Source organism: Pecten maximus, chromosome 3, assembly GCF_902652985.1.
Source record: "Pecten maximus chromosome 3, xPecMax1.1, whole genome shotgun sequence".
NCBI classification, from domain to species: Eukaryota; Metazoa; Mollusca; class Bivalvia; order Pectinida; family Pectinidae; genus Pecten; species Pecten maximus.
This window is the reverse complement of record NC_047017.1, coordinates 48142198-48286376: the sequence shown is the minus strand read 5'-3', so window position 1 is coordinate 48286376 and position 144179 is coordinate 48142198. Positions and strand designations below refer to the sequence as shown.

Here is a 144179-nt window from a genome sequence, read left to right as displayed (position 1 = left end):
CTAGTACCCATCAATAACTATAGTACTCATCAATAACTAGTACTCATCAATAACTATAGTACCCATCAATAACTATAGTACTCATCAATAACTAAAGTACCTATCAATAACTAGTACTCATCAATAACTATAGTACCCATCAATAACTAGTACTCATCAATAACTATAGTACTCATCAATAACTAGTACTCATCAATAACTAGTACTCACCAATTACTAGTACTCACCAATTACTAATACTCATTAATAACTAGTACTCTCAATCACTAGTACTCAAATAACCGGTACTCATCAATTACTTACTCATTCATAACAAGTTCTCATCAATTACAAGTTCTCATTAATAACTAGCCTCATCAATTACTAAATCCATGCCTGGAGGATTTTTACCTGTATACCTAGACCCATTATGACACCTGATTTCTAACCATTTAAGTCCCATGACGACGGGTCTTAAAAGAACCAAACGACTGTATAACAGTTTTATATTCATTATTCGACAGTTACTGTATCTACTACTAATTTAATATTTAGATGCGTTGATCACGTGGTTATTGTGTAATCAGTAACATTACAAACACTTATAAGTGCCATGTTTTGTAAGGAGTACACAACTATAACACTAGCAGTGACTTTACTCACGGGTATTTGTCTCAGAATGAATATAGGCCTGTTTTTTTTATACTCGAACATGTTTATGTTTTGAAATAACCTGAAACATGTTTAAGCTATTAAACATAAACATGTTTAAGGGTTTTAAAAAACGCATTGGTTGAACAAAATGGTGTTAAAACAACAAAAACTAGCTACAATATTTGCATAAATTTCTGTAGCTAATATCAAGAGATATTGCATGTTTGAGATTTTTAAAAATTGGCAATGAAATCATTAAGTAAGAATAAAGAGCAAAGTGCCTTCACATTTCGGGCAACAAAAGCAGCGGAAAAGGATGTAAAAATATCAGGTGAATGAGCTAACAATAGTGTCTACTAGATATCTAGTGTATGGAATTTCAAGAAATTACATTGAAAAACGAAAACATAAAAAATCATTGAACATTTTTCAAAATCATTCCTCTTTAGTCTTTGTCCGACATTCGGTCTCACTTTCGTTTAGAGAAATCAACATTTGAAAGTCTCCTCCCTCGCCTGTCAGCTCTACGGCTTGCAGCAGCACTTGCTCCACCATCTTGAATCGATCTCAATCATGCTTTTAATCGCGGTTGAAGAACTCTTTAACCATTTAACCGAGTGATTAAAACCAAGCCATAAAAGAACGCTTAACCATAAAAGTGTTTTAAACCTTAAACATGTTTGAGTATAAAAAACAGGTCTTAGATCGTTACAGATTTATAACGTGTATTAAACTACTAAAATAACGTGACGTACTGTTGATGTGTAGACAATGTCTATTACAACACGTGACGTTCTCGACAGGCTTGTCCTCTGGGTTACAAAGGGTATCAACTAACTCTGAGGTCTCGTCTGCCCCACCAACACACTTTATTGTACGCATCTGCTGTCCTATACCACATGACTGTGAACACTGTCAAAATAAATAAAACATATCTTCTTCTTAAACATTTCCAGGGAGTATTGTTGATCATCATCATCATCATCATCATCATCTCTTTCCTCATATGAAATCATCCTTATAGATGCAAGCAATCATGTAATCATTTAAACATATTTATGAATTGATCTCCCATGCGGACGGGATGGGCGCCTTTAAAACAACAACAACAAAAACCAAGAGGCCCATGGGGCCTGTATCGCTCACCTGGTTGGATTAGACCAAATGTCAAAATAATGTTCATATTCAATTTGCTTTATTTGTAAATCTCTAACAATGCTATATATGGTTATAGTGTGGGAATCCGAACTGCTTTAAAGATTAATGAAATCCAGACTCTCTAAGGTCTGAAAGACCTCAAGAATTGTTTACTTTATGACTAGTAGCGATTTAAAGGAATTACCTCTATTTCCCCTATTGGGCCCCACCCTTTTGGCCCCTCGGGGGGTCAGAGTCACAATCTGTTCGCCTTCCCCCAAGGATGTTTCTGACCAAATTGGGTTCAAATCCATTCATAACTTTATGACTAGTAGCGATTTTAAGGAATTACCTCTATTTCCCCTATTGGGCCCCGCCCCTTTGGGGTCAGAGTCACAATTTATGCAAAATCTGTTCCCCTTCCCCCAAGGATGTTTCTGACCAAATTGGGGTCAAATCCATTCATAACTTTATGACTATTAGCGATTTAAAGGAATGACCTCTATTTCCCATATTGGGCCCCGCTCATTTGGGCCCTCGGGGGTCAGAGTTACCATTTATGCAAAATCTGTTCCCCTTCCCCCAAGGATGTTCCTGACCAAATTAGGTTCAAATCCATGCATAACTTTATGACTAGTAGCGATTGAAAGGAATTACCTCTATTTCCCCTATTGGGCTCCGCCCCTTTGGCCCCTCCGGGGTCAGAGCCACCATTTATGCAAAATCTGTTCCCCTTCCCCCAAGGATGTATCTGACCAAATTGGGTTCAAATCTATTCATAACTTTATGACTAGTAGCGATTTCAAGGACTTACCTCTATTTCCCCTATTGGACCCCGCCCCTTTGGGGTCAGAGCCACCATTTATACAAAATCTGTTTCCCTTGTCCCAAGGATGTTTCTGACCAAATTGGGTTCAAATCCATTCATAACTTTATGACAAGTAGCGATTTAAAGGAATTACCTCTATTTCCCCTATTGGACCCCGCCCTTTTGGCCCCTTTTGGGTCAGAGCCACCATTTATCCAAAATCTGTTGCCCTTCTGCCAAGGATGTTTCTGACCAAATTGGGTTCAAATCCATTTATAACTTTATGACTAGTAGCGATTTAAAGGAATTACCTCTATTTCCCTATTGGGACCCGCCCATTTGGCCCCTCGGGGGTCAGAGTCACCATTTATGCAAAATCTGTTTCCCTTCTGCTAAGGATGTTTCTGGCCAAATTTGGTCAAAATCCAATAAAAACTTTTTGACTAGTAGTGACCTTCGGTCCAGGTGAGCTAAAAACCAGGAATGCATTTGAAATTTGTTTTAGAACATACTTTCTGTAATATTTCGGCTTGTGATCTGTGTTTTTATGAATTATAAGGTTTATTGTAAATCCATACGTAATGATAAATGATAATAATTACATACGTTGGACACATGTGTTACCCGCCAGACAGGATGGCAGGGTTGCTGTAGGCAGTGCCTGATGTCGTTCGGTCTGGGGTGGGGACACTCTTGTACAGGACGTGGAGTACAGACCTGAACATCACAATGTGTACCATTGACACACATAACCTGTCTTGTAGAGATACCACTCCCACAGGACTTGGAACACGGACTCCAATCGCCACTGTACCATCTGTAAACAGTATACAGTGAAAGCTAACGATAACCGTCCGAAATAAACTCCCCTTGTTTTAAATTGCTACCACATCTGTGATACATTTGTTTATTTTGTGTGGAGAATAAACCGTTTTATCATCAAATCACAAGTCACAGTTTAACGTTTGGCAATTGCCTTGACCAGCAAAGACTGGTGAAATTGACGCGAGAGCATGCCTACCATCTCCACGATCTGAAGGAAGCATAGTGAGCGTTGGGGTCGTGGGATCGAATCGTAGGGAATTGAGATGATCGTACATATTGTGACAATATTTTTGATACGATTAAACCGATTCGATGACATGTGAAAACGTGATAGAACGTGTTAATTGTAGAAGAACGTAATAGGGCTAAACCAACCTTGACCATGACGTTCCAGCCTAGCCTACATCTTGATAAACTTCGCTAAAAATGCCCATATTAAAACAAAACCACAATTCTAACTCGAAATCTATAAAACGAAGGAAAATATTATCAAAATATTTATATTTGCACGAAGACCCTCGAGAAATTACAAGGATGGTAAGACCAGGTTTTCCGGAATGGTAAGCGTCTTCTGCTTCATATACCACAACCATCATGTAAATCCCAGTTTGTTCTTCTCTAATCTAATATTTATGATAGTGTGTCACTGAAAGAAATCTTATATTATTTCATTCATGACAATTTTTTTTTTAAATGTTCAAATTTCCATATTTTGGTGGAAAATCCCCCCTTTAACCACTGGACGTCTTTACAGGGAATTATGGTATTTCTTTAATCCTCATTTTTTGAAATTATCGCTTCTTTTGCCGCGAAGAGTACTCATATCGGTTACCATGACAACTTGTTCATTATTGCGTGACGATGTCGTATCCCCTTAAATCGTGGACATCGTAGACATCAAAGCCAAGTGCAAACCCGACATTATTTTAAAAACATATAGGCGAATCTAAGTTGTACCTACCCTACAGAACACCGTTTCCGCTTACATGTTGTCCTATTGTCAGGAGGGGTACTGCTTTGCTTCACACTTTTTATCGTGTACAAATTTGTGTACCTGAATGTCCAAACACCGATGTACGAGAGAAATGAAACCTGTTTGATAAAGACGTACACTGTATCAATGTGATGTGTGGAACATCTTATTATACATATATATCAGAGGATGTAGACATCAACCAATTCACAATGGATCAACAAAAAAACAACATGTGATGAGTTATTTTACCAAGCTAATATATCATCAATCTGACGTAGTGTAATGAGAAATGTTAATTAGATTGATATTTATCTCAAGTTGACTGCTTTATTAGCGAACACATCCGTTCATTTCCATGCGATTCTTTGAGGCTTTCCTTTTTTTCTATTCGATATAAACCAAATTGACACTATCCTCATATTGTCATTACAACATGTTTAAAGTTCGATCACCGTTGCTGCATAGTTACGAAAAAATGTCCTAAATGGCGATATTAACTGCAAAACTATTCGATACAGAAAATCAAAAGAGGAACAAAGTTAACACTATTTAGCTCTAATGTATCATTTAAGGTTAGAGTGTAGTTTTAGCGTACTCTCTCGTTCCACAGGCTATTGTCAATGTTATGATAAAATCGCCACACATACATAGAGAACAATAAGGTTCGTTTTATAATGATCTCGTCGAACAATCTTATTAAAATACAGAATCAGAATGCCAAACATAATCCATCCTTGTTGCTTCAAACGATTTGTATTATATAACACCGATAATTTGAAGTCGTCACAGCAACTGACCAATAACAGTATTTAGACGTAGATAATAAGAGAAATAATTTTGCAGCATCAAACACTTACCTGTTCCACAGGTGACCGAACAAGGTGACCAGTTGGACAACCAGTGGTATCGCTGTATTTGAGGAGAAGCCAGTGGCATAAAGTATGTATAGTTTATCGTCAACTCGTACAGCTGATTGACATGATGGACAATCATTTCTACCTGGAAATCAGCAGATTTTGTAATTAAGGACAGTGCTTTATATAATAAACAACTTCTATAGTGGGTCGGTATTACTGTCTGTCATGTGGATGGGAGAAGGTAGTGGATTCGTGGGGATAGGGGTATATAATATCGAAAACAATACTTTCACATCAAGGGTAACCTATAAAGGAGAATAATGCCGAATTTCAAACACGAATAATATCTACATACAAAAATAGTAATGGAACATACCAAAAATGTTTGTTTGGACTTATAGTTTCGTAGATTCTCTAATGATTTGCTATAGATGCTAACAAGTTCTTCTATAGAGTTATTTTGTGGTAAGATGTAGCATGGAATAATTCTAAGTTGCACAAATAATAAAACCTGAATAAAAGCCAATGCCTTGATGCTCACAAGTGTCTTTAGCACAGGATAGGAGCATTTGTTTGACTGGATTTGATTTAATGCACGTATAAACACTTATTTTGTTTTAACCTTGGAATGCAAATGGTGGCTGTGAATAATATTACACATATATGGCATAAAGAGAGGTATTTCAATCAATAACAATTCTCCTATCTCATAAGATATCTGATCATAGTAAGAAGGACGTTTTTTAAGACAAATTGTTTGACTGGCGAGTTTGGGGCCTGTTTCAGAAATGTGCATCTTTTACCCCAAACTCGGTGATTGAACATTTTTTCATAAAAAAATCTTCTTTCCATGTCTAGAATTCTTTATAGTGTCTAATAAGAGCATTGTCAATGCTGGAAATACACAACCGCCATTTGCATTTCAAGGTTAAAACAGAATCAGTGATTCTACATGTTATACAGTCAAATCTGATAAACCGTTGCTCCAACTGTGTGGTTAAGACACTTGTGAGCAAAACGAAGTGGACATTTTGTACAATTAAATGAACTAATTGTGTCCCCCTGAAACATGTTTTGTTTTTGTATACTGACCCATCTATCGATATACGATACATTTTTTTTTTTTTTTTTTTGCAATCTGATAAAAAATGTATATCAAATTTTGTATTTAACTGTATACCTATATTGTAGTACCTGGAATTCGATATCCTTGCTTCAATGGTCCGACGATTTGGATTTCCTCACCGTTTGGATAACGTGTGAGAACAATGTCATAACGATCATAGTAATAGTCCCCCACTGGTACCCGGTCACATTCTACAAAACGGAACATCAACGGTTTTGTGCCAGTCTTAATTAAAAAACACAATTATAGATATATAGATGATTTTATCAACAGGTTCCCACTCCAGATGAATTTTGTAACATTTATGAAGTATTAACTTGATTATGAGGAAAGAGATCGAAAGCTACAATCCACAAATCACAGTTCTTCATTACTTAAATATCAAACATTTTGAATAGAATGTGGACATATTTGTTTAATGCCTATTGTTATATAAACTTACTAAATAATACCCTGAGTTTTAATACATCATGTCACTTATTACAGACGTTATCTGTTATATGATAACCATACTTACTCAGTTTGACAATATTCCTGTTATTATTTCGTATAACAATTCCCGTTGATTGTGCTGGTATTTTAAATGACACGTTTTTGCCTTTGAATTAAATAATTAAACAATAAAATTAATGAATTTATAACACAAATAAACAAATAGACGAATCTGAAATAGTTCCATTGCATAGATTTTGTTTGTTTAATTTTTACAGTCTGATATAGAAATTGAATAAAAACAAGAATCAATAATAATGACAACAAGATGTACAATGATGAAATGGCACGATGCCGATGATAATATGCTATAATGTATTGTGTCACATACACCTAATATAACCAGCTAACGATAACTAACACACCCTTTAGGTACGATATGATTTTTGTTAACAAGTAAAACAAAATAAGTTAATTTCAATTATGTATGCTACCAAAGACAATTAAGTGCCAATTCTGAGTACAACAAAGTTTTAACGTCTAGATTTGATCAAAGGGAGACAGCCATTTCAATTGTTAATCCCTGTACAATTCATAACGTTACGTCATTGCCTATATTTGGATATCACATTCGATTTCTGACTGGCGCAACCAATGAAAAACCTCTAGGGTATATTACACTGGTGACATGTACAAAACAGTATTACACAGGCGAATAAGTATACACCGATGTAACCGCGTCAGACAGGTATAACATATATGAAGGTTTCATCAAATCATCAACACTGCCTAACAATTGCGATTACCTATGTTGTCGTTCTGTGGACGGAATTCTAACATCCTGTCTACGCGACGACATTGTGTACCGTTTCCGTTGCACACTCCACATACATCAAACGCCGAGGACGACTCCAGAAAACCATCACATCCAAAAATCTGTTATGCAACATTTTAATAAATACTTTAAATGTACTAATTTTGGCGCACAAAACATTTGGCGCAATAGCAACTTTTATCACATAAGCGCAATGATGAATTGGCGCTCTCGCATTTTTTTTTACTGTAAAACTGTTAAGTTAGTCCAACATAGAGCAATTATGATTGAGAGCAGAGCTCTATAATAATCTTAATACGATGAACACTAAAATACATACAATTGCAGTAAGAACATCAAATTAACTAAGCCTCTATCGTTTATGTGTTCTATGTATATTGGTCTTTCAGTGAATGTACGAGAAGAGATCTGGTGTGTCCACCGAAAATACTTTAAACGACACCAAATCAGTTCACTGATATCACTAGTAACCGAATTCCAGTTGTAAAATACTGTTTAAGTTGTACTTTTTCATTTCTATTTGATAAATTGAAACACTTCACGCTTTGATCAACACCTTGATAATCTGAAAAATCAAATGAACAACCTTTATAGTACGCTCCTGGTGTCTTACGAGTGTACCGATATGTTTCTGCTATTATCGCCATTAAGTCTCATTAATTTGATTTCCGATTACGTTTCATTTTTAATTTAGCGTAACTTCAAGGAGACACTCACCTTACAGAGCCCCTGATAACACTTAGATATATGGTTTGGGTCGGTATTCCCACAGTTTGTTCCATCAATATAGTTCAGTGATGTCGCTATGTTGTTCACTGTCCGATTCATACTGCATACGTATCGACCTATAAGGAAACCATATGTTTATTCACCTTTGGGAAAAGATTTATTCATGTACACTAATCCACACTTTTAATTGAAGTTTAACAATTATATTTATTGCATGATAATGTATCTTTAAGTAAAAAGTTGTCGATATATTTCACAAACAATAATTAACAATGAATGTTTACTGTACAGTTATAGTGAAATACATATGATCTACGATTTCGCCTCACAGTAACATCGTCCGTTTTGTCTTGTAGGAATCGGTATAGTGAAATGTTTAATGAACAACTTTCTTTAACGCTAAATATTACGCGAAAAATGATTTCAATGGAAAAATGGTAAGAAATGATTATCGCTACGATATTGATAAAAAAATTATTTCTTGCAAAATAATGTAAAAATTATTTTTAATTAATTTATTTAACTAGAGAGTTGTTCCCTGAAAACTGGACAGATATGTTTTAAATGCATATCGTAGACCCTATGACATTGGTGATTAGTACCTATGACTGCTTGATTTTGAGTTCGTTGTTGCAATTTATACTCAGTATCGGACAACCCGTAAGGCTGAAATAAAAATAAAAATATATTAAGTTATATATATACATGTATATGTGGATGTGCAATATTATTCAAACGTATAATTTATGAATAAAAACAAGGTATTTTACATGAACACAATATCCTTTAATTATTTTTTGTTTGTTTTGCTTGTTTGTTTGTTTTTGTTTTTGTTTTGTTTTTTATGAAAGAACAAAGTTAAAAACTGACTGAACTACATGGTACTTTAAGAAGTTTTTACCTGAATGTTACAAAGCCGTACTTCACTATCCCGTCCAATGCAATTTTGTCCACTATAACGCGGTCTACAATATATTATGTTCATGCTAATCATAAACAATGAAACAAATTAACTGGTCAAACATGATGTTTTAATATAAGAAATTTCTAGTTCTATCCGTGAAAATCCGATAAAGTATATTTACAACGGTAATACTCAAATTGCGAAAAAAAGCTATCCTTGTTACGATATTGAACGATTTTATTACAATAGGTTACTCTCTGTATTCCGTAATACATTTGTTACGTAGAGGCTACCAGGTTACCATACTTGGGGTTGTTGCAGAGCCTTTTCCGGCCCACGGACTCCACCTCCAGCAGGTCTAGAACAAATGGACCATGTCCCCCAGGAAGACCATCCACCGTGAACAGGAAGGGGCGCGTCAGGTCCCATGTCTACACACCGACCCTTTATACACCACTGAACAATAACAGACATAACACTGTCTCACTATATATACATGTTTCCAATGTGATACATAGCAAAACACCAAAGACGAAGGAAGACACGATCTACGACACCCAACTGCTAGCCAGAAATACCCGCAGCGTATACCACTGCGTCATATCCACTGTGTTGAATACATGTTCCCCTTGTAAAATATACAAAAAGTCAACTGATTTACCCTGACCATCGTATATTTCTATAGAAACCAATCTATTCCAGTTGCTTTCACGAACGAAAATTCTTACTAATAAATGCACAATTACTTCATGTCTCATATCTCTTCATACTGGGAAAGGTTGTTCATTCCTTTTCTTTCTTTTTTGTTTTGTTTTGTTATTTAAGCAACATAAAGTTAACAACGAGAGGCGAGACGTCAAACTTACATTGATGAATAGAACGAGAGTAGCACGAAGTCAGAGGTTTGATCATGTATTATGTGTTATATTCCTTCTCGTGAGTTTTCAAACACATTATACTCGAGTAATAACATACTGGTAAGTAAATCATTATCATTAATCAAAATTTTGAACTAATCTACATAACATTTTGATTTACTTATCTACGCAATTGTCCTCAAATTGGATTTCCATTACTGGATAACGTTTATAATGATTAAAAACAAGAAATATCATTTATACACCTACGATAGAAACCGAAGACGACATTTGTAAAGGTTCCAAACCAACATGTTTTACACGAAGCCGATATTTCTGTCATAAATCTGGTTAAGATTTTGTATTATCGGTATTCTTTGTTGCATTTGAGGAAATTCCTAAAGAATATTTGGCTGGATTCCTTACCGTTCTTGTTCCATTGCCACATTCAGTACCATCCACCAGAGGATAACCGATATTGATACAATGTCTCTGGTTATTGCAGCACGAAAGTTTACCGCATTTATCTCCCTTCAAGAAAACACATCATATATGTTACACACAAATATCCTAGTATTAACACTCACAACTATCTTAAACGTACACACCAAAGCTACAACAATGCATACTTAACGAGATAAATATGATACAGTGTACATGATTATTTGTAAATTAAAAGCAGACGGTAATCCAAATAATTCAGAAAACGAAAATGTAATATAAAACCGCATATATATAAATGTCCCCTTATTTATGTTAACAGGCTTTATATCTGGATATTAGTAATATGTCCATTATGATTGTTTCAGTATATAGATAAACTACAATACATAATTATAATACATTATTCCAAAAACAAGCAGATACTACCGACAGATGGATGAAACCCACAATGAATTAAGCAAGGGCAAAATATCAATACAGTATAAGTAAAACTGAAAAAAATGAGAACAATACCAGGTATTTAGGCAGGGCAAGCGGGGTTTTTTCCATCTGCATCATCACCCACCATAAATCCAGGTAAAAAAGTTGAAAACTTGTACAAAATACTAACACAACTTATAAAGTCCATAGGATCGAACTACATTGTATAAAAACTCCAGCAAGCTCTGTTTTGGATTTAACTTTCTGTTGTAGTTTGTTCTGAAGTTTACCTTTCTGTTGTAGTTTGGTCTGAAGTTTACCTTTCTGTTGTAGTTTGGTCTGAAGTTTTACATTCTGTTGTAGTTTGTTCTGAAGTTTACCTTTCTGTTGTAGTTTAGTCTGAAGCTTACCTTTCTGTTGTAGTTTAGTCTGAAGTTTACCTTTCTGTTGTAGTTTGTTTAACTTTCTGTTGTAGTTTAGTCTGAAGTTTACCTTTCTATTGTAGTTTGGTCTGAAGTTTACCTTTCTGTTGTAGTTTGGTCTGAAGTTTACCTTTCTGATGTAGTTTGTTCTGAAGTTTACCTTTCTGTTGTAGTTTGGTCTGAAGTTTACCTTTCTGTTGTAGTTTGGTCTGAAGTTTACCTTTCTGTTGTAGTTTGGTCTGAAGTTTACCTTTCTGTTGTAGTTTGGTCTGAAGCTTACCTTTCTGTTGTAGTTTGGTCTGAAGTTTACCTTTCTGTTGTAGTTTGGTCTGAAGTTTACCTTTCTGTTGTAGTTTGGTCTGAAGTTTACCTTTCTGTTGTAGTTTGGTCTGAAGTTTACCTTTCTGTTGTAGTTTGGTCTGAAGTTTACCTTTCTGTTGTAGTTTGGTCTGAAGTTTACCTTTCTGTTGTAGTTTGGTCTGAACCTTACCTTTCTGTTGTAGTTTCTGAAGTTTACCTTTCTGTTGTAGTTTGGCCTGAAGCTGTTTCCGAAGGTAAGTTTACACTGAGCCTCCTCGTCATACAGACTCCCAGGTAACACCGTCGTGTTGCCGGATAACTTTGGTTTGTTCCTCCTCAGACATATAGAATCATTAGACCTGGATAATTGTATTTATGATTAATATAGATTGATGTAAGAGAGTAACAACCGTTTGACTACAATTCCAGTTGTAGGGTTCCGTTTCTGAAAATAGTGCACTTATTGTTTGTTCTTTGGATAAACAGAGCAACACTGTATGCGGTTTACTTTGTATCGAGAACATGCATTTCTAATTAATGTTTAATACCGGTTCTTTAATGTATATATTCTACAGAAAAAAAAATCATGCCCACAGTGGCGAATGAGACGAAAGTGTACGGACTGGTTCTAATCATATGTAAGTATAGGTGATTTTGTCATTCTTGGAATTAAGTTTTCAATACATCACAGTATAACTCAATTATACGAAGCAAAATACCAAACACAAGACAAGTCATTTCATCAAGTATCTCAATATTAAGTATACACTAGGTATAATTTGTACTATGACGATTTAGTTTTTGTTTTGTTCTTCAAAATCGCAAGTACGATTAACATCACTTGATATTACTCAAAATTATATTAGTACATGTAGACAGCAAATACTTAAAGGCTGCTGCCTTCTGTTGGGGACTTGGGAGCGGCACACCACGACTTCATATACCACATCATAATGTTATTTTCTATATTTGTTAAATGGTATCAACTGTGTCAATTTAAATACCATGCTATTACAACACCTGTTTCGTTCTGAATAACTGATTTCGTTTTGTAATGCTGTAATGTTACTTTATGACAATACAAATAATCGAAATCGGTTGAAACCGTAGTGAAAAAGAGAAGCCGCTTATCTTATCAATAACATAATAATCACTTAAATCTGCTTGAATTTCATTATATTTTGTATATGTTATGTAGTATATGTAATACTGTTTAGCGTTTTTTACATCATTGTACTAACCTATTCCATTTCAGTCATGTGTTAAAATTAAGCGCGCAAAAATATGTATGTTTATAGTAAATGTATCTATCTTTTCAAACCTACTCGAAAAACCTCTTCATTGCTTCATCGCTACAGCTGGACCAATGAAAACTCGATTCACCATAAGTTGCAAATTTCTGCATTATATTTCCGCTGTTCTGACATTCGCTGTATTCATTATCATGACTCATATTCAGTCTGAAATACAGGATAAAAAATTAATATAACTGGTATCATTTCTATCACTATTCCTTATATTAAGGAACTTCCTGAACTTAAAATATTCCACAGCAAAGCATCACAGATTTAAAGGAAAGATTTTTACTCAGATTTTTCACTTAAATCAAATGATAATTTCCTATGGAAAATCTAAAGTAAATGTACGTTGATGAAACCGGAATCTGATCGGAGTAAATCTACAGCATACTGATAGTACAATGAATTTGGCACTTTTTAACGCAAGCAAATATAGATTTTAAAATTCCCTTAAACATTACATATACCGAAAAGAAAATGACGCCACTTACGTATGTCCGATCTCGTGGGCGATGGTGAAAGCTGTACCTAGTCCTAAATCCTTGACCAGTATACATTTTCTGTGTTCACCATAACACATACCACCGAAGTAAGCTAACCCGTTTATATCATACTCGGTCGTTTTTATCTTACTGATCACGTTTTTCCTGGAGTAAAAATAAAAGTAAAAAAATGTGTACAAATCTTACGAATTCCTCCATTACACGTAAAAGTATTTTAATTAAACAACATCTGTGAAACACAGTTTGAGTAAAAATAAATATTTTTGCATATATTTATTAAATGAAGAACATAATGGTTTCGTGCTATGCAATACCTACCTATACTTACCTAGTTACAAGTATGACTTAGTCCGCTCGCTCTGTACAACGGACTCGTATGAGAGTAAAAATACCTACCTATACTTACCTAGTTACAATACCTACAAAATGTACCTATACTTACCTAGTTACAATACCTACCTATACTTACCTAGTTACAATACCTACCTATACTTACCTAGTTACAATACCTACCTATACTTACCTAGTTACAAGTATGGCCAAGTCCGCTCTGTACAACGGACTCGTATGAGAGTAAAATTCTGCAAAGTTCTGCAAAATTTGGGTATTGGTTGTCACGTTACTCAGCAGCTGTATAAAATAAAGTAAAATAAGTACGATGCTCTAAAGTTGTGTTTCTAAAAGGTAAATGCTGCAAAGTTGTATTATTGATGGTAGATATTGTAAAGCTGTAATTTTTCGATGGTAGATGCTGTAAGTTGTATTTTCGATGGTAGATGCTACAGATGTGTGTTTTTAGATGGCAAGTGATGTAAAAGTTGTGCTCTTCGATAGTAAATGATGTACAGTTATGCTCTTCGATAGTAAATGATGTACAGTTATGCTCTTCGATAGTAAATGATGTACAGTTATGCTCTTCGATAGTAAATGATGTACAGTTATGCTCGTCGATAGTAAATGATGTACAGTTATGCTTTCGATAGTAAATGATGTACAGTTATGCTCTTCGATAGTAAATGATGTACAGTTATGCTCGTCGATAGTAAATGATGTACAGTTATGCTCTTCGATAGTAAATGATGTACAGTTATGCTCTTCGATGGTAAATGATGTAAAGTTGATGTTTTTGTTAGTAGATGCTATGGTTTTTTTTCGATGGTTAATTCTGTGAAGTTGAGTTTTTTTATGGAGATGCTATAAAGTTTTGCTCTTCGATTAAATATGATGTAATACCGGGTATTTGTTGTATTTTTAATAGTAGATACTACAAAGTTGTATATTCGTAAGTGTAACCATCAAAGCTGTATATTATCGATGGTAGAAGTACAGTGGTATTTCTGCATGGTTGACTTTTTTGCGGTGTCACGAATAGGAGCGGAGTGTATTTTTTAGCGGAAATTATGGAACAGATAATAATTTCACTGTTGATTTGGTTTTCACAAGAATCCCGCTCATATCATATCTTTGTATGTATAGTATGCCAATATCTGCTCCTTATATAACACAATGTCAATGAACAGATAGAGAACGTACAATAGTAGAACACTTACAATTGTATCATGAGTGTGTCAATTTGCCATATTTGGGATATATACATGTTCAATACTTTAAATTTTGACATATTTTACTGTCACGAGAAATAGATATCAAATACAATGTAATACTGCTATGGTTGTCTTTTTGATTGGTTAATGGTTTTTGCGGTTAAAAGGCAAGATGTACGCATTTTTTCTCGTGGAAATTCGAAAGAATCTCCTTAATTATACACAATATATACTTTATATATCTTAAGGTACCTTGTTTTCCCATAACTTCTTGTATCCTCGAAAATAGCGAAGCGTAAAATCCTTAAAAAAATGATTACAAGGTATCTTGTGCCTAAATTCTTTAAGACGATCGTTTAAAACGTTTTCCGTGAATACAACTGAACTAGCGTGTTTTTAGATGAATGTGTGTCAAATAACTGATTTTATATTAATTAATGTTACATATATCATACTCAAATACTCCGTACTATACCGGTGATAGACCATACCTGTGTATTGTCGAGAAACGTTATCCGGGAAATGGTTGGCGAAAGATGATACCTGAGTGTTTCATCATGGAACAAGGAGAAAACCTGTATGAATACATAATATTTATTTTAGTACATATAGATAGTTAATTAGCTGTTTTATGTTTGTTTTTATTACTGTTGACTTTGTAACTTTGTCGAATGTAAGAGCAGGTCAGTGAAGTGAAATTAAAGACAATGAAAACAATATCAGTAGTAGAAATATATAGTATTGTTAATCAAATGAGTCTACTAAAGACACGCACATGTTTATAGCACCTTTCACTAGAAATCTATTAAGTCAGATATAGGCATTAACGACAGAAATCATGTCTTAAATAAAACAGATCAGAGTTGAAAGTCACTAAAATTAGGTTCAATTTGAGAATCCCTATAGTCCAGTCATTTTAAAATTTGACCTCAAAATAATGACAAAAGAATAAATTTTATTGGTTTTAAATAGAATACGACATCCTTTAAATTATACCAAAAGTCTAGAAAAATCTAAGTTGGGGAAAATAAAAAATAACGGCATTGAAGTAGTCAGATATACTGTCAATACGGTGTTTTGCGAGTATGGGCGGCCGTAGTGAGATTTGAGACGATTCCCCCCACCGGTAAAATGACAAAAGCATGCTGAATAACTGCCATGAATTGCAGTTACATATGTGTTATATATGTGTAGTAGGTTTGAAATTATATATGATAGAAAAAACATGCAAAACACATTTTTATACTCACATTTCTTTAAATGATGGCATTATTTACAAGTGGAGATACTTTTAATGCTGTGACGTCATTAGACATGCAAAATAATACCGGTATGCAAAGAACCTCAATTTGATCAGCATTATCACTTCTAACTTTAATATACAATTAATTGTTCTACCATAAGGGATTTTCTTTTGATAACCAAGAGTTTACCTCTATACTCTATTATCTTTACTTAACCTAAATCACGATTATTAAGAAATATGGTATAAATTTCCGAAATTTGTTTGAAAGATTTAACAAAGAGTTGTTACATTTATCGTCCGATGCTTAGCTTTTAATTTTTAAAGAATACAAATTTTATAGAGACAGAAAAAAAATCAATGAAATCATTTGCACTTTGAATTTTTTTTTATAAGGGGAGGTAATTATCGGGTCTTTATGACGTCATGATTTATCTTAATCAATATAGTGTGATATGTCCTGAAAGGTGTACTATCTGTGCTTATTCTTATCTGAAAGACTTTATTTTTTATTCCGAAAAGTATACACCTACCCCCCATATTTTCTTTAAATGATTTGTATTCAAGTAAAGTATAAAAAGGTGAAAAAATAACTCCTTCTTTTCGGTGATGGCTTTAGACTTTTGAAATATTAAGCAAGACATGTTACAGATAATAGAAACCCAAAAATAAATTCTTTTGCAATTAGTTTGAGGTTAGCCATATTTTTACTATAAAATGACTGGACTACTAGGCTATCATTAAATACAATGTTCATATTTATGGTGAGGAAGGAGGTGAGGTTCAATCTATTATTACATACAATGTTCATATTTATGGTGAGGAAGGAGGTGAGGTTCAATCTATTATTACATACAATGTTCATATTTATGGTGACGAAGGAGGTGAGGTTCAATCTATCATTACATACAATGTTCATATTTATGGTGAGGAAGGAGGTGAGGTTCAATCTATTATTACATACAATGTTCATATTTATGGTGAGGAAGGAGGTGAGGTTCAATCTATCATTACATACAATGTTCATATTTATGGTGAGGAAGGAGGTGAAGTTCAATCTATTATTACATACAATGTTCATATTTATGGTGAGGAAGGAGGTGAGGTTCAGTCCGTAAAGACTGTTGTCACTGGCGTGGTGTTCTATCACTTGTCTCCCGGTCACAATCTCTACTGTGACCTGTGTGTCCTGGCGAGTCCTCGTCTGATTCTTCTCAACACCTATTATAGAATACAAGAGGATGCCGAACGATTGTACACAACCAACAAAATGAAGTAAACAATTATATACGACTATTGTAAAGGGGGAAATGTTTGCCGAATAGTAAAAATAAAATTGAACCTCATATCTCTTTAAAAAGTGAAAACAGAACTGAGCAACAAATAACTGACGCAACATCAGCAAACAAAATGTAATCAGAAGAAACAATTAGATTGAAAACTTTAACATGAATGAGACAAGGTCTTTAAGAAGAACAAACTATCTTCTGATTAATTCACAATACAACGCCAGATGAAATGTAATATTAGTGAGATAAACATGATAAAAGACAAGAATGAGGTTATGGCTTTACAGAGCACAGAACCTTATGAATGATATATGTCTCATTGTTTTTAACGTACAGGCATAGGAGAAACTACACGTGACCAATCGTCATACCTATTGGTATATGATATTGATCCTTATCATTCCAAAGATATTTCTGATTATACTTTCATGTTATATTCAAATATAACATGAAACTGTAATCACAAAACATATATGTCATCTTCCCAAACAACAATGCATAACACATTCGTACGTACCTGGTGTTCTCCTTGTCATTTTGTTTACAATGTATGTATTGCTTAAAGGTACTGTCCAATTCAAGGAATGGAGCAGGTCAAATTGGCTCGCTTTTAAAGGTAGGATGGTAAAATCATGGCTTGACGTCGAAATCACCCCTACCTGATACAGGAATGAAAAGTATATCTTATTGTTTGTAGTGTGGAAATGGAGAATATAAGGGACTACCTAACGAAGGGAAAATGTCATTGATTTCAGTGTAACAGAGGAAAGTCTATCGCAGGGAAACTGTCATTGATTTCAGTGTAAAAATGTCATTGATTTCAGTGTAACACAGGAGAGTCTAACGCAGGGAAAATGTCATTGATTTCAGTGTAACAGAGGAGAATCTAACGCAGGGAAAATGTCATTGATTTCAGTGTATAAATGTCATTGATTTCAGTGTAACAGAAGAGAATCAACCCCAGGCAAAATATCATCGATTTCAGTGTAACAGAGGAGAGTCTAACCCACGGAAAATGTCATTCATGTCAGTGTAACAGAGGAAAATTTAACGCAGGGAAAATGTCATTGATTTCAGTGTAACAGAGGAAAGTCTAACGCAGGGAAAATGTCATTGATTTCAGTGTAACGGAGGAGAGTCTAACGCAGGGAAAATGTCATTGATTTCAGTGTAAAAATGACATTGATTTCAGTGTAAAAATGTTATTGATTTCAGTGTAAAAATGTCATTGATTTCAGTGTAACAGAGGAGAGTCTAACGCAGAGAAAATGTAATTGATTTCAGTGTAAAAATGTAATTGATGTCAGTGTAACAGAGGAGAGTCTAACGCAGGGAAAATGTCATTGATTTCAGTGTAACAGAGGAGAGTCTAACGCAGGGAAAATGTCATTGATTTCAGTGTAAAAATGTAATTGATGTCAGTGTAACAGAGGAGAGTCTAACGTAGGGAAAATGTCATTGATTTCAGTGTAAAAATGTAATTGATGTCAGTGTAACAGAGGAGAGTCTAACGCAGGGAAAATGTCATTGATTTCAGTGTAAAAATGTAATTGATGTCAGTGTAACAGAGGAGAGTCTAACGTAGGGAAAATGTCATTGATTTCAGTGTAAAAATGTAATTGATGTCAGTGTAACAGAGGAGAGTCTAACGCAGGGAAAATGTCATTGATTTCAGTGTAAAAATGTAATTGATGTCAGTGTAACAGAGGAAAGTCTAACGCAGGGAAAATGTCATTGATTTCAGTGTAACATAGGAGTCTAACGCAGGGAAAATGTCATTGATTTCAGTGTAAAAATGACATTGATTTCAGTGTTACAGAGGAAAGTCTAACGCAGGGAAAATGTCATTGATTTCAGTGTAACAGAGGAGAGTCTAACGCAGGGAAAATGTCATTGATTTCAGTGTAACATAGGAGTCTAACGCAGGGAAAATGTCATTGATTTCAGTGTAAAAATGACATTGATTTCAGTGTAACAGAGGAGAGTCTAACGCAGGGAAAATGTCATTGATTTCAGTGTAACAGAGGAAAGTCTAACGCAGGGAAAATGTCATTGATTTCAGTGTAAAAATGTCATTGATGTCAGTGTAACAGAGGAGAGTCTAACGCAGGGAAAATGTCATTGATTTCAGTGTAAAAATGTAATTGATGTCAGTGTAACAGAGGAGAGTCTAACGTAGGGAAAATGTCATTGATTTCAGTGTAAAAATGTAATTGATGTCAGTGTAACAGAGGAGAGTCTAACGCAGGGAAAATGTCATTGATTTCAGTGTAAAAATGTAATTGATGTCAGTGTAACAGAGGAGAGTCTAACGCAGGGAAAATGTCATTGATTTCAGTGTAAAAATGACATTGATTTCAGTGTAACAGAGGAGAGTCTAACGCAGGGAAAATGTCATTGATTTCAGTGTAAAAATGTAATTGATGTCAGTGTAACAAAGGAAAGTCTAACGCAGGGAAAATGTCATTGATTTCAGTGTAAAAATGTAATTGATGTCAGTGTAACAGAGGAGAGTCTAACGTAGGGAAAATGTCATTGATTTCAGTGTAAAAATGTCATTGATTTCAGTGTAAAAATGTCATTGATTTCAGTGTAAAAATGTCATTGATTTCAGTGTAAAAATGTCATTGATTTCAGTGTAAAAATGTCATTGATTTCAGTGTAAAAATGTCATTGATTTCAGTGTAAAAATGTCATTGATTTCAGTGTAAAAATGTCATTGATTTCAGAGTAACGGAGGAAAGTCTAACGCAGGGAAAATGTCATTGATTTCAGTGTAACAGAGGAGAGTCTAACGCAGGGAAAATGTCATTGATTTCAGTGTAAAAATGTCATTGATTTCAGTGTTACAGAGGAAAGTCTAACGCAGGGAAAATGTCATTGATTTCAGTGTAACAGAGGAAAGTCTAACGCAGGGAAAATGTCATTGATTTCAGTGTAAAAATGTCATTGATTTCAGTGTAACATAGTAGTCTAACGCAGGGAAAATGTCATTGATTTCAGTGTAAAAATGTAATTGATGTCAGTGTAACAGAGGAGAGTCTAACGCAGGGAAAATGTCATTGATTTCAGTGTAAAAATGTAATTGATGTCAGTGTAACAGAGGAAAGTCTAACGCAGGGAAAATGTCATTGATTTCAGTGTAACATAGGAGTCTAACGCAGGGAAAATGTCATTGATTTCAGTGTAACAGAGGAAAGTCTAACGCAGGGAAAATGTCATTGATTTCAGTGTAACAGAGGAGTCTAACCCACGGAAAATGTCATTGATTTCAGTGTAACATAGGAAAGTCTAACGCAGGGAAAATGTCATTGATTTCAGTGTAACAGAGGAAAGTCTAACGCAGGGAAAATGTCATTGATTTCAGTGTAACAGAGGAAAGTCTAACGCAGGGAAAATGTCATTGATTTCAGTGTAAAAATGTCATTGATTTCAGTGTAAAAATGTCATTGATTTCAGTGTTACAGAGGAAAGTCTAACGCAGGGAAAATGTCATTGATTTCAGTGTAAAAATGTCATTGATTTCAGTGTAACATAGGAGTCTAACGCAGGGAAAATGTCATTGATTTCAGTGTAAAAATGTCATTGATTTCAGTGTAACAGAGGAAAGTCTAACGCAGGGAAAATGACATTGATTTCAGTGTAACAGAGGAAAGTCTAACGCAGGGAAAATGTCATTGATTTCAGTGTAACATAGTAGTCTAACGCAGGGAAAATGTCATTGATTTCAGTGTAACAGAGGAAAGTCTAACGCAGGGAAAATGTCATTGATTTCAGTGTAACAGAGGAGAGTCTAACACCATAATATCAGTTTATTGATCCAGCTAAGGAGATTTTCACGTGCTAGTACTATGACGTTTACTTAGCATGCGATTGGTCACTAGTTCGAGCCCCGTCGCGGCCAGGCTATTTCCAATTCTTTCCTAATACTGACACCTTGACGTGACCAGGATTACAATGTTGGTTAAATGGACAGGGATGTACAAACTCATATGCACAGGATTTATATCATGGAAAATGATACATAAAATCAGCATGTAAATGCAATTAGCTTTATTACCTAACACAATGACATTGTTTGAGTCTTACGAGTATGTCGCAGTAGCTGATGGCTGCCCAGCGGTCCTTGTGTGTCGGTGAGTGACCACAGTAGTTACACGGACGGTAGTGGTCACTGCAGGGCGATGATGTTACTACTCTGTTATTGCTGAATTGTTGTAGGACACAGTCTGAGATGGAAGACAGATTGACATAGATTACAATACCTACATATGTATATCAATAACTGATATATTATATTTCACCTGATTCATAAATTGAGTTGAAAGTTAATTTCAACAAATAATTTACAAGAAAATGTTCATACATTTTTGAAACCTTAACCACCATCGACTTAGGAGATTAATCGCGGATTTAGTAAAGAAATCAGTCACTGCCAATATATGGATAGTCTTTTTATCACATTTTTACCAGTGATATATCGAAAATTATTGTTCTATAAAAGTGATATTTTTCTGAAGTTACGGTTAGATATTCTTTTTAAAGCAAAATATACTTGATCAGCTTTTAATGTTTTACAATGTCGCTTATAAGACGACAATGTGGAAAAATGCTGACTCGGTACATTTTGCTTTAAAATGTAATAAACAGGATATCTAACAGCAGCACTCGTGAAAAGTATCAAAATACTAGCCCCACCCGTGATATATATATTTGGTACATTGTTAGATATCCTCTATTAATTTGAAAGGATAATTTGGTTCAGTGGCCATTGTTTATTTACAAACTATTACCTGTATATTTTGTATTCTCAAGCCGACAACAAATCCATATGCCTATAAAGTCTTACAATACTATCATCTTACCTTGCGTCATAATCTCGTTGTTAACCTTAAGATGGAATATAAAACTCTCTCCAAATGCAGTCAGATTGAAAAGCATATCCCCTCCCCTTCTTTTCGACGATATAAGTGTAGGCTTATCAACGAACATGTAAGATGGCACTGGAAAATAGTGAAATGTGAAACTAGTTATTAATCGTACATAAAAATTATCCTTTAAGACAAATAGATAATCAAATAAAAATGTAGACGTCACCACGGGCTTTCATTGCGCCAAGACGGACTTTATTGGGTATATGGGGAGGGCACGAGACACGTCACGATGTATGGAAGGTTGTTATTTGGTGTATGGGGAGGGCATCAGACACGTTACGATAGATGGAATGATGTTATTTGGTATATGGGGAGGGCATCAGACACGTTACGATGTATTGAAGGATCTTATTGGGTATATTGGGGAGGGAACAAAACACTTCACGATGTACGGAAGGTTGTTATTTGGTATATGGGGAGGGCATCAGACACGTTACGATGTATTGAAGGATCTTATTGGGTATAATGGGGAGGGAACAAAACACTTCACGATGTATGGAAGGATGTTATTTGGTATATGGGGAGGGCATCAGACACGTTACGATGTATTGAAGGATCTTATTGGGTATAATGGGGAGGGAACAAAACACTTCACGATGTATGGAAGGATGTTATTTGGTATATGGGGAGGGCATCAGACACGTTACGATAGATGGAATGATGTTATTTGGTATATGGGGAGGGCATCAGACACGTTACGATGTATTGAAGGATCTTATTGGGTATAATAGGGAGGGCACTAGACACGTCACGATGTATGGAAGGATCTTATTGGATATATGGGGAGGGCACCAGACACGTCACGATGTATAGAAGGATCTTATTGGGTATAATGGGGAGGGCACGAGACACGCCACGATGTATGGAAGGATCTTATTGGGTATAATGGGGAGGGCACGAGACACGCCACGATGTATGGAAGGATCTTATTGGGTATAATGGGGAGGGCACGAGACACGTCACGATGTATGGAAGGATCTTATTGGGTATATGGGGAGGGCACGAGACACGTCACGATGTATGGGACGACCTTATTGGGTATATGGGGAGGGCACTAGACACGTTACAGTTCATTGAAGGACCTTACTTGGTGTAAAAACATATGTATGTGTTAATATAAATATATACCAGTTATTCAACAATCCGTACATCTTACCGTGTGCCTGTGTTCTAGACAATTCTTGAAAAGGAAATAATTACGTTATTTTATGTGAAAATATCTCCTTAAAAGACAACATCATAATGACATATTAATACAGGGGGGAGGGGGGATCCCTTTTTGACTAACATTAATAATTCCATGGCATGTACGTGGCGTAAAGATATCCTGGAGCAATTATGCTAGAACAGAGAAACGATATCTGGTTTCTGATAAAACTTGTGTAGCTTCTCTACCTGTAGTCACTTACCATGCTGTTCTTCTTGCACGCCAAAGTAGTACATCAGGTCTTCCTTGTCAAGTTGTTCATGGAACTGAAATGAAGACATTATATTCATTATAAATCAGGGAACACATTAACAAAACAATATTAAAAAAACTGTTGTAGATCTTCTGAGATATTCTGTTCTAAATTCTGTAACAGGTGAGACATAGAGAGATGTAACCAATGCCTGATGTAGACAGTTGCTATAAATAAGCCTACAAAATGTACTTACATGTACATCTTCTTCTTTAGTCTGCCATGTATACTTACATCTCCTACTTTAGCCTGCCATGTACTTACATCTGCAACTTTAGCCTGCCATGTATACTTACATCTCCTACTTTTGCCTGCCTGTACTTACATCTCCTACTTTGGCCTGCCATGTACCTACATATCCTACTTTAGCCTGCCATGTACCTACATCTCCTACTTTAGCCTGCCATGTACCTACATCTCCTACTTTAGCCTGCAATGTACTTACATCTCCTATTTTGGCCTGCCATGCACTTACATCTCCTACTTTGGCCTGCCATGTACTTACATCTCCTACATTAGCCTGCCATGTACTTACATATCCTACTTTAGCCTGCCCTGTACTTACATCTCCTACTTTAGCCTGCCCTGTACTTACATCTGCAACTTTAGCCTACCATGTACTTACATCTCCTACTTTAGCCTGCCATGTACTTACATCTCCTACTTTGGCCTGCCATGTACTTACATCTGCTACTTTGGCCTGCCATGTACTTACATCTCCTACATTAGTCTGCCATGTACCTACATCTCCTACTTTGGCCTGCCATGTACCTACATCTGCTACTTTGGCCTACCATGTACTTACATCTGCTACTTTAGCCTGCCATGTACTTACATTCCTACTTTAGCCTGCCATGTACTTACATATCCTACTTTAGCCTGCCATGTACTTACATCTCCTACTTTAGCCTGCCCTGTACTTATATCTGCAACTTTAGCCTGCCATGTACTTACATTCCTACTTTAGCCTGCCATGTACTTACATCTCCTACTTTAGCCTGCCCTGTACTTACATCTGTAACTTTAGCCTGCCCTGTACTTACATATCCTACTTTAGCCTGCCATGTACTTACATTCCTACTTTTGCCTGCCATGTACCTACATCTCCTACTTTAGCCTGCCATGTACTTACATCTCCTACTTTAGCCTGCCCTGTACTTACATCTGCTACTTTAGCCTGCCATGTACTTACATCTCCTACTTTAGCCTGCCATGTACTTACATCTCCTACTTTAGCCTGCCATGTACTTACATTCCTACTTTAGCCTGCCATGTACTTACATCTCCTACTTTAGCCTGCCATGTACTTACATCTGCAACTTTAGCCTGCCATGTACTTACATCTGCTACTTTAGCCTGCCATGTACTTACATATCCTACTTTAGCCTGCAATGTACTTACAATTCCTACTTTAGCCTGCCATGTACTTACATCTCCTACTTTGGCCTACCATGTACTTACATCTCCTACTTTAGCCTGCCATGTACTTACATCTGCTACTTTGGCCTACCATGTACTTACTTTCCTACTTTGGCCTGCCATGCACTTACACATCCTACTTTAGCCTGCCATGTACTTACATCTCCTACTTTGGCCTGCCATGTACTTACATCTGCAACTTTAGCCTGCCATGTACTTACTTTCCTACTTTGGCCTGCCATGTACTTACATCTCCTACTCTAGCCTGCCATGTACTTACTTTCCTTCTTTGGCCTGCCATGTACTTACATCTCCTACTTTAGCCTGCCATGTAGTTACATCTCCTACTTTAGCCTGCCCTGTACTTACATCTCCTACTTTGGCCTGCCATGTACTTACATCTGCTACTTTGGCCTGCCATGTACTTACATCTCCTACATTAGTCTGCCATGTACTTACATCTGCTACTTTGGCCTGCCATGTACCTACATCTGCTACTTTGGCCTACCATGTACTTACATCTGCTACTTTGGCCTACCATGTACTTACATCTCCTACTTTAGCCTGCCATGTACTTACATCTGCTACTTTGGCCTACCATGTACTTACCTTCCTACTTTGGCCTGCCATGCACTTACATCTCCTACTTTAGCCTGCCATGTACTTACATCTCCTACTTTGGCCTGCAATGTACTTACTTTCCTACTTTAGCCTGCCATGTACTTACTTTCCTACTTTGGCCTGCCATGTACTTACATCTCCTACTCTAGCCTGCCATGTACTTACTTTCCTACTTTGGCCTGCCATGTACTTACATCTCCTACTTTGGCCTGCCATGTACTTACATCTCCTACTTTAGCCTGCCATGTAGTTACATCTCCTACTTTAGCCTGCCCTGTACTTACATATCCTACTTTAGCCTGCCATGTACCTACAGTTCCTACTTTAGCCTGCCATGTACTTACATCTCCTACTTTAGCCTGCCCTGTACTAACATATCCTACTTTGGCCTGCCCTGTACTTACATATCCTACTTTAGCCTGCCATGTACCTACAGTTCCTACTTTTGCCTGCCTGTACTTACATCTCCTACTTTGGCCTGCCATGTACCTACATATCCTACTTTAGCCTGCCATGTACCTACATCTCCTACTTTAGCCTGCCATGTACCTACATCTCATACTTTAGCCTGCAATGTACTTACATCTCCTATTTTGGCCTGCCATGCACTTACATCTCCTACTTTGGCCTGCCATGTACTTACATCTCCTACATTAGCCTGCCATGTACTTACATATCCTACTTTAGCCTGCCCTGTACTTACATCTCCTACTTTAGCCTGCCCTGTACTTACATCTGCAACTTTAGCCTACCATGTACTTACATCTCCTACTTTAGCCTGCCATGTACTTACATCTCCTACTTTGGCCTGCCATGTACTTACATCTGCTACTTTGGCCTGCCATGTACTTACATCTCCTACATTAGTCTGCCATGTACCTACATCTCCTACTTTGGCCTGCCATGTACCTACATCTGCTACTTTGGCCTACCATGTACTTACATCTGCTACTTTAGCCTGCCATGTACTTACATTCCTACTTTAGCCTGCCATGTACTTACATCTCCTACTTTAGCCTGCCCTGTACTTACATCTGCAACTTTAGCCTGCCCTGTACTTACATATCCTACTTTAGCCTGCCATGTACTTACATTCCTACTTTTGCCTGCCATGTACCTACATCTCCTACTTTAGCCTGCCATGTACTTACATCTCCTACTTTAGCCTGCCCTGTACTTACATCTGCAACTTTAGCCTGCCATGTACTTACATATCCTACTTTAGCCTGCCATGTACTTACATCTCCTACTTTAGCCTGCCATGTACTTACATTCCTACTTTAGCCTGCCATGTACTTACATCTCCTACTTTAGCCTGCCATGTACTTACATCTGCTACTTTAGCCTGCCATGTACTTACATCTGCTACTTTAGCCTGCCCTGTACTTACATCTCCTACTTTAGCCTGCCATGTACTTACATATCCTACTTTAGCCTGCAATGTACTTACAATTCCTACTTTAGCCTGCCATGTACTTACATCTCCTACTTTGGCCTACCATGTACTTACATCTCCTACTTTAGCCTGCCATGTACTTACATCTGCTACTTTGGCCTACCATGTACTTACTTTCCTACTTCGGCCTGCCATGCACTTACACATCCTACTTTAGCCTGCCATGTACTTACATCTCCTACTTTGGCCTGCCATGTACTTACATCTGCAACTTTAGCCTGCCATGTACTTACTTTCCTACTTTGGCCTGCCATGTACTTACATCTCCTACTCTAGCCTGCCATGTACTTACTTTCCTTCTTTGGCCTGCCATGTACTTACATCTCCTACTTTAGCCTGCCATGTAGTTACATCTCCTACTTTAGCCTGCCCTGTACTTACATCTCCTACTTTGGCCTGCCATGTACTTACATCTGCTACTTTGGCCTGCCATGTACTTACATCTCCTACATTAGTCTGCCATGTACTTACATCTGCTACTTTGGCCTGCCATGTACCTACATCTGCTACTTTGGCCTACCATGTACTTACATCTGCTACTTTGGCCTACCATGTACTTACATCTCCTACTTTAGCCTGCCATGTACTTACATCTGCTACTTTGGCCTACCATGTACTTACTTTCCTACTTTGGCCTGCCATGCACTTACATCTCCTACTTTAGCCTGCCATGTACTTACATCTCCTACTTTGGCCTGCAATGTACTTACTTTCCTACTTTAGCCTGCCATGTACTTACTTTCCTACTTTGGCCTGCCATGTACTTACATCTCCTACTCTAGCCTGCCATGTACTTACCTTCCTACTTTGGCCTGCCATGTACTTACATCTCCTACTTTGGCCTGCCATGTACTTACATCTCCTACTTTAGCCTGCCATGTAGTTACATCTCCTACTTTAGCCTGCCCTGTACTAACATATCCTACTTTGGCCTGCCCTGTACTTACATATCCTACTTTAGCCTGCCATGTACCTACAGTTCCTACTTTAGCCTGCCATGTACTTACATCTCCTACTTTAGCCTGCCCTGTACTAACATATCCTACTTTGGCCTGCCCTGTACTTACATATCCTACTTTAGCCTGCCATGTACCTACAGTTCCTACTTTAGCCTGCCATGTACTTACATCTCCTACTTTAGCCTGCCCTTTGCCCTAATTTTCAGTTGTGTGTCATTTTTACCAATCCTTTGATATTGCTGAGTAGGATATTCTATTTATGGACTACACATCCCAGAAGAACGCACTTACCTTGAATGTCACGTTTTACTTCAAATTACATACTCATTTTATTCCTTGAAAATCAACACGTGACACCACATTATTAAACAGATCAAATTGTGGGATTAATGACACCTCCACTCGATATTATTTCTCTAATTTTGTGTAGAGTCATTTTAATTTCCCTCATTTCTCTTATGGATCAATACTGTTAACTCCAAGCAGTACTGACGAGCACAAGAAGGACCAAACAGCATTTTCATCATCACTGGAATTACTGGTTGACATCAAATTAAGTCGTAATGACTTCTGTAATGTATTTTGGGTTCCATATCCATTATTCGGAATAAAAATATACTTATCTTTTGCTGAAATCATGTTTAGAATTCTTCTTTAAACCCATCTTGGTCCTATTTTCTATTCATCAACGTTGAACTGTGTCCTTAATTTGCTATTTTTCAAACTTACACATAAGAGCCTTATATCCCACCATTACTTCCGAGCCACACAACCACAGCTTACATTCAACGTCTAGTTAATATGATACAAAATTTCGGCTCTTATATGCTTTTATTATCTTGTATGTCTTTCAGTACATGTCGGGAAGGTGGAGTGGGCATCAACAAATGGTTGTACGTTAATGGTACGGATATCCAGGTAACTGCGACAATAAAACCTCGGTTTCTACCACTTTTCAGTTACACTTACAAAACTTTACCTTATTTGCATTCTTGACATCCCCTTCCTTCTCTGTAACTAAGACATGATGTCAACCTATCATAGCGACTGAGTACTCATATCTACGTTTGTCACCCAATACCCCTGAGTATCTTCGTTTGTCACCCAATATCCCTGAGTATCTTCGTTTTTCTCATGCCCTCACTTAACGTCCCTGAGTAATCTGAGTTTGTCTCTTGTCCTCACCTGACGTCCCTGAGTAATGTAATGAGTTTGTCTCTTGTCCTCACCTGACGTCCCTGAGTTATGAGTTTGTCTCTTGTCCTTACCTGACATCTCTGAGTTATCTGACTTTGTCTCTTGTCCTTACCTGACGTCCCTGAGTTATCTGACTTTGTCTCTTGTCCTTACCTGACGTCCCTGCGTTATCTGACTTTGTCTCTTGTCCTCACCTGGCGTCCCTGAATTATCTGAGTTTGTCTCTTGTCCTTACATGACGTCCCTGAATTATCTGACTTTGTCTCTTGTCCTTTGTCCTTACCTGACGTCCCTGAGTTATCTGACTTTGTCTCTTGTCCTTACCTGACGTCCCTGCGTTATCTGACTTTGTCTCTTGTCCTCACCTGGCGTCCCTGAATTATCTGAGTTTGTCTCTTGTCCTTACCCGACGCCCCTGCGTTATCTGACTTTGTCTCTTGTCCTTTGTCCTTACCTGACGTCCCTGAATTATCTGACTTTGTCTTTTGTCCTTACCTGACGTCCCTGCGTTATCTGACTTTGTCTCTTGTCCTTTGTCCTTACCTGACGTCCCTGAGTTATCTGACTTTGTCTTTTGTCCTTACCTGACATCCCTGAGTATCTGACTTTGTCTCTTGTCCTTACCTGACCTCCCTTAGATATCTGACTTTGTCTTTATTTCTCACCTGTTGTCCCTGAGCAGCCATCACCAACACACATATGCATAGTAGAGGCAGCATCCTATAGGCTTCACCATGTACCCCGATAGAAGTCTGGGGGCAGTACCGATGTGTGCTCTATTTTATACGGGCATCAGACATTCAACTCTATGAATACCATCTGGATGATTTACATTCTATCTGAATATTAATATGCCTTTCATCGTCAATCCATGTAATTTTTAATCTAAATGTTCAACAACCACTGATAAATTTCGTTTAAAATATTAAGAGCTTTCAATAGCCCCTCTCATGTCCGTCCGTACACAACAACATTGTCAAACATCAATGGCGTCACATTCATCGTCATTTAGCTTTTTCTAACATAGATAAGAAATTTCATTAAAAATTAGATTTTTGACATCTCTTTTTATAAGATCATGAGGGGTAAGTTTCGCTTACATATAAATCATGTCGAGATGCATTAACTCTGATAAAGTATGCTGTATAAATGTCCGGGTTAGATGCACGCTAATCTTGACGAGTGATCTTCTGAACTTTGTTTGATACTGAAAAAAATGTCACATTGTTAAAAAGAAAGTGTTAAATTAACTGCGCTGCTTCCGCTTACATATCTATAGCCTGTTGACGTGGTAGGTTACTTCAACTAGGACAAAGTCACTGATAAGTATATAGGTTTTATTTTTCCTGCAAAATGTCTGAAAAAAAGACGAATGGGATAAGTATCAAACTGAACCCACATTGCATGCATCGTGTAATCACATTTTACCTAGATTCATATCAACTGACGTTGTGTTCCACAATCTTTATCTCACTGTTGTGCATCCGTTAAGGAATGGTCAAAATGGCGGGAGAAGAAGATCACAGAAATTGAAATAGAAGTGCACATTAAGCTACAAAATTAGTTATTTTTAGGGTTATTTTATAAGTTTATAATATTTCACTGAGACAAGTGCGAAGTCTAGCTCAGAAATAGTTGAAATTCATAACATTTACCGGACGCTGTTTAGTTCATAAACAGCTATGAAGTCTTCGCAAAGTAGGGCGATCTATGAAAATCGGCATCGCCATTCGCCGCGAGTGTTTGCTCATACAGAATAATCTAAACAGATTAATATTTGTCTTCATTGTCAGAGAGACTCTCCAATGACATCCGTTTTTAAGCAATAGAATGTTTATACGCACAATATAAAAATAAAATATAAACAATTATGTTTATGCTACGTATCGGTCTTCCAAAATCTGTAGCATATTCAGACGACTCACTGCCTCCCGTTATAGAGATCAAGTTCTAGCGCCACGTTCCTGTAGTAAAGCAACGGCGACTGACGTTCCCGCAGAATTATGTGACAGCAAACAATATCCACACCCTGTACTGGCCTCTACGAACCTTTATGGGAGGAGTTGGACCGAAGGTGATAAATATAATAGAACGCTATTCATTTTGAGAGGGGTACTCTTGGATCAACCCGACATTTTGAGAGGAGCACTCTTGGATCAACCTGACATTTTGAGAAGGGTACTCTTGGATCAACCTGACATTTTGAGAAGGGTACTCTTGGATCAACCCGACATTTTAAGAGGGGTACTCTTGGATCAACCGGATAGTTTGAGAGGGGTACTCTTGGATCAACCTGACATTTTGAGAGGAGCACTCTTGGATCAACCTGACATTTTGAAAAGAGCACTCTTGGATCAACCTGACAGTTTGAAAAGAGCACTCTTGGATCAACCTGACAGTTTGAAAAGAGTACTCCTGGATCAACCTGACAGTTTGAAAAGAGTACTCCTGGATCAACATAACAGTTTGAGAAGGGTACTCTTGGATCAACCTGACAGTTTAAGAGGGGTACTCTTGGATCAACCGGATAGTTTGAGAGGAGCACTCTTGGATCAACCCGACATTTTGAGAGGAGCACTCTTGGATCAACACGACATTTTGAGAGGGGTACTCTTGGATCAACCCGACATTTTGAGAGGGGTACTCTTGGATCAACACGACATTTTGAGAGGGGTACTCTTGGATCAACCCGACATTTTGAGAGGGGTACTCTTGGATCAACACGACATTTTGAGAGGAGCACTCTTGGATCAACACGACATTTTGAGAGGGGTACTCTTGGATCAACATAACAGTTTCAGAGGAGCACTCTTGGATCAACACGACATTTTGAGAGGGGTACTCTTGTATCAACCTGACATTTTAAGAAGGGTACTCTTGTATCAACCTGACATTTTGAGAAGGGTACTCTTGGATCAACCTGACAGTTTGAGAGGAGCACTCTTGGATCAACCCGACATTTTGAGAGGGGTACTCTTGGATCAACCTGACATTTTGAGAGGAGTACTCTTGGATCAACCGGATAGTTTGAGAGAGCACTCTTGGATCAACACCACAGTTTGAGAGGGGTACTCTTGTATCAACCTGACATTTTGAGAGGGGTACTCTTAGGTCAACCCGACATTTTGAGAGGAGCACTCTTGGATCAACACCACAGTTTGAGAGGGGTACTCTTGTATCAACCTGACATTTTGAGAGGGGTACTCTTGGATCAACCCGACATTTTGAGAGGGGTACTCTTGGATCAACCCGACATTTTGAGAGGAGTACTATTGGATCAACATAACAGTTTGAGAGGAGCACTCTTGGATCAACCTGACAGTTTGAGAGGGGTACTCTTGGATCAACCCGACATTTTAAGAGGGGTACTCTTGGATCAACCCGATATTTTGAGAGGGGTACTCTTGGATCAACCGGATAGTTTGAGAGGAGCACTCTTGGATCAACCTGACATTTTGAGAGGGGTACTCTTGGATCAACCCGACATTTTGAGAGGAGCACTCGTAGATCAACCTGACATTTTGAGAGGGGCACTCTTGGATTAACACGACATTTTGAGAAGGGTACTCTTGGATTAACACGACATTTTGAGAGGGGTACTATTGGATCAACATAACAGTTTGAGAGGAGCACTCTTGGATCAACCTGATAGTTTGAGAAGGGTACTCTTGGATCAACCTAACAGTTTGAAAAGAGCACTCTTGGATCAACCTGACAGTTTGGAAAGAGTACTCCTGGATCAACATAACAGTTTGAGAGGGGTACTATTGGATCAACCTGACAGTTTGAAAGGCATACCCTTGGATCAACCTGACTTTTTGAGAGGGGTACTCTTGGATCAACCTAACAGTTTGAGAGGGGTATTATTGGATCAATCTGACAGTTTGAGAAGCGTACTCTTGGATCAACCGGATAGTTTGAGAGAGCACTCGTGGATCAACCCGACATTTTGAGAGGAGCACTCGTAGATCAACCGGAGGTATGAGAGGTGTACTCTTGGATCAACCTGACAGTTTGAGAGGGGTACTCTTGGATCAACCTGACATTTTGAGAGGGGTACTATTGGATCAACCCGACATTTTGAGAGGGGTACTATTGGATCAACCCGACATTTTGAGAGGAGCACTCTTAGATAAACCCGACATTTTGAGAGGGGTACTATTGGATCAACCTGACAGTTTGAAAGGCATACCCTTGGATCAACCTGACAGTTTGAGAGGGGTACTCTTGGATCAATCTGACAGTTTGAGAAGCGTACTCTTGGATCAACACGACATTTTGAGAGGGGTACTCTTGGATCAACACGACATTTTAAGAAGGGTACTCTTGGATCAACACGACATTTTAAGAAGGGTACTCTTGGATCAACCTGACATTTTGAGAGGAGCACTCTTGGATCAACCCGACATTTTGAGAGGAGCACTCGTAGATCAACCGGAGGTATGAGAGGGGTACTCTTGGATCAACCTGACATTTTGAGAGGAGTACTATTGGATCAACCTGACATTTTGAGAGGAGTACTATTGGATCAACCCGACATTTTGAGAGGGGTACTCTTGGATCAACGTAACAGTTTGAGAGGAGCACTCTTGGATCAACCCGACATTTTGAGAGGGGTACTATTGGATCAACCTGACAGTTTGAAAGGCATACCCTTGGATCAACCTGACTTTTGAGAGGGGTACTCTTGGATCAACCCGACAGTTTGAGAGGGGCACTCTTGGACCAAACCTAACAGTTTGAGAGGAGCACTTTTGGATCAACCTGACAGTTTGAGAGGGGCACTCTTGGATCAACCTAACAGCTTGAGAAGGCTACTCTTGGATCAACCTGACATTTTGAGAGGAGCACTCTTGGATCAACCTGACATTTTGAGAGGAGCACTCTTGGATCAACACGACAGTTTGAGAGGGGTACTCTTGGATCAACCCGACATTTTGAGAGGGGTACTATTGGATCAACCCGACAGTTTGAAAGGCATACCCTTGGATCAACCTGACAGTTTGAAAGGCATACCCTTGGATCAACCTGACTTTTTGAGAGAAGCACTTGTAGATCAACCGGAGGTTTGAGAGGGGTACTCTTGGATCAACCTGACAGTTTGAGAGGGATACTCTTGGATCAACCCGACATTTTGAGAGGGGTACTATTGGATCAACCCGACATTTTGAGAGGAGCACTCTTGGATCAACACGACATTTTGAGAGGGGTACTCTTGGATCAACCTGACAGTTTGAGAGGGGTACTCTTGGATCAACCCGACATTTTGAGAGGAGCACTCTTGGATCAACACGACATTTTGAGAGGGGTATTCTTGGATCAACCTGACATTTTGAGAGGGGTATTCTTGGATCAACCTGACAGTTTGAGAGGGGTACTCTTGGATCAACACGACATTTTGAGAGGAGCACTCTTGGATCAACACGACATTTTGAGAGGGGTACTCTTGGATCAACTTAACAGTTTGAAAGGCATACCCTTGGATCAACCTGACTTTTTGAGAGGGGTACTCTTGGATAAACCTAACAGTTTGAGAGGGGTACTCTTGGATCAACCTAACAGTTTGAGTGGAGCACTCTTGGATCAACCTGACAGTTTGAGAACGGTACTCTTGGATCAACCAGACATTTTGAGAGGGGTACTCTTGGATCAACCTAACATTTTGAGAGGAGCACTCTTGGATCAACACGACATTTTGAGAGGAGCACTCTTGGATCAACCTGACATTTTGATTGGGGTACTCTTGGATCAACTTAACAGTTTGAAAGGCATACCCTTGGATCAACCTGACTTTTTGAGAGGGGTACTCTTGGATAAACCTAACAGTTTGAGAGGGGTACTCTTGGATCAACCTAACAGTTTGAGTGGAGCACTCTTGGATCAACCTGACAGTTTGAGAACGGTACTCTTGGATCAACCAGACATTTTGAGAGGGGTACTCTTGGATCAACCTAACAGTTTGAGAGGGGTACTCTTGGATCAACCTGACAGTTTGAGAAGGGTACTCTTGGATCAACCTGACAGTTTGAGAGGGGTACTATTGGATCAACCTAGCATTTTGAGAGGCTTACCCTTGGATCAACCTGGCATTTTGACGAGAGTAATAAACATGGATGATTTTTTTACAGACAACAGTGTGATTCCCTCTCTATAAGTCACGCCATTGTTACATTCTTTAATATCTTTTTTATTTTACTATTTCATTTGAGAAAGATCCCTCCAGTATTTATTGAGAAATAGCGATAACAAACTTCAATTGTCAAAATCCAAGATGGCTGCCTGTTGACCATGTTGTTTTCCGATTGTTCCCAAAATGCAATATACATAACTACAGACAAAGGGCAACATACATATGAAATTTGAGAAAGATCCATCCTGTACTTTTTGAGGAATAGCGATAATAAACTTTAATGGTCAAAATCCAAGATGGCTGCCTGTCGGCCATGTTGTTTTCCGATTGGTCCAAAAATGAAATATGCATAACAAGGAACTAAGGGGAACCTACGTATGAAATTTGAGAAAGATCCCTTCAGTACTTTCTGAGAAATAGCGATAACAAACTTCAATTGTCAAAATCCAAGATGGCCGCCTGTCGGCCATGTTGTTTTCCGATTGGTCCCAAAATGCAATTTGCATAACAAGGGACCAAGGGGAACCTACATATGAAATTTCAGAAAGATCCCTTCAGTACTTTCTGAGAAATAGCGATAACAAGAATTGTTTACGGACGGACAGAGGGACGGAGAGACGGACAAACAGACGGACCACGGACGCAGGGCGATTTGAATAGCCCACCATCTGATGAAGGTGGGCTAATAAATCTGACCTTGTATGACCAGTTCAGGGGCAACTTATTAGGCTGTCATTCATGTTTTTATATTGTGAACTTTCCATTTCTTGATAACAATATTCTTGCTTCCTTCACCTACAATATTTATGTCACTGTCTTTTTTCCTTGAATATAACAATTTCTTTCATAAATGCAATTCAGACAGACACTAGTCTCCAGGGATGCAGTCCAATGAAGGCATTTAATGGTATTCATCATTGTCTTCTTTTTCTTCTTCTTCAATCCTTTTTATTCTTCTCTTGTGAAAAATGTCAGAATTCTCAGGACAGAGTGCAATTGGCAATGTCTATCTCATTGACAACTATATTATATTACCACAAGCAATGTGAAGATTTGACCTTGATTTACAAGGTTTACATATGTATGTCATTGGCGTCCTATTAAGGAGCATATGAGGTTCTTGAGACATCAGTCAAAGCTACGTACATGTATATATGAAGTTGTTGTTGTTGTGGTCTTGTTTAATAGTTTTCTTTGATTGCAACTTCAACACTGTGCATGATATACAGCAAGTATTCCTGAATCATAATCTACATCATAAGAATTTCTCTTAAAAAAAGAACAACACCTTGATAATATTTCATTATTCATTTTACTGAAAAAACAATTGGAAAAGTTCTCTTTGTTTAAATTCACAAAAAATATATATTACAAGCCTTTGTAGAAAGTAAAAATTACATACAAAGACTGATACAGCTGTCGTTAGTTGGAAATGAGGTGTCTTTTGTTGTCATTCAACAGAGGCAACTCTATATGTCTGCCTTGAACAACACACAGGACATATATACAACATATTTACAAACCTGGAATGATTAAGAGTATCAACAGATGTCACATGGGGCTTTAATGTGTGGACAATGAGAAATTGTATAATTTCCACAAACAGTGTGTTGTAATAAATATAGATATATAGTCTCTTAATATGATAAAAAAAAAAAAAAAAAAAGTTGTCCTTCAAATAATTCTGTACATCTCAATGATGAAGTGTTCTGATGTACTTTTAATGTATCAACAATGAGTGATGTACAATTGTATGTGTGTATGTTGTTTTGTTATAATACAGCAAGCGAAATAAAATTGTACAGTATTTCACCTAGTAAGCAGCCAGGGGTGATATGAAATTATAGAAAATTGGAGGGACTGCAAAAAGATCTTTCTAAACTCAACAGGATTAGACAACAAGCTACCTAAACTCAACAGTATTGGACAAAGATCTACCTAAACTCAACAGTATTAGACAAAGATCTACCTAAACTCAATAGTATTAGACAAAGATCTTTCTAAACTCAACAGGATTAGACAAAGATCTACCTGAACTCAACAGTATTAGACAGAGATCTACCTAAACTCAACAGCATTAGACAAAGATCTACCTAAAGTCAACAGGATTAGACAAAGATCTACCTAAAGTCAACAGGATTAGACAACAAGCTACCTAAACTCAACAGCATTAGACAAAGATCTACCTAAAGTCAACAGGATTAGACAAAGGTCTACCTGAACTCAACAGTATTAGACAAAGATCTACCTAAACTCAACAGCATTAGACAAAGATCTACCTAAACTCAACAGTATTAGACAAAGATCTACCTGAACTCAACAGTATTAGACAAAGATCTACCTAAACTCAACAGCATTAGACAAAGATCTACCTGAACTCAACAGTATTAGGCAAAGATCTACCTGAACTCAACAGTATTAGACAAAGATCTACCTGAACTCAACAGTATTAGACAAAGGTCTACCTAAACTCAACAGTATTAGGCAAAAATCTACCTAAACTCAACAGTATTAGGCAAAAATCTACCTGAACTCAAAAGTATTAGGCAAAGATCTACCTGAACTCAATGGTATTAGACAAAGATTTTCCTAAACTTAACAGTATTAGGCAAAGGTAAAGAGGATACTGATGACATCACTGACAAATTATATGTCTACTCAATACAATGGACTTATTTCTCCAGTATAACAAACCTTTTCTGGGTGATAAATTACATGTAATATAAATTTCCTCTCCCCTATATAAACAATATCATATATTTCCTCACCCTTACTTAAACAATATTACAAATTTCCTCACCCTTACTTAAACAATATTATTATACCTCACTTTTGTTAGAATTCTTTTCATTGGACGAAAACATATCACCTGACATTTTATAAATCGAATATCCCCCGACAAATGCTGTCGCCGGGGTATAACCCGTCGAATAACCATGTAACCAGCATGGCAGCAGAGTATTATACCCCGGTGTATAACCCCTCCTCACGATGAATAACCCTTCGTCATCGAACGCGCCTGCATCGGAAGTGGGGCAGTGGAACTCTTTTGCGTTTGTTGTCGTCTGGTTCCAAAAACACAAACAACAACACAGGCTTTTGAAATGGCAGTGTCATCACGATTTGGCCGATCAACAGAAGTAGAAATAACAGCGATATTGGACAGCAAGGATGCTTTAAACACCAAAAAGGCCACAAAATATGCTCTTTTTCGGTATAATAAAACTATTATGACCCTCTGTGTCGGGATATATCCAGAATTATGTCCCTGGCAAGAGTTATTTTCCCTCGGGAAAATAACTCTTGCCAGGGACATAATTCTGGATATATCCCTCCACAGAGGGCCATAATTGTATATTATAAATTTCCTCTGCCCTATTTAAACAATATTATAAATATCCTCTGCCCTATTTAAACAATATTATAAATGTCCACTCCCATATTTAAACAATACAGTATTATCAATATAAGTCACAGCTGGGAATATGGAATTTACCTGTGTCAACCTAAACCTGACATAATGGTATTAGTACAACACTGAAGGGATCTGTTCTGTTTTTATATATGCATGGATGGAATTTCATTTTTTTTTTTAATTGGGGCACTGAGAAAAAACTATTCTTAAATCAAATGATTTCATTAGATTAATACAAAACAAAAATGTAATCAACAATACATAAATAATTAACAACTTATAAGCATGAACTAGTTTCAGTGATGATACAGTATGGAGTGAAGTTTGACCAACAACCTATACAAATGTAAGTGTAGAGGAAAAATATAATGTCCAGACACGGACTCCAACCCAGGACCTCTAAACTCTCAACAGACACGGACTTGTACCCAGGACCTCTAAACTCTCAACAGACACTCTCCAGGACCTCTAAACTCTCAACAGACACTCTAACTATTTCAGTTACCTGGCCACTAGTGTTCAGCCCTGCCCAGTTTGGCTACATGAAATTGTGTATATTGGTAACAATTGAACAACTGTCTATTGTTTAAAACTGTTGGAATGTAAATGTAGTTAGTATTTGAAACTTCCTCAACGCTTATATAGATAAACAGAATAAGGAACTTGAAACATTTCAAATATATATCTTGCAAGAAAATGTCAAAAATATGGTAAGATAGTTACCGGTATAACAATGATATATAGATCAGTAGTATCAATAGATTCTTAAAGGAGAAAGTTGAAATACCAACAATTAATATCAAGGAAAATGTCTACAACACCATTATCAAGATCCAACAATCGAAAAAAAAAAAGAAAAAAAGAAAAAAAAAGATGGAAATTGAAGAATTAAAAGTTAAATAGTAGAAAAAAAAATCCAGCAGTAATTCACAAATACATATGTGACTGTGGGGATATGTAATGTACAAAAGTTGTAGGGAAAATACCAAATATCTTGATGATAGAGAAAAGTATAAAAAAAAAAAATGTATCAAATATTTTGAAAAATAGAAAACATGAGATTCAGTTATATTGTGGACATGAAGTGTTTTAATGTACCATATAATTTCCTGTGTACTGCCTAGCGCAATTCTAGATTGCCTGTAATTTTCAAAATATTGGTTTGTGAAATAAAATCTGCAGATTGCAGATCTTCCAGCATATGGCATTTCTTTAAGTTGACATATATTCCAGACACTTTATGTAGCATGATATTAATATATCTAAAGAAAGAGGTATTCCGTGGACTTTTTCACCGTAGCACGATATTAATATATCTAGAGAAAGAGGTATTCTGTGGACTTTTTCACCTGAGTACTTACCTGGTACTCAAATGACCAGATATAAATGATAGATGTGTCAAATGTGTGAACCTCAAGATTCCATCACCTCAAAAAAGTCAAAAAATTTTCAGGTAAATAACTTTTTCATAAACAATCCTCCAACTTTTTTGAAAGATGATACATCATATATGTAAATGTTCCACACGATTACTCAAGGGTGGTAACTCTTTTACATTATTTAGAATTACTTGTCTTCACCTAATACCAATACTATTCAATGCAATTTTCTAATTTTTTGCAGTCCAAAGGGTTACACAAGTTGGACAATGCTGATTTATTTCATGAAATAAGTACAGATCTGCATGTGCACATATTCATGAAACCATTGTCATTAAATAGCAGTTCAAAAGAATCTATTCAAAATTCCTTCAAATCTTTGAAAAAATATTAATTCCGATATCAGATTGTTTACCAAAAATATTTAAGCCTTAGCAAAAAAAACCATGTATTTGAGCTTGAGCATGATTTCATGAACACGAGCCCAGGTGATTGTATGTTGTTTTCAGATCAGCCTTGCAAAAGACTTTCAAGGCCTGCATGAACATCTGCAGGCCCTTGAAGATACATGCCTGAAATATTTCATTTAAAAACAGATAAACTAGTTTGAACTCATAAATAAACAGGCTCCTTGTGTTACGTACTATAAAGGGACAATACCTTTGACTGACTGTGTGATGTGTATACTGTTACTATGGTTTATAAGACGTTACCGTCGACTGACTGTGTGATGTGTATACTGTTACTATGGTTTATAAGGGACAATACCTTTGACTGACTGTGTGATGTGTATACTGTTACTATGGTTTATAAGACGTTACCGTCGACTGACTGTGTGATGTGTATACTGTTACTATGGTTTATAAGGGACAATACCTTTGACTGACTGTGTGATGTGTATACTGTTACTATGGTTTATAAGACGTTACCGTCGACTGACTGTGTGATGTGTATACTGTTACTATGGTTTATAAGGGACAATACCGTCGACTGACTGTGTGATGTGTATACTGTTACTATGGTTTATAAGACGTTACCGTCGACTGACTGTGTGATGTGTATACTGTTACTATGGTTTATAAGGGACAATACCGTCGACTGACTGTGTGATGTGTATACTGTTACTATGGTTTATAAGACGTTACCGTCGACTGACTGTGTGATGTGTATACTGTTACTATGGTTTATAAGACGTTACCGTCGACTGACTGTGTGATGTGTATACTGTTACTATGGTTTATAAGACGTTACCGTCGACTGACTGTGTGATGTGTATACTGTTACTATGGTTTATAAGACGTTACCGTCGACTGACTGTGTGATGTGTATACTGTTACTATGGTTTATAAGGGACAATACCGTTGACTGACTGTGTGATGTGTATACTGTTACTATGGTTTATAAGACGTTACCGTCGACTGACTGTGTGATTTGTATACTGTTACTATGGTTTATAAGGGACAATACCGTCGACTGACTGTGTGATGTGTATACTGTTACTATGGTTTATGAGACGTTACCGTCGACTGACTGTGTGATGTGTATACTGTTACTATGGTTTATAAGACGTTACCGTCGACTGACTGTGTGATGTGTATACTGTTACTATGGTTTATAAGGGACAATACCGTTGACTGACTGTGTGATGTGTATACTGTTACTATGGTGTATAAGGGACAATACCGTTGACTGACTGTGTGATGTGTATACTGTTACTATGGTTTATAAGGGACAATACCGTTGACTGACTGTGTGATGTGTATACTGTTACTATAGTTTATAAGACGTTACCGTCGACTGACTGTGTGATGTGTATACTGTTACTATGGTTTATAAGGGACAATACCGTTGACTGACTGTGTGATGTGTATACTGTTACTATGGTTTATAAGACGTTACCGTCGACTGACTGTGTGATGTGTATACTGTTACTATGGTTTATAAGGGACAATACCGTCGACTGACTGTGTGATGTGTATACTGTTACTATGGTTTATAAGGGACAATACCGTCGACTGACTGTGTGATGTGTATACTGTTACTATGGTTTATAAGGGACAATACCGTTGACTGACTGTGTGATGTGTATACTGTTACTATGGTTTATAAGGGACAATACCGTTGACTGACTGTGTGATGTGTATACTGTTACTATGGTTTATAAGGGACAATACCGTTGACTGACTGTGTGATGTGTATACTGTTACTATGGTTTATAAGACGTTACCGTCGACTGACTGTGTGATGTGTATACTGTTACTATGGTTTATAAGACGTTACCGTCGACTGACTGTGTGATGTGTATACTGTTACTATGGTTTATAAGGGACAATACCGTTGACTGACTGTGTGATGTGTATACTGTTACTATGGTTTATAAGACGTTACCGTCGACTGACTGTGTGATGTGTATACTGTTACTATGGTTTATAAGGGACAATACCGTCGACTGACTGTGTGATGTGTATACTGTTACTATGGTTTATAAGACGTTACCGTCGACTGACTGTGTGATGTGTATACTGTTACTATGGTTTATAAGACGTTACCGTCGACTGACTGTGTGATGTGTATACTGTTACTATGGTTTATAAGGGACAATACCGTTGACTGACTGTGTGATGTGTATACTGTTACTATGGTTTATAAGGGACAATACCGTCGACTGACTGTGTGATGTGTATACTGTTACTATGGTTTATAAGGGACAATACCATCGACTGACTGTGTGATGTGTATACTGTTACTATGGTTTATAAGACGTTACCGTCGACTGACTGTGTGATGTGTATACTGTTACTATGGTTTATAAGACGTTACCGTCGACTGACTGTGTGATGTGTATACTGTTACTATGGTTTATAAGACGTTACCGTCGACTGACTGTGTGATGTGTATACTGTTATTATGGTTTATAAGACGTTACCGTCGACTGACTGTGTGATGTGTATACTGTTACTATAGTTTATAAGACGTTACCATCGACTGACTGTGTGATGTGTATACTGTTACTATGGTTTATAAGACGTTACCGTCGACTGACTGTGTGATGTGTATACTGTTACTATGGTTTATAAGGGACAATACCGTTGACTGACTGTGTGATGTGTATACTGTTACTATAGTTTATAAGACGTTACCGTCGACTGACTGTGTGATGTGTATACTGTTACTATGGTTTATAAGGGACAATACCGTTGACTGACTGTGTGATGTGTATACTGTTACTATGGTTTATAAGACGTTACCGTCGACTGACTGTGTGATGTGTATACTGTTACTATGGTTTATAAGACGTTACCGTCGACTGACTGTGTGATGTGTATACTGTTACTATGGTTTATAAGACGTTACCGTCGACTGACTGTGTGATGTGTATACTGTTACTATGGTTTATAAGACGTTACCATCGACTGACTGTGTGATGTGTATACTGTTACTATGGTTTATAAGACGTTACCGTCGACTGACTGTGTGATGTGTATACTGTTACTATGGTGTATAAGGGACAATACCGTTGACTGACTGTGTGATGTGTATACTGTTACTATGGTTTATAAGACGTTACCGTCGACTGACTGTGTGATGTGTATACTGTTACTATGGTTTATAAGACGTTACCGTCGACTGACTGTGTGATGTGTATACTGTTACTATGGTTTATAAGGGACAATACCGTTGACTGACTGTGTGATGTGTATACTGTTACTATAGTTTATAAGACGTTACCGTCGACTGACTGTGTGATGTGTATACTGTTACTATGGTTTATAAGGGACAATACCGTTGACTGACTGTGTGATGTGTATACTGTTACTATGGTTTATAAGACGTTACCGTCGACTGACTGTGTGATGTGTATACTGTTACTATGGTTTATAAGACGACCATATATGGTAGGTTGTGTGCGTTTTACATGAAAAAGGTAACTGACATAACGGTCTCTTAAATGAACACAGCAAATGATTTTAGTTATATACATTAAATACAAATCAGCAGATAATTCCCCTGTGGAAATCACCACTAAACATACATGAAAGCACGAGTAACCATGGCAACAGAGAAAACTTTCAGGCAAGAATTGAAGTACCAATACTATGGGAATGTTTAGAGAGAATGCTTTCTGCTTCTGAGTAAACAAAAACAATAACTGGCACTTTTCTATCTATTAAATCTATAGTGATAATGACTGGGTTTTAGAATCAGAAGATGTGATGTACCTCTTCCTGTCGTAGTTATTTATATTACACCTGATACCTGTAGACTCCACCTGGAATGTCATTACACCTGACACCTGTAGACACCACCTGGGATGTCATTACATCACATGACACCTGTAGACACCACCTGGAATGTCATTACACCTGACACCTGTAGACACCACCTGGTGATGTCATTACACCTGACACCTGTAGACACCACCTGGAATGTCATTACACCTGACACCTGTAGACACCACCTGGGATGTCATTACACCTGACACCTGTAGACACCACCTGGGATGTCATTACACCTGACACCTGTAGACACCACCTGGGATGTCATTACACCTGACACCTGTAGACACCACCTGGAATGTCATTACACCTGACACCTGTAGACACCACCTGGGATGTCATTACATCACATGACATTTTGGTCCACAGTGACACTCCTCAGTTATCTATACAGGAAGGATCAACACCTACAGCTCCACTTTAAACCGTTTCCTACTTATTTCTTGCTTAACTTTCCCATGCTGCCATACTTTCTGTTAGGTCCTGTTAAATTACCACTGTAATTATTCTGTCACCACAGCTCTGGATTAGAAATGTATCAAAAATCTCAACGTAAAATCACCACTGATCGATGTATCAGTGATATACCTTATCATTGGAGTATCGGTAATCTAAATCTTAGCACCACAAGTACTCTTGATCACAGGAATCTTACTGTGATATTGTAGCATCATCATGGTCAGACGAATCCACATTATTTCATTTTAGATGTTGTAAGTGGGTTTCAAACCCCAAATTAGAAGTCTGTAGGGATTGTATAGATCAACACTCTTTAGATTCAGTCAGTGATCACTCGGAATCCTTTTTTTCTGCATTGTCTGTATTTTTGGTGAGTTCCATCAGTATTGAGAGTAAGTTGTCGAGACCTGTCATATAGCCATCCTCGTGATTACCCTCGACCCATGGCGATCTGTGATCTATACTCACACCAGATGGAAGTGGCATAGTTTTCCCAAAGTCTATCATCCAGGCGCTTGCCTTTTCTGACTTATCATGCACAAATAATAAAGAGCTGCCAATTATCTGTAACAAGAAAGTTCATCAAGTATAAATAAATTGTGATTATTTCTATCAAGTTTTAGATAAAATGAAACAAAGAGAAGAAACTTCTGATGGCAGGTTACCTGCAATATATTCTACTTTCACTTAATATACTACAGAGTATTTATCTATTTACACTAAAACAGCTCGTACATGACACTGGATCCTCCTAAGAAATACTACATGTTCTAAACAAGTCACTTAACTTATAAGGAGAGGGATTTATCTCCTACTACAAGCTTTGTTAGAAATGTTAGAAATTTAATTATTTGCAAAACAATTCATTTTCAGAAATTATTAATTTCTTCAATAAAAAGCATGATATTTTAATCATATTTTGTCTTTTAATTCTACTTGCTGAAGTTTTTCTTCATTTTTGAGTTACTTCCCTTGATTCTACCAACTGTTAAATAGAAACTTGTTTGTTCTTGCTTGATATACTAACCTCATGCATACGGAAGAACTCGGAAGTTTCTTGAGTAGCCCGGATAGCTTTTAACCGACGTATATATTTAGACTGGAAAAAATAAAAAGTTCAAATTGAACATAAACATTCTAACAGTTTATTTGAATTTAATGTAGAACAACAAGAATGTTTTCATCACCTGAAAGGCCGACAGGAATAACTAACAAAGTATTACTTATGTCATGTTGTCTAAGTCAGCTAGAGGAGTAATACTACAGGATAAAACAAACAACTCACATTTAAATCTATTTTCAACATTTCCAGAAATTAAGACATTTACCCTGTCACACTTACCAATATCTCTCGGTTATATTTACCCTGTCACACTTACCAATATCTCCCAGTAATCTTTACCCTGTCACACTTACCAATATCTCCCGGTTATATTTACCCTGTCTCACTTACCAAAATCTCCCCGTTATATTTACCCTGTCTCACTTACCAAAATCTCCCCGTTATATTTACCCTGTCACACTTACCAAAATCTCCCGGTTATATTTACCCTGTCTCACTTACCAAAATCTCCCCGTTATATTTACCCTGTCTCACTTACCAAAATCTCTCGGTTATATTTACCCTGTCTCACTTACCAAAATCTCCTGGTTATCTTTACCCTGTCACACTTACCAAAATCTCCCGGTTATATTTACCCTGTCTCACTTACCAAAATCTCCCGGTTATATTTACCCTGTCTCACTTACCAATATCTCCTGGTTATCTTTACCCTGTCACACTTACCAAAATCTCCCAGTAATCTTTACCCTGTCTCACTTACCAAAATCTCCCAGTAATCTTTACCCTGTCTCACTTACCAAAATCTCCCCGTTATATTTACCCTGTCTCACTTACCAAAATCTCTCGGTTATATTTACCCTGTCTCATTTACCAAAATCTCCTGGTAATCTTTACCCTGTCACACTTACCAATTTCTCCCAGTAATCTTTACCCTGTCTCACTTACCAAAATCTCCCGGTTATATTTACCCTGTCTCACTTACCAAAATCTCCCGGTTATATTTACCCTGTCTCACTTACCAAAATCTCCCGGTTATATTTACCCGGTCACACTTACCAATATCTCCCAGTAATCTTTACCCTGTCTCACTTACCAAAATCTCCCGGTTATATTTACCCTGTCTCACTTACCAAAATCTCCCGGTTATATTTACCCTGTCACACTTACCAATATCTCCCAGTAATCTTTACCCTGTCACACTTACCAAAATCTCCCGGTTATATTTACCCTGTCTCACTTACCAAAATCTCCCGGTTATATTTACCCTGTCTCACTTACCAAAATCTCCCGGTTATATTTACCCTGTCTCACTTACCAATATCTCCTGGTTATCTTTACCCTGTCACACTTACCAATATCTCCCGGTTATATTTACCCTGTCTCACTTACCAAAATCTCCCGGTTATATTTACCCTGTCTCACTTACCAAAATCTCCCGGTTATATTTACCCTGTCTCACTTACCAAAATCTCCCGGTTATATTTACCCTGTCACACTTACCAATATCTCCCAGTAATCTTTACCCTGTCACACTTACCAAAATCTCTCGGTTATATTTACCCTGTCTCACTTACCAAAATCTCCCGGTTATATTTACCCTGTCTCACTTACCAAAATCTCCCGGTTATATTTACCCTGTCACACTTACCGAAATCTCCTGGTTATATTTACCCTGTCTCACTTACCAAAATCTCCCGGTTATATTTACCCTGTCACACTTACCAAAATCTCCCGGTTATATTTACCCTGTCTCACTTACCAAAATCTCCCGGTTATCTTTACCCTGTCACACTTACCAATATCTCCCAGTAATCTTTACCCTGTCACACTTACCAATATCTCCCAGTAATCTTTACCCTGTCTCACTTACCAAAATCTCTCGGTTATATTTACCCTGTCACACTTACCAATATCTCCTGGTTATATTTACCCTGTCACACTTACCAAAATCTCCCAGTAATCTTTACCCTGTCTCATTTACCAAAATCTCCTGGTAATCTTTACCCTGTCACACTTACCAATATCTCCCAGTAATCTTTACCCTGTCACACTTACCAAAATCTCCCAGTAATCTTTACCCTGTCTCATTTACCAAAATCTCCCGGTTATATTTACCCTGTCTCACTTACCAAAATCTTCCGGTTATATTTACCCTGTCTCACTTACCAAAATCTTCCGGTTATATTTACCCTGTCACACTTACCAATATCTCCCAGTAATCTTTACCCTGTCACACTTACCAATATCTCCCAGTAATCTTTACCCTGTCTCATTTACCGAAATCTCCCGGTTATATTTACCCTGTCACACTTACCAAAATCTCCCGGTTATATTTACCCTGTCACACTTACCAAAATCTCCCCGTTATATTTACCCTGTCTCACTTACCAAAATCTCCCAGTAATCTTTACCCTGTCACACTTACCGAAATCTCCTGGTTATATTTACCCTGTCACACTTACCAAAATCTCCTGGTTATATTTACCCTGTCTCACTTACCAAAATCTCCCGGTTATCTTTACCCTGTCTCACTTACCAAAATCTCCTGGTTATATTTACCCTGTCACTCTTACCAAAATTTCCTGGTTATATTTACCCTGTCTCACTTACCAAAATCTCCTGGTTATATTTACCCTGTCACACTTACCAAAATTTCCTGGTTATATTTACCCTGTCTCACTTACCAAAATCTCCCGGTTATCTTTACCCTGTCACACTTACCAAAATCTCCTGGTTATCTTTACCCTGTCTCACTTACCAAAATCTCCTGGTTATATTTACCCTGTCACACTTACCAAAATCTCCCGGTTATATTTACCCTGTCACACTTACCAAAATCTCCTGGTTATCTTTACCCTGTCTCACTTACCAAAATCTCCCGGTTATATTTACCCTGTCACACATACCGAAATCTCCTGGTTATCTTTACCCTGTCTCACTTACCAAAATCTCCCGGTTATATTTACCCTGTCACACATACCGAAATCTCCTGGTTATATTTACCCTGTCACACTTACCAAAATCTCCCGGTTATATTTACCCTGTCTCATTTACCGAAATCTCCTGGTTATATTTACCCTGCCACACTTACCAAAATCTCCCAGTAATCTTTACCCTGTCTCATTTACCAAAATCTCCTGGTAATCTTTACCCTGCCACACTTACCAATATCTCCCAGTAATCTTTACCCTGTCTCACTTACCAATATCTCCCAGTAATCTTTACCCTGTCTCACTTACCAATATCTCCCAGTAATCTTTACCCTGTCTCACTTACCAAAATCTCCCGGTTATATTTACCCTGTCTCACTTACCAAAATCTCCCGGTTATATTTACCCTGTCTCACTTACCAATATCTCCCGGTAATCTTTACCCTGTCACACTTACCAAAATCTCCCCGTTATATTTACCCTGTCTCACTTACCAATATCTCCCAGTAATCTTTACCCTGTCACACTTACCAAAATCTCCCAGCAATCTTTACCCTGTCACACTTACCAAAATCTCCCGGTAATCTTTACCCTGTCACACTTACCAAAATCTCCCGGTAATCTTTACCCTGTCTCACTTACCAAAATCTCCCGGTAATCTTTACCCTGTCTCACTTACCAAAATCTCCCGGTAATCTTTACCCTGTCACACTTACCAAAATCTCCCGGTAATCTTTACCCTGTCTCACTTACCAAAATCTCCCGGTAATCTTTACCCTGTCACACTTACCAAAATCTCCCGGTTATATTTACCCTGTCTCACTTACCAGTATCTCCCGGTAATCTTTACCCTGTCTCACTTACCAAAATCTCCCAGCAATCTTTACCCTGTCACACTTACCAAAATCTCCCAGCAATCTTTACCCTGTCACACTTACCAAAATCTCCTGGTAATCTTTACCCTGTCACACTTACCAAAATCTCCCGGTTATATTTACCCTGTCTCACTTACCAAAATCTCCCGGTTATATTTACCCTGTCTCACTTACCAAAATCTCCCGGTTATATTTACCCTGTCTCACTTACCAATATCTCCTGGTTATCTTTACCCTGTCACACTTACCAAAATCTCCCAGTAATCTTTACCCTGTCTCATTTACCAAAATCTCCCAGTAATCTTTACCCTGTCTCATTTACCAAAATCTCCCCGTTATATTTACCCTGTCTCACTTACCAAAATCTCCTAGTAATCTTTACCCTGTCACACTTACCAAAATCTCCTGGTAATCTTTACCCTGCCACACTTACCAAAATCTCCCAGTAATCTTTACCCTGTCACACTTACCAATATCTCCCAGTAATCTTTACCCTGTCACACTTACCAAAATCTCCCGGTTATATTTACCCTGTCACACTTACCAAAATCTCCCAGTAATCTTTACCCTGTCACACTTACCAAAATCTCCCGGTTATATTTACCCTGTCACACTTACCAAAATCTCCCAGCAATCTTTACCCCGTCACACTTACCAAAATCTCCTGATAATCTTTACCCTGTCACACTTACCAAAATCTCCTGGCTATCTCCAATGAAGGATTTCAATGCTTCTTTAACTTCATCACGATTTCGTGTTTTCTTGAAATTTTTGCTGGAGCCACCATTTACTTTCTGTTGAGAAACAAATCAGTTCATCACTAATTACATGTTTTCGTAAAATTGTGTTTGATATTTGGAGCATCACCTTGATACCATAGCTTTGGTATATCATCGATTTAATACAATCTGTGGACAATTTGGTATTTTATCAATTAAATCAATAACACAGAAGTTATCTTAATTACCTCTTAATTACCTCTCACTATCTAATATCAATGAACTGAGCTTATTTCAGACATGGGTTTCATAATACAGAATGAACGTCTTTTAAAAAAACAAAACATTTTCAGCCACATTTCCTACCACTGCAGGTTATTTACTCCAGGATTTTCTTTCTATTGTTGATATGTAATAATGTTTTCATTGTAATGTTAAGATGACAAAGCTTACCATGATACCCTCTATACGGAAGCCGAGGTTAACAGACGAGCTCATTTCGTCTCTCCACTGCATGTAACGTGGTTTGATGATAGCCTGCTGGGCATGTTCCTCCTCCGAGGGTGCTGACGGGTCAACCTCCATCATCTTCTGATACATATCCTATAATACATATTTTAAATTCATTTTTAATTCACTTCATGAAATTTACTATCAAAATTAATGTTCAAAATGTGTATTTTGCATAAATAATTAAAATTCTGTCATTTTTAGATAGCTATGTAACAAAGGTCATGATCAATTGTATTTAATCCCTGTCTCTAGATATGCTAGGTCTTGAACCTGGGACCTTCGACTAACGCTTAACTGATCCAGCTACAGAGAAGTTCTCTCTAGCCCAGCGGTATATAGAGGCTAGTATTCATCAGGGCTACAGATGGCAACTTGAATGGAGGAGAGAGAGAAAAGAAAAATGGGTTGAATGAATATGTGAAGATTGATGTGTAAGAAGGGAAGGAGAAAGGGAGGGATGAAGGTGTGATAAAGGAAAAGGAAATGACGGAGGAAGAAGGGAAGAGAGGAATGAAGGTGTGATAGAGGAATGGGAAATGACGGAGGAAGAAGGGAAGAGAAGGATGAAGGTGTGATAGATGATGGGAAATGACGGAGGAAGAAGGGAAGAGAAGGATGAAAGTGTGATAGAGGATGGGAAATGACGGAGGAAGAAGGGAAGAGAGGAATGAAGGTGTGATAGAGGATGGGAAATGATGGAGGAAGAAGGGAAGAGAGGGATGAAGGTGTGATAGAGGAATGGGTAATGACGGATGAAGAAGGGAAGGTGTGATAGAGGAATGGAAAATGAAAGATGAAGAATGGAAGTGAGGGATGAAGATGTATATTACAACAGAGGATAGGAAAAGAAGGAGAAAGAAGAGAAGAAATGGAAGATGGAGAAGAGGAATGAAAAAAGAGAAATGGGACAAAGGCAACATTGATGTAAATAGCCCTAACCTTGCGTAATTTGGGCTTTTCTCTGGCTTTCTCAAGCTCTTCCTCAAGGTATGTCCGCGTGCCCATCTTGATGTCCATGACGCAAGGTGCTTCAAATTCACACAACAAATCCTGCATTTGGTTGTATTCTAATAGCTTATTAAGGCAAATAGTGACACCAACATTCAACAGTAAAAATAGGATAATTTCATTACTATTTCTTAAACCATGCAATTTACTAATAGCCACCTTGTCAGAATCTAAAACCCCTACTAATAGCCACCTTGTCAGAATCTAAAACCCCCACTAATAGTTGCCTTGTCAGAATCTAAAACCCCTACTAATAGCCACCTTGTCAGAATCTAAAACCCCTACTAATAGCCACCTTGTCAGAAACTAAAACCCCTACTAATAGTCGCCTTGTCAGAATCTAAAACCCCTACTAATAGTCACCTTGTCAGAATCTAAAACCCCTACTAATAGCCGCCTTGTCAGAATCTAAAACCCCTACTAATAGTCGCCTTGTCAGAATCTAAAACCCCTACTAATAGTCGCCTTGTCAGAATCTAAAACCCCTACTAATAGTCGCCTTGTCAGAATCTAAAACCCCTACTAATAGCCATCTTGTCAGAAACTAAAACCCCTACTAATAGTCACCTTGTCAGAATCTAAAACCCCTACTAATAGTCGCCTTGTCAGAATCTAAAACCCCTACTAATAGTCACCTTGTCAGAATCTAAAACTCCTACTAATAGCCACCTTGTCAGAATCTAAAACACCTACTAATAGTCACCTTGTCAGAATCTAAAACCCCTACTAATAGTCGCCTTGTCAGAATCTAAAACCCCTACTAATAGCCACCTTGTCGGAAACTAAAACCCCTACTAATAGTCACCTTGTCGGAATCTAAAACCCCTACTAATAGTCACCTTGTCAGAATCTAAAACCCCTACTAATAGTCACCTTGTCAGAATCTAAAACCCCTACTAATAGTCACCTTGTCAGAATCTAAAACCCCTACTAATAGCCACCTTGTCAGAATCTAAAACCCCTACTAATAGTCACCTTGTTATTCTACACTCCCAGACATATGCATACAACAAACACAATAGTGGTGAGGATGCATTGTGACCTTGAAATGTTTTACCCCAGGGAAAAATATCCATAAACAGAGAAAATTATTCACTACAACATTTTTGGGCTTTTGCTTTTTCTCAGTCTTACAAAGGAAAATATTAGTCACAGCACGGCCATGTTAATTTTGAATGATTGCTTCCTGTTAAAGACTGAGTAAGCCTTGAGGACAGGAGGTGGACATTATCAATGGCTAAAGATAATGTTTGATACTATCCATACCAAGATAACTGCCTGCACTCAAGTGAAACAATATGTTTGATTCCAGGTATGTACCTGGTCAGTCCTGGTCAGTTTGATGTCCAGTTATCATCCATAACATATAAAAAGGATACTGTCGTTGTTTTTCACCACATGGCCCCTGTGTTCTGGTACGTAAGGTCGTAGTACATCCTTCATCAACTTCACCAGGGCCTTTTCTTCATGTGGATCAAACTTCTTTAAAACACCCCCGGGTTCACCAGCTTGAAAATTGCCTGTATCAAAACAAATCAATTATTAGTTACTGAAACAATATATGCTATATTCACCTTTGACCCAAAAAAACGATAATCAACACTGCATCAGTAATTAATTAGCCTCGTTATGTTGGAAAGGCAGCAGGAACTCCCACGCAATGATAAATGTATTTTTTTTTATTTCTATCGCAAATAACTAATTAGATTGTTGTAAACAAGTGTTTCTCTTACCAAGCACATGAACAAATTATGTTGTGTTTAAAATACATTGTGAATTTAGGTAGTGTGAATCTAATATTATTGTGTATCATGAATAATAAATTGATAAAATTAAAAAATAATAATTAATGATAATAATCAACTAACAGTCATGTCCAATTGTGGAATTAAACTTAAACTGACTCCTTTTGGTAAAAAGTCAAGTGAACTATCAGAATCAAATATAAGACTGTAAATGATGAAAGGGATGTCCTACCTTGATGACCTGCTAGTTGTATCCATGGATACCGGTGTTTTTTGAACTGTTGTATAAAGGGGGACCAGTGGACAATGTTCCGAATCTTTCTCCAGGAACTTTGCTGTAAAACACAAAGTTAATTTCCCTATATAAATCATCATCAACAACGTAAACATTTCTCAGCGGTGAACATTTGAACCTCATCTACCTTATCATTGTTACCACCCTATCCATGTTTTGTTCCATCCTCAAATTAGGCATTATATTCAACTGTGTGGTACAGTCCACTTAAAATCGTGATGTACTAGAATCAAAGTTATATGTGGGGGGGGGGTCTAGCTGTTTTTTCTGTGGTTATATGGTATCAGTGTAGCCGACACTGTGTGACGTCTGTAAGTAAGGGATAATTAGCTACAGTGAAGAAATGTCATATGGCACAACAAACCATCATCAAATCATGATAAAGTAATTACTGTGGTAGCCCTGGGGGGGTAAATCATCATTGGGCTATCACTGCCGCGTACAGAAAGGTTTATAGAGTGTCAAAGTCAGGTGATCGGCCATCAACGACAACGATTGAGGGTGTTAAACGTCACCGCCAACCACTGACAGTGTTACACGTCACATGGTCAATACTGAGGTGTCCCGCAGACTACGGTTTTATGATACGTGAAATCATTAGTTCACCTGTAACAGGTACAAAATGTACAGGTGAGACTTATTGAAACATATCCCAAGTAAGACTGACCCTTGACTAGTTATTACACAAGAGGCATATATATATCTGAATTAATCTCAAACATATATTTCACTCCTATGACAGAATATTTCGACATTTTTCACTTTTTAAATTACATACAACCATTCATCACATCACATAGAACAATGAGCTTCAACAACACCCAACCAACAAATCACCTTGATGGCTTCATTCCTCAATTTGAATATCACAAATTACCTTGATGGTTTCATTCCTCAATTTGAATATCACAAATTACCCAGATGGCTTCATTCCTCAATTTGAATATCACAAATTTCTTTAGATAGAGAAGACAGTAAATTTCTGTCAATCATTTATAAACACTTGTTATAATTGTACACACCCTCCCCTGATAGGAGCCTTTGATAGCTGTCTCTGTTCAGATACACATATGAGTAGGCTACAACCACTTATAAGATCCTTATAATTACTTCAGAACTAACTATTGTATAGAAGTCACTAATGAAAGACGAAATAAAGTCTGGCAGGAACATATTGCATCAATTTTGTTCAATTTGATAACATCATTTATTATTTGTAGAAGATGTTCCCTTGTATTATGCCCTTGTATTACTTTACCCAGTAAGTTTGATTTCCAAAGCGCTTACTACAAACGTTGGTATATCAAAATGCGGTCAGTTCTACAGCTGTTGAAAATGTCAGTATAAACCCTGAGGTCCTGATTGTATATAATAATATCAATTTGACATCTTTGCTCGAAGGGACATATTCTAATCTATCGTAATGTATAGGAGATAGATAACACTTTAACCGAGAAGATTTAATCAAAGGTGGGGCAATGTGAAAAAAAATAAAACAATACATCGACAGTCTAATTAGAAGACATGACATCATTTCACTGACAAACCACAAAACGTGGGGGTGTTATATAGACACAACAGGACAAACCGTAAAAACGTGGGGATGTTATATCGGACAAACCACAAAACGTGGGGGTGTTATATTGACACAAAAAGAGGCTTTATACAGTATTATTGTCCTTAATGAATTCATCATAAACCAATCTCAAATTTCATAAAAATTTTAGCAACTGACCTAATCAACAACACCTAGAATATTTGGTACAGATCGTGTATACCACTTCTCCATTGTCACAGAGCTTCTATCCATAACAATGAAACACTTTCAGAAGCATTCAAATGAAACACTTATATTTTATTACAGAAGAAAAACTAGCTACTGAAGTATCCCTATATTGATTATTTTGTAGTTTTATACATGTAACTAATTAAATCTGGTATAATTCATTAGAGCATTAAAACAGCTAGGAAATGACAAGAGTATTGTTTGATGTAAGCCAGCTAGCTGGTATAAATCACATCGTTATTTTATGCCTCTATGTTAAGCTTCAACAAATCACCGACAGCTCCCTGATTGATCATTTCCATACCAAACAGACATCAATGTCTACGTTTTTACCCCTTCATGTGAATATATTGCATTGTTTTGTCCCAGGCCATCCTGCGGCGTATTTCCTGGTCAGTACAACGGAAAGGCCGTTGTTTTTGTCGGTTACTGTGCTATAAAGACCTCCGTGTTAACTTGTCACTCCCCCGCACCTCTGTACCCTCGCGACCTTCAGATGTCCCTCGTTTGTCTCATTATGCCCTATGTTATGTTAATGAGGTTATTAAATCAACACATTTATTTGGGGGTGGTAATTTGTCTCATTCACATATGTTATTCTTAGTGCTCTGTTGCATTTCATAGGACAATTCATTTTGAACTGCAAATCTAAAAGAAAAAGACAATCATCACTCGTAAAAGGAAAATCATGTTTTTAGCTTTTCTTGTTAAGTCTATATTAATATTAAATACAATATCAACTTGATCAGAAAGCACAAAAGTACTTTGAGGTCAATAAAGAATACCAATTCCAGCACTTGTCTCCCTAACATGTCCCAGCTAAGTAGTAAATTGTCATGTCTACAATATGTCATTAGTTATTGACAAGTCTAGGTTATAATGTCAATATATAGCTTCTTATAAATCTATTCCAGTACCTCATACGTAATATTCTTTTCATAAAAACCTTCCATAATTTCGAATTTCTTAAACATGTTCCCTTATTTCACATTTTTAAAACAGCTAGATCTTCCCTAATTTCACATTTTCTTAACGCATTCCCTAATTTCTCATTTTCTTAAAACCTGCCCTAATTTCACATTACTTAAACACATTCCCTAATTTCTCACATTTTCTAAACTCCTTACATAATTTCACATTCCCTAAGTATCTTCCCTAATTTCAAACCCATTCAGCAGATCAGAAACTTTGTTAGATTTAAAGTTATATCTTTACAAAGCTTAAACCATCTGATGGCCATAATATTACCTAAAGTTAATTGATAACAAAAACACTTAGAACATGACTTCAAACTTACAGGTAAGATTGAGGGCCACCATATTGATGTCTATATCTATATCCTATATCTAGAACATACCTTCAAGCCATACAATACATGACTCAGGGTGGAACTTATATAATTAATACCCATTGTAACAGGAAGTTCTAACACAACAGGAAGATCCTTTAAAACAACTGGAAGTTGTCCTGCAGATAAATCCAACAGTTTCCCTGTCTATAAACCCAACAGGTTCCCTACCTATAAACCAAACAGGTTCCCTACCTATAAACCCAACAGGTTCCCTGGTACCTATAAACCCAACAGATTACCTACCTATAAACCCAACAGGTTCCCTACCTATAAACCAAACAGGTTCCCTACCTATAAACACAACAGGTTCCCTGCCTATAAACCCAACAGATTACCTACCTATAAACCCAACAGATTACCTACCTATAAACCCAACAGTTTCCCTGCCTATAAACCCAACAGGTTCCCTACCTATAAACCCAACAGGTTCCCTACCTATAAACACAACAGGTTCCCTACCTATAAACCCAACAGGTTCCCTGTCTATAAACCCAACAGGTTCCCTGTCTATAAATCCAACAGTTTCCCTGTCTATAAACCCAACAGGTTCCCTACCTATAAACCCAACAGGTTCCTTGCCTATAAACCCCAACAGATTACCTACCTATAAACCCAACAGGTTCCCTACCTATAAACCAAACAGGTTCCCTGTCTATAAATCCAACAGTTTCCCTGTCTATAAACCCAACAGGTTCCCTACCTATAAACCCAACAGGTTCCCTGTCTATAAACCCAACAGGTTCCCTGTCTATAAATCCAACAGTTTCCCTGTCTATAAACCCAACAGGTTCCCTACCTATAAACCCAACAGGTTCCCTACCTATAAACCCAACAGGTTCCCTGCCTATAAACCCAACAGGTTCCCTGCCTATAAACTCAACAGGTTCCCTACCTATAAACCCCAACAGGTTCCCCCACCTATAAACCCAATAGGTTCCCTGTCTATAAACCCAACAGGTTCCCTGCCTATAAACCCAACAGGTTCCCTGCCTATAAACCCAACAGGTTCCCTGCCTATAAACTCAACAGGTTCCCTACCTATAAACCCAACAGGTTCCCTACCTATAAACCCAACAGGTTCCCTGTCTATAAATCCAACAGTTTCCCTGTCTATAAACCCAACAGGTTCCCTACCTATAAACCCAACAGGTTCCCTGTCTATAAATCCAACAGATTCCCTGTCTATAAACCCAACAGGTTCCCTACCTATAAACCCAACAGGTTCCCTGTCTATAAACCCAACAGGTTCCCTGCCTATAAACCCCAACAGATTACCTACCTATAAACCCAACAGGTTCCCTGTCTATAAACCCAACAGGTTCCCTGCCTATAAACCCAACAGGTTCCCTGTCTATAAACCCAACAGGTTCCCTACCTATAAACCCAACAGGTTCCCTGTCTATAAACCCAACAGGTTCCCTGTCTATAAATCCAACAGTTTCCCTGTCTATAAACCCAACAGGTTCCCTACCTATAAACCCAACAGGTTCCCTACCTATAAACCCAACAGGTTCCCTGCCTATAAACCCAACAGGTTCCCTGCCTATAAACTCAACAGGTTCCCTGTCTATAAACCCAACAGGTTCCCTGTCTATAAACCCAACAGGTTCCCCCACCTATAAACCCAACAGGTTCCCTGCCTATAAACTCAACAGGTTCCCTGTCTATAAACCCAACAGGTTCCCTACCTATAAACCCAACAGGTTCCCTACCTATAAACCCAACAGGTTCCCTGCCTATAAACTCAACAGGTTCCCTGTCTATAAACCCAACAGGTTCCCTGTCTATAAACCCAACAGGTTCCCTACCTATAAACCCAACAGGTTCCCTGCCTATAAACCCAACAGGTTCCCTGCCTATAAACTCAACAGGTTCCCTACCTATAAACCCCAACAGGTTCCCCCACCTATAAACCCAATAGGTTCCATGCCTATAAATCATACTAGTTCCATGCCTAAGTGGAAAACTCATATTTCCTTAGTGAAATTTATATGTTTGTTTTCAAATTATAAGAATTATTTAATGGGTTTCAACAGCTGAAAATGGTTTAAATTGAATTACCGCAATTTCACCTGCTGGGGCTAATTATTATGAACGAGGATATTGATGAACACTTAAAACTTTAGTGGATTCTTATATTAGAATTATTTTGCAAAAGAGAGTTATTTTTGGTATAGCCCTGAATAGTGAAACATCTATTAAACCAAACGAAACGTTTGACTTTAAGACAATGACTGTCAACATAAACTGTTGAAGGCCTGTGTTGTTTATGCTGTCAGGCCTTTTTCTTCTAATGAATGTTATTGTAAAGAAAATGTTCTCAATATAACCTGGTACAGGTACTCTCTTTAACAGTAAAAAAACGGAAATGATAGCAATTGATGAATTAATAGCAAATGAGAATCATATCCATCATTCATTCCATTATACAGCATCCAAAGGTACATAGTGATTTGTGATGAGGTTACCTTGGTGAACTCGGAGCTGGCCTCTGGTAGATTGTTGTTGTGATCCATCGGTACTAGGAGGAAGCTCCCATGTACCTGATAGGCTTCAGAAGGTGCACATACCAGTTCAGTGGTCATATTGTCTGATAAATTCTTGTAATATTCTGATGGCATCCCAACATATATTGTGGCAGTGTTTGCAGTTCTTACAATCTATGGATAGCAAGTTTTCATTCTGATCCAAACAAATCTCAAATAAAGTGGCTATCACAGAAATGTAAAATCTTCACATACAAAATGTTTCAAAGTGGTAAGCACAAAATGTCATAGTGAAAGTTTTCACTGCGTTTCTGTCAGAATGATGGTAAACACATCGAGTTTTATCAATAAATCCTAGGAACACTGGTCCACCTACACCTTTCCATGGGTGTAAACCTGTGATGCTGTTGGAAATCTGAGAAATGTCATATCATACAGGTGTCAGGTATATATGTGTAGACAGAATGATCTCTCTGTAACTCAATCTGCAGCAAGCCGAGATTATTCTGATTTATATTATCTGGGCATCCTCCTGTTGTATATCCACCTCCTCTACCTGTCAGTCAGCCAGGTATCAACCTACCACCTACACACGCAGCCCTATACATGTGTATATTGTTGATGGTAGATATTATTATACACAGTGAGCTCATCAATCATTACCTGATGGCTACCTGTTTGTCCTCTATGCTGTACAACCTGGCTATCACATTGATAGGTCTCCTGCCATCAATACCTGTCGTTAATAGGTCAAGCTTGTACTTATGCACCAGAGCATCATATACAGTGATTTATTTCATTATCATCCATAATAACATCTTCAATGCAAATAGAGCCAAGGACGGCATCAATAATATCATCTTGATTCCAGAGTCAATCACAACACAACCATATACAGGTGTTGTATGGTGGTATAGGTCTACTCAATCATTTTCACTCTAGTTCAGAATAGTATGCCAATTCAATATATTATACATGTAGTGCCATTTATAATGATCTAAAGAGACTGAAAAAGTATTTAAGTTTAAAACTGAATCTAGGACACAGTTCCTAGGTATGTGACTGGATACGTAAGCTACATGTATATATTCTGAATGTCATCGTTAATGAGTTATGACAGCTTATCCATAGTACTTTTAACATCAACAGGTAACACTCTCTTAATTCAAATATTATATACTTCAAAATGAATTAACTTCTTGTTGAATTGATAATAGTTGTCAAACTTTTGATGTATTACAGAAGATAATTTATTAAAGAAACTGAACTAACACGGAAACCTAATGTGATGAACAGGTAGAAGAGGATATACAGGTGTACGCTATGTAACAATGATCAATAACTCCAGTCACCTGTGTCATCATTATACCTCTGTTCTTATTTGACAGAAATAGATTCAGGAAAGTTTGTGTTTCCTTAAAATTTATTTTTAGTGGATCTGGTTTTAATTTATAGTAACAATTCCTTTAATTTATTTCAAATGAACTTTAGTAATTCTTGTTAAAGTTTTTTTTAGCTGATACAACATTATAAGCAAATTTCTAGTTCTTTAAATTCCCTTCAATTTATCGTTGATATCACAGTTAAAGGAAACTTTTAGTTCCCTAAAATTTATATCAATTAAACTTTTAGTGTCCTAAAATTTATATCAATTAAGATTTTAGTTCCCTAAAATTTATATCAATTCAAAATTTAGTTCCCTAAAATTTATATCATTTAAACTTTTAGTGTCCTAAAATTTGTATCAATTAAATTTTTAGTTCCCTAAAATTTATCTTAATTAAACTGAAGTAATTTTAGTTGTAATTTTTGGGCTTCCTTAAGATGCATTTATATAAGTTTGCCTAGTACATCTTCATTCTAAATAAGCTCCAAAACAAAACACATAATACTACTGCACATCAGATGCCAACCCTTGTTGACTTTGGAAAGAAACTCACTATTTTGTGTCCTATATTTTTTTATAACTTATCTGTAACAATTTTTCTTAATCAGTAATTGTAAAGTTCCAATTAGTTCACAAGAAACAGCAGTTTAAAATAAAAGCAAGCATTTATGTATCGTGCATTTGTCAAAAGGGCCCTTCTTAAATTTGTTTACTATGCACATTTGGCAGGTTGAATAATGCTATCAATAGGAATTGTCTCTGAACTAGTTCATCTGATGACCTTGTACTTGATACAAAAAAACATCTGCCACAATTCATTACAGACAATTGAACTGATATGATATGTTAATAGATGAAGAAATACAAGGTAATGCATTTTTAATACCAAGAAATGTTATGTATTAAAGTATATTATAATATACATGACCATTTACAGAGACTGGTCCTTTACCAGATTAAATTGGTCTGTCCTTTACCAGATTAAATTGGTCCGGCCAACAAGTCTTTGTTGTGACAAGTCTTTAATTTCCCCTGATTTGACATTGACATCATTACGTAAGTTTTGAAGTGTTGAGGGTTCATACCAGGCCAGTTCCAACCTATATAGCTTACAGTCTTATATATACACCTGTAATTTACCTACCAGGCAAACATCTCACCTCAGCAAATATATATGTATATATATATTTAATCAAGGTAAAATTATTTGTTAGGTAAGTTGTACTACAATATTGTCCCATCAAATCAATACAAGGAACCACATGTACAGTTATGCTGTGGTAAGCCCAGGGGACAAACACATAAACCATTGTAAAAGTAGGGGGCGAGATTAAACAGGACAATGGCCTACCAATTTGTGAGCATATTTACAGAATTACAATACTGGCATGAGTGGGCTTATTGCTGGATAAATATATAGCAACCTGTAATTACCACCTTTATGAGATCTAATTTTATACCATTGGACCAGGCTGGTTATACTATTTACGTTTTTTGCTAGTGATTCGAGATATACATTTTCATTTTGTGAAATAACATACACATGTAACAAGTAAACAAAACTCAGAACATTACTGATAGTAAACAAAGGAGAAAATCAACATTACTGATAGTAAACAAAGGAGAAAATCGAAAAACACATTTAAACTCAACAAGATAAATTGTCTATGTATATCATGTAACATGTACTTGTGTGATCATTGACCTCATTGACATCACTCAGATGACAAAACTCTCAACAAAGACCACCCCCATTATATGACCATCTGATGCCTGTCCCATAGGTGGTCTCATAAGAGGGGGACCACTGTACCTGCATGACTTAATGTATATTATATACATATAAATAAAAGTAGAAGGATAAGAATATTGCTAAACCAGTGTCCTACAATGTCCTTTATGTACTTATAAACTCCAGCTAGCTGATAGCGTTTCTTTTCCCACAGTTGTTCTGTTATGGGATATGTACCGTCTTCATCATCAGTGGAGTTCTCACATATCACTTCCTTACTTACTTACTTAGGTAGCAGTGTACAGTAAAAATGCCCAATTTTGAAAAATATGACACACATGTCTTAGATATGTAAACATTGCCAGTTAACCCTACATATAAACTCTAATAAAGTATATATATTTGTAATCTGTACAACATTTGCAATTTCAATACAGCTTTGAAGGATTATATATAAGTTAACTGATATTTTCTGTGATTTTTAGAGCTGTCAATACCATGGTAACAGCTTAAAAAATGCTCAAAAATTGCAAAATATTATGATATTTGACCCAAAATGACACAATTCGATCTCTACACAATTTTTTTTCTGAAACCTATTTAAAATTAAATATCTCTATCCCAAAGACAGAATTAATCTTGTTTTGACATATGTTGTAAATAAGTTTTTCTGCTATCTCACCTTTACTGTGGGCATCCATTTTTCGCTGTAGGCAAAACTAAATTTCATGTGTAAACACACTTGCGGAAAATCCGGAAATTTAAAATCCGGAACCAATTTATTAATTTTTGTTTTAACAAATGTGAAGCCTGTATGTACTTCTTCATACTGAATATACCAATTATAGTGTACATTTATTTTTTCATTTTTTATGCATATCATAATACAGGAGTTATTTGCTTAACAAAAAAATTGCCCATGGACAGGCTGTCCTACTGTAGTGTGCTACCTACCTTTGCAAACTTATAATTAATGTCTCTCAGTGGTAACATAAACTGAATGCATGGCATTTCTTAAAACATTTATCACTGAAATCAATTAGTTTGCCTCAATTACCTGCTGCACATGCATGTAGCTCAAAGAAATGGAACTACACTCTTTCATAAACATCTTTAATGTGCGCCAGAATATTTGTAGGACATTTTACTGGACATGAAGAAGCTTCCATTATACCAACATTCATTAAAATTATCCAAATAATGACAGACACAATATGAACCCTAGATCTAGAGGAAGCTGCTTCTGTAATACACATCCAGTATTGATACTGCTGTAATACACATACAGTATGGATACTGCTGTAATACACATCCAGTATTGATACTGCTGTAATACACGTCCAGTATTGATACTGCTGTAATACACATCCAGTATTGATACTGCTGTAATACACATCCAGTATTGATACTGCTGTAATACACATCCAGTATTGATACTGCTGTAATACACATCCAGTATTGATACTGCTGTAATACACATCCAGTATTGATACCGCTGTAATACACATCCAGTATTGATACTGCTGTAATACACATCCAGTATTTATACTGCTGTAATACACATCCAGTATTTATACTGCTGTAATACACGTCCAGTATTGATACTGCTGTAATACACATCTAGTATTGATACTGCTGTAATACACATCTAGTATTGATACTGCTGTAATACACATCCAGTATTGATACTGCTGTAATACACATCCAGTATTGATACTGCTGTAATACACATCCAGTATTGATACCGCTGTAATACACATCCAGTATTGATACTGCTGTAATACACATCCAGTATTGATACTGCTGTAATACACATCCAGTATCGATACCGCTGTAATACACATCCAGTATTGATACTGCTGTAATACACATCCAGTATGGATACCGCTATAATACACATCCAGTATGGATACCGCTGTAATACACATCCAGTATTGATACTGCTGTAATACACATCCAGTATTGATACTGCTGTAATACACATCCAGTATTGATACCTGCTGTAATACACATCCAGTATTGATACCGCTGTAATACACATCCAGTATTGATACTGCTGTAATACACATCCAGTATTGATACCTGCTGTAATACACATCCAGTATTGATACTGCTGTAATACACATCCAGTATTGATACTGCTGTAATACACATCCAGTATTGATACTGCTGTAATACACATCCAGTATTGATACTGCTGTAATACACATCCAGTATTGATACTGCTGTAATACACATCCAGTATTGATACCTGCTGTAATACACATCCAGTATTGATACCGCTGTAATACACATCCAGTATTGATACTGCTGTAATACACATCCAGTATTGATACTGCTGTAATACACATCCAGTATTGATACTGCTGTAATACACATCCAGTATTGATACTGCTGTAATACACATCCAGTATTGATACCGCTGTAATACACATCCAGTATTGATACTGCTGTAATACACATCCAGTATTGATACTGCTGTAATACACATCCAGTATTGATACTGCTGTAATACACATCCAGTATTGATACTGCTGTAATACACATCCAGTATTGATACTGCTGTAATACACATCCAGTATTGATACTGCTGTAATACACATCCAGTATTGATACTGCTGTAATACACATCCAGTATTGATACTGCTGTAATACACATCCAGTATTGATACTGCTGTAATACACATCCAGTATTGATCTGCTGTAATACACATCCAGTATTGATACTGCTGTAATACACATCCAGTATTGATACTGCTGTAATACACATCCAGTATGGATACTGCTGTAATACACATCCAGTATTGATACTGCTGTAATACACATCCAGTATTGATACTGCTGTAATACACATCCAGTATTGATACCTCTGTAATACACATCCAGTATTGATACTGCTGTAATACACATCCAGTATGGATACCTCTGTAATACACATCCAGTATTGATACTGCTGTAATACACATCCAGTATTGATACTGCTGTAATACACATCCAGTATTGATACTGCTGTAATACACATCCAGTATTGATACTGCTGTAATACACATCCAGTATTGATACTGCTGTAATACACATCCAGTATTGATACTGCTGTAATACACATCCAGTATTGATACTGCTGTAATACACATCCAGTATTGATACTGCTGTAATACACATCCAGTATTGATACTGCTGTAATACACATCCAGTATGGATACTGCTGTAATACACATCCAGTATTGATACTGCTGTAATACACATCCAGTATGGATACTGCTGTAATACACATCCAGTATTGATACTGCTGTAATACACATCCAGTATGGATACTGCTGTAATACACATCCAGTATTGATACTGCTGTAATACACATCCAGTATTGATACTGCTGTAATACACATCCAGTATTGATACTGCTGTAATACACATCCAGTATTGATACTGCTGTAATACACATCCAGTATTGATACTGCTGTAATACACATCCAGTATTGATACTGCTGTAATACACATCCAGTATTGATACTGCTGTAATACACATCCAGTATTGATACTGCTGTAATACACATCCAGTATTGATACTGCTGTAATACACATCCAGTATTGATACTGCTGTAATACACATCCAGTATTGATACTGCTGTAATACACATCCAGTATGGATACTGCTGTAATACACATCCAGTATCGATACCGCTGTAATACACATCCAGTATTGATACTGCTGTAATACACATCCAGTATTGATACTGCTGTAATACACATCCAGTATTGATACTGCTGTAATACACATCCAGTATTGATACTGCTGTAATACACATCCAGTATTGATACTGCTGTAATACACATCCAGTATTGATACTGCTGTAATACACATCCAGTATTGATACTGCTGTAATACACATCCAGTATTGATACTGCTGTAATACACATCCAGTATTGATACTGCTGTAATACACATCCAGTATTGATACTGCTGTAATACACATCCAGTATTGATACTGCTGTAATACACATCCAGTATTGATACTGCTGTAATACACATCCAGTATTGATACCGCTGTAATACACATCCAGTATTGATACTGCTGTAATACACATCCAGTATTGATACTGCTGTAATACACATCCAGTATTGATACCTCTGTAATACACATCCAGTATTGATACTGCTGTAATACACATCCAGTATTGATACTGCTGTAATACACATCCAGTATTGATACTGCTGTAATACACATCCAGTATTGATACTGCTGTAATACACATCCAGTATTGATACTGCTGTAATACACATCCAGTATTGATACCTGCTGTAATACACATCCAGTATTGATACTGCTGTAATACACATCCAGTATGGATACTGCTGTAATACACATCCAGTATTGATACTGCTGTAATACACATCCAGTATTGATACTGCTGTAATACACATCCAGTATTGATACTGCTGTAATACACATCCAGTATTGATACTGCTGTAATACACATCCAGTATTGATACTGCTGTAATACACATCCAGTATTGATACTGCTGTAATACACATCCAGTATTGATACTGCTGTAATACACATCCAGTATTGATACTGCTGTAATACACATCCAGTATTGATACTGCTGTAATACACATCCAGTATTGATACTGCTGTAATACACATCCAGTATTGATACTGCTGTAATACACATCCAGTATTGATACCTCTGTAATACACATCCAGTATTGATACTGCTGTAATACACATCCAGTATTGATACTGCTGTAATACACATCCAGTATTGATACTGCTGTAATACACATCCAGTATTGATACTGCTGTAATACACATCCAGTATTGATACTGCTGTAATACACATCCAGTATTGATACTGCTGTAATACACATCCAGTATTGATACTGCTGTAATACACATCCAGTATTGATACTGCTGTAATACACATCCAGTATTGATACTGCTGTAATACACATCCAGTATTGATACTGCTGTAATACACATCCAGTATTGATACTGCTGTAATACACATCCAGTATTGATACTGCTGTAATACACATCCAGTATTGATACTGCTGTAATACACATCCAGTATTGATACTGCTGTAATACACATCCAGTATTGATACTGCTGTAATACACATCCAGTATTGATACTGCTGTAATACACATCCAGTATTGATACTGCTGTAATACACGTCCAGTATTGATACCGCTGTAATACACATCCAGTATTGATACTGCTGTAATACACATCCAGTATTGATACTGCTGTAATACACATCCAGTATTGATACTGCTGTAATACACATCCAGTATTGATACCGCTGTAATACACGTCCAGTATTGATACTGCTGTAATACACATCCAGTATTGATACTGCTGTAATACACATCCAGTATTGATACTGCTGTAATACACATCCAGTATTGATACTGCTGCTGTAATACAATCCAGTATTGATACCGCTGTAATACACATCCAGTATCGATACCGCTGTAATACACATCCAGTATGGATACTGCTGTACTACCACATCCAGTATTGATACTGCTGTAATACACATCCAGTATTGATCTGCTGTAATACACATCCAGTATTGATACCGCTGTAATACACATCCAGTATGGATACTGCTGTAATACACATCCAGTATTGATACCGCTGTAATACACATCCAGTATCGATACCGCTGTAATACACATCCAGTATCGATACTGCTGTAATACACATCCAGTATCGATACCGCTATAATACACATCCAGTATGGATACCGCTGTAATACACATCCAGTATTGATACTGCTGTAATACACATCCAGTATTGATACTGCTGTAATACACATCCAGTATTGAGTACTACTGGATCACATGACCAGTATTGAGTACTACTGGACCACATGACCAGTATTGAGTACTACTGGACCACATGACCAGTATTGAGTACTACTGATCAGTATTGAGTACTACTGGACCACATGACCTGATCAGTATTGAGTACTACTGGATCACATGACCAGTATTGAGTACTACTGGATCACATGACCAGTATTGAGTACTACTGGATCACATGACCAGTATTGAGTACTACTGGATCACATGACCAGTATTGAGTACTACTGGATCACATGACCAGTATTGAGTACTACTGGATCACATGATCAGTATTGAGTACTACTGGACCACATGACCTGATCAGTATTGAGTACTACTGGACCACATGACCTGACCAGTATTGAGTACTACTGGATCACATGACCAGTATTGAGTACTACTGGACCACATGACCTGATCAGTATTGAGTACTACTGGACCACATGACCAGTAGTGAGTACTACTGGACCACATGACCAGTATTGAGTACTACTGGATCACATGACCAGTATTGAGTACTACTGGACCACATGACCAGTATTGAGTACTGCTGGATCACATGACCAGTATTGAGTACTACTGGATCACATGACCAGTATTGAGTACTACTGGATCACATGACCAGTATTGAGTACTACTGGATCACATGACCAGTATTGAGTACTACTGGACCACATGACCAGTAGTGAGTACTACTGGACCACATGACCAGTATTGAGTACTACTGGATCACATGACCAGTATTGAGTACTACTGGACCACATGACCAGTATTGAGTACTGCTGGATCACATGACCAGTATTGAGTACTACTGGACCACATGACCAGTATTGAGTACTACTTGACCACATGACCAGTATTGAGTACTACTAGATCACATGACCAGAAGAGGAAAGATGCAGCAATGCCCACAGAAGGTAAAATGGTCCAGTGTTAATATCTCACTTACTCAGAACTGAGCAAAACACAAAAGTCTAGATTCCTCTGAACATCCCAAATTTATAGAGCCTCTGGGCATGCAATATAAATACTGGAGTTATCCAATATGTGTTCTAGTAAAATCTGATAATGATACCACTAATTTCACTATCATTGAAAAAATTAACACATTATAGTCTCTTGCCATCACAAACCAGGCAAAAAATGTCTTGGTTAAAAAACTCACTCACAGATCCTAACATTTGTGTACCGTCCCCTTACAACACCACTACCATCGGCGCCTGAATGTGCATTTGATGTGATTGGAAATATCAATCAAGTTAGGAAACTCTCCAAAATTGACAGGGAATAGCAATAAGTAAATTATTCCTGTGTAATGACTGACATGTGCAGTCTCCTAAAACTACAGTCGTGATCTGCACTTGATAAAAAAGTAATAAATCATTTCATGGATTTTTATCGTCACCAGTTTAAAATGTAATGCTTGCAAACTGCCTGAACAATTTACATCCAATAATCATGAGATAGCTAGGATGGCACACAGCCATACTCGAGTCTTATATTTATATAGCTGTTATAACCTCATATCTTCATGTAAAGATGATAAAAATATTCTGTCAATCAACTGTCATGCAGTGGACCACTCCCTCATCGACAGTTCAGCATGCCTTTAGTTCGATAACATATGAGTTTTAAGTGCAGACAAATATACATTAGACACATTTTTCATAACAAAGGATTATTTCTAATGTAATATTTATGAAATCCTAACCAGGAAGATGAATTGGACTGCCATATCAAGTTTTGTACAATATATCGCATGTGAAAAGCATTGAGATAAGATTACCAATAATAATTTTGTGTGGAGCTGACCCTGTAGAGAATTACCTTTGCCTTATTATAAACAGATAAATATATCCTACCTCTTCCCTGATATGGAGATCATAATTTATATGAAAGGAAGCTTTGTGAAGATACCCGCTGTGGTCGGTATTAGACAGGCTTTATAAAGTCATATTTGGAGATTGTCTCTCCAACAACCCATTCTGAATGACGCTGTTTTTCAGTATAGAGGAATATGTCTTATTCATTACAAGATTTTCTCTCATCCAACTCATCCTGAATTCCATCTGTCAACAACTACCGAACCACACAAATTAGACCTCATATCAGCCAAGCTATCTAAAAATTACCATATATACAGGTTATAAGAAAAGATTCACCGCAATGAAGAATATACATGTACCATTCATTTTAGCTAAAAATAGACCTCAACTTTTCAAAGTACATTTTTTAACAAAACAATATTATCTGAGTAATCATGCCTCAAAATATGACTTATGATATGTATTTATCAATCTAAATCATACATAGATTATAAATGTTATCATCACTAAAATCTACATAACATTGTCCCATTTTCTTCATGATTTTCTTTTTAAACTCCCATCAACCGACTTTTAAATAGATTATACTCTAGCTCATATATGCTTGTCTGTTTATCTAAGGGCTGGTACATCCTGTTCAATCTGTAGACCTATATTTTATATTTAGATGAATACTTTATTTCAACATCAGAAACCTGAAATGCTCTCAGTAACATAACAATTTAAAGTAGTTTGACCCAGCTATTTCATAAAAAATTACTTCATAGCAGGTACTAAGTGGCCAACGATGAATTAGCCCAGGTCTTTTAGAACTGGAGAAGAAGATTCACAAATGAATTATTAAATAGAGGTCAAAATCTTATGAGGAAATCTTATACCACTTTGCCCTTGGTACCTGCTGGCAAAATATCAGTTCTCTGTTGCTTATAGTTTTCCAGAGAGGAAGTTAAAAGTTGACAGACCGATGACGGTCGCCCAACAAATCGCACCATGCCATTATAAGCTCTGGCACTGGTCAATGATATACATTATATGTTGTGGTGGGGGAGTCCTTTCTCCCATCAGTTATTGTCACTTTTAACCCCTAAATCAAGCTTGGAAACAGAAGAGTTGGAATGTGATCTGGTTGACTTGAATGACAGGTATATTATCAACAGTGTCATTTGTGAACAGGTATAACGAGAAAAACTTCATCTGTTGTTGTGTTGTGACTAAATTAAGGCCAAACAGTTTTATTACCAACAGTCACCTGTTATAATGATATAACGTACAGCATTCAACCACACTTTACGTTTGATGACTTCCCTTAAACAGGAGGTTTGGATTTACTCCGACTTGGTATTTCACGGTTGTGTGCATCCTATTTCTAAACACCCAAATTTTGGATTTTAGTTTATTGGTTGATTGAGCATCGATCTTTATAAACAGTTTACTTATATGACAAACTTTGGACACTAACAAATCATAAAATTTCATCAATAATGAAAACAGATATCCAAACTAAATTTGTTTACAATATATACCTACACATTGGTTGACGAGAGCGATACAACACAACCACACTAGGGATAATCAGAGGGGTACAACACAACCACACTAGGGTTAATCAGAGGGGTACAACACAACCACACTAGGGTTAACCAGAGGTACAACACAACCACACTAGTGTTAACCAGAGGTACAACACAACCACACTAGGGTTAACCAGAGGTACAACACAACCACACTAGGGTTAACCAGAGGTACAACACAACCACACTAGGGTTAACCAGTGGTACAACACAACCACACTAGGGTTAACTAGAGGTACAACACAACCACACTAGGGTTAACGAGAGGTACAACACAACCACACTAGGGTTAATCAGAGGGGTACAACACAACCACACTAGGGTTAACCAGAGGTACAACACAACCACACTAGGGTTAACCAGAGAGATACAACACAACCACACTAGGGTTAATCAGAGGGGTACAACACAACCACACTAGGGTTAATCAGAGGGGTACAACACAACCACACTAGGGTTAACCAGAGGTACAACACAACCACACTAGGGTTAACCAGAGGTACAACACAACCACACTAGGGTTAACCAGAGGTACAACACAACCACACTAGGGTTAACCAGAGAGATACAACACAACCACACTAGGGTTAACGAGAGGTACAACACAACCACACTAGGGTTAATCAGAGGGGTACAACACAACCACACTAGGGTTAATCAGAGAGATACAACACAACCACACTAGGGTTAATCAGAGAGGTACAACATAACCACACTAGGGTTAATCAGAGGGGTACAACACAACCACACTAGGGTTAATCAGAGGGGTACAACACAACCACACTAGGGTTAACCAGAGGTACAACACAACCACACTAGTGTTAACCAGAGGTACAACACAACCACACTAGGGTTAATCAGAGGGGTACAACACAACCACACTAGGGTTAATCAGAGGGGTACAACACAACCACACTAGGGTTAACCAGAGGTACAACACAACCACACTAGTGTTAACCAGAGGTACAACACAACCACACTAGAGTTAACCAGAGAGGTACAACACAACCACACTAGAGTTAACCAGAGGTACAACACAACCACACTAGGGTTAACTAGAGGTACAACACAACCACACTAGGGTTAACCAGAGAGGTACAACACAACCACACTAGGGTTAACCAGAGGTACAACACAACCACACTAGAGTTAACCAGAGGTACAACACAACCACACTAGGGTTAACCAGAGAGGTACAACACAACCACACTAGAGTTAACCAGAGAGGTACAACACAACCACACTAGAGTTAACCAGAGAGGTACAACACAACCACACTAGGGTTAACCAGAGGTACAACACAACCACACTTGGGTTAACCAGAGGTACAACACAACCACACTAGAGTTAACCAGAGGTACAACACAACCACACTAGGGTTAACCAGAGGTACAACACAACCACACCAGGGTTAACTAGAGGTACAACACAACCACACTAGGGTTAACAAGAGGTACAACACAACCACACTAGGGTTAACCAGAGGTAAAACACAACCACACCAGGGTTAACCAGAGGTACAACACAACCACACTAGGGTTAATCAGAGGTACAACACAACCACACTAGGGTTAACGAGAGGTACAACACAACCACACTAGGGTTAACGAGAGAGGTACAACACAACCACACTAGGGTTAACCAGAGAGATACAACACAACCACACTAGGGTTAATCAGAGAGGTACAACACAACCACACTAGGATTAACCAGAGAGGTACAACACAACCACACTAGGGTTAACCAGAGAGGTACAACACAACCACACTAGGGTTAACCAGAGAGATACAACACAACCACACTAGGGTTAATCAGAGAGGTACAACACAACCACACTAGGATTAACCAGAGAGGTACAACACAACCACACTAGGGTTAACCAGAGGTACAACACAACCACACTAGGGTTAACTAGAGAGGTACAACACAACCACACTAGAGTTAACCAGAGAGGTACAACACAACCACACTAGGGTTAACGAAAGAGGTACAACACAACCACATTAGGGTTAACCAGAGAGGTACAACACAACCACACTAGGGTTAACCAGAGGTACAACACAACCACACTAGGGTTAACCAGAGAGGTACAACACAACCACACTAGGGTTAACCAGAGAGGTACAACACAACCACACTAGGGTTAACGAGAGGTACAACACAACCACACTAGGGTTAATGAGAGAGGTACAACACAACCACACTAGGGTTAACGAGAGAGGTACAACACAACCACACTAGGGTTAACGAGAGGTACAACACAACCACACTAGGGTTAACCAGATGTACAACACAACCACACTAGGGTTAACCAGAGGTACAACACAACCACACTAGGGTTAACCAGAGAGGTACAACACAACCACACTAGGGTTAACTAGAGGTACAACACAACCACACTAGATTTAACCAGAGAGATACAACACAACCACTCTAGGGTTAACCAGAGTGGTACAACACAACCACACTAGGGTTAACCAGAGAGGTACAACACAACCACACTAGGGTTAACCAGAGGTACAACACAACCACAGTAGGGTTAACCAGAGAGGTACAACACAACCACACTAGGGTTAACCAGAGGTACAACACAACCACACTAGGGTTAACCAGAGAGGTACAACACAACCACACTAGGGTTAACCAGAGGTACAACACAACCACACCAGGGTTAACTAGAGGTACAACACAACCACACTAGGGTTAACCAGAGGTACAACACAACCACACTAGGGTTAACCAGAGGTACAACACAACCACACCAGGGTTAACCAGAGGTACAACACAACCACACTAGGGTTAACCAGAGGTACAACACAACCACACTAGGGTTAACCAGAGAGGTACAACACAACCACACTAGGGTTAACCAGAGGTACAACACAACCACACTAGGGTTAACCAGAGAGGTACAACACAACCACACTAGAGTTAACCAGAGAGATACAACACAACCACACTAGGGTTTACGAGACCTGGAGACACTGGTGACATGATCATGAACTATAACATAAATAGGTCATCTAATTAACAATAAATATATTACACACGTCAGGTGTCATTTGTGTTAGAAAATATTAATCCTGATCAAATTGACTTCGAGTTGCAATATTCTGTGATGTACACTGTCTCCACACATAATGAACCTTCCTCTTACACATGCTGAATATTAACGAAGGTTTAGTAGCATTTATCACCGTGTAAATGTCACTATCACAGATTTCAGATATCAGGCTCTCTTAAGTGTTTTACCACAACAAAGACCAGTCATGTCTTCATCATGTCTGGGGTACAATAGCTTCACTGTTCAATAAAATCTGGATCACCATCACCACATCAACCGACCTTGAACCTAACATTTCTGTTCAGATAATTAATGGTTTCACCATGATAATAATTTAGCATTCATTAGCAATGTACAACACATCACAAGTCAAAGTCATAATTGCTTTTTTCACTACCAAGTTAGATGAGATATTATACAAAAACAGACTTTGGTTGAGGGCAATCCATGGTTTTACAGACCTGACTTCGACAATTTTCCCAGAGGTTTGGTTTGGTTTGTTTATAACATCCTATTAACAGCCAGGGTCATTTCAGGACGTGCTAGGTTTTGGAGAGAGGAAAGCCGGAGTACCCGGATAAAAACCACTGGCCTACGGTCAGTACTTAGTAACTGCCCCATGTATGTTTTGAACTCGTAACCCAGAGGTAAAGGGCTAGTGATAAAGTGTCAGGTCACCTTAACCACTTGGCCACCGCGGCCAAAGGCCGAGGGGGATACAGTCGAATCTGTCCAAACGACCATCTCTATTTAGCGACCCTCTGTTCTAAGCGACCATTTCAATTCCTCCAGAGCGTTTTCGCTATATATTTTAACTCTATTAAGCGACCCTCTGTTTACGCGACCAGCGGCCACAATTTTTCGTTCCCGTGATAACAATAACTCTCCAATAAGCGACCAGAATTCTCCAAAATGCCTTCCATTACCATTTTCGCCTTAATAACACCCAAGTAGTTTTACTTTTCGTGCAAAAGGACGGGAGAGGAGGCGAAGAGACGTTCTAGAATTCTGACGATTTTCAGACGTTTTGTTTTGTTTTTATTGAAAGTGGTGGTTCATTTTTCATACATATTATAAATCATTATTGCCAATTTATAAAGTGAATAAAAAAGCTTATGAACATTTATTAAATTTAAGATACCATCTCTATTAAGAGACCACTCTCCATTAAGAGACTGTTTTTCAACTTCCCTTTAGTGGTCGCTTAATACAGATTCGACTGTAATAATAATAATAATAATATTGGGGGACATTATAAAAAAAAATTGATATTACTTTATTGTGTATATATACAGGTAAACGATTAAAACGATGAGTAAGACTTAAAACAGCTTATAAATATTCTGCATTCAGTTATATATATTTCAGCGTACACTGCCAGGAATGGATATATAGGGATCCCTTCAGTTGACAGATTAAATTTCCAAACAAAATGTTGATTATTTGTGTTGTGGAGACTGAAAACCTGAGTTTTGATGATGAGCTGCTGATATCTGACCTGAGCTGTTGTTGTTGAAATAATATGAGGTACATTCAAGCATGTGGAAACATACTGTGCTTTTATGTTACTGAATTTAAAAAGATACATTCAAGGTATATATATATATAAAGATGAATCTTGGTTATTATTTTGAATAGGAGGACTATAGAAGTATTAAATTGAAGCCACTTCCTGAACAAAACTCAAACAACCTTATAAAATATAGGTCGTCGCATGACACAAAAGATACCGGGGACCAAGTGATGTTGTTCAGAGTCCCTGTCACAGCTATTATAAGATAGTATACAAAATCAAGTTGATCACCATGATAATCCACTGTAAACTGTTACATGTTAATATAAGGTCTTCTAGTGCACTGACGTATTCTGCTAAATTATGATTAAATTAATTACAGTTTAGTAATCAAGTCTTGTGACTCGATATTTTTTTGCCATACCCTGTGGAAGGCAAAGAACCAAAACAGCTTCTCTGATAATTCCATTTTTATGTTGATGACTGGGAATCGATGAATCTTTGGTATCTACATGGCTGTGTAACATTATACATAGTGACAATGATCTATGTATTACATTATTACTCTTTCAGTCTGTACCCTAAATTGTCACATTGGTCATCAAAGGAATCTGTGATCAGTTTCCTGATAATTATATCAGTAGACTACTATATATGGATGTTTGGTGACGAGGACCTAATAGATAACTCTCATCAATTCTATATTTATATTCGACTGATGAAACTTGATCAACAGAAACACAATGCTGATATATATATATACCTCGTACTGATGTCATACAATACGCACAACCAGATCATTGAGATAAAGATGTCACCACATATCACAATACCTAATATATATTTGTGTGTGGCTCGATCTCGTCATATGAGTGACCTTTAAGGACTGTTCCGTACAAAAATTTAAGGGATTTTTTTTTTGGAAGTGGCTGATTTTTTTTTATAAATGAATTATTTTGTTATATCAATAAAACTGAAATCGGCATAATCAAGACATAACAGGTCATATACAAATACAGAGTAATTCATATGTCAGCTTCTGTTGTTCTGTTACCAGGGTAACTGTTATATCTGAGGATCCACAAGTAAGTAAATGGTGTATTCAAGGGACATATGTCCCTTTTGATAAAAAGTTGTACCAAATATACTGATGGACCCAAACATATCCCCTGTTGTAGCTAGGTGACAGAACCAAAGGTTATATAATATATCTGTTTGACCCAAACGTCCACTGTTGTAGGTGACAGGGTTATATAATATATCTGTTGGACCCAAACATCCCCTGTTGTAGGTGGCAGGGTTATATAATATATCTGTTGGACCCAAACATCCCCTGTTGTAGGTGACAGGGTTATATAATATATCTGTTGGACCCAAACATCCCCTGTTGTAGGTGGCAGGGTTATATAATATATCTGTTGGACCCACACATCCCCTGTTGTAGGTGGCAGGGTTATATAATATATCTGTTGGACCCAAACATCCCCTGTTGTAAGTGACAGGGTTATATAATATATCTGTTGGACCCAAACATCCCCAGGTGTAGGACACAGAACCAAAGGTTATATAATATATCTGTTGGACCCACACATCCCCTGTTGTAGGTGGCAGGGTTATATAATATATCTGTTGGACCCAAACATCCCCTGTTGTAGGTGGCAGGGTTATATAATATATCTGTTGGACCCAAACATCCCCTGTTGTAGGTGGCAGGGTTATATAATATATCTGTTGGACCCACACATCCCCTGTTGTAGGTGGCAGGGTTATATAATATATCTGTTGGACCCACACATCCCCTGTTGTAAGTGACAGGGTTATATAATATATCTGTTGGACCCAAACATCCCCAGGTGTAGGACACAGAACCAAAGGTTATATAATATATCTGTTGGACCCAAACGTCCACTGTTGTAGGTGACAGGGTTATATAATATATCTGATGGACCCAAACGTCCACTGTTGTAGGTGACAGGGTTATATAATATATCTGTTGGACACAAACATCCCTTGTTGTAGGTGACAGGGTTATATAATATATCTGTTGGACCCAAACGTCCCCTGTTGTAGGTGACAGAACCAAAGGTTATATAATATATCTGTTGGACCCAAACGTCCCCTGTTGTAGGTGACAGGGTTATATAATATATCTGATGGACCCAAACATCCCCTGTTGTAAGTGACAGAACCAAAGGTTATATAATATATCTGATGGACCCAAACGTCTCCTGTTGTAGGTGACAGGGTTATATAATATATCTGTTGGACCCAAACGTCCCCTGTTGTAAGTGACAGAGCCAAAGGTTATATAATATATCTGTTGGACCCAAACATCCCCTGTTGTAGGTGACAGGGTTATATAATATATCTGATGGACCCAAACATCCCCTGTTGTAAGTGACAGAGCCAAAGGTTATATAATATATCTGTTGGACCCAAACATCCCCTGTTGTAAGTGACAGAGCCAAAGGTTATATAATATATCTGTTGGACCCAAACGTCCCCTGTTGTAAGTGACAGAGCCAAAGGTTATATAATATATCTGTTGGACCCAAACATCCCCTGTTGTAGGTGACAGGGTTATATAATATATCTGATGGACCCAAACGTCCACTGTTGTAGGTGACAGGGTTATATAATATATCTGATGGACCCAAACGTCCCCTGTTGTAAGTGACAGAACCAAAGGTTATATAATATATCTGTTGGACCCAAACATCCCCTGTTGTAGGTGACAGGGTTATATAATATATCTGTTGGACCCAAACGTCCACTGTTGTAGGACACAGAACCAAAGGTTATATAATATATCTGTTGGACCCAAACGTCCCCTGTTGTAGGACACAGAACCAAAGGTTATATAATATATCTGTTGGACCCAAACGTCCACTGTTGTAGGACACAGAACCAAAGGTTATATAATATATCTGTTGGACCCAAACGTCCCCTGTTGTAGGACACAGAACCAAAGGTTATATAATATATCTGTTGGACCCAAACATCCCCTGTTGTAGGACACAGAACCAAAGGTTATATAATATATCTGTTGGACCCAAACGTCCACTGTTGTAGGACACAGAACCAAAGGTTATATAATATATCTGTTGGACCCAAACGTCTCCTGTTGTAGGTGACAGGGTTATATAATATATCTGTTGGACCCAAACATCCACTGTTGTAGGTGACAGGGTTATATAATATATCTGTTGGACCCAAACATCCCCTGTTGTAGGTGACAGGGTTATATAATATATCTGTTGGACCCAAACATCCCCTGTTGTAGGTGGCAGGGTTATATAATATATCTGTTGGACCCAAACATCCACTGTTGTAGGTGGCAGGGTTATATAATAGATCTGTTGGACCCAAACATCCCCTGTTGTAGGTGGCAGGGTTATATAATATATCTGTTGGACCCAAACGTCCACTGTTGTAAGTGGCAGGGTTATATAATATATCTGTTGGACCCAAACATCCCCTGTTGTAGGTGGCAGGGTTATATAATATATCTGTTGGACCAAACGTCCCCTGTTGTAGGTGACAGGGTTATATAATATATCTGTTGGACCAAACGTCTCCTGTTGTAGGTGACAGAACCAAAGGTTATATAATATATCTGTTGGACCCAAACGTCTCCTGTTGTAGGTGGCAGGGTTATATAATATATCTGTTGGACCCAAACGTCCACTGTTGTAGGTGGCAGAACCAAAGGTTATATATTATATCTGATGGACCCAAACGTCTCCTGTTGTAAGTGACATAACCAAAGGTTATATAATATATCTGATGGACCCAAACATCCCCTGTTGTAGGTGACAGGGTTATATAATATATCTGTTGGACCCAAACATCCCCTGTTGTAGGTGACAGGGTTATATAATATATCTGTTGGACCCAAACGTCCCCTGTTGTAGGTGACAGGGTTATATAATATATCTGTTGGACCCAAACGTCTCCTGTTGTAGGTGACAGGGTTATATAATATATCTGTTGGACCCAAACGTCCACTGTTGTAGGACACAGAACCAAAGGTTATATAATATATCTGATGGACCCAAACGTCCCCTGTTGTAGGTGACAGGGTTATATAATATATCTGTTGGACCCAAACATCCCCTGTTGTAGGTGACAGGGTTATATAATATATCTGTTGGACCCAAACGTCCCCTGTTGTAGGTGACAGGGTTATATAATATATCTGATGGACCCAAACGTCCCCTGTTGTAGGGGGCAGGGTTATATAATATATCTGTTGGACCCAAACGTCCCCTGTTGTAGGTGGCAGAACCAATGGTTATATAATATATCTGATGGACCCAAACATCCCCTGTTGTAGGTGACAGGGTTATATAATATATCTGATGGACCCAAACGTCCCCTGTTGTAGGTGGCAGGGTTATATAATATATCTGTTGGACCCAAACATCCCCTGTTGTAGGTGACAGGGTTATATAATATATCTGTTGGACCCAAACGTCCCCTGTTGTAGGTGACAGGGTTATATAATATATCTGATGGACCCAAACATCCCCTGTTGTAGGACACAGAACCAAAGGTTATATAATATATCTGATGGACCCAAACATCCCCTGTTGTAAGTGACAGGGTTATATAATATATCTGTTGGACCCAAACGTCCCCTGTTGTAGGTGACAGGGTTATATAATATATCTGTTGGACCCAAACATCCCCTGTTGTAGGACACAGAACCAAAGGTTATATAATATATCTGATGGACCCAAACGTCCCCTGTTGTAAGTGACAGGGTTATATAATATATCTGTTGGACCCAAACGTCCCCTGTTGTAGGTGACAGGGTTATATAATATATCTGATGGACCCAAACGTCCCCTGTTGTAGGTGACAGGGTTATATAATATATCTGTTGGACCCAAACGTCCCCTGTTGTAGGTGACAGGGTTATATAATATATCTGTTGGACCCAAACGTCCCCTGTTGTAAGTGACAGGGTTATATAATATATCTGATGGACCCAAACGTCCCCTGTTGTAGGTGACAGGGTTATATAATATATCTGTTGGACCCAAACGTCCCCTGTTGTAAGTGACAGGGTTATATAATATATCTGATGGACCCAAACGTCCCCTGTTGTAGGTGACAGGGTTATATAATATATCTGATGGACCCAAACGTCCCCTGTTGTAAGTGACAGAACCAAAGGTTATATAATATATCTGTTGGACCCAAACGTCCCCTGTTGTAGGTGGCAGGGTTATATAATATATCTGATGGACCCAAACATCCCCTGTTGTAGGTGACAGGGTTATATAATATATCTGATGGACCCAAACGTCCCCTGTTGTAGGTGACAGGGTTATATAATATATCTGTTGGACCCAAACATCCCCTGTTGTAGGTGACAGGGTTATATAATATATCTGTTGGACCCAAACGTCCCCTGTTGTAGGTGACAGGGTTATATAATATATCTGTTGGACCCAAACGTCCCCTGTTGTAGGTGACAGGGTTATATAATATATCTGTTGGACCCAAACGTCCCCTGTTGTAGGTGACAGGGTTATATAATATATCTGTTGGACCCAAACGTCCCCTGTTGTAGGTGACAGGGTTATATAATATATCTGTTGGACCAAACGTCCCCTGTTGTAGGTGACAGGGTTATATAATATATCTGTTGGACCAAACGTCCCCTGTTGTAGGTGACAGGGTTATATAATATATCTGTTGGACCCAAACGTCCACTGTTGTAGGTGACAGGGTTATATAATATATACTGATGGACCCAAACATCCCCTGTTGTAGGTGACAGGGTTATATAATATATCTGTTGGACCCAAACGTCCCCTGTTGTAGGTGACAGGGTTATATAATATATCTGTTGGACCCAAACGTCCACTGTTGTAGGTGACAGGGTTATATAATATATCTGATGGACCCAAACGTCCACTGTTGTAGGTGACAGGGTTATATAATATATCTGATGGACCCAAACGTCCCCTGTTGTAGGTGACAGGGTTATATAATATATCTGATGGACCCAAACGTCCACTGTTGTAGGTGACAGGGTTATATAATATATCTGTTGGACACAAACGTCCACTGTTGTAGGTGACAGGGTTATATAATATATCTGATGGACCCAAACGTCCACTGTTGTAGGTGACAGGGTTATATAATATATCTGTTGGACCCAAACGTCCCCTGTTGTAAGTGACAGGGTTATATAATATATCTGATGGACCCAAACGTCCCCTGTTGTAGGGGGCAGGGTTATATAATATATCTGATGGACCCAAACGTCCCCTGTTGTAGGTGACAGGGTTATATAATATATCTGATGGACCCAAACGTCCCCTGTTGTAGGTGACAGGGTTATATAATATATCTGATGGACGCACACGTCCCCTGTTGTAGGTGGCAGGGTTATATAATATATCTGATGGACGCACACGTCCCCTGTTGTAGGTGACAGGGTTATATAATATATCTGATGGACCCAAACGTCCCCTGTTGTAGGTGACAGGGTTATATAATATATCTGTTGGACCCAAACGTCCCCTGTTGTAGGTGACAGGGTTATATAATATATCTGTTGGACCCAAACGTCCCCTGTTGTAGGTGACAGGGTTATATAATATATCTGTTGGACCCAAACGTCCCCTGTTGTAGGTGACAGGGTTATATAATATATCTGTTGGACCCAAACGTCCCCTGTTGTAGGTGACAGGGTTATATAATATATCTGTTGGACCCAAACGTCCCCTGTTGTAGGTGACAGGGTTATATAATATATCTGTTGGACCCAAACGTCCACTGTTGTAGGTGACAGGGTTATATAATATATCTGTTGGACCCAAACGTCCCCTGTTGTAGGTGGCAGGGTTATATAATATATCTGTTGGACCCAAACGTCCCCTGTTGTAGGTGACAGGGTTATATAATATATCTGTTGGACCCAAACATCCACTGTTGTAGGTGACAGGGTTATATAATATATCTGTTGGACCCAAACATCCCCTGTTGTAGGTGACAGGGTTATATAATATATCTGTTGGACCCAAACGTCCCCTGTTGTAAGTGACAGGGTTATATAATATATCTGATGGACCCAAACGTCCCCTGTTGTAGGTGACAGGGTTATATAATATATCTGTTGGACCCAAACGTCCCCTGTTGTAGGTGACAGGGTTATATAATATATCTGTTGGACCCAAACATCCACTGTTGTAGGTGACAGGGTTATATAATATATCTGTTGGACCCAAACGTCCCCTGTTGTAGGTGACAGGGTTATATAATATATCTGTTGGACCCAAACGTCCCCTGTTGTAAGTGACAGGGTTATATAATATATCTGATGGACCCAAACGTCCCCTGTTGTAGGTGACAGGGTTATATAATATATCTGATGGACCCAAACGTCCCCTGTTGTAAGTGACAGGGTTATATAATATATCTGATGGACCCAAACGTCCCCTGTTGTAGGTGACAGGGTTATATAATATATCTGTTGGACCCAAACGTCCCCTGTTGTAGGTGACAGGGTTATATAATATATCTGTTGGACCCAAACATCCACTGTTGTAGGTGACAGGGTTATATAATATATCTGTTGGACCCAAACGTCCCCTGTTGTAGGTGACAGGGTTATATAATATATCTGTTGGACCCAAACGTCCCCTGTTGTAGGTGACAGGGTTATATAATATATCTGATGGACCCAAACGTCCCCTGTTGTAGGTGACAGGGTTATATAATATATCTGATGGACACAAACGTCCCCTGTTGTAGGTGACAGGGTTATATAATATATCTGTTGGACCCAAACGTCCCCTGTTGTAGGTGGCAGGGTTATATAATATATCTGTTGGACCCAAACGTCCCCTGTTGTAGGTGACAGGGTTATATAATATATCTGTTGGACCCAAACGTCCACTGTTGTAGGTGACAGGGTTATATAATATATCTGTTGGACCCAAACGTCCCCTGTTGTAGGTGACAGGGTTATATAATATATCTGTTGGACCCAAACGTCCCCTGTTGTAAGTGACAGGGTTATATAATATATCTGATGGACCCAAACGTCCCCTGTTGTAGGTGACAGGGTTATATAATATATCTGATGGACACAAACGTCCCCTGTTGTAGGTGACAGGGTTATATAATATATCTGTTGGACCCAAACGTCCCCTGTTGTAGGTGGCAGGGTTATATAATATATCTGTTGGACCCAAACGTCCCCTGTTGTAGGTGACAGGGTTATATAATATATCTGTTGGACCCAAACGTCCACTGTTGTAGGTGACAGGGTTATATAATATATCTGTTGGACCCAAACGTCCCCTGTTGTAGGTGACAGGGTTATATAATATATCTGTTGGACCCAAACGTCCCCTGTTGTAAGTGACAGGGTTATATAATATATCTGATGGACCCAAACGGCCCCTGTTGTAGGTGACAGGGTTATATAATATATCTGTTGGACCCAAACGTCCCCTGTTGTAGGTGACAGGGTTATATAATATATCTGTTGGACCCAAACATCCACTGTTGTAGGTGACAGGGTTATATAATATATCTGATGGACCCAAACGTCCCCTGTTGTAGGTGGCAGGGTTATATAATATATCTGATGGACCCAAACGTCCCCTGTTGTAGGTGACAGGGTTATATAATATATCTGTTGGACCCAAACGTCCCCTGTTGTAGGTGGCAGGGTTATATAATATATCTGTTGGACCCAAACGTCCCCTGTTGTAGGTGACAGGGTTATGTAATATATCTGATGGACCCAAACGTCCCCTGTTGTAGGTGACAGGGTTATATAATATATCTGATGGACCCAAACGTCCCCTGTTGTAGGTGGCAGGGTTATATAATATATCTGTTGGACCCAAACGTCCCCTGTTGTAGGTGGCAGGGTTATATAATATATCTGTTGGACCCAAACGTCCCCTGTTGTAGGTGACAGAACCAAAGGTTATATAATATATCTGATGGACCCAAACGTCCCCTGTTGTAGGTGACAGGGTTTTATAATATATCTGTTGGACCCAAACGTCCCCTGTTGTAGGTGGCAGGGTTATATAATATATCTGTTGGACCCAAACGTCCCCTGTTGTAGGTGGCAGGGTTATATAATATATCTGATGGACCCAAACGTCCCCTGTTGTAGGTGACAGGGTTATATAATATATCTGTTGGACCCAAACGTCCCCTGTTGTAGGTGGCAGGGTTATATAATATATCTGTTGGACCCAAACGTCCCCTGTTGTAGGTGACAAGGTTATATAATATATCTGATGGACCCAAACGTCCACTGTTGTAGGTGACAGGGTTATATAATATATCTGTTGGACCCAAACGTCCCCTGTTGTAGGTGACAGGGTTATATAATATATCTGATGGACCCAAACGTCCCCTGTTGTAGGTGACAGGGTTATATAATATATCTGATGGACCCAAACGTCCCCTGTTGTAGGTGACAGGGTTATATAATATATCTGATGGACCCAAACGTCCCCTGTTGTAGGTGGCAGGGTTATATAATATATCTGATGGACCCAAACGTCCCCTGTTGTAGAACCAGAGACAGTTCCTGTTGACCAAACCCAGCGATGGGATCCATAGTGACATGAGTAAGTTGTCAGGATCTTATATTTGGTAATATGCGACAACCTGATGGAAAAAATATAGCCTTCTGTGGAAGTGACAAGTTCCTGCTGACACTAAGAAAACAATGAGACACCTCAGGAAACCCCAAATCCTCTGTTGCACCTTATGGCCACATCAGTAGAATGTTACATACAGAGAAAGGATAAGATTATCTGATGTACCTGAGGGTTTGTCAACACCTGAGGGATCACATCTGTCTGTCACCACCACTGCCCTAGTTAGCGTTAAACACCTTGCTGTTAAAAGGTTGGTTGACGTCACGTACAAGGTAAATATATCCTGCATGTTTTTTCTCTTTTAAAAATAAAAGAAAGTGAATCACAGAATTTTTATTTGAACAGATTTTGAATTCCTGCAAGCCAGAGGAGTTATACACATATAAAGCAAATTGAGTCATATATCAACTGTAGACTTTGGTGGACTTGGAAGATCTAATATTTACCCAGCAAACCGCAAACTTGTGACCTCTTCACCTGGCAGCCTCAAATCTGTCTCACAGTGCTATTTACACATACTCCTACAACTGCCTTACCTGGACAGATATCTAGCTCAGGTGTGGGGATCCAGCCAGCTTACACCTATTCAGGTGTTCTGTTTCATTACGACTAATGTATCAGATACCTACCTATTGAACTGTATCAGATACCTACCTATTGAACATGAGGATACTCCTAATACTCCATTAAACCATTAAAATACTTCATTAATCCCCCTTTCCTGTTTAAAGTCAAAATGTATATACCTGGTACAGCTGATTATTTATCATAATTATGCACCGATGATTCAAGTCACATATTTGATTACATAATATGAAATGCAAACTGATCTTTATATATGTGTATTTGTCTTCACACGAGAAGCTGTCTATCCAAATTTTGTTCTTATTATTAGTATTATCTCTATTTTCGTAAATTTTTTATTCCATCATGGTTCAGAGGTTATAAGGTACCCATGCCACGTCCTGTTATTTTTATTATAAGACGCTGGAACTGTACACCTGGGTAATATTTGTATATGGTTTGCCTTTAATTAGCCTGTCAGGGCACGGAGTCATGAAGTAAGAACATTTAGTTATTACATACTGTAATTCACTTCTATTAGAGTGTTGTCGTTTTCTACTTTCCAATCTAAGCATGCATTTCACCAATGGATCAAATGGTGTACATGTGGTTGTGCTATTTTTAGATTATTACTGGTCCAAATAGTTCTCAAATACATAATCGCTGTTTTAGTTAATATAATGATTTAATCAGTGACATAAAACAAATTACATTTTACTACAACTATCATGTATGTAATCAGCTGATATTTGTGGAGTAGTGTTGAATTAGGTTTAAAGCATTTTATTACAGAAATAATTCAGTAAAAGGCTATACATTAGATTTGTTTATGTTTTGTAGCTTTTCACCTCATCCATCCATCTTCAAATCTTATATGTACACCATGGTGTCAGTCCCTGGCCATTTTTACCAAAATAAACTTTGAATTAGTCAGTGTTTTCGGATTGTGTTTTCGGATTGTGGTTAACTGCTATTAAATAGTATTCTTACATAGAAATAGTGGGCCGTAATAAATAATTTAGTTGAGTGGTTCGACACTCACTACCCATGTCAATTTATGTTTCTCAGGAAGCCAATATTAAACAGGCTGGTCTGAACTGTCATGGTTGTGTCCATATAGGAAAGATGATTTACCCTAATTGTTCTGTATGGCATGGGACGAGTCTCCTGTATGTTATTCAGTGAGGTAGTCACCAACTACTACAAGGAGATCCCGCTTCAGAATGACCCTTGCTGTTCATGGGCAATAAACCCAGTAGACAAACATAATTAGGAATATTGAATACCACTGCTCTGGCAGCCTTTATCAAACACAATCTAAAAATATTCCCTGAAGAAGTTTGAGAACCAATTGTATACAGTGTATTTTTAGTGCTAATTCATGTATGGTGAAAGGCTATACAAGTGCATAATTTCCCCTGCTCATTTTAGTAAGGAAATGGTTAATCAGCATTCTAATTTGTGTGATAACATTATACCCATCAAAACAAAAAAATTGGCCTATTTATAAACATCCGGTCTACCCATCAAAACAAAAATATTGGCCTATTTATAAACATCCGGTCTACCCATCAAAACAAAAATATTGGCCTATTTATAAAAATCCGGTCTACCCTTCAAAACAAAAATATTGGCCTATTTATAAACATCCAGCAACTAAGATTGCCAGCAGGTAAAATGAAATTATTAATTGAGAAGGAATATTGAACTCATCCAACAACGGTGTCATATTTTATTACAGTGAATATATCCATGCTATCTAAGTGCAGCTACTAACCATAACATCAGCTTCATCCTCGAAATGCCACTGCAAAAAATTTTGTTTTCCATAACATTATGAAACATTTATTGTTGTCAAAAGTACCATGGAACAGAACACTGTATGTTTGCCTAAAGCTGAAGTGATGTACATTCTTGCATGAAAATGCCAAGACATGAAAAAAAAAAATTGCATGGAAAATTGTTAAATCAAAATACTGCTTAAGAAAGTGAAACTGCCCGTCATGATTATACAGCCTTCCAATTGTGGAAGAGATAAGTAGAAAACATTACAACTGGAGCCAATCAGTCTTTACAACTGCTTTAAATATAACATGTATATATAACTGAATCAAGCTGTATGTAGTTTCTATAGGAGATGGGTCATTGGATGAGGTGGCTATGAGTTAACTGATTGGCTGTGTGAGGTGGCTATGAGTTAACTGATTGGCTGTGTGAGGTGGCTATGAGTTAACTGATTGGCTGCGTGAGGTTGCTATGAGTTAACTGATTGGCTGTGTGAGGTGGCTATGAGTGAATTGATTGGCTGTGTGAGGTGGCTATGAGACTGCATGAGGTTGCTATGAATTAACTGATTAAGTGATTGACTGTGTGAGGTGGCTATGAGTTAACCGATTGGCTGTGTGAGGTGGCTATGCATGAGTTAACTGATTGGCTGCATGAGGTTGCATGAGGTGAGAGGTTGCTATGAGGTAACTGATTGGCTGTGAGAGGTGGCTATGAGTTAACTGATTGGCTGTGTGAGGTAGCTATGAGAAAACTGATTGGCTGCGTGAGGTAGCTATGAGTTAACTGATTGGCTGTGTGAGGTGGCTATGAGTTAAATGATTGGCTGTGTGAGGTGGCTGTGAGTTAACTGATTGGCTGCGTGAAATTGCTATGAATTAACTGATGAAGTGATTGGCTGTGTGTGGTTAGGAGTGAACTGACAAACTTATGAGGTGGCTACGAGTTAACTTACTTGCTGTGTGAGGTAGCTATGAGTTAACCAATTGACTGTTGGCTATAAAGACCCTGATTGACAGTATGAGCTTGCTGTATGCCCTTGATACAAGAGGTTTTTACATATAAAATTCTAGGAGATGAGGTGGCTGTTGGTTGATTTATTTGTTTCTCGTCTCCTCTGTCGGGGACAAAGTTTATGTTCAGGCTCCAAGCCAAAGGTGGCTGTACCAGTTGGCAGTATAAAGTAAGCTGTATATAAGCAGTTGTGATCGGTAGGTACAAGGGTCATATAGACATCACCCTACAGGTGAGTTAAACATTTCAGGTGATAACAGCCCAGCTGCCTTTGTTTTAATGTAAACATCCTAATCAAGCCTTCACAAGCCTCAAGGGTATATAAATGATCTGCCTCCCTATCAAGTTGTAAATTTATGAATAACAAGTTTTCACAGATAAATTGACTGTTTGTCAACTGGTCCTCTCCCCTTATAAACATTGTAGTACAACTGGTCCTCTTCCCTTATAACATTGTAGTACAACTGGTCCTCTCACTTATAACATTGTAGTACAACTGGTCCTCTCCCCTTATAACATTGTAGTACAACTGGTCCTCTCCCCTTATAACATTGTAGTACAACTGGTCCTCTCCCCTTATAACATTTTAGTACAACTGGTCCTCTCCCCTTATAACATTTTAGTACAACTGGTCCTCTCCCCTTATAACATTGTAGTACAACTGGTCCTCTCCCCTTATAAACATTGTAGTACAACTAGTCCTATCCCCTTATAACATTGTAGTACAACTGGTCCTCTCCCCTTATAACATTGTAGTACAACTGGTCCTCTCCCCTTATAAACATTGTAGTACAACTGGTCCTCTCCCCTTATAACATTGTAGTACAACTGGTCCCCTTATAAACATTGTAGTACAACTGGTCCCCTTATAAACATTGTAGTACAACTGGTCCCCTTATAAACATTGTAGTACAACTGGTCCCCTTATAAACATTGTAGTACAACTGGTCCCCTTATAACATTGTAGTACAACTGGTCCTCTCCCCTTATAACATTGTAGTACAACTGGTCCTCTCCCCTTATAAACATTGTAGTACAACTGGTCCTCTCCCCTTATAAACATTGTAGTACAACTGGTCCTCTCCCCTTATAACATTGTAGTACAACTTGTCCCCTTATAACATTGTAGTACAACTGGTCCTCTCCCCTTATAAACATTGTAGTACAACTGGTCCTCTCCCCTTATAACATTGTAGTACAACTGGTCCTCTCCCCTTATAAACATTGTAGTAAAACTGGTCCTCTCCCCTTATAAATTGTAGTTATCAACTGGTCCTTCCCCTTATAACATTGTAGTACAACTTGTCCCCTTATAACATTGTAGTACAACTGGTCCTCTCCCCTTATAAACATTGTAGTACAACTGGTCCTCTCCCCTTATAACATTGTAGTACAACTGGTCCTCTCCCTTGAAAACAACTCCACAAACACAGATTGTTTAACAAAAGGGAAACAAAAGGCCCAGTAGTAGAGAGAGCTTGTCTTTATTTAAATTTTGTCAGTATAGTGTCACATGTATCTAATGAGAATGGTTTGTACACAAGACTAATATAACAGTTTGTACACAAGACTAATATAACAGTTTGTACACAAGACTAATATAACAGTTTGTACACAAGACTAATATAACAGTTTGTACACAAGTGTCTATTTTATATTGACAATTTTCACTGTGTTCAGGGAGTTGTGTTGTATCATTGTAAGGACAATTCCAGCTACATGACATCATGTGTAAACTGTTCTGGAATATTTAATGTATAGATAATGTTTATGTAATGAACACCTTTCAGATGAAAGGAGACCCAATGGCAACATTGGCCTATATCCAGACTTGAAAGACATGTTGGCATATTTGAAAAGTGGTTTAATATACTGATTTGCTGTCCTTAAAAGCTGAGCTAATGTACAAAGGGATACATTTTCTAGCCATGAAATCCTCTAGCAGACGAGAATTCTAAGAATCTAGTTACTACTGGCCACGTAGAACTTAACAGCTTTATAGTTTGGAGTTTAAAAACATCCACACACATTTACTAGAAAATTAAAATTGTTCAAGGTTCTTGAGGATATACATTTTTTTTACATGATTTGTTTGGTTTTTGCCTCAAATGAGCTCCACAAATAAAAATCCTTTGTCTCACTGATATTTTGACTACAAGAATGATATATGTAAAGGGAGATTTATGTATATGTCATGTAGAAAAGGAAGATCACTCATATTTTCATTAATCTATTCCAAGAAAACTGGTTATATTATCACACTATACTAAATACAATGATATATATATATTTATATAGGTGTAAATGTTCCTGTTAAATTGCTATATCTCCCTTCTTCACATTTGTACCATCATGACTGTGGTGTTTCTATGTCTGATGGTCACAAGTTTGACTGCAGGGTCTAGATATGAAGTGATCGAGGGATTTTGTTTTTGTGACTGTGGTGCTGTTTCAGTGTCTGAGGGTCACAAGTTTGACTACAGGGTCTAGATATGAAGTGAGGGATTTTGTCACAGTGACTATGGTGGTGTTTCAGTGTCTGAGGGTCACAAGTTTGACCTTTTATTCAGAGTTTGACCGCAGGGTCTAGATCGGAAGTGAGGGATTTTGTTATTGTTTTACTTTAAATGCAAGTCAAGTGTTTATAGCCGAGAATGGGGACATCTGATGTGTTTTGATAGTAATCTGGGTAAGTCTATGCTTCCTTAAGTTTTCTCAAAAACTTAGATAATCATACAAAATGCCTGTACCACACACATGTATAGCAAAATGGTGTTCCAAAGACGATAAACATTTTTAACCTCACAAAATACAGAAACAGGATCCTTAAAAATGACTTAAAAACTTGTTTACATTTACCTTCCATGAAAAGAATGTAATAATACTATATAGACTTATCCTGATAAACTTCCAGGTAATACTTCCCTTTAAACAAGAACTATGTGTATATGTGATGTCTGTCCTGCTTTGTTTATATATAAACATTTTACAAGGGTACTGAAGGATATACATTGTATTTGAAGAGACTAATGAAATTCATTGATTTTCCAGAAATTTGAGGTTTTTACCAAAACAATACAAAAATCAAAGGAATGCCTGTAAAGAGTATAATGGATTCAGCTATATACCTCCCACAGTACTCCTATAACCCAGGTTTGGTTGCTCTAGGTTTTATAGTCAGAAACAGCCTCATATGCAAGAGCTAAATGCAAAATGTATAAACCATCAACAATGTAAAGGTTTTGCGTTAAGCTATGTTTCAGACAAAGCTAGACCAACAAAACCTTAATCATAGAAATAGCATGGGTAGTAGAACCAACTACACTAAAGATATTTAATGGATTTCTGCATTTTTGGGGTAAAATCTCAATTTTCTGGACTTAGGAAAAAATTCAAGGCCCTGATGAAAACCAATCTATATCAAGTCTACTGTTATTGAATACAGGGATGCTGAAAAACTAAAAACACTTAACAAATATATTTGGAATCCAAAGTGAATACAATACAATGAGAGAGATGGCGCTTCAGATCAGTCTGTATACAAATTCAATCCCAAACTTTATTTTTCATTTCTGAAACACTGGACATAACGTTTATAATTATGTGTTTCCCCTCTAACTACCCCGGTAGGTAAAGCGATGTTTCCTCCTCTTTTCATCTCAGTAAGGGAAGGAATGTAATTACATAGATCACTGAGCTATCTGCATGTCAATAAAGCCATACGGGGAAACAAGTTTATGTGAATACACACACGTCACCGACATACACACTCGAGTTATTACTGTAGTATTTACCTGGTCTATAACAACCCTATACCTAGTGTAGTCCTGATTCTCCACCCTCACATTGTTGATATGCGATTTGTATTAATGAAGATAAACAAGCTTTAACTCAACCTTTAAAAATGTTTCAATATCTAACACTGTATAGATATTTAACGTCTACATGTAAATGCACAAAATGACATGTGTATACACACTTATATATAACTGCACATATTTACCCTCTTGTAAGACTTGTGTTTGACTGTAGTCATATCTTCATCCTTGTCGAGGAGACATTCGTCACACTCACATGGAGGGGGGTCCCCTTCCTCATACTGTCCGAACTCCTCATTCCCCACCAGGGGTGTAACAATATCACTAGTTTCGTTGTGCACATTTCCGTTGAAAGCTTCCGTGTCCTCCTCTGAACTGTGTTTAATGGTATGATGATCTTGGCGTACTACACTGATCCCATCTTTGTCTTCTGCTTTACTTATATGTTCTGCAAGTACACTGTCTGTTGTATTGGCTGTGCTAGCCTCCATGTTTACACCAGATTTGAGAGACGAAGCGTGTACTACCGTCCACCCCGGGTGTTTACCTACACTGGTACAAAGGGCCGTGGCCGTACTTATATCACTCCCACGACTTATAGCTTGTCTTCCTATCGGGTCAAGGCCACCAGTCTGCGTCAGCTTTTTACACCCCTGAATAGCTGTGTATTTATAGTGATTTCCAACAACGGATGGCTCCAAACTATCTGAATATGACTTCCTATTTTGTTTAAAACCTTTCCCTGACAGTCTGTCTGTGCCTGAACTAGGCCTCGTTGGTTTTGTATCCGTTATATCCTTCTTTGTGAATGTTACATGATTACACTTGGATAAGGCAGTACTGGGCTGAGGTGAAGATGACCTATGTGTATTAGTGGTAAAATGTATGCAGCCTGACCCCTTGACCTGTGTATCAATACACTGATGGCCGTTGGCCTTTACCTGCCTATTGTCCAGTCTGTTTACTTCATTATGTGTATCTAATGTAGCAGGAGATATTATATCAGTATTAGGTGAGGTCAAACGTCCAGCATGGACCCCAAAGACCACAGGTGAAAGCTTTGTTACAGCACAGTTCAATTTCCTTACCTGTTCACAAAGATTATTGTCATAATTAGGTGACACAGGTAACAATTTTCCTTTCGCTAGGTGTAGAACGGTATTACCTGTTGTAGCCTGCTCAGTCAGAGAAATGGGTATTTTGTCATTATAGGACTTATCCACATCTAATCTGCTCCTTTCTACCTGCTGTAAATCCGGTTTCCCTATATTAACTTCTACTTGTCGTGAGAGGCCTAAAGTTATCTCATTATCCGCTGAGCTGTCCACACCAGACCTTTCTTTAGACGATTTGTCCAGAGGTATTTTATCTATAACTTGTCCAGGTGTTGTTGCTGAAATTCCGTCATTAGGTAACCTAGCTTCAGATTTTGGTTGAGAGGTATTGACCGGAGCTAATACTGGACTTTGTGTGTCCTGCTTTCCAGGTATTTTACCTTTAGGTTTGGATGCAGATAAACTAACCGATGAAACATATCCCTGTCCTGAACATGTTATTCCATTACCATGTTGAATTGTGTTATCAGAACACTTTCCATGTATTGTACAATCCTGGTTCTTTAATGTTTTTGTGCCAGTAACCTCTCGGTATGGCACTGTTGTAATTACACCTGTGTCCTCGTCACCTTTCACAGGACAGGTAGATTCTGCTTCCTCTGGTGTGTCTTGTTTAGAAAGGTTTATCTCATTAAAAGTTGAAGGCAAGGAGCTGACCGATTTGTCAGGAATTGACGACAGGCTTTTGACCAGGTGTAAATATTTTTCACCTGTATAAGCATTACCTGTAGTGTCTACATTGTTATGCCTACCACACACGTCCAGGTGATTTTCAGGTGATGGGCTTAATTGCGTGATCGGTATGTCACATTCCTCAACAGATACGGTCTCATCTTTGTTGTTACAGACTGAATGTGTAACTTTTCTTTTCTTTAAATTTAGATTCACAGCCCACTTTGATGGAACAATGGAATGACGACCAATATTATCAGCATTGTTGCCTTCTGATGAAGCTGGCCTAGCTTGATTTTGTAGCCATGGCTTGCTCGACTTCTTAGCTAATAAACCACTTCTTCTGCCATTTGTAGAAGCAATCTGGTGAGATTTCAATAGTCCCTTATCTGGCTGGCAGGCTACATTAGTTCTCCATATCACAGGGTTTGATTTGTGACTAGCAATAACACTAGTACCACCACTTCTGTTGCTATGCCACGGTGCGTCACTTGATTTTAAACTTGTGTTTATGTCGCAGCTTTCCCCGCTCTGTAATGGAGGCTGGCTATACTTCAGAATACCCTTGGTATTTTTTTGTTCGAGACATCCATTACTTTTTAAATGTGCCTTTTCTCCAGTGTTCCATCTCTCGTCAGTACCACTGTACAGTCTGACAGTCGATGATTCCTCAGAGTTATGTACTACATGCCTACTAGTTGTTTTTTTGCAGTATAGAGGTAGTGATGTCACCAGTTTTTTATCTGTACTAGTGCAGGCCTGGCCTGGTCTAGTGGTCCCCTGGGCATCAGGAATGCCAGAATGTGTACTTTCCTCAAGGCTATCAGGCACACTTTTCATGATTGGGCCTGACCCAGCTGAGGGTGGGTGATGATCACTATGTTCATCACCTGACACAGGTTTGTAGCCTTCACTTGACAATGGCTTGTCACACACAGCAACTCTGGTTGTGGCAATCTCGTTCATCGCAGGTGACAACCCTTCACACCCACGCATGCAAGCATCCAATCCATCAGGACCTGTCAAATTTTCCTCCTTGTAGTCTTCAACAAGTGAAAACTGTACACTCTTTTTACAACGATTCACTTGTTTATGCATGCTTGACTTACTTAAAATGCTGTGAGGTCGTGGATGATGCTGCTGAGGCGTACATTTTTTATGAGATTGTTCACCGTTGCATGGAGTCTGTTTTTCAGGTATTGTTTTCTTGACATTTTCCTTATCATTTTGAACCATTGCCGGACCAGATAAAATGCTATCCACATCAATGTGTTTATGCTGTTTGTTGAGAATGTCCTCAATACCATCATTACAATCAATCAGACATGGTTTCGGTTTGAAGCTTAAAAGTCCATTTCTTCCGTTGATTGGCTTTAGATCAGAAATTCCTTTATTCATCTCAATAAACATTTGTTGCTGTTGTTTGAAATGTTCTCGAACAGCATCAGCATTGAACACTTTCTGTACAAGAGGTAATGATGGAACAGATTTCTCTCCGGTTATTCTGTGTTGCCAGCCTGGTTTGTGCCCTGTTTCAACTGCGATTACTTTATTTTGTTGAAGCTCTTGGTCTTCTGGTGGTGACTGTTGCTGACCACTGTCTGTAGTATCCGTGGTGACAGTATCCATGACAACATCTGGGGTCAGAGCCCAGATTGACCGTTTCAGATCATCTATGTCTTCCAGAACTTTGTGTACAAGCGAACTTTCCTTGCCAACTGTACTTGATATCACTTTATCTACAGTAGGAGCTTGCTTCACCACGGCAGCGTGACCAATAATACATATCTCACAGGGACATATCTCTTTGTCTTTACATGGTGAAATTTCTTTTTCACAAATATCCTTCACCGCTTTCCTCTGTCCAAGAATACAGCTCTCACATGGGCAGGTCTCTGGGTCTTTACATGTAGATTGCCGTTTAACTGAACAATTTGTCGTTCTTTGATTTCTGCCATGTCCTAAAATACATCTTTCACAAGAACAAATCTCTTTATCCGCGCAAAGTCCACCAGTTAATCCGTCTGTTATACCTTCACCGGTATTTGAACCTCGGTAGGTAGTAACAACTGACATTGTTTCTCACTTCTAATCTGCTTATTCCATTTAATAATCACAATAGGACTTGTCTTATCTTGTTGGTAATTAAAATCCTGATATAATACTCCCACATATATCTCACTATCTATCTCTTAATCTGTACACACGAGGGTCACCTGCTAGTTGTACCCTATCTCCATCAACCATTCCTTTTTCAATCCTATGATTGATCGACTCTATCTTCCATTAATTAATGTATGATTGTGCTGAGTTTCACAAGGAATCAAACTTCTCAATCAAAACTTCCATATTTTCCTCCAGTTCACATCAGCTGGTTGTTGTAAATTATGCACCAGTTACTGTGATAACACTACTTCCCCCAGACATCTATTGATGTTATATCAGTTCTGAACAAGAGTGTCGTAATCCCAATTAACATGTGATACTATATGGTAATACACATTGTCTGTTGGCGTTTACCAAGTTCAGTTTACCTGTGGACAATTATCGCGTAGACAATAAAACAATAACACATTGTGTAGTGTACAATATCCAACACATTCCTTTGTTGAGTTCCTTATAAGGGTATATGCTGTTCTATTTCAAAAGGTTTCAACAATGCAGTGGCAATTCTTCTGATCTGGATAAAGCACATGTCGTAATTGACAATTCGGGCTAATTATAACAACCCACATCACACATGATATTAGTACATCTATATATATAATTATAGATAAAAAGTGCAGGGTTTATGTACATATAATTAGAACCTGTCTGCACAGCTAGATTAGATATCCACTTATTTGCCAACAGTGATCACTTGACCCGAGTATGTTTGGACCACGTATATTGTCCCATTTCCGTGGTTTTATCTAACTGGAGCAGCCAGAGGTTATACGTATCCTGCCTCTCAGGCCCTTACTGTATAGTGACTGGAAGTGAAAAATTAAACCCCCTATTTTGTCCTCACAAGCTTGCATGGTAATATACTACAAATGCTGTGTACTATTAATTTGATTTAGATAAAGTATATTCAGAATAGGCTGATCATGCATTCAAACTAACTGTTTTAATGAATCAAAAGTGTAATTCCTTTCAAAACAAATGAAAAAAACCCAGAATCCTTGAAATAGATTAATTTTACATCACCTAAAATCCCAGGTATCTACCATAAAGTCTATTGTTTTACTGTGACAATAGGTATGTATAACTACCCAGGAGTGTGAGGGTGTTGGCCATGGTCATATATACTTGAATGACTCTAGTGTTCTTCAACACAAGATTCTATCTCTAAAATCTACCTAAAAGAAAGATATCTAAATGTTTACACACTTGACTTGGAGTCTTGTTTTATCAGGCGGGACACCGTTTTTATGTACCAATATACCTGTTTTCACAGGTATGGATAGTTGTGTAGTATAAGGTCTATTTATGGACTGTTATTGTTGTGTTCAGATGTTGGTTGTTCTGTATGTGGTCGACATATATAAAGCTATCACCAATATACACAAATACTTGAAGTGATAATCATGATAGCACAACAGCTGATATGAATCTTGCGCCTAGTGTTCGGTACTATAGGTTCTTACTTAAGGAAGATCAGCTTTATAAGGTCCCTGCAATCTAATGGTAAGCCATAAACATGGTTTATCTCAGATCTTTATTTTTTTTCTTCCGTGCCAGCAAAAAATTCATGATAAAAAGTCTTTATCAAAATCTTGTTGATTGAAAGAAGTTGAAAATACTTATTAATTACTTCAGCTTCAAAGATTTTCAAAGAACTGTCACTTGTTTGCTTCAAGTATATAATACATATATATGTCACGTGATTGTTTGGATCCTGAGTTTGCTTTTGATACGCCAAGATGGTACAATTTTTTTTTCGGTACAGGATTCAAATCAAAGAAAGGAGCCATTTTCATATGTTACTGAAGTTATTTTACGAATTGGGAAGTATTTTACGAACTGGTAATAATGCAAAGCTTATATAACTAATGGGTTGTCTCATAGTTTTTTTATATGGTTTTCTGTTGTTATGTATGACAGCTCGATAACTATCAAGTGTGTATACATGGTATTTGAAATCTTCAGCCAGGTTTCCTACGTACATATAGAGAAATTTTTTTTGCATTATATTCTGATGTCATTTGGAACATACCGGTAACCATATGATCACTAGTTAATTACACAGGTGATTATCATGTTATTTTGTGGTGTTTACAATATAACATAGAGAAATTAATCGTATTACAGATGGTGTTTACAATATAACACAGAGAAATTAATCGTATTACAGATGGTGTTTACAATACAACACAGAGAAATTAATCGTATTACAGATGGTGTTTACAATACAACACAGAGAAATTAATCGTATTACAGATGGTGTTTACAATATAACACAGAGAAATTAATCGTATTACAGATGGTGTTTACAATATAACACAGAGAAATTAATCGTATTACAGATGGTGTTTACAATATAAACCAGAGAAATTAATCGTATTACAGATGGTGTTTACAATATAACACAGAGAAATTAATCGTATTACAGACTCCTTAACAATAATAATGGAGACTTAATATTGCATCATGCTCAAAAATGTGAAGTCTGTAGTTTGACCTGGTACAGTAAAATCTTGTTAGGGAAATTAATGTTGTCAGACTTCGACAATATCAAACGAGAGGTACTACATGTACATATAAAGAAAGGACAATGAGAATCTTCAAATACACTTGTTAAAGAGGTAGCTGATGGAATATCTTATGGATCAAGGTATAACTATATACATATGGATCAAGGTATAACTATATACATATAGGACAAGGTATAACTATATACATATAGGAAGGACATTATTGTTTTATTATTTGAAGGTTTATCACATAAACTGCCCGTTCTGCCACGTTACACAGCCATGTCATACATATAGTAGGACATATGTGTAATAACACTATTGCAACGTCATAATAGATATATGACGTCATAATTAATATGTGACGTTGCATGATTGCATGATGAGAATAGTAGCTATATGATATACAGAATCTTACAATCTTGTAATGTGAAATTTATTTATGGTATAGAACAAGTGAGTGGTATATCCAATTATTGAATGAGTGAGTGGTATATGGAACTAGAACTGTCGTCCAGAGGGCCAACTCATACCCCCCGCCCCTCCACAGCTCCTCTGGTGAAGATTTTCCAACAAAAACCTGTTTTTAGTGAACGGGTTACCACGGCAACCTAAATTTGTGAGGAAAAAACCTGCATGCATACCTGTGTATTTCAAATGAAATCGGTTGATAGCTATATAGGAATTGTCCAAGTTGTCTTGACAGAGTTTTCCACAAGAATATGGGTATTGAAACCTGGTAACCATGGAAACCAAAAATTCTGTAAAGAAATATCATGCATGCACATTTACACATGGTCCCTATCACTCCTGTGTAGTTTGACTTGAAGCAGTTCACAGGTTTATGAGGAGTTGACTGGACAAAATTCCCCCTCACCCAAAAAACGAAGTATAGTGATCTGGTTACCATGGTAACCACAAAATTACAACATGATATAGATTACGCACATCTACAGTGTATTAGGGTTTTTGCCATAAAGTTTTGTTGAAATTTCCTCAGTAGTTTAGGAGGAGTAGCCGGTATATTGAATTTTCGAAGGAGTGCGTGGTATATGGAATTATTGAACAAGAGAATGGTATATGGAAATATTGAACAAGTGAATGGTATATGGAATTATTAAACGATCGAATGATTGGCATGTGGAATTATTGAACGAGTTTAATAAATTTCATACACAGACAGTCATGTAAGATCTATATGAAGTATTCTTTAAAAGATACCCTTACACCTACAATGCTGTAAGCATTTTAAACTGCAGACTATCTTTTATTTCATTTCTAGATATGGCTATACTAAATCTAGATATGGCTATACTAATTATATAAATCTAAAGCTGCTAAGTTAGGTGGTTTTTAACAAAGATATAATATTGATGTTTCCAAGTTTATGCTTTTTTATCAACACCGCCATATCCAATATACAAGTATATATATAATGCATATATATATATATATATATATATAATTATATACAAGAGGAAAAATCTAACAATACATAATTACCATACTGTCTATATCAAAGCCATTAGTAGCAACTCCTAGCAATACTTAAGCCTATATCAACGATATAATCTGGAATAAAACGATGATTTCTACAGATAAAGGCAGATCATCTCAATAAATCTGTATTAGTCAATCATGTGTGAAGTACACCTGATGTAATAGTCAATCATGTGTGAAGTACACCTGATGAAAATCCTCTTTGGTATTAGTGTGAGACATTTAAGTGAGGATAATAATCACCTCTACAGGGTGGATCTACCTTTCCTAAGTATCCACATACATGTACTGTACATAGAGATGTTTAATTTCTAAATGGCCCATCTATTGAAGGAATGTGTAAATGAGTAGGAAAATGAGTATATCGCAGAAAAATTACCATTGTAGGCTAAATCAGCTGTTCATTCTGTCATTTAAATACAATAAAACAATTTGAATTAAAATTTGAATTTAGAATACCCCCAATCTCTCACATATAATTTGAAGTTGAATTAAATACACCCCAATCTCTCACATAAAATCTGAAGTTGAATTTGAACAGCCCATGTCATGCAGCTCTCAAACAAAATTTGAAGTTGAATTTAAATACCCCTAGCTCTCACACACATACCTGGGGTACCATTGAATGATGTCTATTGATTATATGTAAGACAGATCTTTTATCTACTTTAATGAGTTTGATAACAAGAGGGATCTACAAATGAAAATCTAAGAGTGATCTATAATCATAACCAGGAAGAACTTTAAGTCAGATATAGCAATACTAAACTTTAACTGTCAGCTATTTTGTTTTTTGGATCAGACTTAAAATCAAATAACCACAACTATATAGACCAAGGGGAACCTACATATGAAGTTTGAGAAAAATCATTCCTGTAATTTTCAAGGCATATTGATATCAAGGATTGTTTACAGACCGATGGACGACACATGGACCACAAACGAAAAACAATTTGAATTGCCCATTATATGATGGTGGCGGACTAAAAAGGATGTACAGGCCGGTGCAAAACTTGGAAGTTTGAGGATATAGCATGATAGGGTCCAAAATTGTCAAGGAATTTCCATCAAAACTGTAGTCATACAAAGTTTGGTAAGGAACTAGTAAAATGGTTTAAACTTTCATAAAATAACCAGACAGAAAATATAATTACCAGCTTAATAAGTTAATATAGCTACATCACTCAAATTAATGAAGTCTTATAAATTAGTAAAATTAGTATGAGATTCCTCTCTTCCACTGTGAGCAGGAGATTCCTCTCTTCCACTGTGAGTATATGTGTGTTTCATTAAGTGACATAGTGACAACAATCTGTCGAGTATTTTTGTTCCTGGATGAAGCACCTGTGTCTCACAACCTGTTGTAATTAGCATTAATTTCCATATGTAACCTTGGTATAATACACCATGTATATAGATACCAGACAAACTTTTATATTGATATATCATTTGTTACACCGTTAACATGCATGCAGGTGTAATTGGATATCGTTAATTGGACATCGTTAATTGGATATCGTTAATTGGATATCATTAACAAATCAATTCAATAAACTCCAGATCAACATACACTTAAACACAATGACATTACTCTATATGTATCAGAAGTCTATCATTTAACATGTATATCTACTGATACTTTGTTTAACAAATTAATATATACCAATGGTCACCTGTGTCCACATTACAGACACTGCTTTAGTGTATTGACACCGACCATGCAGTCAGTAGTATTCAGTAGGAAGATTGGGTTGTCTCCCCTTCCATATCATTTGATATGTTAATTTCCAATTCCTGACTGTGCATGTAAAAAGTAAACTGATACTTTTTAAAAGTTGCAGACAAATTTGACAATACAGGTGTAACGATGATGTACTTATACGTATGTGGGGGTATACTTTTTCCATTTGTGTGACATTTAAATGTAAATGTACTGAAGATTTGATAAGAACCTTAATCAGTGCGTTTTTGTTATAAACAGAGCAAGTGAATGTATTTTGCTCAGGAATTTCCAGTGTATTGATAATTTCCAGTGTATTGATATATGACAGGTATTTAGTTACTTCATTAAAAGTTGTAATTATAACAATACCCTTTGTCAGCATATTAATTATAAAAAGTGTTTTTTAACTTGGAAACAGAAAGTAATTGTCTTCAATTTATTTGGTTGGTGTACTTCAAATACCTTTAGCTTGAAAAACAGGAAATAACACCAAATGTGACAACAACATCAGATCTGTTATCACCAACATCAGTTTATTCACAATGACATTGACACTCCTTTGTCAGAAATAGATTCAGAATCATCTGGATATGTCATCCGTGTGAGGGGCTTCTATAGCTAATTCTGGACCTGTCATCCGTGTGAGGGGCTTCTATAGCTAATTCTGGACCTGTCATCCGTGTGAGGGGCTTCTATAGCTAATTCTGGACCTGTCATCCGTGTGAGGGGCTTCTATAGCTAATTCTGGATCTGTCATCCATGTGAGAGGCTTTTATAGCTAATTCTAGACAATCTGTTGAATTCTATTTATAACGTACATCACCATTGGTTGTAAAAGAGCATGGGTCAACAACACAGCCGCCATGATTGAACTGCCCTCCCTGAATGGTACAGCATATCTTATTGTTTATGAGAATGTCGCTGACCAGTCATAACCTGATAGGCCATATACCATTCAGGGACAGATAGTCCAAGTTTAACATTTGATTAACAACAACCAATTGCCCCATCAGTAAATGACCACCGCTGTTGATAGGATGTAAAACAATGAAAACCAAACCAAAACTCATCAGAATATGCAATATTTCAATCACATAACTCCTACATAGCATTCCGAACTTGATCACCTGTCAACCCAAAAGTCGGGGTAAATTCCACAGTAGGATGTACATATGTCACGACAGCGAGACCAGATTCTCTCAAGCTACTCCTGTGTCCTACCTAGGAAGCTTCTGCATGCTTGTGTCCGAGCCAACAAGATCTATCAAGTGGCAAACCTTATAATTCTGATGAAGTTTTAGTGACAAGGACGCATACCTTGAACACATATAGGTTACCGGACATGTGTATAATACATGCTTATCAACTCTCCCTATTTAGAACAGAAACTTGCCATTTTTAATAAAAAATTTCAGCCTTCTAAATTATTCAAATTTAATAAAGAGATCCAAGAGGGATCTTGACGCCAACCATCAAATGACCTCTATCTGATCTCTGAAAGACTAATCTTTTCTCTACTTTTCTCTTCTTTTCCTTAATCATTTGAAAACAAATTAAACTGAAACTACTTATTAAATCTGAGACAGCTCCATCAAGAACTCTCAACGACACAACACGACACGACACGACACAACACCCCGGAAGGTAGAGAATTGTAACAATCCACACCAATCTGCCGCGGATACAGGTGTATATAGACACAACACCCCCGGAAGGTAGAGAATTGTAACAATCCACACCAATCTGCCGCGGATACAGGTGTATATAGACACAACACCCCCGGAAGGTAGAGAATTGTAACAATCCACACCAATCTGCCGCGGATACAGGTGTATATAGACACAACACCCCCGGAAGGTAGAGAATTGTAACAATCCACACCAATCTGCCGCGGATACAGGTGTATATAGACACAACACCCCCGGAAGGTAGAGAATTGTAACAATCCACACCAATCTGACGAGGATACAGGTGTATATAGACACAACACCCCCGGAAGGTAGAGAATTGTAACAATCCACACCAATCTGCCGCGGATACAGGTGTATATAGACACAACACCCCCGGAAGGTAGAGAATTGTAACAATCCACACCAATCTGCCGCGGATACAGGTGTATATAGACACAACACCCCCCGAAGGTAGAGAATTGTAACAATCCACACCAATCTGCCGCGGATACAGGTGTATATAGACACAACACCCCCGGAAGGTAGAGAATTGTAACAATCCACACCAATCTGCCGCGGATACAGGTGTATATAGACACAACACTCCCGGAAGGTAGAGAATTGTAACAATCCACACCAATCTGCCGCGGATACAGGTGTATATAGACACAGCACCCCCGGAAGGTAGAGAATTGTAACAATCCACACCAATCTGCCCCGGATACAGGTGTATATAGACACAACACCCCCGGAAGGTAGAGAATTGTAACAATCCACACCAATCTGCCGCGGATACAGGTGTATATAGACACAGCACCCCCGAAGGTAGAGAATTGTAACAATTAATCCACACCAATCTGCCGCGGATACAGGTGTATAAAGACACAACACCCCCGAAGGTAGAGAATTGTAACAATCCACACCAATCTGCCGCGGATACAGGTGTATATAGACACAGCACCCCCGGAAGGTAGAGAATTGTAACAATCCACACCAATCTGCCGCGGATACAGGTGTATATAGACACAACACCCCCGGAAGGTAGAGAATTGTAACAATCCACACCAATCTGCCGCGGATACAGGTGTATATAGACACAGCACCCCCGAAGGTAGAGAATTGTAACAATCCACACCAATCTGCCGCGGATACAGGTGTATAAAGACACAACACCCCCGAAGGTAGAGAATTGTAACAATCCACACCAATCTGCCGCGGATACAGGTGTATAAAGACACAACACCCCCGAAGGTAGAGAATTGTAACAATCCACACCAATCTGCCGCGGATACAGGTGTATATAGACACAACACCCCTGGAAGGTAGAGAATTGTAACAATCCACACCAATCTGCCGCGGATACAGGTGTATAAAGACACAACACCCCCGAAGGTAGAGAATTGTAACAATCCACACCAATCTGCCGCGGATACAGGTGTATATAGACACAACACCCCCGGAAGGTAGAGAATTGTAACAATCCACACCAATCTGCCGCGGATACAGGTGTATATAGACACAACACCCCCGTAAGGTAGAGAATTGTAGCAATCAACACCAATCTGCCGCGGATACAGGTGTATATAGACACAACACCCCCGGAAGGTAGAGAATTGTAGCAATCCACACCAATCTGCCGCGGATACAGGTGTATACACGAGGTCTAACCAAAAAAATCAGGTAATATATGCGTAAAAACAGTGAGGCCAACACGGCGATTCACTTATTGGTCCGATTTACTGGAGAATGCTCTCCAATAAATCAAACTATCGCATGAATCTCTGTGTTGGGCTCACCATTTTTATGCATTGTTACACATTGTTGTACATTGTTGCACTTTGTACATTCTGATGATGTTACATTTTGACAGGTTCCGGTTGTGTCTGCATGTGTTTTTCAGTTTTCGTTTGTTTCCTATCTTTGAATCGATGATCATGACACATAATACAAAAACAACGAACAATACCAGGTGTGAAGAACAATACCAGGTGTGAAGAACAATACCAGGTGTGAAGAACAATACCAGGTGTGAAGAACAATACCAGGTGTGAAGAACAATACCAGGTGTGAAGAACAATACCAGGTGTGAAGAAACAGTTACACGTCAGACTTCTACTTCCATTTTGTCAACGCATTCCTAATTGCAGCCAGGATCAGAAAAGTTTCAATATATATGAACATGAATATTAACATTGTTAGCTATTTTCCCCAAAACTCAACCTTGTATCCAAAATAAAAATTAACTCATTAATGCAGATTTTGCTGAGAACCTGAATGATTTCTGCGACATACAGGGAAAATGTTGAATTATGAAGCCAAAAATGATGTACTCTATGAGAAATAGCTGTAATCAAAACTGAACGACAGGCTATGGACGAAAGGCATTCTAAATTTGAATAGCTCTGGTGATGGTTTGGCTAAAAACTACATTAGTCTACCAATAAAAGCAACTTAATATATGCTAGTGTATATATAAGATTTATCAGTAAAGTTTGTCAAAAAAAGGTCAGCAAATGTTGATCAGGTCTAGATCTGAGAGTCTGAAGCTTGATAGAAAGACCCCAAAAATCTTCCAAATGGAAAATCTTGAATAGTTGAAAATTGTGATTCACTTAATACATTTAAAATTGTAATGTATCAATTCTAGGTTATGGAAGCCGACTTAATATTGATAATAATATCAAACTACACAGCAATAGTCTGTTTTCAAGTAACTTTAATTTTCTGCATGCATGGTTTTGACATGTGTATTTGATCAGGTATCAGCATGTATATAATATACTTTGAAGATTTTTCTGCTATCAATGGCATTCAAAATGAGCGAATCGTTACTATATATAACCCTAATGCATATCTGAAATTCAAGCCTTAGCAAATTGATTTTCGATCTAAATTAATTTTTACAATCTGACTTACATGAATTAATTGCAAAGTTAAAAACTGTATAGATTTCTTGGTTTATATTCAATAAAATCAAGTAAAAATTGCAGAAAATAATCAAGTAAAAATTGCTGAAAATTCTAAGATGAACTAGGTATATACACATTGGATGAGAAACCAATACTGGTGCATTATAAAGATCTAGAGCTGCCTTCAAGAGCAGGTTGATCGAGGGCCAAAAGTGTAAGCATTCAGTTGATGTTGTATTTAGGTGTACACATATGTATATCTAAAACAGTTTAAATATTCAGTAGATGTTGTACAATGTATTTAGATGTACACATATGTCTACATGTATCTAAAATAGTTTAAATATTCAGTTGATGTCGTGTTTCTATTTAACTTGATTTGCAACCTGATATTTTTGTTTATGTCTAAGAGTAAAAATGTGGCACATGTTACAGGCGAGCCAGGTTTTAAAGTTTCATATTTCCAGTACTGTCCTGGAAGATATCACAGACAAAGTTATATTGTCGTCGGTAACATATATATATAGTTACCACATAAAACCTACCGTCTCAAATATCCCTTAATAGGTAAGGAGAACTTACAAATAGGCCAGAAACAGAGAGAAAGGCTATCTGACCTCACGTCCTGTAATATAGGTCATTAGGATAACTTATAAATAGGACAGAAACAGAGAGAAAGGCTTAATTTGGAGAACTTGTAAATAGGCCAGAAACAGAGAAAAAGGCTTAATTAGGAGAACTTGTAAATTATAATGCCAGAAACAGAGAAAAAAGCTGTCTGACCTCACATCCTGTAATATAGGTACATGTAATTAGAAGAACTTACAAATAGCCCAGAAACAGAGAGAAAGGCTTAATTAGGAGAACTTATAAATAGGCCAGAAACAGAGAGAAAGGCTATCTGATCTCACATCCTTCACTACTTTGTCAATCCTTTCTTTGTCTCTGATTTGTCTCTGATTTGTCACATTTATAATGTAATCTACCCTATACAGTAATTATATAAGTAGTTTTGTATTTAGAGGTCTATAACAGGTCTATATGGATGTTGTCTGTACAGTGAACAGTTTGACTTGATTTATTTTTCTAACAGACTTTAACATTTCAGAAATATAACAGACCCTTCTGGAGAGAAAAAAAAATGTCCCCTTATTAATTCTGTGGATGTTGGGGTGGTGACAATTAATTACTGTAGGTTCTTTAATGGTTCAATGTTTCATGAGTTTTTACCTAAAGTCTAAAAAAAATACTGTTTTCTTTGCTGAAATTGTAAAACAGACTATAATATTCTCTGTTAATTATGATTCAAATACTTTCAAAGAATTAGTTTTTAGAATGTATTCTATCCTAAAACAAGAGGCCCATAGGGCCTGTATCGCTCACCTGGTTGGATTTGACCAAACATCAAAATAATGTTCATGTTCTATTTGTTAATTACCTATAATGGTAATGGGGTGCAGATTGTGTTTAGCTCCTTAATGCCCAACAGTGCTATATATGGTTATAGGGTGGGGATCCCAATGGTTTCTAAGATATATCAAAGAAGCTAAGTCCCTAGGGGTGGGGAAAGATCCCAGGGAAGCCACATCCTCCATTTATACAACGTTTATTCCCCTTTCCCTAATAATGATCAAGACTAAATTTCATCAAATTTCATTTTAAGTGTTCAGCACTATCAGGGATTTAAAGGACTCACCTCAATTTCCCCTACTTGGCCCTGCCCCTCCAGTCCCAGGGGAGCCACATCCTCCATTTATACAGTGTTTGATCCCCTTTGCCCAATAATGCTCCATACTGAATTTCATCAAAATCCATTCAAGCGGAACTAGTAGGGATTTAAAGCACTTAACTCAGTTTCCCCTATTGGGTCCAACCCTTCCGACCCAAGGGGAGCCCCACCCTCCGTTTATGCAACGTTTGATCCCCATTGCCCAATAATGCTCCAGACTAAATTTCATCAAAATCCATTCAAGTGTTCAGGACAAGTAGGGATTTAAAGGACTTTACTCAATTTACCCTATTGGGCCCCACCCCTCTGGCCCCAGGGGAGCCACACCCTCTGTTTATACAACATTTGATTTCCTTTGCCCAATAATGATCCAGACCAAATTTCAGACGGACGGCAGACAGACGACGGACGCTGCACCATGGCATAAGCTCACTGGCCCTTCGGGCCAAGTGAACTAAAAACAGCGAAAATAGAACGAATAGAATAACACTATCAATAGAGAGACTTACCTTGGGTTTGGGTGGAGGTTGGTGGGTATCCTCAATATCTGAGAGAGTATCAGAGGCAAATGACTCATTAGAACTTACAGAAGTACATGAGTTCTCTCTATTGTAGGACAAGTAGTCCATGGCAATATTTCCTCTATTTTTATCCTGAGAATCATTTGTGCTGCTTTCTTTGTCCAGTTCTTGCACTGGTTCACTATGGTCACTAATGACTACGGACGGTAGTTTTATATTCTTACATGTATGTTGTTCACTCGGCCCTAATCTGTTCTGTTTCTCCTGCTGAGAAATAGGGTATTGTTTTCTGTCTGTAGTCTTGAACCAATCTACAGATTCTTCGATGGTTATACTGGAACAGTCGAGACCTTCCTCTTCTGGAGTAAGGAGATCAACGGCAGAGTCAGCATTACTAGAACGAATACTACATATGCTACCACTGCTTCCACGAGGACTCAATAGTGCATGGCCAAGAAGGTTGTAATCACGTTCCAAATATCCTCCCCAACAACTCGCACTCTCACTACTCCACATTCTGTCTCGTGTCCTATCACTGTCCGACTCTACGTATTCACCTTTAAATTCTGTATGTGATATCGTACCCTTGAAGTGTCTCCTCACCAGTTTGCCATCCTCCTCATCACCAAACACTGATATATCAGCACTTTCGTTACAATTTGAATCGGCAGATTCTATTAATGATGGACTGGCTCCTTTGTTTAGTAAGTCTGTATCTATTGCACTTCGGTATTTAGTTTGAGAGTATGGAGAAGGTGTCTCTGGTGTCGGTGAAGATGATGACAAAGGCTGATATGAAAATGGTGACGATGTAGAAAATGAAATTGTTGATGTCATTGATGAAATTGTTGATGTTGCTGTTGGGGACAATGGTGAAGATACTGAAGATGACAATGTTGAGGAATGAGAATTAGTTTTTTTACCTATACTTTTATCCCAACGTACTGGGGATATATCCCTGCGCTGCACCAAATGTTTTTTGATGTATTGACTCTGACTGGGAGTAGAACTGATCCCCGTCCATCTTCTGTAGTCGTACTCGGACAGGTACCCTCTCTTACTTAGAGAGGCTGGTATCCTGTCTGGTCTCCTGTCATCTGTAGGAATCCCACCATCAAAACCTGAATCATAAGTTTCACAACGATGACCAGATGTTTGCTCTAATGAGGCCAATGAAACAGAGCGTATTTCTTTTTGATAACTGTTCTTTTGATATGACACGGAGGATTTGTTCCAACTAATGTTAGAATCCAAAGACAACCTGTGTTGTTGGAGTGTGTCTTGATGACCTACAGACGTGGTTGTAGAATATCGACTATGTTCCTTCATCTTCTCACCCTGACCAGGAGAGCATAACTCCTGGGTTAAGTTAGGACTGTTGGCAAAACCAGCACAAGCTGTATTGGTGACATCTCCACTGTCTTCAGAACTTACTGGGTTCTGATCATTCCCTTTGGTTGACATCGTACGACAATACCATTAAAGTGTCAACAGCATTTTCTGACGTCATGTTGTCATGACACTAGCAGGGCTTGATCATCAGTGAAAATAACTGAAAAATTAGGGAAATACAGTGTTGTCAAGAAACATGATTAACACATCTACAAAAGGAAACAAGAATATATATATATGTATATTGATTATTGTCTTACTGCCAGTCAATAACAAATCTATTAACAGATTTCCCATCCCTAGACAGGGTACGAAAATAAAATTACGATAAAAATACGTTGATGACAATAACAATGTAACACGCCTGCTGCCATAAACCTATTAGCAGAATGATTCCATTGTCAGATTATACAATTTCACTTATGTTCATCCCATTATTATCAGTGTTTTATACAGTCATCAGAAATAAAGCGGGCAGACCAGTCGTTCGGGGAAAGGATTCAGTCTAACAAAGTGATGTCAATGTCTACATCTCCCCAACAAAGTGATGTCAATTTCTATATCTCCTCAACAAAGTGATGTCAATGTCTACATCTCCTCAACAAAGTGATGTCAATTTCTACTGCTCCCCCAACAAAGTGATGTCAATGTCTACGTCTGAACAAAGTGATGTCAATGTCTACATCTGAACAAAGTGATGTCAATGTCTACATCTGAACAAAGTGATGTCAATGTCTACATCTCCTCAACAAAGTGATGTCAATGTCTACATCTCCCCAACAAAGTGATGTCAATGTCTACGTCTCCTCAACAAAGTGATGTCAATGTCTACATCTCCCCAACAAAGTGATGTCAATGTCTACATCTCCCCAACAAAGTGATGTCAATGTCTACATCTCCTCAACAAAGTGATGTCAATGTCTACTGCTCCTCAACAAAGTGATGTCAATGTCTACTGCTCCCCAACAAAGTGATGTCAATGTCTACATCTCCTCAACAAAGTGATGTCAATGTCTATGTCTCCTCAACAAAGTGATGTCAATGTCTACATCTCCTCAACAAAGTGATGTCAATGTCTACATCTCCCCCAACAAAGTGATGTCAATGTCTACATCTCCTCAACAAAGTGATGTCAATGTCTACATCTCCCCCAACAAAGTGATGTCAATGTCTACTGCTCCCCCAACAAATTGATGTCAATGTCTACATCTCCCCCAACAAAGTAATGTCAATGTCTACATCTCAACAAAGTGATGTCAATGTCTACATCTCAACAAAGTGATGTCAATGTCTACATCTCCCCCAACAAAGTAATGTCAATGTCTACATCTCCCCCAACAAAGTGATGTCAATGTCTACTGCTCCCCAACAAAGTGATGTCAATGTCTACTGCTCCCCAACAAAGTGATGTCAATGTCTACTACCCCTCAACAAAGTGATGTCAATGTCTACTACCCCTCAACAAAGTGATGTCAATGTCTACATCTCCTCAACAAAGTGATGTCAATGTCTACATCTCCCCCAACAAAGTGATGTCAATGTCTACATCTCCCCCAACAAAGTAATGTCAATGTCTACATCTCCCCAACAAAGTGATGTCAATGTCTACTGCTCCCCAACAAAGTGATGTCAATGTCTACTACCCCTCAACAAAGTGATGTCAATGTCTACATCCCAACAAAGTGATGTCAATGTCTACATCTCCTCAACAAAGTGATGTCAATGTCTACATCTCCTCAACAAAGTGATGTCAATGTCTACATCTCAACAATGTGATGTCAATGTCTATGGTTCCCTAACAAAGTGATGTTGATGTTTACAGTTCCCTAACAAAGTGATACTTATCATAATTTATGCTGCTTAACAAAGCAATTCAATAATATACCAGTGCTTGTATGACTTGCTGTACGTCTACACAGAATAATAATTAACTGCAATTTTTGTTCTTTATTTTCATAATGTTTTTTAATTTGTGTGATGGACAGAACATCCAAAATCCTCACTGAAAGTTATGAACTGAATTGTTATTGAGTTTTTGCTGAATTTGATTATTGATTGTATTAATAAAGGATTTTTCACTGAACCTCACTTTGTTTCATTTACTATCTGAACCCCGTCTTTTGAGAAAAGGTCCATTATGACCCCTCAGACTATCAAGGTGGGTGGGTCCCTCCACCCAGGGCAATGCTAGCTCTATCTAGATTTTAAATTGAATGTTTATATGAAAAGCAAGCAGTTACGTGGTTATAATGTGTCGGTCTTTAATCCATTGACAGAATCGTCAGATTGGGTTTGGCCCACCAATTTCCCCAAATTTAGGACAAAGACTATAATATTTATTCCCATAAATTAAGACAAAAATTTTAATTAATCAGTTTTTAATATCTAGTAAATAAATTAGCAACTTAAACATGTATTTCTGAAATATTGATTTATCAAAAAGAGGACAATTAAAACACTTTTCTTAGACTTGAAAATTGGGACATTTTGTTAAGCAAAACATCCCAAATGAAGGAAATTTCATAAAGCTCAACCCAAGACCATCATCATGTCATGACAGTACAATTTGTCTCTTCAAAACCATCATCATATCATGACAGTACAATTTGTCTCTTCAAAACCATCATCATATCATGACAGTACAATTTGTCTCTTCAAAACCATCATCATATCATGACAGTACAATTTGTCTCTTCAAGACCATCATCATATCATGACAGTACAATTTGTCTCTTCAAAACCATCATCATATCATGACAGTACAATTTGTCTCTTCAAGACCATCATCATATCATGACAGTACAATTTGTCTCTTCAAAACCATCATCATATCATGACAGTACAATTTGTCTCTTCAAGACCATCATCATATCATGACAGTACAATTTGTCTCTTCAAGACCATCATCATGTCATGACAGTACAATTTGTCTCTTCAAAACCATCATCATATCATGACAGTACAATTTGTCTCTTCAAAACCATCATCATATCATGACAGTACAATTTGTCTCTTCAAAACCATCATCATATCATGACAGTACAATTTGTCTCTTCAAGACCATCATCATATCATGACAGTACAATTTGTCTCTTCAAAACCATCATCATATCATGACAGTACAATTTGTCTCTTCAAGACCATCATCATATCATGACAGTACAATTTGTCTCTTCAAAACCATCATCATATCATGACAGTACAATTTGTCTCTTCAAGACCATCATCATATCATGACAGTACAATTTGTCTCTTCAAGACCATCATCATGTCATGACAGTACAATTTGTCTCTTCAAGACCATCATCATATCATGACAGTACAATTTGTCTCCCCAAGACCATCATCATATCATGACAGTACAATTTGTCTCCCCAAGACCATCATCATATCATGACAGTACAATTTGTCTCTTCAAAACCATCATCATATCATGACAGTACAATTTGTCTCTTCAGAACCATCATCATATCATGACAGTACAATTTGTCTCTTCAAAACCATCATCATATCATGACAGTACAATTTGTCTCTTCAAGACCATCATCATATCATGACAGTACAATTTGTCTCTTCAAAACCATCATCATATCATGACAGTACAATTTGTCTCTTCAAGACCATCATCATATCATGACAGTACAATTTGTCTCTTCAAAACCATCATCATATCATGACAGTACAATTTGTCTCTTCAAGACCATCATCATATCATGACAGTACAATTTGTCTCTTCAAGACCATCATCATGTCATGACAGTACAATTTGTCTCTTCAAGACCATCATCATATCATGACAGTACAATTTGTCTCCCCAAGACCATCATCATATCATGACAGTACAATTTGTCTCCCCAAGACCATCATCATATCATGACAGTACAATTTGTCTCTTCAAAACCATCATCATATCATGACAGTACAATTTGTCTCTTCAGAACCATCATCATATCATGACAGTACAATTTGTCTCTTCAAAACCATCATCATATCATGACAGTACAATTTGTCTCTTCAAAACCATCATCATATCATGACAGTACAATTTGTCTCTTCAAAACCATCATCATATCATGACAGTACAATTTGTCTCTTCAAAACCATCAATAGGTAGTGTATACATGTATGCTATCTGTAAAGTGAATGACAAAACCATCAATAGGTAGTGTATACATGTATGATATCTGTAAAGTCAATGACAAAACCATCAATAGGTAGTGTATACATGTATGATACTGTAAAGTGAATGACAAAACCATCAATAGGTAGTGTATACATGTATGATATCTGTAAAGTGAATGACAAAACCATCAATAGGTAGTGTATACATGTATGATATTGTAAAGTGAATGACAAAACCATCAATAGGTAGTGTATACATGTATGATATCTGTAAAGTCAATGACAAAACCATCAATAGGTAGTGTATACATGTATGATACTGTAAAGTGAATGACAAAACCATCAATAGGTAGTGTATACATGTATGATATCTGTAAAGTGAATGACAAAACCATCAATAGGTAGTGTATACATGTATGATACTGTAAAGTGAATGACAAAACCATCAATAGGTAGTGTATACATGTATGATATCTGTAAAGTGAATGACAAAACCATCAATAGGTAGTGTATACATGTATGATATCTGTAAAGTGAATGACAAAACCATCAATAGGTAGTGTATACATGTATGATATTGTAAAGTGAATGACAAAACCATCAATAGGTAGTGTATACATGTATGATATCTGTAAAGTCAATGACAAAACCATCAATAGGTAGTGTATACATGTATGATATCTGTAAAGTGAATGACAAAACCATCAATAGGTAGTGTATACATGTATGATATCTGTAAAGTGAATGACAAAACCATCAAAAGGTAGTGTATACATGTATGATATATGTAAAGTGAATGACAAAACCATCAAAAGGTAGTGTATACATGTATGATACTGTAAAGTGAATGACAAAACCATCAATAGGTAGTGTATACATGTATAATATATGTAAAGTGAAAGATGGCCTTCAGGCAGGTACAGCAAAGTCTAGAGATACTGATAAATGGACATTTTATTGTGAGGCCCTGAAGTATTCATATATATATATACTAAACAACTGAATGTGGAGGCTTATAATACAAACTCCTGGTTCAGTGGAGAATAGACGGCCTTGTAAGACAGATTTAAATCTACTACATGTCCCCGTGTGTGGGGATCACTATAGACACTAATATCAGATTTACCTTACAAGGTTTGGAACATTAAATAGAAATGTGTTATTTATTAGTACAATAAATCAAGGTCTGTACACCAACATTATTAATCTGAGGTGAGGGACAAATAATAGGTCTTACAGAATAAATTGTTCTTATCCCTAGAAACTGTTCACAAGTTGTCAGGTGTTGTATGAGTACCTGGTATCTACTCTAACTAATATAAAGATATTAACAGGGTAAATACACAGAATGGAAACTCATAAAAAGTTATGATTGGACAACCATCAACATTTATGATGATAATAAATTTATTCACGCTAAAACAAGACAAACAAACACATATATCATCATTAGGTTTTATAGAGGCAAATATACAGTCCTTATATGGTTTTTACAGCTCCAGGAAGTGCATTTCAAAATAGTTGTTATGTTATAGATTCTTGACAGTGAAGATGTAAAATAATAAGCATTGTCAGCTTACAATACACTGTATTATAGTTTATAGAATAATAAAATTCACCAGGAGAAATATAAACACAATCGTATACATACCTCAAAACACATTTTATGACTGATGGTGGTGGAAGAAGATTCTGTGGAGTCAATCAGTCTGTGGTCAGGCCAAAATTCCTAGGTTTCTCAGGCAAACTCATGTAGTACCATACTACAGACTAGGCCATGCACACTGACTGAGCCAATATACCTGTGAGACATAAAATAGACTATATAACTAAATTTTTTATCTATAACTATCCATATCAATGTCATCGAACCCTGTATGACATTCTAGTGACTATAGTCCTGCAAATAGAGCCCACACAAACTTTTTCTTTGATGTAGGTCAAAGGTCAAAATGCAGGTCAGTGTGATCTACTTTAATTCAAGGCAAACTGCCTCACCATGGTGAACCAGCTGGGACCAGCCAGAGAGACACAATGCAAAACTTTAGTCCCCCTGGGTCCCAGTGGGGGACTACCCAGTGTAAAGTGTAGAATTAGTCCCCCTGGTCCCGGTGGGGGACTATCAGTGTAAAGTGTAGAATTAGTCCCCCTGGGTCCCGGTGGGGATTACTCAGTGTAAAGTGTAGAATTAGTCCCCCTGGGTCCTGGTGGGGGACTATCAGTGTAAAGTGTAGAATTAGTCCCCCTGGGTCCCGGTGGGGGACTATCCGTGTAAAGTGTAGAATAAGTCCCCCTGGGTCCCGGTGGGGGACTATCCGTGTAAAGTGTAGAATTAGTCCCCCTGGGTCCCGGTGGGGGACTACTCAGTGTAAAGTGTAGAATTAGTCCCCCTGGGTCCCGGTGGGGGACTATCCGTGTAAAGTGTAGAATTAGTCCCCCTGGGTCCCGGTGGGGGACTAATCAGTGTAAAGTGTAGAATTAGTCCCCCTGGGTCCCGGTGGGGGACTATCAGTGTAAAGTGTAGAATTAGTCCCCCTGGGTCCCGGTGGGGATTACTCAGTGTAAAGTGTAGAATTAGTCCCCCTGGGTCCTGGTGGGGGACTATCAGTGTAAAGTGTAGAATAAGTCCCCCTGGGTCCCGGTGGGGGACTATCCGTGTAAAGTGTAGAATAAGTCCCCCTGGGTCCCGGTGGGGGACTATCCGTGTAAAGTGTAGAATTAGTCCCCCTGGGTCCCGGTGGGGGACTACTCAGTGTAAAGTGTAGAATTAGTCCCCCTGGGTCCCGGTGGGGGACTATCCGTGTAAAGTGTAGAATTAGTCCCCCTGGGTCCCGGTGGAGGACTACTCAGTGTAAAGTGTAGAATTAGTCCCCCTGGGTCCCGGTGGGGGACTACCCAGTGTAAAGTGTAGAATTAGTCCCCCTGGGTCCCGGTGGGGGACTATCAGTGTAAAGTGTAGAATTAGTCCCCCTGGGTCCCGGTGGGGGACTACCCAGTGTAAAGTGTAGAATTAGTCCCCCTGGGTCCCGGTGGGGGACTACCCAGTGTAAAGTGTAGAATTAGTCCCCCTGGGTCCCGGTGGGGGACTACTCAGTGTCAAGTGTAGAATTAGTCCCCCTGGGTCCCGGTGGGGGACTATCAGTGTAAAGTGTAGAATTAGTCCCCCTGGGTCCCGGTGGCGGACTACCCAGTGTAAAGTGTAGAATTAGTACCCCTGGTCCCGGTGGGGGACTACTCAGTGTAAAGTGTAGAATTAGTCCCCCTGGGTCCCAGTGGGGGACTAACCAGTGTAAAGTGTAGAATTAGTCCCCCTGGGTCCCGGTGGGGGACTACTCAGTGTAAAGTGTAGAATTAGTCCCCCTGGTCCCGGTGGGGGACTACTCAGTGTAAAGTGTAGAATTAGTCCCCCTGGGTCCCGGTGGGGGACTACTCAGTGTAAAGTGTAGAATTAGTCCCCCTGGGTCCCGGAGGGGGACTATCCGTGTAAAGTGTAGAATTAGTCCCCCTGGGTCCCAGTGGGGGACTACCCAGTGTAAAGTGTAGAATTAGTCCCCCTGGGTCCCAGTGGGGGACTACCCAGTGTAAAGTGTAGAATTAGTCCCCCTGGGTCCCGGTGGGGGACTACTCAGTGTCAAGTGTAGAATTAGTCCCCCTGGGTCCCGGTGGGGGACTACCCAGTGTAAAGTGTAGAATTAGTCCCCCTGGTCCCGGTGGGGGACTACTCAGTGTAAAGTGTAGAATTAGTCCCCCTGGGTCCCGGTGGGGGACTACTCAGTGTAAAGTGTAGAATTAGTCCCCCTGGGTCCCGGAGGGGGACTATCCGTGTAAAGTGTAGAATTAGTCCCCCTGGGTCCCAGTGGGGGACTACCCAGTGTAAAGTGTAGAATTAGTCCCCCTGGGTCCCAGTGGGGGACTACCCAGTGTAAAGTGTAGAATTAGTCCCCCTGGGTCCCGGTGGGGGACTATTCAGTGTCAAGTGTAGAATTAGTCCCCCTGGGTCCCGGTGGAGGACTACCCAGTGTAAAGTGTAGAATTAGTACCCCTGGGTCCCGGTGGAGGACTACCCAGTGTAAAGTGTAGAATTAGTCCTCCTGGGTCCCAGTGGGGGACTATCAGTGTAAAGTGTAGAATTAGTCCCCCTGGGTCCCGGAGGGGGACTATCCGTGTAAAGTGTAGAATTAGTCCCCCTGGGTCCCAGTGGGGGACTATCAGTGTAAAGTGTAGAATTAGTCCCCCTGGGTCCCGGAGGGGGACTATCAGTGTAAAGTGTAGAATTAGTCCCCCTGGTCCCGGTGGGGGACTACTCAGTGTAAAGTGTAGAATTAGTCCCCCTGGGTCCCGGTGGGGGACTACTCAGTGTAAAGTGTAGAATTAGTCCCCCTGGGTCCCGGAGGGGGACTATCCATGTAAAGTGTAGAATTAGTCCCCCTGGGTCCCAGTGGGGGACTACCCAGTGTAAAGTGTAGAATTAGTCCCCCTGGGTCCCAGTGGGGGACTACCCAGTGTAAAGTGTAGAATTAGTCCCCCTGGGTCCCGGTGGGGGACTATTCAGTGTCAAGTGTAGAATTAGTCCCCCTGGGTCCCGGTGGGGGACTACCCAGTGTAATGTGTAGAATTAGTCCCCCTGGGTCCCGGTGGAGGACTACCCAGTGTAAAGTGTAGAATTAGTCCCCCTGGGTCCCGGTGGAGGACTACCCAGTGTAAAGTGTAGAATTAGTCCTCCTGGGTCCCAGTGGGGGACTATCAGTGTAAAGTGTAGAATTAGTCCCCCTGGGTCCCAGTGGGCGACTATTCAGTGTCAAGTGTAGTCACTTCCCTTATTTACAAATGTAGAAGTTTCAGTTATCATGGCATAACACTCCTCTGATTCCCATTGGGATAAACCGGATATTATTTCCAGGTGCATTCATCTGTAAAATAAGTGGAGCATTAAGGGGTGCTTAATCAACTTAAGACCAATAAAATACAGTCATATCCTTGCAGTCAACCATGAATTGATATTTATGGGTGTAAACTACACAGATTATTAAGTGACTTCACTGTACCCCAGAGGCTCCATCATACACTGTACCCCGGAGACTCCATCATACACTGTACTCGGGAGGCTCCATCGTACACTACCCGAGAGACTCCATCATACACTGTACCTGGGACACTCCATCATACACTGTACTCGGGAGACTCCATCATACACTGTACCCGGGAGGCTCCATCATACACTGTACTCGGGAGGCTCTATCATACACTGTACCCAGGAGGCTCCATCATACACTGTACCCAGGAGGCTCCATCATACACTGTACTCGGGAGACTCCATCATACACTGTACTCGGAGGCTCCATCATACACTGTACTCGGGTGGCTCTATTATACACTGTACCGGGAGGCTCCATACACTGTACTCGGGAGGCTCCATCATACACTGTACTCGGGAGGCTCCATCATACACTGTACCCGGGAGGCTCCATCATACACTGTACTCGGGAGGCTCCATCATACACTGTACCCGGGAGGCTCCATCATACACTGTACTCGGGAGGCTCCATCATACACTGTACCCGGGAGGCTCCATCATACACTGTACTCGGGAGGCTCCATCATACACTGTACCGGGAGGCTCCATACACTGTACTCGGGAGGCTCCATCATACACTGTACTCGGGAGACTCCATCATACACTGTACCCGGGAGGCTCCATCATACACTGTACTCGGAGGCTCCATACACTGTACTCGGGAGGCTCCATCATACACTGTACTCGGGAGACTCCATCATACACTGTACTCAAGAGACTCCATCATACACTGTACCCGGGAGGCTCCATCATACACTGTACTTGGGAGGCTCCATCATACACTGTACCCAGGAGACTCCATCATACACTGTACTCGGGAGGCTCCATCATACACTGTACCCGGGAGGTTCCATCATGCACTGTACTCGGGAGGCTCCATCATACACTGTACCCGGCAGACTCCATCCTACACTGTACCCGGGAGGCTCTATTATACACTGTACTCGTGAGGCTCCATCATACACTGTACCCGGGAGGCTCCATCATACACTGTACTCGGGAGACTCCATCATACACTGTACTCGGGAGACTCCATCATACACTGTACTCGGGAGGCTCCATTATACACTGTACTCGGGAGGCTCTATTATACACTGTACCGGGAGGCTCCATCATACAATGTGCCCGGAAGACTCCATCATACACTGTACCCGGGAGGCTCTATCATACACTGTACCCGGGAGGCTCCATCATGCACTGTACTCGGGAGGCTCCATCATACACTGTACTCGGGAGGCTCTATTATACACTGTACTCGGGAGGCTCTATTATACACTGTACCCGGGAGGCTCCATCATACACTGTACTCGGGAGGCTCCATCATACACTGTACTCGGGAGACTCCATCATACACTGTACTCGGGAGGCTCTATTATACACTGTACCGGGAGGCTCCATCATACAATGTGCCCGGAAGACTCCATCATACACTGTACCCGGGAGGCTCTATCATACACTGTACCCGGGAGGCTCCATCATGCACTGTACTCGGGAGGCTCCATCATACACTGTACTCGGGAGACTCCATCATACACTGTACTCGGGAGGCTCTATTATACACTGTACTCGGGAGACTCCATCATACACTGTACTCGGGAGGCTCTATTATACACTGTACCCGGGAGGCTCCATCATGCACTGTACTCGGGAGGCTCCATCATACACTGTACTCGGGAGACTCCATCATACACTGTACTCGGAGGCTCCATCATACACTGTACTCGGGAGACTCCATCATACACTGTACTCGGAGACTCCATCATACACTGTACTCGGGAGGCTCTATTATACACTGTACTCGGGAGACTCCATCATACACTGTACTCGGGAGACTCCATCATACACTGTACTCGGGAGGCTCTATTATACACTGTACCCGGGAGGCTCCATCATACACTGTACTCGGGAGACTCCATCATACACTGTACTCGGGAGGCTCTATTATACACTGTACTCGGGAGACTCCATCATACACTGTACTCGGGAGACTCCATCATACACTGTACTCGGGAGGCTCTATTATACACTGTACTCGGGAGACTCCATCATACACTGTACTCGGGAGACTCCATCATACACTGTACTCGGGAGGCTCTATTATACACTGTACCCGGGAGGCTCCATCATACACTGTACTCGGGAGACTCCATCATACACTGTACTCGGGAGGCTCTATTATACACTGTACCGGGAGGCTCCATCATACACTGTACTCGGGAGGCTCCATCATACACTGTACCCGGGAGGCTCTATCATACACTGTACTCCGGCGTCTCTATTATACATTATATGATGACTGTTATATATGTAAACAGTGCCCTCCTCCTCCATCACATACATCTATTGAGACAGTAACTTACCTATTAATGGTAGGTCATACTATTGTCCAGGTGTGAAGTAGGCCCACTTTTGCACACACTAACATCTAAAGCAGTATTCACTCACTGGAGAAGTATTTACTCCAGGGCTATGACCTTTCACCCGTGTTACTACATATGTAGGAGAGTTCCTATGTAATTATATACACTGTCCTCTAATTCAGGCTCATGCTAGGTACATGACACTGTATGGTAGATATCCCTGATACTTTGAACATCATTTTGTTTTAAAGTGTTTATTTTATCTTTCGGTGTTATTTTATAAACTGCGTTGTTATCTATATTCTGCAATGGAAACTTTGATAAAAAAAAAATTCAAACAAACTTATTATCGATTTCTGTTTAAAGTTCTTATCAAATAGTTTGCTTAAGTCACCCACAAACCAGGTATGATTATCTGATAGGGTGTCTAGGGGGTACGGAAATGTACAGATCACTTTAGAGAGCTGTTGACAGTACACCATAATAATTCCAAAATATGCCCCTTTCCAGTCATGACTCACTTTCTTCTATTTTTTTATTTTCAGTTTCATGTTTGAAAGCCTACCATGAAGGAAATAATGATCAGTCAAAAAAATGTCTGTAAGTGTGCTGTTATATTCTGAGGTATCATGATTACAGATTTCAGAAATATGTAAATTGTAGCACTATTTGTGCCTTTAACTGGACTAAATATGTAACCATTACTGTTGAAACAGACACTGGAAACCTGTGTGCAAGATCCATGAAAATTTCTTCATTCAACAATATGATAATTGATAAATGTTTTTTTTTTTTTTTTTGCCAATGGCGCCAATTCAAATGAACTTATCAATCTGATTGTCAGAATAAAGGGTACGCCTCATTAAATTGTGCACTCTCTGAATAGAAAAAACAATTATATGCATAAATATTTATAAATAAGTTATATAAAGCGTAAATTGTGGTGCATTTCGAACCATAGTTATTTATGAGTTACATGATCCGAGGAATTTCCAATAGCCACCTTCACATAAATGAACAAATTCAGGAACAACAAAACCTAACAGCAAAAAAGAAATTGATCTGTATAATTACCACTCAATCTTAGTAGTGGTCTGGCCTTCATAATTCTCACTGACTATTGACCTATATTTATCCCCGAATATGTCCATACCAACAAATAAACACCCCTTTTTGTTTAATCATCAATTTTAGAACAGTAATGATTGTGTTTTATTGGACCTTTAAAAAAACACAAACTGAAAATAAAAATATACAAAATGACGAAAATGTATATAAAACTGTTACTATGGCCATTGTAATAATAATTGTCTAAATTAGGGGATATTTACCGTAACTAATACAACAGGAAAGACAGGAACGTCCCCTGCTGACAACTCAAGTATGACTCCATCTTATCATGCACTGGTTATATTGTGTGGCAATATGCTACTGTCAACAACAATCCTTTGATAATCGATGGAAACTTATCAGCCATGACGTAGGGAGGAAGCTTTCTTTAACTGTCACTTGGCCCTGTCTGTTGAATGTATCCACTCTTAACAGGTGTCAATATTTAACTTTGTGTTCATCAATTTTCTCTTCCCTTTGTAATATCCTTTCAATGCACCAACTTCAACAGGTAACCTTTTTAAACCTTGTGTTCATCAATTTTCCCTTCCCTTTGTAATATCTGTTCAATGCACCAACTTCAACAGGTAACCTTTTTAAACCTTGTGTTCATCAATTTTCCCTTCCCTTTGTAATATCTGTTCAATGCACCAACTTCAACAGGTAACCTTTTTAAACCTTGTGTTCATCAATTTTCCCTTCCTTTTGTAATATCTGTTCAATGCCCCAACTCCAACAGGTGCCCTCATTCAACTTTTGTGTTCATCAATTTTCTGCTCCCTTTAATTTGTCATATGTGTTCAGTTCACCAAATCCACCAGCTAGGTGCTCTCAATCCACCTGACGTCCCTGCCCTTTTGTAGTACAGAATCCCTTGTGTTCACCATTCAACCTGATGTCCCTGCCCTTTTGTAGTACAGAATCCCTGGTGTTCACCATTCAACCTGACGTCCCTGCCCCTTTGTAGTACAGAATCCCTTGTGTTCACCATTCAACCTGATGTCCCTGCCCCTTTGTAGTACAGAATCCCTTGTGTTCACCATTCAACCTGACGTCCCTGCCCTTTTGTAGTACAGAATCTCTGGTGTTCACCATTCAACCTGATGTCCCTGCCCTTTTGTAGTACAGAATCCCTCTTGTTCATCAATTCCTCCTTCCCTTTGTAGGATCTCTTCAATGAGCCCACACCAACAGGTGCCGTACCATTCAACTTTGCTCCTTTTAATTCACCTGTTCACTCATCTTGTCTGTTCTATGTACCAAGCCAAAAAGGTGCCTTCATGTAGCCTTCCATTAACCAACTCTCCCCTCCTTTTGTACTATTTGTGAATAATTTAATCTTGACGCTTGTAACAAATAATTTCATTTGAATAAAAATTTATGTTACCAGCCCAAAACGTACACAAGAATTCCACGGAAGTGAATGTGTTGCTTGCACAGCAAGTTGAGTGATTATGAAGAAATAAATACATTTTTCACTTCAAGAAATAATGTTAAAAGTAAACAAGACCAGCATCACTCCAGTATGCTCGAAATTCAGCAATACAAAGAAGGGACTTTCCGTAAATATATTAAACATTTAATGCTGTTGACATCCAAATAAGCTGATAAATTCAGTGAAATGCAAGATGAGAAAAAAGTCAGTTTAAATAGCCCGTGACCAGTAGATTTGATCTGTCACGGCCAAGTAAATACTGGTGACTACATATATATACCTACTCTATTGGCCAGTGTGAAATTTCTCAATGTTTACCTTTTCCTTAAGAGTAATTTAAGATACTATGAATTCAGCTTAATCAGACCACTTTATATATTATTTCAATTAGAATAAAGAATTGATTATGGACAATGAAAAACATAAAACCAAAAACACATTACATTCCAAGTGATCTAAAAACACGTTCATAATGAATGTAAGCTTAAGACAAAACATGTTATGAATAAAACAATTGACCTTTTTCCCTCTGATTTTTTTATTTAAAGACTTGTGATATAAACTATTTTAGTGAGATCTAAATCTGGATAAAAACACCATGGGGATTATATTTATGATTATATATATACATGGCCTACATAAACTGTGACGTAGGTAGCATATTAATTCTGCAATACCTGTAATATACACGTACACACAAACTTATAGGCATATCATTGGATACCTTCTTCAGGCATTTAAAACAAAATCCAAGAGAGATTTTGGTACCCACCATCATATGATATTCATTGGTTCAATGGTAGCTAGATGTAAGTTTTTTTATCTGTTTCAAATTCAGCCTCCTCCTTTACAATGAAGAGTCCCAGAAGAGTCCCAGAAGAGTCCCAGAAGGACCAAACAGCTGTATAGTGCTGTTTCTTTCATTATAGTGCTACTATATCTAACTCTCCGTTTGTTTAGAAAGGTGCTAATATCTTGTTTTCTGTATAATCATTGATCCTTCCATACTTTGATGTTTCCTCTTATTTTAATCTTTACACAAAATACAATGACCAAATGACTAAACTACTGTATAACAGATCGATGATACAAGTGACAGCTGGCATCAGACATATGGAAAGAACACAAATTGAAAAAAAAGATTTGTCTTACTAGATTCAAATATCAGAACAAAATATGATCATTCAAAATGCTCTTGATTGCACCTCTACTTGGGTGGTAAAATTCAATGTGACAGCTATAGAAACTTTTCGTTACATATAAAAACTTTTCGTAACATATAAAACTTTTCGTAACATATAAAAACTTTTCGTAACAGATAAATTATTACAGAGTTACAAAAATATGTTGAATGATAGAATATATACCCTAATGATGATACTGTAAAAGAGATAATGTTCATGGCGTGGAAATTTTCGCTTATTTTGAAACCATTAAATATCCGCGAAATTATCCACACACGAACATAATAACATGTGAAAATATTGACATGCAAATATTTCCACCAAATAAACTAAATACAATAAAATCCAAGATGCAAGTTCCTAGTAGTATACCATATGTCGGCATATTCAAGCGTCATATCGTCCGTGATATGTGACGAATGAATGATCCGTTTAATATATTGAAAACGCAGTATACATAAACTGTTGCGTTTACAAAAGGGCTACTGTAGAAAAAGGTATGAATATATATCGCTATTTGAGACACCTGTGTTTGTTTTGATTGGACATGAATGTTTATCACATGACTCAACTTGACCGGACCGCCCGCGCCGATCCTTTCAACTTTACCGCAGACAGAACCTTTTGTGGGCTGTCTACTTACATGTAGCGTGAGGGAGGAGGTTTACAGGTAATACCATAACTGGCAATAATTAACAGATATTCAGTCACAATTAAATAATACCAAGGTATTACTGAATTGGACAATACATGCATGATTTTTTTATTAGTTTGCCATACAGCATGAGTACTGATATTGTATACATACATCGCTATACATTGTTGGGGCCTAAAGTTGCAATCAGCTGTCTCCTGTGTGGTGTATTTTTTATCGCTAAAATTTGTGACATATGTAAAAAAAAAAATCGATCACAGAATATGCACTGCAATAATCACACATACAGCGCGAAAATATCCACACTGCGAACAATTTGGAAGCTGACTAAGCGAAAAATTTAATGCACGAAAATATCCACTTTTACAGTATCATGTTAGGATCATTATCTTAGTTCTTTATAAAAGAAAAACCGGAAACTATTCACCGATTATGTGGAATCCCTAACGCAGTGATCCACTCTCTAAATGTAAATGAGCAGCAGAAAATGTGTCACGCACGTGCACACACATACACAAACTGGTTCGTTTTAAGGAATATGGGACAGGCTATCAAAACCATGCATCAGAAGCCCAAAGTCGGTCAGATGTATTGGTACATGTAGCTGCCATGGAGGCAAGGAAAAGGATTAGGTCAAATCACAACATCATCTACGACTTCAGCCAATGTGAGTCTGTTGGACAAATATTGAAGATAGGTTAAATGGGAAATGCCACCTTGAATTGGCAGTGAAACTTCTCTGCATTTGGTAAACAAACCCGTACTTTTCGGTTCATCCTCCGGGGATGTAATTCTGCACATGCAGGGTTGGTTCACCTTCTATTTTATAGATGTTTATTACATACTTTACATATGAATTATTGGCGTAACTTAACTGGAAATAATTGAAGATAAAATGTGTTGATATTTGAGTTAAAATCAAGCTTTAGGGATTCATCACAATAACTAAAGAATGATGCAACAGCCCAATCATTAGGGCTTAAAAGTGAAAATTTATTTTCACAAATTCCTCATAAAATGGAGGCATATATTCAGGCATATATCATAAACAATAAGCCTATTTATCATATTGTTTAAAGTTTAAAACGTTGAAATGAGATATTGTCATATCATATAATTCAATGGTTGACAGATAAATAGGATGTCACCTACTAGGTTGGTTTAAATTCCTTAAGACTGTCTATAGCTATTGAATTAATCATATACATGTACGATAAAATATCTTCCTTCAGATCAAAAATCTCATACCATATTATTGTGAACTAAATTTAGGTCTCATCTCAAACCTTATAGGCTTCACCTGTTATATTTTCATTATTTGGGTATCTTAATTATACTAGAGTTTAGTTTTTAAAAAATCTAAATAAAATAGAAATATTTTTAAAGTTTTTGACTGAAGTGCACAATGTAATGCATTGGAGTTCATTATATAATACTGAACTGCACTAGAGTTTATTATATAATACTGTAGTGCACTAGAGTTAATTATATAATACCATAGTGCACTGCAGTTCATTATATAATACTGTAGTGCACTGTAGTTCATTATATAATACCGTAGTACACTAGAGTTCATTATATAATACCATAGTGCACTGGAGTTCATTATATAATAATGTAGTGCACTGGAGTTCATTATATAATACCGTAGTGCACTGTAGTTCATTATATAATACCATAGTGCACTGGAGTTCATTATATAATAATGTAGTGCACTAGAGTTCATTATATAATACCATAGTGCACTGGAGTTCATTATATAATAATGTAGTGCACTGGAGTTCATTATTTAATACCGTAGTGCACTGGAGTTTATCATATAATACCGTAGTGCACTGGAGATCATTATATAATAATGTAGTGCACTGGAGATCATTATATAATAATGTAGTGCACTGGAGTTCATTATTTAATACTGTAGTGCACTGGAATTTATTATATAATACTGTAGTGCACTAGAGTTAATTATATAATACTGTAGTGCACTGCGGTTCATAATATAATACTGTAGTGCACTGGAGTTCATTATAATACCAAAATGCACTGCAGTTCATTATATAATACCGTAGTGCACTGCAGTTCATTATATAATACCGTAGTGCATTAGAGTTCATGTGTAGATGTGTACGTAGTCTAGTACACTCCTGTATCTTAAATTGTTCATGTGTGCACTATACCGAGTTTAGTTTATACATATCTATGTCACCCAAATAATATTCATATCAACTGTACACTTAAACATCACTTTGTTGGTTTTATTCTGAACGAAGATCTGTTAAACAAATAAGGATGGATCCTTTGTGACAATCACTGAATATAGCACAAACACATGTTAATCCTCCGGTAAATAAATCTTTCTAGTACGGAGCTACATTCTACATATCTTACCTGTTGACGGATGACACCAATCAATATTATGTTGAATGGTAGCACACGCTGTAGTAGATGTCGTCACTGTGGCTATACACAAAGATCTGATAGTGAAACTGTTACCCAACAATACGTCTCGATTCACCGGTAAGACCTGGTCATCTCTTGTTAACAAACTTAACAAATGTACACATGTTGTAAATCTATACGTTATAACTCGGTCGAAATGCTTGTATAACGCCCATCTTCCTACTTACTTGTTTTAATTCTTCCTGATCGTGAGCTTCAAGTTTCGTTTTAACCATGTAGAGGCGGAGTCTCGTTTTCGAGTTTATACACACACACGGAAACTTTTACTTGACCATTCGGTTGTCCTTTAGATTTTCCCATTAAAATGCAAATAATACCGAGTGACGCTGATAAATGTGTCATGTATCATAGAGCAGACCTCACAATAGTCACTGAGTGTCGATATACACCCCCACTGTATACATGCTGGTATTATGGGCACGTTCTTGACGGCGTATGCTTCTTTTCAGAAATTATCTAGAATGAGATAGGCAATAAGCTGTATGATACAAAACTGTACGTTAACGTCCCTAGAATGAAATGTTCTATATTTTATCGCTCGTAAAATAATTAGTCAAAGTGAGTGGGAGGATATAGAATCTCTACATGTATGGATCTGTCCATGGGTTGTGACATACATGTAGTGTACACCAGTTTTTTTTAATTTCATAAAACTGCCAAACTTAATTAAGTAGCTATATAGGTCATTGACCTAAATTTAGCATTGACCCGATAACCAAAACCTAATCTGTGTAGTAAATATAGATATTATGTTATGATGGGAATATCAGAGAACTGTATCTATCCAGTGGCTCAAGGGGTTTCTTGTATGCGAAAGCGGTCAAATGTGACCAGGGACGCTGTTATAATGATCTCCCTGGCGTGACCTTTGATCTTTGACCTTGACCGATGACCAATAAAACCTTATCAGGTATAGAATTCCAAGTTGTACATGATGAACGTACACATGTAATAGCATGATATGGATGTGAACTACAATGTAAGTATCTGTACAGCGGTTTTAGAGTTTAGCATATTTGTTCCCTGTGGCATTCAACAATCTTGATAGCTCTTTACCCCAGCATGCTAAAGGTCAAATATCAGGTATCTAGGCCTCTTTCTTAGTGAGAAGTCATTTTAAAATTTTACCATATTTGACCCCTGTGACATTGAATGAAGGTCAAGGTCATTCATTTCAACAATCTTGATAGTTCTTCACACCGGCATGCTAAAGGCCCAATATCAGGTGTCTGGACCTCTTGCTAAGTGAGAACAAGTCATTTAAAGATTTTAGCATATTTGATCTCTATGACATTGAATTAAGGTTAAGGTCATTCATTTGGACCATGCTATAGGCCCCATGTTAGGTATGAAGACTTCTTGAATATTTAGAAGAAGTCAAACAACACCGTTGCGACAATCACGACTTATTTTGAATTTTGAAAAAATGATGATTTTATTACCCCTCGCCCCTACCCCCTGAATTTTAACTTGAATTAAATGTAAAACTTTGACCCAATATCTTATATCCTTCCCTAATCCAAAATATCTAAGTACTTCATGTATCAAATTTCCAAGAGACAGAATCGAGATTCCTTTCGAAATCAACCATTAATTACACGTACATTCCAGCGATTACATTTCCCTTTGTAAATTCCATAATGTAATGAACCAGGCGGGTATTTTCTCCTACATAGCGTCCTACATAACGTCCTACATAACGTCCTAATTAACGTCCTACATAACGTCCTAAATAACATGCTACATAACGTCCTAAATAACGTCCTACATAACGTCCTAATAACGTCCTACATAACATCCTAAATAACGTCCTAAATAACGTCCTACATAACGTCCTACATAACATCATACATAACGTCCTAAATAACGTCCCACATAACGTCCTACATAACGTCCTACATAACGTCCTACATAACGACCTACATAACGTCCTACATAACGTCCTACATAACGACCTACATAACGTCCTTCATAACGTCCTACATAGCGACCTACATAACGTCCTACATAACGTCCTAAATAACGTCCTAAATAACGTCCCACATAACGACCTACAAAACGTCCTTCATAACGTCCTACATAACGTCCTACATAACGTCCTTCTTAACGTCTCACAAAACGTCCCACAAAACGTCATACATTACGTCCTAAATAACGTCCTACATAACGTCCCACATAACGACCTACATAACGTCCTTCATAACGTCCTACATTACGTCCTTCATAACGCCCTACATTACGTCCTACATAACGTCCTACGTCCTACATAACGTCCTAAACAACGTCTCACAAAACGTCCCACAAAACGTCATACATTAAGTCCTAAATAACGTCCTACATAACGTCCTACATAACGTCCCACATAACGATCTACATAAAGTCCTTCATAACGTCCTACATTACGTCCTACATAACGTCCTAAACAACGTCCATCATAACGTCCTAAATAACGTCCATCATAACGTCCCAATAACGTCCTACATAACGTCCTTCTTAACGTCCTTCTTAACGTCTCACAAAACGTCCCACAAAACGTCCTACATAACGTCCTAAATAACGTCCATCATAACGTCCCGATAACGTCCTACATAACGTCATACATAACGTCCTAAATAACGTCCTACATAACGTCCCACATAACGTCCTACATAACGTCCTTCTTAACGTCTCACAAAACGTCCCACAAAACGTCCTACATAACGTCCCACATAACGACCTACATAACGTCCTTCATAACGTCCTACATAACGTCCTTCTTAACGTCTCACAAAACGTCCAACAAAACGTCCTACATAACGTCCTTCATAACGTCCTATATTGCGTCCTACGTCCTACATAACGTCCTAAACAACGTCCATCATAACGTCCTAAATACCGTCCCACATAACGTCCTACATAATGTCCTAAATAACGTCCTACATAACGTCCTACATATCATCCTAATAACGTCCTAATAACGTCCTAATAACGTCCTAATAACGTCCTAATAACGTTCAACATAATGTCCTAAATAACTTCCTAATAACGTCATACATAACGTTCTACATAACATCCTACATAACGTCCTACATAGCGTCCTAAATAACATCCTACATAACGTCCTACATAACATCCTACATACCGTCCTACATAACGTCGTAAATAACGTCCTAATAACGTCCTACATAACGTCCTACATAGCGTCCTAAATAACATCCTAAATAACGTCCTACATAACGTCCTAAATAACGTCCTAAGTAACGCCCATACTTGTCCTACATAACGTCCTAAATAACTTCCTAATAACGTCATACATAACGTCCTAAACAACGTCCATCATAACGTCCTAAATACCGTCCCACATAACGTCCTACATAACGTCCTAAATAACGTCCTACATAACGTCCTACATAACGTCCTACATAACGTCCTACATATCATCCTAATTACTTCCTAATAACGTCCTACATAACGTCCTACATAACGTCCTAAATAACGTCCTACATAACGTCCTAATAACGTTCTACATAATGTCCTAAATAACTTCCTAATAACGTCATACATAACGTCCTACATAACGTCCTACATAGCGTCCTAAATAACATCCTACATAACGTCCTACATAACGTCCTACATAACATCCTACATACCGTCCTACATAACTTCCTAAATAACGTCCTAATAACGTCCTACATAACGTCCTAATAACGTCCTACATAACGTCCTACATAGCGTCCTAAATAACATCCTAAATAACGTCCTACATAACGTCCTAAATAACGCCCATACTTGTCCTACATAACGTCCTAAATAACGCCCATACTTGTCCTACATAACGTCCTAAATAACTTCCTAATAACGGCATACATAACGTCCTACATAACATCCTACATGACTTCCTGATATACATTAGATTAGACGCACACTTGTCTATTACTTTGGTCCATTAACCCAGCACTTAGAGAAGCTGCAATGATGTGGATCTGTCCGAGGTAAACCCATACTTACAGTTTGACAGAAATTAATAATTTTGAAGTGTTTAATGATGCCATTTCGAACAAACGATTCTAGTTATTTACATGCAGTTAATGTTTAGACCAACACGTCTGTAATTACCAGCTTGGCTTTTATCTCCTTTTTTGTAGATTGCGAAGTTACTGGGTTTTTTTTTTTCAAGTCTTCTGGGACAGTTCGTTCAACGATTGACTAACTATTATAAATGAGATATAATGACTTTGCAATGGATTCTGAAGCACTGATAAGTAGCCATGGAAGAAGATTGTCCATTCCTGGCGAGCCTTGACTACGTGCGCATGCTCTACTGTGATTTCAATAGCTATATAGGTAGCATAATTATCCGTACATCTTTCGTCGGTAAGGATGGAAAGTTGCCATCTGGTTCCTTTACAAAATCGGTCATAAAGAACAAGGACAGAATTTTAACTTTGGTTCTGTCATCATCGGTTTTTTCAGAATATGTATTTTCTGGGATTGTGTATGTCTCCAATATTTGTTTTTGCGTTCGATTTAGATCTGATGTATACATGTATTTCAAATTCTTTTTCGGATTTCTTTTCGCTTGTTGAGCTAGTTCGTGTTTCTTCTCACTTTGTTTCTGATTCTACAATACTCCTTGTGAACATCTGAATTATTCTTTGTAAAACCCTTTCTTTATGAAACGCCAAAATAACATATATCAAATTAAGTGAACCTATCTTCAAATAATTGAAGATAGGTTCAATTAAATTAAAGATAGGTTTAATTCAATTAGAGATAGGTTCAATTTAATTGGAGATGGGTTCAATTCAATAAGAGATAGGTTCAATTTAATTAGAGATGGGTTCAATTCAATTAGAGATAGGTACAATACAATTAAAGATAGGTTCAATTCAATTAGAGATAGGTTTAAATAAGCCTATCTCTAATTGATTTGAACCTATCTCCAATTGAATTGTAACTATCTCTAATTGAATTAAACCTATCTTTACTCTGTACTGATATTCCCCCTTTTCCCTGTCGGTTCCAACCTGTTTGATTCTTCACGCTTTTTTCCTGACTGTAATTTCTGTAATGTCTTCGTCGGTGTTGACAACGGGGTTTGGTTTGGAAGTAGATAGTGTTGGTTGTACTTCACCTCGTTTATTAAGAGACAACTCGTCTCTCGAAATTTTTCGATCTCATACTCGTCATACATTTCCCTAATGTCATTTTCTAATTTCTTTTTCCTTTCTCCGAATTATTTCATGATCTCATCTCAACGGGGTTCAATGTTAAAATCCGTGATGCAATTTCTTTGTAACGACGACTAAGCATAGTGGTCAAAAAACATGTTCGTGGAGTGTAACGTAATCAGAAACCTTGGCTAGCGAAGATGGGCATACCCAAGTTTGGCCATCCATTGGTTTGAAATGGAGAGTCCCTCTCCATTGTATCTGACTCCGACTTCCTTCCTGTCCATCTCGAGCTTGTTTTCGTCCGTTTCGCCGCCACGTGTCAACCTGGGGCATGTTGATCAGTAGTCAGTTGAAACACGACTCATATTACGGGTCCATCTTGACCAAATATTTGTTGGGGTGGGTTAGCACAGTGCTTACCTTCTTCCTTGTCCAATTTTACAAAGCTGCTAGTCTGTGACCAGTTCCAAAAACATTTTAAACAAGAAATATCTTTAAAAAAAGATAGACGGCATAGTTTTAATGATGGTGGTTATAATGTAAAACTACTGGTGAAATAAAGTAACGAACTAATTAATAAATGCGTTTCGGCAAGGATAACAAAATTATATCACTTTGAATAATTTTTTGTGATAATAAGACTGCATTTGAATCAGAAATATGATTTTATTAATGTGTCATTTGAATAGATCATACATCCACTTATTCAGCTTGGATTCAATCTTAATTTTGTTTCGTTTTTAACTGCATATCTTCATTTTGCATTTACCGCTATATTGACCAATCACATAATTCATCTTGACCAGTAACGCCACCTGTCGCGTCATATCCGGGGCCAAAAGAAAATTATACGACTATGCTGAAAAAATGATATGTCAATCCATTAGAACCAGTTTTCATATTTTTGAGGGTTTCCGATGTTTCGTTATGTGTAATAATACCTTATAAACTGGCTGCTTCATCTACATCTAATCTTGGGGCATCTAAATCTTCTAAAAAATAATCAAAATCTATGTCACCGACTTAATTACCAACAGAACATAATAATAAACAAAACAAAACCACCTCGTTTAACATATCACCTTCTTTAGTTAGAACTTCCCCATTCTCCCACAGTAACTTTGGAATGTTTGGAATTATTTTAAATAAAAAAATTTCCATTTTCTAAACAGAAAAATATAATTGGTTGGTTGTTCCTCCTCATCAAACCATTAAGGTGTTACACTATTATACTCCCCTTTATCCTATGCTCTCTGATCTAAATCCTTTGTTTTTCTCAACTAACTTTTCTAGGACTATATTATTTTCGTTTTCCAGTTCCTTTATTTAGTCAATCAGGGATTTTCCTCTGAAACAACACTGTTTTATAGGGATAATTTGAAATTGACTCTAATTTCCATCAATAATGTTTCTAAAACTAATTGATCATTTATAACAAACTATAATCTGAATCAGGACGACAGTACTGTTACACTTCTTAATAAAGAAATCTAGCCGAACTTACCTGATAGGATTACTGCTACAGTCTACAATGTACGTCATGTATATCTGAAATGTGGCAGGTGTTCTCCAAAAACATCAACTAAATCAAAGTTATATATACATGGTAACTCTAATACTCTCTAATCACGAGTCTTCGGATAATTAATATTTTTGTAATTCTTATCCCAATCTAAATCGGGGTAAAACACTAATTCAAAATCCCACTAATAATGCAGTTGTCATTTTCAAACTCATAGAGAGTTTCCTCTATATAATGTAATTAGAGTTATTTTCTTACCTTCAATTTCTAGATGATTGAACGTCAAGAAATTTCTTGTAAAGTCCTTTTTCTTCTTTTAAAATCTTGAATCTTATTTGTTAGTATCAAGATTACCACACTTGCATTGGATCTAAAACATTTATAGCCAATTTTCCTTCAGTTAGGTGAGTAACTTGAATACAGTAAATATTGTATTGACTTTCTCTTAAATAAGTAAAAGCATCATCGCTTTTAAACTTGTAACCTAGACCCTGACAGTTGGCAGATGGTATACTAATGCCCTCCGCAATTGTTCAAGAAATTACAATCAGTACAATAGTCATGGACCAAACAAAATGCATTCTCTCATATCTCGCCATGTTGGATAGAGTTTGCCCATGTAAGATAGCTATGTAAGATAAATCTATCTTACATAGCATTTCACGCGCGCGGATTAATCTGCGTTCAAGGGGGACAACTCTCACAACGTCGTCTGCTTGTGTTCACATCCGACAGTCCTTATCGTCGGTGTCGGTTTTGAAACGTTGGACTTAACTATAAAAATACATACATTCTTAGATAAATATATATCATATCAGCAGTAAATCAATAGGGCTACACGGTTAAACGATTAGACATTTCATCTGAGCGAACATATAACTCCGTTACTGTAACTAACAGTTAGACAGACCTGTTGTAACAGTTACAGTACAATACAGACTTGCCTACCCGACAGATTTGTCATTCGTCATTAAAAACATGTAAACACACACAATCACCTGGCAATGACAGGAAGTAAAATAAAAGCCATACATAAAAAAATATAAAAAAGAAAATGTCAAACGTCACAACCTATGAAATGGTTCCGTTTGCGTCAGCAGGGGGCCCTGGAATTTGTTTACTCCGGTACTGTCAGTAACTGTTAGGCCTACTCAGTAACCTGTGTATTTGGAAGTTGGGAATTGGCTCTTAAATGAACGAACATTCGGTAAAAATGACACCCCTCGATGTTCATATAAAAAATATTTATTTCAATTGTAACTCAGAGTCTATATTTGTGTAGAGTAACCATGAAAACTAACTGCCATCCTAGCCTTTCAATATGATCATCGTTAGCCTATCGACTGACCTACCTTCGTCATTCCATCAAGACAACCGGTTAAACACATATAATCCTATGTCACAGAAAAGATCGAATACTCGTATAGAGTCACTGTTCGCTGGTTCACACACGAAGTTGCCAAAATCACAGTGAATTTAAAATTACCAGCCACGAAACATCGCCGCGTCATGGCGATCGAGATCGACATCACTCTCATTGAACTATGAATGGAATTCCAATGACAGTCGTGACGTCATGCAGTGACGTAGTATTTTATAAAAAAAAAAAATTTGACTTGACATTTAAAAGTACAGTGTGTTCTGTGAAATGATCAAATATGTCGAGGTGCAAATCAAATTATATGTGAAGTTGGGAAACTCATTTCAGCGTTGGCTTTCAGTATTGTTGATAGAACTTCTTTTTCTCGGATGTTGACAATTTGATCACGGCCACGTAAAAGTCGGTCAAGTTACGGTAATTTTTATCGGCGAATTGTTCATTCGTTCATCACTTAACCACAAAATGAATGAAATTTGTGTGCAAACACTGTTTGCTAAAAATAGGGTATGATCTTTCAGAATATCGCAAGTATATTTAGTAAAAACGTCAAATAAAGAAATTAAAAAATTGAAGAAAATGGATGGCTGAGGGACACTTTCGCCAGAAATTCGGTAATGATATGAGAGAAAAAGACTCTTTCATTATGTGTGTATGTAGGATAGGGATATTCCACCCTCGGGATCACAAAATGTGGTAAAACCCTCGGCAAGCCTCGGGTTTCACCACATTTTGTGACCCCTCGGGTGGAATGTCCCTATCCTACATATACACATATGAAAGAGTCTTATATTCCCTCTACGCAGTCCTGTAATAAACTAGACTCGATTCTATAATTACATTAGCATAAATTAAATTTTCAGATATTGTAAGCTTTCTATACTTCTGAAACTCATTTATTATGACGGGTAAACTCTTTTAACTAGAATTTACTTATACCAACATGTACGGAGCTACAGCAAGCAGTAGCAAATTGTACAAATTGAGCAAAGGACGCTGCGCGTCGATAGTATTAGCTTAGCATGCTATCTGACACAATAGACGAAATGAAGAACTTAACACAGAGAAAGGACACACAAAAGAATAGAATACCAAAATTGATAACATGCACTATGTCCGTTCACTTTCGCTCTCCTCGCTACTGGAATATGTCATGATAAATGCTAAGACTTTGTCAGCATCACTCTCCAGATAAAACAAATAGACAATTTTGATCTGCTGTTCACCGAACGAATGTCGGGGGTCGCTATATTTTTGACGTTCAAAAGAAACACAAGTTTCGCGAATGGTAACCTTTTTCTTATCATCACGATTTTGTCATGACATAATCCACAAAGTCCTGAAACAACGGGGTGACAGAAGGACAAACACAAAGAAAAACGGCGGCGATAAAAAAAATCATAGCGTATCTTTTTACCAAATCAACACGTTTAAACAAAACGAATATTGTAGCTAAAATCCATCTAACGAGGGCAAAATCTATAGAAAAAGGACTAGATTCGGGGATTTGAGAAGACGCGTTCAAGTTCCCGACTTTGAATCGCCTTATCAGTTTCACATTCATCATTCGTATTATCAACAAAGTCAAAATCTGGCCTTACATTAGTCACTCTGACATATCTGACCATTATTTCGTACATTAGTCACTCTGATATATCTTACCATTATTTCTTACATTAGCCACTCTGATATATCTGACCATTATTTCTTACATTAGTCACTCTGATATATCTTACCATTATATCTTACACTAGTCACTCTGATATATCTTACCATTATTTCTTACATTAGCCACTCTGATATATCTTACCATTATATCTTACACTAGTCACTCTGATATATCTTACCATTATTTCTTACATTAGTCACTCTGATATATCTTACCATTATTTCTTACACTAGCCACATTGATATATCTTACCATTATTTCTTACATTAGCCACTCTGATATATCTTACCATTATTTCTTACATTAGTCACTCTGATATATCTGACCATTATCTCTTACACTAGCCACATTGATATATCTTACCATTATTCCTTACATTAGCCACTCTGATATATCTTACCATTATTTCTTACATTAGCCACTCTGATATATCTGACCATTATATCTTACATTAGCCACTCTGATATATCTTACCATTATTTCTTACATTAGTCACTCTGATATATCTTACCATTATTTCTTACATTAGTCACTCTGATATATCTGACCATTATTTCTTACATTAGCCACTCTGATATATCTTACCATTATTTCTTACATTAGCCACTCTGATATATCTTACCATTATTCCTTACATTAGCCACTCTGATATATCTTACCATTATTTCTTACATTAGCCACTCTGATATATCTTACCATTATTTCTTACACTAGCCACATTGATATATCTTACCATTATTTCTTACATTAGTCACTCTGATATATCTGACCATTATCTCTTACACTAGCCACATTGATATATCTTACCATTATTCCTTACATTAGCCACTCTGACATATCTTACCATTATTTCTTACATTAGCCACTCTGATATATCTGACCATTATATCTTACATTAGCCACTCTGATATATCTTACCATTATTTCTTACATTAGTCACTCTGATATATCTTACCATTATTTCTTACATTAGCCACTCTGATATATCTTACCATTATTTCTTACACTAGCCACTCTGATATATCTTACCATTATTCCTTACATTAGCCACTCTGATATATCTTACCATTATTTCTTACATTAGCCACTCTGATATATCTTACCATTATTTCTTACATTAGCCACTCTGATATATCTTACCATTATTTCTTACATTAGCCACTCTGATATATCTTACATTAGCCACTCTGATATATCTTACCATTATTTCTTACATTAGCCACTCTGATATATCTTACCATTATTTCTTACATTAGCCACTCTGATATATCTTACATTAGCCACTCTGATATATCTTACCATTATTCCTTACATTAGCCACTTTGATAGTTCTTACCATATTTTCTTACATTAGCCACTCTGACATATCTTACCATTATTTCTTACATTAGTCACTCTGATATATCTTACCATTATTTCTTACATTAGTCACTCTGATATATCTTACCATTATTTCTTACACTAGTCACTCTGATATATCTTACCATTATTTCTTACATTAGCCACTCTGATATATCTTACCATTATTTCTTACACTAGTCACTCTGATATATCTTACCATTATTCCTTACATTAGCCACTCTGATATATCTTACCATTATTTCTTACATTAGTCACTCTGATATATCTTACCATTATTTCTTACACTAGTCACTCTGATATATCTTACCATTATTCCTTACATTAGCCACTCTGATATATCTTACCATTATTTCTTACATTAGTCACTCTGATATATCTTACCATTATTTCTTACACTAGTCACTCTGATATATCTTACCATTATTCCTTACATTAGCCACTCTGATATATCTTACCATTATTTCTTACATTAGCCACTCTGATATATCTTACCATTATTTCTTACATTAGCCACTCTGACATATCTTACCATTATTTCTTACATTAGCCACTCTGATATATCTTACCATTATTTCTTACACTAGTCACTCTGATATATCTTACCATTATTCCTTACATTAGCCACTCTGATATATCTTACCATTATTTCTTACATTAGCCACTCTGATATATCTTACCATATTTTCTTACATTAGCCACTCTGATATATCTTACCATTATTTCTTACATTAGCCACTCTGATATATCTTACCATTATTTCTTACATTAGCCACTCTGATATATCTTACCATTATTTCTTACATTAGCCACTCTGATATATCTTACCATTATTTCTTACATTAGTCACTCTGATATATCTTACCATTATTTCTTACACTAGTCACTCTGATATATCTTACCATTATTTCTTACATTAGCCACTCTGATATATCTTACCATTATTTCTTACATTAGCCACTCTGATATATCTTACCATTATTTCTTACATTAGCCACTCTGACATATCTTACCATTATTTCTTACATTAGCCACTCTGATATATCTTACCATTATTTCTTACATTAGTCACTCTGATATATCTTACCATTATTTCTTACATTAGCCACTCTGATATATCTGACCATTATTTCTTACATTAGCCACTCTGATATATCTTACCATTATTTCTTACATTAGCCACTCTGATATATCTGACCATTATATCTTACATTAGTCACTCTGATATATCTTACCATTATTCCTTACATTAGCCACTCTGATATATCTGACCATTATATCTTACATTAGCCACTCTGATATATCTTACCATTATTCCTTACATTAGCCACTCTGATATATCCGACCATTATTTCTTACATTAGCCACTCTGATATATCCGACCATTATTTCTTACATTAGCCACTTTGATAGTTCTTACCATATTTTCTTACATTAGCCACTCTGATATATCTTACCATTATTTCTTACATTAGTCACTCTGATATATCTTACCATTATTTCTTACATTAGCCACTCTGATATATCTTACCATTCTTTCTTACATTAGCCACTCTGATATATCTTACCATTATTTCTTACGTTATTTTTCCATTTTGCATGTTACACAATTCTGTAATATTGAAAATGCTTAGCTTTTCAAAGTAATGACTTTTCAAAACAAATCATACGTCAATTAGAACAGCATTTCAGAATCAAATGAAACTCCCCTTCGAAAGCATTAACTTAATAGAATTCGTTCACATGCTAATGTATCAGTACTCCTACCAATACCAACCTTACTGATATCAACAACACTCGTACCAATACCAACCTTACTGATATCAACAACACTCGTACCAACACTAACCTTACTGATATCAACAACACTCGTACCAATAACAACCTTACTGATATCAACAACACTCGTACCAATACTAACCTTACTGATATCAACAACACTCGTACCAATACCAACCTTACTGATATCAACAACACTCGTACCAATACTAACCTTACTGATATCAACAACACTCGTACCAATACCAACCTTACTGATATCAACAACACTCGTACAATACTAACCTTACTGATATCAACAACACTCGTACAATACCAACCTTACCGATATCAACAACACTCGTACAATACCAACCTTACTGATATCAACAACACTCGTACAATACCAACCTTACTGATATCAACAACACTCGTACCAATACTAACCTTACTGATATCAACAACACTCGTACCAACACCAACCTTACTGATATCAACAACACTCGTACCAATACAAACCTTACTGATATCAACAACACTCGTACAATACTAACCTTACTGATATCAACAACACTCGTACAATACCAACCTTACTGATATCAACAACACTCGTACAATACCAACCTTACTGATATCAACAACACTCGTACCAATACTAACATTACTGATATCAACAACACTCGTACCAACACCAACCTTACTGATATCAACAACACTCGTACAATACCAACCTTACTGAGATCAACAATTCTCGTACAGTACCAACATTACTGAGATCAACAACACTCGTACCAATACCAACCTTACTGAGATCAACAACACTCGTACCAACACCAACCTTACTGATATCAACAACACTCGTACCAATACCAACCTTACTGATATCAACAACACTCGTACCAATACCAACCTTACTGATATCAACAACACTCGTACCAACACTAACCTTACTGATATCAACAACACTCGTACCAATACTAACCTTACTGATCAACAACACTCGTACCAATACCAACCTTACTAATATCAACAACACTCGTACCAATACCAACCTTACTGAGGTCAACAACACTCGTACCAATACTAACCTTACTGAGATCAACAACACACGTACCAACACTAACCTTACTGATATCAACAACACTCGTACCAATACCAACCTTACTGAGGTCAACAACACACGTACCAACACTA

At 37.8% G+C, this 144179-nt stretch overlaps 1 protein-coding gene and 2 long non-coding RNA genes across 3 annotated transcripts; all 3 read right to left on the bottom strand.

The window, feature by feature from the left end:
• Positions 1 to 6527: 6527 nt before the first annotated feature.
• Positions 6528 to 8530, bottom strand: LOC117322859. Its single transcript, XR_004531599.1, has 3 exons — positions 7601 to 8530; positions 6880 to 6960; positions 6528 to 6553 (listed from the first exon to the last, which is right to left on the bottom strand). It is a non-coding gene; the product is annotated as an uncharacterized LOC117322859 (long non-coding RNA).
• Positions 8531 to 39379: 30849 nt separating this feature from the next.
• Positions 39380 to 40034, bottom strand: LOC117324404. Its single transcript, XR_004531982.1, has 2 exons — positions 39640 to 40034; positions 39380 to 39608 (listed from the first exon to the last, which is right to left on the bottom strand). It is a non-coding gene; the product is annotated as an uncharacterized LOC117324404 (long non-coding RNA).
• A 208-nt stretch (positions 40035 to 40242) lies between these two features.
• LOC117322792 lies at positions 40243 to 111818 on the bottom strand. The gene is made up of 9 exons (XM_033877736.1): positions 110343 to 111818; positions 94025 to 97486; positions 54374 to 54476; positions 53776 to 53916; positions 52328 to 52455; positions 51329 to 51478; positions 50849 to 50950; positions 46316 to 46387; positions 40243 to 45852 (listed from the first exon to the last, which is right to left on the bottom strand). Exons 1-9 carry the CDS (start codon positions 111816 to 111818, stop codon positions 45619 to 45621), a joined length of 5868 nt encoding a protein of 1955 aa, XP_033733627.1. The 3' UTR covers positions 40243 to 45618.
• Between the last annotated feature and the right edge of the window lie 32361 nt (positions 111819 to 144179).

Excerpts from the sequence above, each read along its gene's own strand:
- LOC117322792 (XM_033877736.1), bottom strand. The coding sequence starts at position 111,818 with ATGTCAACCAAAGGGAATGATCAGAACCCAGTAAGTTCTGAAGACAGT. Across the intron at positions 50,951-51,328 it reads TCCGTATAGAGGGTATCATG|AAAGTAAATGGTGGCTCCAG; the intron begins GTAAGCTTTGTC and ends GTTTCTCAACAG. Across the intron at positions 45,853-46,315 it reads AGTTCTTCCGTATGCATGAG|ATAATTGGCAGCTCTTTATT; the intron begins GTTAGTATATCA and ends TTCTTGTTACAG.